General features: G+C 44.4%; 2 protein-coding genes and 2 pseudogenes across 3 annotated transcripts; 2 read left to right on the forward strand and 2 right to left on the reverse strand.

Moving 5' to 3' along the window:
* Positions 1 to 5,391: 5,391 nt before the first annotated feature.
* LOC147449455 (uncharacterized) lies at positions 5,392 to 93,034 on the forward strand. 2 transcript variants are annotated; one of them, XM_086521901.1, is made up of 9 exons: positions 5,392 to 5,606; positions 30,451 to 30,507; positions 30,592 to 30,676; positions 31,882 to 31,923; positions 59,093 to 59,166; positions 91,159 to 91,229; positions 91,312 to 91,397; positions 92,157 to 92,269; positions 92,347 to 93,034. In XM_086521901.1, the coding sequence occupies exons 1-9, from the start codon at positions 5,463 to 5,465 to the stop codon at positions 92,419 to 92,421; spliced, it is 747 nt and encodes a 248-aa protein (XP_086378027.1). In that variant the 5' UTR covers positions 5,392 to 5,462; the 3' UTR covers positions 92,422 to 93,034. The 2 variants fall into 2 exon arrangements, with proteins under 2 accessions (XP_086378027.1, XP_086378028.1); XM_086521902.1 differs by having other exon boundaries at positions 5,395 to 5,606; positions 30,607 to 30,676.
* A 10,993-nt stretch (positions 93,035 to 104,027) lies between these two features.
* LOC147449456 (uncharacterized) lies at positions 104,028 to 104,593 on the reverse strand (annotated as a pseudogene).
* A 6,768-nt stretch (positions 104,594 to 111,361) lies between these two features.
* LOC147449457 (uncharacterized) lies at positions 111,362 to 113,077 on the forward strand (annotated as a pseudogene).
* Positions 113,078 to 113,865: 788 nt separating this feature from the next.
* On the reverse strand, positions 113,866 to 115,776 carry LOC147449458 (uncharacterized). Its single transcript, XM_086521568.1, has one exon. It carries the CDS (start codon positions 114,490 to 114,492, stop codon positions 113,866 to 113,868), a length of 627 nt encoding a protein of 208 aa, XP_086377694.1. The 5' UTR covers positions 114,493 to 115,776.
* Positions 115,777 to 138,106: the final 22,330 nt, after the last annotated feature.

Below are 138,106 nucleotides of genomic sequence, written 5' to 3' on the forward strand. Positions count from 1 at the left end.
TGTCTAGCTACACTGGAGTAGGTCAATACGGTACTGAAGGAAGATGAGCAGGCCAAAAAGAAGAGGAAAGCTCGTGGACAAGGTGTTCCAGTAGAAACATTGGAATGCCCTTCAGTATATCGTTTTATTGCTAAAGCCATCAGTCTGAAGAACAATCCCACCTACGTCTCTAAAAAGCTCTTTGCCATGCTACTAGCAAAGCTACTGCACCCTTATGCTCCTATCAATCTCGATCAATTTTTGGCTACCAGTGTGTTGCAGCAAACTGCGAAGCTGAAATCACAAAATCTGTTCAAAGCTTGGTATGTTTGGCAATTTCTCTATTAGGCTCAAGGTCTAGATCCTCATCAGAAAGTCAAACAAGCTTGAGCAACATCACCTGGTGCACCGCCTAAAAAGGTTACACATCCAGCCAGCAATTGGTTGCTGTGGGTCAGAAAAGAACTAGTGAAGCTACTAAGACCAATATCCCTAAAAAACCTAGGACTAGTTTGGCTAAAAGCTCTGAGGTACTGAAGGATTTGCGCAAAAGATTTGGCAAACCAACATCTTTCATTGTGCCTCCAGAAACCCAGCCTTACTGAGCAGTCAGTGCCAGTAGAGAAGAGTGACAAAGGAAAGGAGAAAGTATATACCATTCCTCCAAGTCAGCAAAGCAGTGAGTTAGCTTTACCAGTAGTAAAGTGTGACCGGCTCCAACATCTGCATAAAAATCTTCTGAAGGGTAGTATGTTACTATGAAAACCAGATAGAGCAACCCTTCCATACATGGCTCGTGTGCTGGTTTATGAGCCAGACATTTCTGATATAGCCACTATTACGGATGGATGCTTTGCTGCTATTCAAACATCCTGGAATACTATTGTACACTCCCTCGAACAAATGATGGAAGCATCAATGTCCAACACTAAATTAGAAAACCTCAAAGCAGAACTGGTCACAGCTAAAGTTGAGACTCGGCAAGCTCAGAGGGAACTTGCTGACCAAGCTCTTCGCCATCGGAATGAAGAAGCCAGATAGCTCGGACCATTAGTGCTCTGGAGACTAAGCTTCTTAGGTTAGAATTTTGAAAAATAGCTGATTTGTGAAGCAAAGGAAAAAGCCCAGACTGATGCTGACAGATTTCAGAACCTGCTAAGCATGAAGCGATTAGATTATAAAGAGCCACTCAAAATGCACACTTTGTTAAAGCAGTTTGTAGTGGAGAAGTATATTTACCAAAATATTGCTGACATAATCAATCATGAGGGTTGTGCTACACTGAATCTTAAAGATCTTCTAGTAGTGATTAACTCCATTCAGACCGATTTGCAAGACAAAGTAAACAACACAGCACTGGTGAATCACGCCATAACTAATTATATCAATACTCTGAATAATCTTGAAGAAGATTTTGATGAAGAGAAGGAGGAGGAAGATACAGGGGGCAATCCAGATAAACTTGATGACCATGATGATGATACTCCCCCTTCCCCACCATCAGGCTCGGGAGCTAGAGGGTTGGCTTCGGAGGGGCAATGGCATTGATAAAGGCAATACTAATGCTGTTGAAGACCAGAATCAGACTCCTACCCAGAGTATACTAATGGAACCTAGCAAAACACTACACCTAGGGACCAACAGGAACTACAATATCAAACATCACTAACCAGCAAAGATAAAAGTAAAGTTGTAGTTTGAAACCACTGATCAACATTCTCTACAGTTGATTACACTCAATAAAAGATTAAGGCATCAAGCAATGCCCATCACAAGGAGGTTTTTTGAAGAGAAAACTATTTTCTCAGATTTAGAACGCTTCCAGATGCTCTATGTTGGGGATAGGCAGATGGTATGGAACTGGAAATCAGACTGTTTCCATGATCAAGAAGTTTGTCAGTTATCCCCTTATCCCAGCAGTATTCAACTGCTAGACAAAGTCCCTGAATGGACACTAACAACAGATAATAAGGTTATTAATCCATTTTTGCAAAGGAATTTAACAGTTGATTTGAAATCTTTAGGTCTGGAACTTGATCTACTGTTAGGCAACCGGCCTACATACAAATGTATGAAAGAGAAATGCAGAGTGCAAGGGGAATCTTAGACCAAGGAGTACAAGCTATGATTGAGGATCATGCTACCACTAGGAAAGGACCCCACACTCGGATGCCGGTAAGATCTCAGGCAACTGTTCTCAGAAATGTCTTCCAACTTGTAAGGACTACTAGGAAGATGATGCAATAAGAGAATCAGGTCATTCTCAATTTCCTTGAGTTTGTACCTGACTCTCCAATCCTTTTATATGCTTTACCTACTAAGGAATCAGAGTTGCCAAAATTCCTCCCGGCACTATATCCTCAGTATCCAAAACCAGTTTACCAGTTCACATATCTCAGAATTACAGATATCCGTGACTAGTATGATAGAGCCACTGTTGACTGGAGAGCTTGGCAATCAATAGTAGAGATGGCACTTCAGAAAGACATTGTACCTGATTTACAAGTTGTCATCCAACACTTCAAGCTTTGCATGGGTCAATGGTGGGTCTAGCTCCAAGGACTGACAAAGATCACAAATCATCTCCTTCAGTTAACAGTGGAATCTTCCAAAATTCCAGAAAAAGACATCATTGCTAAGGAAGCCTTAGGCCCACAATACAGAGGATGGCTAAAATCCTTTTTGAATATAGAGTCTAAGACTAATCAGCCTCTCTCACAAGATGGATACACACTGCCTCGCATTGTCATAAGCTAGCCATAACCCGTCTCATTAAAGGCAAACGAACCTTGTATGACCCTGACACCAAAACATACAACCCTCTCACGCCCTATGAACATGAGATGCCTATAGCAAGGAAGGATCAGCTTGAGCAAGAGGCCATTTACAAACTCATCCAGAAGGAAAATGCTGGTATTGGTCCCTTTGAGGCACCAAAGAGGAAAGGCAAGAGGAAGCGGATATAGTGGAGGGATACTAGGTAGTCCACTTCTTGATATCAAAATCCGGAGGTGGATTTTCTAGATACACACATCAAGAATGACCCTATACTTTTGAAGGCAGAAGATTCCTTTTGGCTCGTCGATGATAAATTTTGCTTCATACCAAAATTCAAGAAAGAAGGGAAGGATGTAGATGTGGGAACAATTCCTTAGGAATTACCAATGGCGGGACTAGTTCCTTAGGAATTACCAGCAATAAATTCCAGAAGTATTCGACGGGCAATAACTACAATAGTTACTGTAGTAACTCTACACAATCCTATATATACGACCCATTACACATTCTACGGGGTTGGTTGGTTGGTTGGTTGCGGGTGGTTGTCATGTACTGTTGTTAGCCTCTTATCTTATCTCTGAAGTTCTTGTATTAATCTTGAGAACCTTTTGGGCTTGGAGCCATTTTGTACTGTAATGCTTAGCTTATACTTTTTTTTTTAATGCATACTGATCTGAATATACATTACCAGTTCCAGTGTTCCAGTGCAACCTTTCCAGTTTAGTACTCTTTCCAATTTAGTACTCTGTCTTAGTTCAGTTCTCTGTTCCAGTTTAATACTTCGATTCCAGTTGTCTGATCTAATATTCACCATCTAAATTCTCTGAACTCACAACTAGCTCTGAACTCCAACACTAGAATAGCTACCTAAAGAGATCAGCTCATTCCAATTTTCTCAATTTTGGAGAGATGAAAATTCCGCTAAAAGCATCTCAACATGGAAAGGTAAGGGTGGACAATAAGAAGATGAAAAAATAGAATTCCAAAATTTGGGGAGTTAAACAAAGGCAAAATAACATGTCCGCAGTAGAGCTTCTTAGTTTAGTCTCTGTGTGTGGGTGGGCAATGTAGTGCCAGGGGGACATGATACGATGGAATGGAGCCCTAGCGCACTTGCAAACTCATGGCAACAAGTTTTTATCTTGCACCCTTGGCGGATAGTTTAGAAAATTGTAGCACTTGGCAGTTTCAACTTTAATCCTCTCCCTCGCCTCTCTCTCTTCTCTCTAGCTCGGCCTTGGTTAGAGGCTCTCGTATAAACTTTTTGTGTGTAAACAATAATTTAGCCAAGTCTATATTGGCCTTGTGTCTGCAAACATGCTTACACCAAGCGGGTCTACATGGTGTGGGGATACAACAAGGGGAGATCCCCATGATGATATTCAACATGAAATAAGCATGACATCAAGCTTTACATCGAAGACAATGAAGATGACTCATTGAAAGCAGAGGTTGTAGTACTATGTGGTGTAGACACAATAAGTAGGAGGTGTCTGGGGGGTGAAAGCAAGGTAGTCACTGGTGCTACGGGTGGCATAGGGGTACTTGTTGACGTAGGAGATCCGGAGAGGGGGTTTGTAGGAGAAATCTTCAAATAATTGATGGATTTTATTTATTTTCAATCCATTAGGAAGGCAAAAAAAATTTAATGACATATTTCTTAGAAAAATATTGTCCCTTTAAATTCACTTCACCTTTTCTTGACAAGAAGTGTATAAACTAGAAAAACCTTAATTGTCTAAGACTTACTTTGTACTTACAATCATAGATCACAATTTAATCCAAATCGTATAAAAACAATGATAATGCCATATACAAGAAAGAAACTTTCAATTTTGGATGAACAACTATTCAGTTAGAACTTCATTTGCCATGCTAACAACAACCAATGTCTTGCTCTCCATACAAAAAATTTGTTGACTTTATTTACTCTACCAAGAACTTCAATTCATTATCTTTGATAAATTATCCTTGATTGGGAATACTATCTTCACAAGGGCCGATGCTCACCTCCACCCCACCTGCATTGCTCGACTCAATGCCTCATGTTAAGTACCTTAGCTTCAAAATAAAACAACACAACAATATATGCCAACATAATTACAATCACGTATGTCTTACTTTTCTAGACATGATAATACTATGGTTAATGATACTAACTTGATGACTAAGCTTAAAATAAATAAATAAATCTACTTACGTAATTACTATCACGTATCATCATTTGGTCCTTTTTGAGTCTCACTTTTTTTCTCACAAACACATATTCTGATACAATATCACAAAATTATTTACACCATTAAGTTAAAATTAATGTCAGCTTTCAAAAAAAAAACATAACTTCTCTAGCTACGATTATACTGTAGCAAATGTTTCATGCCATTGCTGCCAAGTTAATACAAGCTTTTTTCAACAGTCTTACCAAACTGTACTCATCATCATCCAATCCTTCTTCAAGGTTGTTGATGCTATTTCTACAAACTAATCGAATTGTACTCATCATCATCCAATCCTTCTTCTAGGTTGTCGATGCTATTTCTACAAGCTAATCAAATTAAATCGAAGCAACATATATCACAAAAGACAGTTACCTACAACTAATGCTATGTTAGACCACATTTGGACATCTACTAACTTGACGACAATCACCATTGGAACAAAGTATACGTTGGCGCGGTTTCTCGTTGTTTCTTGACATACTGCAGATGGAGGTGGCTATGGAGGTTGTGCAAACGCTATCAGAGCCCTTCTATGCGCTACACGCCCTCACTTTCTTGTCCTACTTCATGGCTCGCCACGCAGCGACGACCTCCTCGTCGCCCCTCTTCCTCAATTATCTCTTGTACCGGGTAACTCTCCCCCCCCGCCCTCCCCACCCCACCCCACAAAAATAAATAAATAAATCACATTTCAGCTGCATTTTTCATGGCAGGGGTATGCACGCGCCTGTCTTCCCGAAAATCCAGGTCGCATAAACTGGTCAATACTTGCCAGCTGTGTGGGAAAATAGGAATTCTTCCGAAAGCAAGACTTCTAGGCTCTAGCTGTGGGCTGTCCTCTTCTCACCAATCCTGCCAATTTATGAGCATGGCTCAAGAAATTGTAGATTAAGAGTATGCAGATGATTACCTTGTTGTTTACTCAGTATGCTCCTTATACTACCTTTTGCTTGGCCAGTGGTGCGATCATAAACTGGCACAAGTCTTTTGGTTTTTGGGTAGGAGTCGAGGAGTGTCCCAGAATCATTTCACTTGGTTGACATGGGTCAGACATGAATATATCTCGGTTTCCACGAGGGTATTAAGGTTTCACCCCAGCATCAGTTTGAGCCAGTTTTGTAGTCCATTCAGAGGAAGATCTGTTATTGGTTCTCTATGCATTTGCCACTGACAGGTAGGGCTTTGATTGTAAATCAGGTTCTTCTTGCAAGATCTTGGTTTACTACCTATGGTTGGACCTTGTATGCCAGGGTTATGCCACAACTATGGCATTTAATGTGCAATTTTCTCTGGGTGTTCAGACGACTCTAGAGATAATCGCCCTAGAGTGCATTGACGTACTATTATTATGTCCTAAGAGGAGGGTGGACTGGGCATCAAAGATCCAGAGTGCAAATTAATGCATTGCTTTCAAAGCTTGTACTCCAAGTTTTGTTTCCTTGGGCTGAACCGTGGAAGCAATTATTGTATCATGCACAATATAGTGCAATTCCCAGATTTGACGGCCCTTGGCACACGGTGATATGGTTCCTTTTTCTGATGCCTTACTGGATGTATCTTATATGTCTCCTTTCATGCCCGCTGCCTGCTGTGGATATGGTTGTCTATGCCTCGTACATTGGTACAACAGTCCTCGATGTGCAAAGAAGATTGAGAGGCAACCTTTGATTTGGAATGCAAATCAAAGGAAAGTCAACAACTAGGAGAAAGGACTCACATTGATTGGCCCAGGTTGGATATTGGTCTAGCCTTGCCTTTATGCGGATGGTCTGAGCCTAGAGGCGTCATTGATAGATGAGGAGTTCATTGGTTGCGAGTGTGGGATCTTTGCCGGGGGGAGGGGGGGGGGGCGTCTGCTCATTTTGTTTGTGAGAAGACCAAGGATGGCTCTATTTGACTAGAGTATATTCCGATGTCAGACAATCTTGCTGATATCTTCACCAAACCTCTGCCACATGCGACATTATCCTCTCATGCCAGCTCCCTTGGACTTGTTTCCCGTCCGAGGAGCTGAGATGGGGTGTTCTCAGATTTTTGTATGGTGGTGGTCTAGTATCTCCCATGAGCAAATTAGGGAATGGGGGATGTTTTGTGGTTGTGCGTGGCCGTATTCGAGGTGGTGCACTCCACTGTGTTGCCCACCTGGTAGGCTAGCATGAGGTGGTAGCCTTGTTCCTAGGGTTTCAGTCTCGAGTGTTCTGTAGTTGTGCTACCAAATGTGTGTCATAGGTCACTCTAATGAGTTTACACATTTTTAGCAGTTTTTAGCCATTTATGGGGTCGTGGGTTTTTCTTGCTGAGCAGAGCAAACTCGCAGTTTCCTATATAGGCAACTTTCCTTCTAATTTTTGGGTCCCACAAGTTGGTAATATCTCTTTTACTAATTTGCCCCACTCGGCGAGGACCTATAAGTTGGTGAAAACTTCTTCTATTGCTTCTACTTCTTCTGCTGCTTCTTCTCTTGGAGTTTAGGCCCCTCGATTGGGATCTGCAGGTCGGCTAGGGTTGGGTTTGGGAAACCCCAACCGGCCGGGTCTTCGGTGGCTTGACACATCAACAATTTATGACAAGGTTTGTCATGTACTATCTTGCAAACAGGTCATGCTACGCACATTGTACAGTGAGATTATAGATTTCAATTAGGGAAAACATGTCCCACTCTTGCCCCTAGATGCGCCATCTTTTACTGTTTTCCCTCTATCAAGAGGGAGCATTACTAGCTTGACAGTTTGCAATATGCTTATAGGTTGATGTATGCTTAGATATTGCAGAGGACAAATAATTGTTGTTGCTTATGCACATGGAGTACATGGTTTCTATTTATGTTGGGTGTGGTGCATCCATGAGTCATGGGCCTTTTGGATACCAGCTATGTTATACATGTTGTGGCATAGTGATCAATCGGTCTTATGCAGAGTATGTATTGCACAGGATGGTTTAGAGTGGTTCTACGCATGCATCATGTGGTTTCTTCCTGACCTATGTACCTTATGGGCTGTGCCCCTTGTGGAGACAGTCTAGGAGAGACCTCCCTACATGTTTGGATATGTATGCTTCTGGGGTGGTTCAGAGTCCTTGTGCTGATTATTTATGCTATGGTATGATTACTTGGAACACCAACAGGTTGCAACATGTACATTACGAGGGTCTAGAAGGATGTTTTGGGGACGCACAGATGGCCAATCAGGTGTTGTTGGCCTCCGCTTGGTACATTGCATCATGCTGGACGTTGCATGAGGGAGTTATGGCACGGTTGAGGCGCTTGATTCGAAACTTCCTTTTTGGGGGATCAGACAGCACTCGTGAACTCGGGCTAGAGTACAATGGTCCATAGTGATTCTCTCCGTGGAGAGGGTGGTGTGGGTATCATTGATCGTGAGTTGCAAGTCGTGCACTTTTTACCAAGCTCATTGGTAGGGGGATTTTCCATGCAATGAACCTTGGAAGATGTTACTTTAGTCCATCTTGGCTACAGTCACTTCCACCCATGGTGTTAGAGACATGCACACATGGACTGCAAGGATATGGTTTTTGATTACGGATGCGCCTGCGCACAGAGATCATCTGTCTCCTTTCACACGCTCATTGTTACAGATTTGTCACTCCTCTAGAGAGTGTTTAGTGAGCTAAATCCTTGCTCGAGAGGAGATTGAGCGACAGCCTCTTGTATAGAATTCTTTGGTCACCATACCTATCCACTCATAGTCTCGAGAGAGACCTCAATAGCTAGGGCAACGATTGCACATTGATTGGGCTATTTGGGATGTCGGTCCGGCAACCTCGATGACCACGTGGTGTCGTGATAGATTGTTGCTGGCTGATATCTTGGGAGAGAGGTATGATATCCGTAGAGGGATTCAGCCCAGAATTCTTGAGATCGAGTTTGCCATTTCAAGCTTGTGGAACCAACTTATGAGAGGTGATACTATGCTTCCACAGCATCAGGGTTGGTGGGGGTTACTTTGATAGGTCTAGCACAACCCCCTTTTTGTCAAGTAACAGCTTTTTTCGTTTCATCATTGCTAGAAAGCAGGACTCTTTTGCACACATACGGATCCATTTTTACTTTGATAAGAAAGGGCTTGCTCTTTCTAGCCTTGCTTGGTAGCCGATCAAAGTCGTTGATTCTTGTGGCAGAAAGCGATACGTGGATCCTCATCTCTCTGTAGAGGAGGTTGCCTCTTGGAGGGTTTGGATTTGGGAGGGTCGTCCTTTGTCTCAACTATAGTGGGATCTTGGTGAGTGGCAATGGCCGTCGGATGTACAGAGACATGTTTCAATCACCTTTTTTGAGTATTTAGTCAGGATAGGTCGAACATTACTTGTGTGTAAGAAGCCTCGGATGCCCAAAAGACAGAGAGTAGTTACATGTAGGTTTGTCACATGGTTTCATGTATCAGTTTTGGCCTGCGTTGTGGGCTTTGTGAGTGGCACGAAGGATTCCTTATTTCCATTGGCTGCTTACTCATGATGGTCTTCCAGTTGGCTCTTGGAGTGCTTAGCTGGGCTTCGATCCTCTATGTATACGTTGTACAGGTAGGATTGTGGAGACTCCTAGCCACTGCCTTTGGGAATGCTTCCCATCTCTCTTTGTTTGGGGAGCTCTTGCATTGCTTCTTTCTAGAGCAAGGGTCCAATTTGTCTTTCTTACGTGGGGAGCAGTCTCCATTGTCCTAGCTTCTCATCTCTCTTTGTTTGGGGAGCTCTTGCATTGCTTCTTTCTAGAGCAGGGGTCCAATTTGTCTTTCTTACGTGGGGAGCAGTCACTTCTTTTTTTCGGGTGTTGCCACGGAACTAGTTTTTATGGTGACAACCTCAGGGTATCTCATTGGTACCTTGAGTATGGTAGCCAGAGGGGATGCACGGCATGATGCTCCTCCGTTCCAAGATGAGGTGTTCTGCATACTAGATGCCATTACGTTGTGGAACGTTTGGTGAGCTTGTTGCCACCATGTTCTCAGTGCGGCACCGTCCTTTATTGTGGAGATCCTTGTGGACATTTTGGTGGGCATCAGACACACTCTATGTAGCTAGTGGGATTCAACAGCGGGTTCCTTGCGGGCGGCTCGAGAGCACAGGCTTTTTTTCATCACACGATGGGCTCACTCTCATATGTTCTTCAATTTTGTCAGAGATCACATTTAGTGGCATTACTCCCAACCGCAATGGTTCATCCTACACTCCTCTCATACCCCACCTTGAGGAGTTGCCTTTAGTGGATTCTTCCATATCCACCTTTGGTTTTTTCGGCCCTGTACATCGTGCAAGATGGGCTATTTCTAGCATCTCGAGGGTTCTTCTGTACTCGGATTTATAGAAATGATCTTTTCAAAACACACACACACACACACACACACACACACACACAGAAATGAAATGAAATGTTATATTAACGTCTTCGAAAGGCCAAAATGACCTATGAGACCAAAAAGTTACAATTGGTGAATCTGATATCACGTCTGGGTACGGAAATTACAAAGAACTAACACACCAAGGGAAAAGGAAAAAAAGGAAATTAATCTGAAGCTGATTCGGAATTGAGGCGAGATATGTGGGGGAGGGGGTGTTTGGTGGGTTCAAATGAAATCTCTCATTGGTCGCTGTCGAATCTCATCAACCTCCTCCATGGTCAATACTCTGGTTGGGCGTCTTGCATGTGGAGCTAGAGTGATCTGTATCTTCTGATGCAGCCTTCGTCGATGGTGGGAGACCCCTCGAGGTTGCGGGCGTCTCGATCTGCCTAGTTCAGTGGCTCGGTCAAGCAACATACCTCTAGTGTGGGTGGGCTCTGAGATCTGTTGTGATGACTGCTCCTCTGGCTCTCCCCTGGTTGGTGTAAAGAAATGTGTGATTCGTCTCTGAGGTTGTCTTTCCCCTAATGTCCTCAACAAGCTCTCCCTAAGTATGCGCAACTCTAGCAGGAACAATCCGAGACATCTCCGATCCTCGTATCTCATGACTCTAGAAAATGGTCTGAAATCTTCTCTGAACAAGCAGTGGAAGCGACTGCGTATCTCATCGTACATCGGGCACTGACATGTGTAGTGCAGCTTTGTCTCTGGCTCTGTGTTACATAGGTGACATATCTTGGCCCCTGCTGGCACCCCTTGAAATTGGCCAGTTTCGATCTGGAGCTGATGTGAGGATGTGCGTATTTGCCCAATAGCGCATCGTATCCCATGAGATAAGTGTGTATTAATGTATGCAGGTGTAGTCACAAAACTGTCCTCCGTGAGTTGGAGCAGATGCTCTCTCTAGAAGGCCATCTTCGTGCCCAACTCCTGTGTCGGCTGTATACATGTGCTCCTAGTATCTCGCTAAATCAGATCCTGGCGTATGAGTCTGGTGATCTCTGTCCGTGTGAGAGACAAGGAGGGTGCATCCAGGAAGTATTGAAACGGAGGCAATCTATCCATGTGACTGAAACCATGCTGTCATCTGTCCATACCAACATGCTGTATCGCCTTGTAGCGCTAGTTGTCGAGATGACTCCGGGGCAAGCCGAGCGTATCTCTCCCTGGGGAGATCCCATAAACTGTGTATAAAGGATACTGATCTAGTCAATGCCTCCACCACGAGAGGCGAGGGGGGGGGGGGGGGGGGGGGGTTGCGGCTCGGATAATCTCATGCGGCACTGAGGCCTTAGCTCGAATCATCCGAGCGATCATAGAGACCAGAGGCCTCTCCATACATCTCCATCCATCTGTGTTGCCAGATCACTCCCATGATGGTCTACTAAGGGTCCCCATAAATGAACCCCATTAGCTGAAGTCACTAGAGTGTCAAAAAGCTAGAGCTTTGTTCGCGGTTCTTGAAACTGGACCTGCGAACACATCCTCTCCAGTCCTCCCAAGGCTACATACGCTCTTGTTAGTCTATCTCTGATGCTCTCCTCAGTGAAAACACCGGGCCACTGAAGACTACCCCAAGATAAGTCTATGCATCTGAGTACTCCACAGTCTCCTGGCCATACGTAAAATGTGGGTGCTGACCTCCTGACCCACTGTGGTGTCGTGTTGGACACCATAACCTTGGTTTTCCCCAGGTTGACAGACAATCCACTGTGACGAGCAAATGGATGCAAAGCATCTAAATGACGTTGCATCCCCTCTGGAGAGTGAGAAATCAACACAATATCATCAACATATAGTAACAAGGTAATCCATGTCCCTACTAGCTGAGCCCCTTTGTCTCCCTGACGCTCTACATAGTCTGAAAACTCATCCACATACATCCCAAAAAGAGTCAGAGATAGGGGGCATCCCTGCTTCACTCCAATAGTTGTAAGGTGTAGTGGAAGTGAATGTTGAACTTTGCTCAAGATGAGTGCTCCGAACTGTTCTCAAGGGTTCCGTTTACTTACGGAAGGGAGAGCCTTCCGTTCCTTTAGTGAGAGAGTGGAAATGATCACAAACAAAGTGGCATAACACTGTGAATGAAGGTGCTGAGACTGAGAGATAGAGAGAGAAGAATACGACACCAGAATGTTGTCAAACCCTCCTCCGAATGCCCCACTCTTTATGGCGAGAGCGGTCTACTATTGATTGCACAAATCTCTACAATGCTTTGGACTTGTCGACATCGTGGACGACGATGAGGACGATGACGAGACGGGCTGAAATCTGAAAATGCCAAGACTGAAATCTGCAAATCTTTATTTGCTGAATTCTGCCTCTATGTCGATGACGACGGCGATGACGACGATGCAACGACGACGCCTGTCGCGACGAATCTGCAAAAACGCGAGGGTGCTCTGCAAATTCAAAAACGCTAGGGTTGATTTGTGTCCTGCTGCAAAAACGCTAATGATTTGAGGAGTCTTGCTGTCGCTAGGCTGCTGCAAATGCAAAACGCTGGGCTGATCTGCAAACTGAAGAAAACGCTGTTCTTGGCTGAAAACGCTAAGTCATCCGCCCGGGGGGGGGGGGGGGGGGGGGGGGGTCTTGCAGAGAAGGTGCATTGTGGATGTCAGGTCCTTGCTGCCTCTTCTGCTAGAAAGTACTAGCGCTAGGTTTCTTATGTACTTGCTTATCAAAATTGCCCTACCTAGTTTCCCAACAAAAGTCACTTGAAAATAATAAGAGAAAATTGGCTAAAATAGGGAAAATAGATCTATGCACTGTAAAAATGCTCCTGATGGGTTTTGAAGGAAATTTGATGATCATGCTGTGTGCAACCAAAGGATATGCATCTACTCTAAGTGCTTGGACATGCACGGTCTGCGAACAGACTTACAAAAGTGCCAGAACACTTCCTAAGCTACTGAACTGAACTGAACCCTAGTCATGAAGTAGCTTGTCCACGTACACATAGGGCTAGATGTGCACGTGACAATAGTGGAGTGGACCATGTCAGACATTCCCTCTGTAGTGCGTACCCGCCCCATCATCGTCCTGTATAAAGCCAGAATTCCCCATATCAGCTCTATAGGCTCACCCATGTCCTGTAGTTTGTGTATAAGTCTGGCTCTCGGCACTGTGTCAAAAGCTTTGCGGAAATCCACAAAGCTACAATAGATTCTCTTGCCATGGTGTCTGCCCTCCTCAATAATAGCTCTAAGTGTCAGAATCTGCTCAAGAGGGGAGAAACCTCTCCTAAATCCTGCTGGCCTTGGTGCTCGTACGCCCTCTCGCTCTGCCCATCTACTCAGCTCCTGCTCAAGAACGGATGCGTACAACCTAGCTAATGTGTGACCAACCATGATGGTGCCATCATTCCCGGGAATCATGGGATCTCCTGACTTGAAAATAGGCACAATCGTAGACATACTCCAAGTCTCCGGGAAGCCTTCATACATGGTTCGATTAAACATCATAGCAAGGAGCTCTGCAAGCATATCTCTGGCATGGATGAAATGCTCTGCTACCAGACCATCATGATCATGTGCTCTCCTTGTCTTCATCCTGTCAATGGCTTTCCTTACCCTCTCGGCAATAAAGAAAGAACATGTCTCCGGGCATGTCTCTAGTGGGTCCGGCAAAGGTGGTTGACCTGATGCTGTATGGAGAGATGTGGCATATTCCCCCGAGGTGACCGCTGGTGGTGGTGAATGCTCGTGGAATAGCCTCCATGCTTCGCTTGAGTCTTGACTCATAAATAGCTGATACAGATCCCACTGTAGCTGAAATAGATAAGCCCTTTTCTTTCGTCGCACTAGGTGGCGAAAGATAATCTGTGAAGTCGTCTATGTGTGGTAATACCCATGAGCACTTCCCTCTGTAATTTGATCCTCGTTTCTCTACACTCCTCGTCATACCAACTGTTCTAGTGCATGCTCCGAGATGGTCTCCGTGTAGGCTGGCTGTGGGGGTATGCCTTTGATGCAGCATCATGGAGTGTCTTTGTCAGTATCTGAGTGAGTTCAACTAGTGGCCGTCCTAGCTCCTGAGTGCATAGCTGTCTGTATATCTCATCCATATACACAGAATGTGTCACCCTCATGAAGGTATACCGAGTGTGCGTGGGGACCTCTCCTAATGGAGCTATGCTGAACTGAAACGCCAGGGTGAAAGACAAGATAGCATGATTAACTGCTACTTCAACTGGCCTATTGCCCACCATGAAATCCTGAAAGAATGGAATAACCCCTGCCTGGGCCATAACATAATCCACTGTGCTAGCACCATGTCGGTGTGGAAAGCAAGTAAAACCTCCAGCTATCGAAAATCTTTATAGGCCATTCAAAATGGCCAATCTATGTGCAATTCCCATATCTATCAAGTATTTGCCATAGTGTACTCATCTTGTGATAGTCTGGATAGGCCCATCTCTGTAACGTCCAGCTCCCCAAGCATCTCCTCGGAAGTATCATAAAATATTGTCTGGTGATGGGCAGTCCTAGCAGTGAAGTCCCCTAGTATGATAATGTCGCTAGCCTTGGAAAACTCCCATATGTCTTTATCCAGAATAGTAAAGGGGGACTGTCCTCTAGGTGATGCATATACTGAGGTACTAGGTGGAAAGTAACAGATAACAATGTAGAGGTATCTGCCCGTCTCTGCCCTGAGCCTTACCCACATGTACCTAGCCTGTTCATCCTTGCGTGCTATATATATCAATGGCTGCAACTCCTCCTTGAATAGAACTGCCACTCCCCCTGAGCCCCGTCCTCAATGTTCCGATCTGGTCTCTTGTTTGCAGGCTGTCTCCCATCTATTTCCGCTCACCTGTGGCATGGATTGCCCAGGGGCGTGATGGGTCTCAGAGTAGAAAATGATGTCTCTCCCTGTGAAACTATCCTCAAAGGCACCTACATCAAGACGGAGTGACCCATTACAATTCCAAGTTGCCATCTTTAGTGTGGTCCCATAGGTCTTGCACCGTCATGCGGAGCGTCGCTCCAATATCACCACCCTTCCATCCTTGTAAAAAGCAATCTTCCCTTTCTCCCTTGCTGCTCTAATTTTCGGCATTACTTCTTGCATATGAGCAATCTGAGAGAGGGTGAGGTCATCTCCAAGAAAGATGCCATTCTTCTTTAGAGTCGGTCTCTTCTTCAAGAAATCCTTCGCTTCCATGGAGGGGAAACGGAGGATGAGTGCCCTTTCTTTCGAGGTTTTTCCGTTGCTCCCATTTTTCTTATTGCCCACTCTCCAAGCCCTCATATGTGTCTGCTCGTTAACCCCCACCAGAGTCATGAGTTCTTTCACCTCTTCATCCACATTATCTTGGTCTCTGAGGCCACATATACTTACGTCTAAGGCCTGCACACGTCTCCTTTGCTCCTCTTCTAGTGTTAAGTTAATGATGGTTGGTGTGGGGTTGGGGGTGGGGGTTATTTCCTTGACCTTTCCTTTCTTGACAATCTCGATCCATTTTTTTGCCTTTTTTGCTTTTTGTTGGGTCTTCATGATGACATCTACCCACAAGGTTGTCATTTCTTTTTATTGCTCCTCACCTTCTTTGATGGCCCGCACTTGTTCTTTAATCTGGTTAAGCTCTTCAATTATCGAGGGTTGAAGCTCTCCATCTTTGAGGACGTAATGCGATCGCACCTCTGCAAGCTCTTTCTTGAGTAGTGCGATTTCCTCTTCTTTGGGCCTTCACACGATCCTCAAGTGTATGTATCGTGCTTTCCTGTGCTGCCACGCACTCGTCGAGTGCGTTAATAGTACCTAGGAGGTGGCGATTGATCTTGTTGATAGACTCACTCGTTTCTTCTTTGCATTTTTGAATGGCATCCTCCATAGGGTCATCCTTGCCATTTTGTTTCCTCATGACTGAAGGCCGCAAGGGGGAGGGGGGATCACCTAGGTATCCACCTTTTTTTTCCCTCCCCTCTACGCGCGTAGGTTTTCTCTCTCTACGCGTGCAGTTCTTTTTTTTTAATAAATTTTATTTTATATTTCTCTCTCTACGCTCGCAAATTGTCTCTCTCTCTACGCTTTCTCTCTCTACATTTTGCATTTCTCTCTCTACGTATTGGTAGCTTACTCTCGCTCTGCTCGAAAACTCTCGACTCTCTCTTTCTCTCTCTACGCAACGGGGGGGGGGGGGGCAGGGTAGCCTGAGGTAGCGAGAGAGCTGGGGCAAAGAGCGGGGAGAGCGCGAGGCAGCAGAGCGGGGGGGGGGGGGGGGGGGGGGGGGGGGGGGGGTTTGCAGAGGGGGAAGAGCGCGGTGCAGCAGGGCAGCGGGTAGCGGGTAGCGGGAGTGCGAGGCAGAGCAGAGCAGGGCAGGGCAGCGGGAGCACGAGGAAGCGGGAGCAGGGCAGGGCAAGCGGGAGCGTCAGAGAGAGAGAGAGAGAGAGAGAGAGAGAGAGAGAGAGAGAGAGAGAGAGAGAGAGAGAATTATCGTCCATGGAGGTCAGATATGACCCTTGGGACCAAAACAAATGTAAGGTGCAGCGGAAGTGAATGTTGAACTTTGCTCAAGATGAGTGCTCTGAGCTGTGCTAAAGGGTTCCTTTTACTTACGGAAGGGAGAGCCTTCCGTTCCTTTAGTGAGACAGTGCAATGGACACAAACAAAGTGGTGAACACTGTGAATGAAGGTGCCGAGACTGAGAGATAGAGAGAGAAGAATACGACACCAGAATGTTGTCAAACCCTCCTCCGAAGGCCCCACTCTCTATGGCGAGAGTGGTCTACTATTGATTGCTCAAAACTCTACAATGCTTTGGACTTGCCGACGATGTCGACGATGTCGACGATGAGACGGGCTGAAATTTGAAAACGCTAATGGCTGAAATGTGCAAATCTTTATTTGCTGAATTTTGACTCTATGTCGATGATGACGATGCAATGACGACGTGCATTCTGCTGTTCTGCTACTACCGGATCGCTGCAAGTGCAAAACGCTGGGTTGATTCTGCTCTTGAAGAAAACACTAGGCTTCTTCTAGGGGGGTCTTGCTTGAGAAGGTGCATTGTGGATGTCAGGTCCCTGCTGCCTCTTCTGCCAAAAAGTGCTAGCGCCAGGTTTCTTATGTACTTGCTTATCAAAATTGCCCTACCCAGTTTCCCAACAAAAGTCACTTAAAAATAATAAGTGAAAATTGGCTAAAATAGGGAAAATAGGTCTATGCACTGTAAAAATGCCCTTGATGGGTTTTGATTGAAATCCGATGATCATGCTGTGTGCAACCAGAGGATATGCATTTAATCTAAGTGTCTGGACATGCACAATCTGCAAACAGACTCACAAAAGTGCGAGATCACTTCCTAAGCTTACTGAAGTGAACCCATGTCATGAAGTAGCTTGTCCACGTACACATAGGGTCAGATGTGCACGTGACATCCCCTCCTTTTCAAAGTGAGGTACTGGTATTAAACTGTATGGCGTCGAGGGAGATCGCCAACAATGTCTGGATGAATCCTGGGAAGGACTCTTCGCCGGCCTACTCTGATGCGTGGGTCATGCGATATTTGAACTTCATAAAGGTTTGCAACGCTTGCTTCTTTGGGCCGCGCCGAAAGCGACACAAAGTCATTTGTGGCTCCTTCAATGCTTCAACTTCGTTTATAGTCATGCATCTACCTTCTTCAAGAATCTCCGAGGATGAAAATTCTTGAAACCACTTCCAACACAAAAAACTTGAACATACCCATTCCATGTAAAGTGACTGGAAAAATTCTAGTCTTCTTTAAAGACTGTGCATGCAATGTAGATGAACATATAGATGGATTGCCAAACCGTTCATCAAACACACTCACACAATGGGGTCGAATCTTGACTTTCTGATCTAAATCTATCAACTGTGGCAAATCACAATGGAAATGCCGATGCTTTATGCTCAATCCTTCTTGTGCTCTTTCTGATACTGTGTCATGCCAAGGAAGACAGAGAATGTGGATTCCTTGAATGCAAACATTTCATGTTTTCATGGGTAATCCGCATACATCTGTGCTCATTCATGAGGGAATCGTGTTTATCGTACAATATGGCATGCCTATGAAAAGGGATCACATAAGGACGGTGACTAAAATACACGAAAGCATCACGAATGAAACATTGGAACAATGCGTGCTGACTAATCAATCGAACACATAATACTTATTGTTGGGGTTCTTTGGAACTCAATTCGAGAGCCAAGATCGGCTCTTCGTGATCTATCGAATCTGCAATGAGGTTAGCTTCACTAGACAAAGTATCAACTAAACCATCATCCTTGTGAACAATCACATCTTTATCTTGCAATTCATCTTGCTCGTGAATAATCACATCTTGATCATGCAAATCATCATGCTTATCATCTCTCTTATCATTATTATGCAAATCATGTGAGTCGCGCTTTGAAAAAGAAGAGACTGAGAGAGTCTCCTTCTCCTGAATCTCTCTAAGCTGCGCCTGCACATTAGAAAAAAGTAAGACCAATGCAGCTTTTCTTTCGTTGTGCTCACGCTCTATTTTGGCTCTTCTTTCTTTGTGCTTGCATCCATTTCTGCTTTTCTTTTGCATTCTTGCTTCACGTTCTAACTTCCTGTCCATCATCATCTTGTCGAAAACCTCCATAAGAGTTGGTGCAATCCTTGGTGTAGATGGAGAAGGGGGAGAGTCAGAAAAACCTCATGGTGGGGAAAATTCTTCTTCGCTACTTACATGCTCATGACCTCCATGCGAAGTATCGATTTTGCTTCGGGTGACGACCATACACTGAAGTCTTGGGTTCTTAAGTTCACGAGGAACTTGGGTTCTTGTGGGTCTTGGGTTCTTGAGTCTTGAGGTTCTTGAGGTTCTTCTTTAGCTTGCAATCTGTGTTAGAGAAGGATCTTCTCTTACCGAGCTCTTCTCTTTCCCGCGGGCGCACCCCTTGGCGGCCTTTTGCTCACACCAAGGTTGCTTTTTCCCACCTCACATCGATTGGTCGGCCGCTAAGTGCACGGTTCGCTCTCATTGAGTGAAAAGAGACACAAGGGGAGGCTGCACAAGCCTTCTTTCTTGGGTTTCCTGTCACTCTTCAAAACACGATTAGGAATCGACACGCCCAAGAGGACTTGGGTTACGTGCGACCGCAACAAGCAAAAAAAAATCTTGTGGTTCTTTCCTTGAGTGATGCAGAACACTACCAAAGCTCTGATACCAATGTAAGGTGCAACGGAAGTGAATGTTGAACTTTGCTAAAGATGAGTGCTCCGAACTGTGCTCAAGGGTTCCTTTTACTTACGGAAGGGAGAGCCTTCCGTTCCTTTAGTGAGAGAGTGCAATGGACACAAACAAAGTGAACACTGTGAATGAAGGTGTTGAGACTGAGAGATAGAGAGAGAAGAATACGACACGAGAATTTGTTAAACCCTCCTCCAAAGGCCCCACTCTCTATGGCGAGAGTGGTCTACTATTGATTGCACAAAACTCTACAATGCTTTGGACTTGCCGACGATGTCAACGACGATGAGGACGACAATGAGACGGGCTGAAATCTGAAAACGCTAATGGCTGAAATCTGCAAACCTTTATCTGCTGAATTCTGACTCTATGTCGATGACGACGGCGATGACGACGATGCAACGACGACGCGCTGAAAATGCAGATTCTGGAATTGCGTTTTCCGGGCTGAAACTGCCAACTACGCTGGATAGGACCGTGCGGCGAGGATCTGCTGTGGGAAGGTGAGATCTGTGAGGTTTGGGAGTTAGACTGCAGAGTCTTGATATTGAAAACTGAAAACCGCTGATGCTTCTTGGGGTCTTGTCGCGGAGAATTTGCAAAACGCTAGACTGTCATGCTGATGCAAAAACGCTAGGGCTGAAAGTTATGCAAATGCAAAAACGCTAGGTATTCTGCTGTTTGTGTTACTGCCGGGTTGCTGCAAGTGCAAAACGCTAGGCTGGTTCTGCTCTTGTTGAGAAGGTGCATTGTGGATGTCAGGTCCCTGCTGCCTCTTCTGCCAGAAAGTGCTAGCGCTAGGTTTCTTATGTACTTGCTTATCAAAATTGCCCTACCCAGTTTTTCAACAAAAGTCACTTAAAAATAACAAGTGAAAATTGGCTAAAATAGGGAACATAGGTCTATGCACTGTAAAAATGCTCCTAATGGGTTCTACTAGATCACTTCCTAAGCTAACTGAACCGAACCCATGTCATGAAGTAGCTTGTCCATGTACACATAGGGTTAGATGTGCACGTGACAACAAAACATTACAACACTTTTCTACTCGGTGAAGGCAATCGATACATATCAGTTAAGACTGAGAGTCCATCAAAAGGGTAAAAGAAAAGAACAAAAACTAGGGGGGTCCCTTGCGGGGAGAGTCGGCTTAGAGTTTGAAACTCTTGGATGATGGCTTTACCGCCTTGCTAAATTGCCGATTTACCTTGTTTGCGAGCTTCATGCATCTTCTTGAGTTCGCTTGTTTTAATCTTGAGTTGATTCAGGTGAGTTCCTCTGCAATCCAAATCTTTGTGAGAGAGAGAGAGAGAGAGAGAGAGAGAAAATTTTGATTGTTTTATCAAAACTTGCAGGAAACGCAAACAGTTTGAGTCTTGCAGTGGTGCTCTGCTTGAAGGTATGCTTCGTTTTTGGCCTGATTTTATTTCAAATTTGCAAGATTAAACATCTTGAGTTTTTGAATACAAGACATTGTCAAGATCCGACTCTTCTAAACACAAGTACTTAAAGGCTTGTGTATACTTTTTTCTCATTTGTCTCCAGAAGTTTGTGCCTTTACTCGTGTGTACTTGTGTGGGTGTGTATGTATAGCTAGATAGGAGATAGTTTTGCATCCATCATGATCATTTTTCTTAAGCGCGTGTTCGTGTCCCGAATGGAGCTAGTTAAACAAACACACACCCACACACACACACTCTTTTTTTTTTGTAAATCGATTTGATTAATTTACTAGTGGGAAACCTCAAAGCGAGGAAAATCCACCGAAAGGGTAATGTACAAGGGGAAGAACGCAGAACTACTCAGCTGTACAGAGTAGCTAGAAACATTCATAGGAAAGCCGATGCATCTCTGCGGTGATATCACCAACTTCAAAAGCAAACCGTAACGATTGCCTAAGGGAAAGCTTGAAGAGTGGGAACGGGTCTGCATGAGTACGACGAAACATGTAAGCATTACGCTGACGCCACAGGGTCCAATAAGCCCAGTATCTGACCCACATAAAGAAGACCGCAAAACGCTGTAGTGTTGGTGAGAAAATGCCAAATGCTCAGAACCTTTTGTGAAAAACAACCCTAGGAAAGCAGAGCCGCATACAGGCAGATACACGGCGAAGGAAGTCTCTAGTAATGCAACAATCCCACAACAAGTGGCAAATATCCTCTTGTGCTGTGGAGCAACGGACGCAAGAGGAGGGGCGAATATGACGCGCCCTAAGAAAAGTGCCAACAGGAATTACTCAAAGCAAACAGCGTCAAAGAAACAGTCGCTCCTTCAAAGGCAAATGGCTTTTCCCACAAGGCAGAGAGAAGCTTCCTCCACCAGAGATTAGATTTGTGCATGTGCCAAAGGGCATTGCAATGATCAGCAAGCCATGATTGTGGTAGCAGAAGAGCATAAATTCGACCCGCAGAAATATCTCTAAAAGGCGTTTCCCAATCAGACATGCGATCACCATCAGGTAAAGGTGAAACTGGCAAAAAGTCAAGCAACATACTTTGAAGTTCTCTCCAAAACTGACAGTAATGCATGCCCAATCCAAAACAGCGAGCGGTGAAGGGAAACTCAAAAGTATATCCAGCCTCATCGACTACATCCTCAACCACACGAATGCCACGGCCAGAGAGAAAGTAAGCCCTGGCGAGGGGAGTGGTCGACCAAAGTAAGAGAAAATGATCGCATCCAATGGAGACACACACACACACACACACACACACACACACACACACACACACGCACGCGCGCGCACGCTTGAGTCTGGCAACCACTCATTGCGGGAAAGCAGCCCCATAGGCCAGCTTACATCAACATTTTGCTGGCCAGAGACCCTTTGCTATGCACACCTTCGAGGCTACCCCCCTTGCAGCCTCTTTTGGTTAACGTAAAGTGACCAGAATCACTAGCTTCATTAGCTTTTTTCTGGTCCATAAAGGAAGTCTAAATCAGCCTCAAGAGGAAGCCAATTCTGTTGGCTGCAAAGTTCTGAAGATATTGACCCATAGATCTCAGCAGCAAGACGTCCTAGCAGTTCTCTTCTTTGGCTGCATATTCCATAACATCAGCCCTTCTGATTTGCAGGGGAATGATCTCGTAGATCCCACTTAAGAGTAGCCTTCAGTAGTATCAAACATAATTAGACTCTTAGATCCGTTGTGATAGTTATGGGCTATTGCCTTCAGTACACCGCACAACACTATCCAAAAGCAAAACAAAGGGAAAATGAAGACAACACACATGCAAAGCTTAATTTCTTCTTGTCATCATGTAATTTTAAGCATGTTACTCATTAAATGAGGTGTGCTTATTCTGGCTTGAAACCGTAATTCAACATCTCATTTATTAAGCTAAGTAATTATGCCCAAGGAAAAGTCTCCACTTGCCTTGGTTCTCAAAACTCTGTTGAGGACTTTCTTGGATATTAACGTCTACATTTCTCTAAGCCATGCCATTCTAAATACTCCTATTGTTATCACCCTCTTGCGTTCTCAACCTTTAGGGCCATAGGTTACCAAGAGGGTTTGAATTTGTTTCCCCAGTGATGTAATCTTTATTTTTACATTCCGATCTGGTCTATCTGAAGTTTCAAGTCTCAAAGTAAGCCACGAGTTCTTTACCACATGATACACTTAATTCACATTTTACATTGTTATGTTATGCATGTGCATGGTCATTTAGTGTCTAGATATATCTGTCAACATTTAGATTGAAGTTCTTTATGAAACCTCTTGAATGGCATTTGAAACATGGACTGAAACCTCTTGAAATGTTTCAAAACTTTCTATTGTAAAACTCCATGGCTACTGTGCTTCTTGCCCAACCCTCCCTCTAGCACTAAAAGATCAGCAATTTGAATGCAAAATTCGTTTTCTTATTAGCGCTCTTAATCGTGATCATCACAGACAAATCGTGATCAGTACAATCAACCCAACTTCAATGTTGATGAAAAAGAAAAAACACCAAGAAAATGTTAACTCATGATTGATTATAAGATGTATGTACACAATGAAAGAGAGATCTCCTTTTCTTCACAGCAAAGAGACTACAAAAAAATCACCTTCTATGTAGATGCTTGTACATAGAGCATTCAATGCCAACTTGGGAATGAAAAAGGAAGAGATACACCCTCAACCAAGCCTCAAAATCATGTCTAAATGCCTTAGCTATGGCTCTCCATCAAGACTGAAGGTTCTACCCTCTTCTTTGCAGCACCTTCTTGCTGCCCCTCTTGTACAGAACGACCCTTGCTGATGAAAACACTCTCTCACTCCTATCCCCTTATTACATTCCAAGTTTATCTAAGAAGCCTTTCTACTTCTACTTCTTGTAAAACTATTTTTACATAGAAAATCTATGTCGCTTACTAAAAATAGCGCATGCACAACACTGTGTCACATTATTTTTGCACTTTTATTCTAACTCAGTACTTTATATGATTGTTCTCGTGCAAATATGATGCATTCAAGCTTTTAGAAAAAGACCGCTCACATTTTGGCCCAATGCCAAGGTGATTCACTATGGGCTGAAAACAACGAAAAACAGCCACTTTTCGTGATGGATGAATCTTTCTTTGCGAAGGAACTCCCCTTTCGAAATGACATCTCTCAGGATGCTTTGGGCAGCAGTAGGAGGGCTCGAAATCTTCATCTTCTTGGGTGAAATCTGCAGCAGCTGGCACCTTCTACAACAGCCTCCAGCAAGGAAGAAAGAGGCTACTTCTACAGTACTGGAAGCCCTGCAAGAATAGAGAGCTGTTGGTACTTATTCGGCAAAGATAGGGGCTGAACAGGGGCACCAAAGATGGGGGCAAGATGGGATCACTCAGAAAGAGAGCTGGCTGCTTTTGTGCCATATTGAGAAAGAGGATGAGATCACTTTTATCAAAGAATTCCGCCTAGTTTTGGGCTGCTCTCTTTTACTTATGCATTGTCCACTTAAAGTGGACGGAGGGTGTGACGTAGATACTTTTGGGTGAAGAGATTTTGGGACTCTGCTTTTAGGCATCCCTTGTACTGTTTCTAAGCGCCCCTGGGCCTCACTCTGCAGAGGATCTGGACGTCGAGTGTGAGAGCAGAGGACTCTCGGGAGTTGTACTGTTGCCATTCGTAATAATAAAGAAATACCAGAAGGGGCACCGGTCTTTGGGACCAGTGCATCTGGGCACAGGACTCTGCCATGCCCTGCCGTGCCGTCTCTCTCTCCTCTCTCTCCTCTCTCTCTCTCTCTCTCTCTCTCTCTCTTCGAGTTTAGTGATTTTGCAGTTTCTGATCGTGTGTTGTTATTGAATTCTCGCTTAGAGTGTCCAAGCCTGTAACAGCTAAACCCCCCCCCCCCCCCCCCCCCCCCCCCCCCCCCCCCCCCCCCCAAGGCTTCTCACCTAAATCTACAAGTTACTAAACTTCTTTTGAGATCGGTTTCTCTTGTCCTTTCGGCCATCCCTTTCCAGTTGGGCACGTCACATGATCACTTTTTCACAAATGGAACCTTAAACCTTTTCTAAAGATCCTTTGTCTTGGATAGAGAAGGTACGATCATGGGACTTTCATATGAGATGACTGATCATATTATTGAGAGCGCGAAGGAGTGCTTTGAAGATGTATGCAAAGGATTAAGGATATTGGTGTAGGTAGACGGAAAATGATGCATTCTCCCTTGCATGCTGTAGCCTTTGTATTGCATCCAGTATGGCTAGCCAAGATTACAGGTAATGAAAGAGAGGTCCATGAAGGCTAATGTCTCTCATACAGAGGTATACTAAGGACATAGAAACATGGGACAGGGGAAGGGCACAGGGACATGGGAAAAGGCCTCCCCGAGGACTGGGAGAAAAACTGAAATTTAAAGTTGACCGTTTTTTGGAAATTATTTTGGCATATATGATCTACATTTAGAGACCAACACATTGATAACTAATTTGCAAAAAAGAGAGAAGAAATATGTAGTCATATTAGCAAAAGACAACAATGGTGTACTCATGGTGTGATTAGCAAACCTTAGTGTACAATCCAAACAAAATGGCAAAATGGGAGGGGAGTGTACATATATGTAGTGATAGAGCGAGGTGAAGGGGTGTTGATGTCCTCACAAAGGTTGCAGGGTTATTGACCACTTGAGGGTTGCATTTTGCCGCTTTGGCTGCTTCATAGACCACAACTTGTCAAGGCTTCAGAGAGCGTGTGATGAAGTTTGGGCAGCGGCCAGCCCATCCTCTCGAGTCTTGGCCCTCGGATCTCACTCTCTCTTGCCTTCAACTTCTCCCACCAAGACATAGAGCACTCCAAGGCTCAAGCTCGCTGCTCCATCTTCCAAGCCAAATGCTTTGCAAGTTTGCAGATGGGCCAAACCAAGCATCCTGAGTGGCAATATGTGTTTTTGCGGGCATTCATAGGACGATGGCCCTTTGCGTATTAGTGCACATATTTTGGGCATTGTTGGCCATGGTGTGGGAGGCCATGTGATGAGGCCCCAACCGATGTTGTAGAGATTGTCAGAAGATTGCATGCAGATGCAAGGCCAGAGGGAGAAGACAGAGCTGCTTTTGTAGATGCATTGGTCATTGATTTGGAAGGAGATGCCTCTCAAGCTCAAGGAGGTGCTTCAATGAGTACGCATGCTAAGGGAACGACTAATGTAAGTGGCTCTTCCAAGTCCAATGTGGGGTCCTGAAGCAAGAAGAGAAAGGTTGCTCAAGGGGGTTTGGCAAGTGCATTTGGCTTGCAAGCACGGAAGCAAGCAGACCAAGCCTTGTGCAGGTTTTTTTATGCTGAGGATGTTCCTACATGGAAAGTAAGGAGTCCTTACTTTTTGCAGATGGTGAAAGCTATTGCACAAGCATGTCCTTCGTATGTTCCTCCCTCTTATCATGCTTTGCGCACCACAGAATTGAATGAGGAGGTCAAATGCGTAAAGACTGAGATTATGGGTGTGTGCGAGAAATGGAAAAGATATGGATGCTCTAATGTGTGTGATGGATGGTCTGACACTAGGGGCAGGCCTATCATTAACTTTCTTGCATGCTCTATTCATGGGTCAGTGTTTTTGAAAGCTGTAGACACATCTGGGGAAACAAAGACATGGGAATTCGTTTTTAAGCATCTCAAACAAGATATGAGAGATGTTGGCCCAACAAATGTTGTGCAGGTATGCATGGACAATGCAACCAATTGTGTTGGTGATGGGGAGATGATTGGAAGGGAGTGGAAATACATTTTTTTACCAGATGTGCTTGCCATTACTTGGACCTTTTGTTTGAGGACATTGGACATATTGGTTGGGTTGCAAAAGTGCTTGAGGATGCAACAAAGATTGTCACATTTGTGACAAGAAAGTCTACTGTGTTGGCATTGTTTCGGCAACTTAGCAAGAAGGACTTGGTGAAGCCGTCAGCCACTCGATTTGCGTACTACTTTATTATGTTGGCCAATCTTGTGGATGAGAGATACATGCAAGGTATGCACAAGCTTATGATTGATGACAAATTTGTGAAGATTAAGAGGGAGCGGAGCACAAAATTTTAAAATCAGAGATGCATGCAAGGTATACACAAGCTTATGATCAATGACAAATTTGTGAAGATGAAGAGGTCCAAGACTGAAAAGGCTACCGAGGTCTCGAACATTGTGTTTAATGCATCCTTTTGGCAAGAGGTCAGGCTGATTTTGAAAATTTGTGCTCCGAATTTGAAAATTCTCCGTTTGGCTAATAGGGATACGGATCTCATGGTAGCGATGAGAAAGATTAGGGATCTACGCATTGAAAGATGGAATACGTTGCACACACAGTTACATGCTGTTGGATACATGTTGCATCCTATATAGCGAGGAAGAGGGCAAGAAAGTGATGGCGAGGTGCATGAAGGATGGATAACATTCTTGGACAGGTACACCAAGGATGATTTGACCTTGCAAGGCACCCTATTTGATGAGTGACATTTATAAAGCTGAAAGCAAGTCATTTGCTCATCCAATTGCAAAGGATTCAAATAGGATGCAAGAGGGAGTGAAATGGTGGGCAACTTTTGGGGCTTGCACACCTGCTTTGCAAGCTCTTGCTTTGAGGGTGCTTTTGCAAGGGACATGTGCTTCTCCATGTGAGAAATTGGAGCACCTTCTCTCTCATTCATACCAAGAGAAGAAATAGGCTACTCCCATCTCATACAGAGAAGCTTGTGTACATACACACGAACTCGAGGCTCATATTCAAAATCAAAGAGCGCGGCTATGAGAGAATGGAGGTCACATTGGAAATGCTCAATAAGGGAAAAGATGAGGACCGCTTGCTTGCCTTGCAAGAGATTCAGGAGGCCATTGCAGAGAGTACTACAGATGCGAAGAGCCTATTTCCATTGCTGGTACTAGTCATATTGGAGCATCATGCTCAGTTGGTGGTGATGAGGATGAGGATGAGAACGAGGACGAGGATGATTGCTTATGACGATGAGGATGTGAGCTATGGTGAGAGTTAGAGCTCACTCCGTCTGGCCGCCTGCTTATGGACCATGGTTTTGGACATTTACCTATACCGTATGGTGTTCACTGTTGACTCTACAGTTTAGATTCTAGCCTGTAGTCTCTACTTATGTTTTGGATTCAGCCTTCAAGAGACTACACTCCTAAATGTTTTTTGGCCTACTTCTACAGTCTTGACTCCTTATGGAGGTTACTTCATTACTTAGAGGCACCATCTCTCCACTTTTTATTCTCTGTCTACATGCCTGATTGACACATGGTCATTGACTGAAGTCTGATTGGAATTTGGTCTACCCACTAGTGACTATACCATCACTCGTGTCACGTGTGCAAATTGAGCAACAAGCTAGTCTCTAAATTCTAATTTCTAAAGTTTCTATGGTTTTGTCTTTGTGTATAAAGTTTTAAACATGGTGGTGTAGTATGTAGCATCTTATGTAGTAGGCTATGTGAAGACTGACATGTCGAATTTCAGGTGGTCTGATCCGTACTTATTCCGTATTCCGTACCTGTGTGCGTTCGACGTGTGATTGACGTATGGAAAAACTATGCTACGTGTGGAGGCGTAGAGGATGGAGTACCAGCGATGTAGTGAGTTCAAGCAATATAAAGAAATACCGAGAGGGGCGCCAAGATTTGGGGCCAATGCTCTCTTGGGGTGGATCTGTGCCACTCCTCGTCTCGTGTCGTGCATCTCTTTCAGTTCAGTCGTTATTTGAAATGCTTAAAGTTGTTTAGTCTGTTCTTTTTCCGTTGGCTCGTGGTGCCCCCTCCCCCCCTCCCAAAAAAAAAAAAAAAAAAAACCCCAACCCACCCCCACACACACACCCCAAAAAAAAAAGTGAAACAATCCTATAACTTGTCCTTAAAAAGGTCACAAAGGCTACTTTTTGAATTGTTAAAACTGGTCAAACACTGTTGACTGTCTCCACTTGGCCGTACTCGACTGCCTTGTCCCTCGTTGGCCATCCCTAGCATCCTCACTTGAAATTTGTTCGGCGGTTTTGGAAATCTCGTCTCCTCACATCCCCAATCCTGGGACAGTGTCCCCACGTCCCTAGCTTCCTAGCAAGGCACTCTATGTGACGAACTTGTTACATACAAGTTTGAACCAAGTTCATTTGCTCGACAAAATGGGAAAAAGGAGGAAAGAATGCATCCAGGTGTCAAATATTGGAAGACATTTGGAGCGGTACACCTGATTTGTTGCACTTGGTGATCAAGGTGCTCTCACAAGAAACTTGTGTATCCATAGTTACAAGGAAACTCTGTTTCTGGGCGTATCGGATTGGAAACTCTGTTTTTCCAAGGTCAGTTGTTTCTTGTTTCTTTTGTGCCGCTTCTTAATGAATTTTTTGAAGGTCACATACAAATTATAACTCTAATAGTCCGTTTCTAATCCATTCGATTGCAAAGAGCAAACCATTTCCAACTTAGATGGCCTTTCCAGTCTTGTTTCCATTTCCCGTTTCATGTCACTATGTGTGCATCCCTTGTGAGAAATTGGAGTACTTCTTCTCTTATCCAAATAGTGAGGACAAGTAAGTTACTCCCAAAATGTATAGAGTAGTTTCTATACATTTAGGCTAATTTGGTGCCTTATCAACAAGGTCAAAGAACAAGGCTACGAGAAGATGAGATTGCATTGGAAATGCTAAACAAGGAGAAAGAAGGAAACCCAAGAGGAGGAAGAGGTTGCTCTGCCCTTACCATCAACAGAGTGACAAGCTCGGGGGATGTTGCTGGCCCTAGTTCCCAGGATGAGCACGACATGCGGATGATGATGAGGAGGAGGTGGAGGAAGAGGGCCCTGTCCTTGAGGATGTTGGAGATGCGTAGACTAGTCACGACTCATGCATGCTGCAATCTAGAGTCCAGACTCTACAGCCATGTTTCATTCAATGTTTGTTTTCATGTTTTCATATCTACTACCTAGCAGGCTTTGTCTTTAGTATCTACTATAATCTATTTAGTATCCCTTCTCAATTTGATATTAGTACTTTGGAGCTTAGTCGTGTTATTTGATTGAACATTTCTCGATGCACACTTTTGTTAATTGAGGTATGAGTCACGACATGCTATCCAAAAATCCAACTTCTGACTACTTTTAGCGGTTATTAAATAGGGTTGGTCCTAAGGCCTTGCATTTTTAAACGGGGTCGGTTTTTAGTGGTTTTTAAACAGGGTCGGTCCTATGGTCTTGCATTTTCCCTCTCGCTTTCCCTATATTGTCTACTCTTGCTGCCATATTCCTATCTTCTGCTGGACTTAAATAGAAATTCAAAACGAATGCATAAATGGTACTCGCAAATGATAATATTTGCAGAGAAATTCGCTTACACAAAAAAGCAAGGATAGTACGCGTCAATTCTATCATTATATCCTTAGAAAGTGGTTTCTGGTTGAGCTCTCAAGGAGCTTTGGATGTTAACCAATGTGCATTTCTCAAATCTTTTGTGTTTTTGGACAGTGGAGGAAGTGTCAAAGCTACGAGGCCTTAGTGGGAGATGGCCTTCTTTATGCAAAGGTATGCCATAATACAGTTTGGAAAAGTATACTGACTGAAATTTATGATTAAGGTCGTATTTTCCCCTGTTTTCAATGAGTCCAGCATGTTCATCCACAGGGTGTTTTGATGCTCTTGGCTACCTTGCTGGACAGGCGTTTGGCAGCTTGGTATTTGTTATTATTTACAGGTTTTCTTCCTAGTCTTTCTTCTTTGTGTGCTTTAATCTAGTGCAAAACATCTCTCCCTTATTCCTTAAAAAGTCACATTTACCTTGCTGATGAAGGCCTCAATTATAGTTCTCACCTGCTTTATTCTGTGTTTGTTCTCTCTAACTTTGGTTTCATTATGACCTTTACCATGCTCAAAATAAGTTCGAATTTTGGAATTTGATTTAAGGTTGCCAATCATTTTTGATCTAAAATTTACATTTTCTGACGATGGTGGAAAGATGCACCATGTTTGTGAAAAGACCTGGAACGGGAAAATGGCAGAACTGCATGTACATACAAGTCTCTGCATTTAAAAACCGTTTCCCCAGCTACTCAACTTGAAAGAATGCCTCAATTCAAATAATATATTTGCTTCAAGCTACCAAAGCTATTGTACAAACATGGTGCCTTTGAAGGTGGGTCCTATTAGGTCACAGTAGCTTCAAGGATGAGAATCAACCAGATTTGTCAATCATTCAGAATGCTGATATCCGTAGCAGTTTTAACCAAGTTTTCAGGAATGAATGCCTGGGACCTGTTTGTTTCGAGTTTTTTTGCTAATTTAGATTGATGTGGTGCGCAATAGAGCAAAAAAAACAAATTCATGTTGTAATTTTCGAGTTAGTTTTGTTTCAACCTTAATTTTTTTCGGTGTAGCCACTCCTGATATTTTCCTTGCAGTTCCGAGATCTCCCTAGTACGTGGATTTACTATGAGAGAAATCTTATGTCGATATTAAAAGGAATCAGTTGGCGAGAAAAACATTTGGAAGGTTACTTGCCTCCTATCTGCTTCTGAAAATCATTTGCCTCTCAAACTCACTTGGTATCAAGGATACTACCTGCACCTTTGTGCTGAAGCATTATTGGAAGTTTAGTAGATTGACCAGAGAGGTTGTATCCCATTTAGTTGAAGCTTATGCTAAGTGCAATCTTGCAAGTGAAAGTTCAGAAGCAATTTGGAAAGATGCTTTAATCAATATGAGCTGTGTGGTAACATCTGAGACATCTTTGTGGAATAACCGTTTGCCTGCTTTCGATTTGTTTGGCAGTGGTCACTTTCCAATAGAGAAAGAGCTCTGACGTGTTCTAAGAGCTGGAACTTCTGATACTTCATAGTTTTCTTGTTGTTGAGGCTTAAATGCATGCTGCTTGATCTTTTTCAAATTGTATTGGTTTTGCAGTTATTTTTCTTCTCTGCCAGCAGCCTCCCTTCAAAGGCTTAGGTAAGACTCTATGCTGCCTGTATTTTTCAGAAGCTAAGGCTGCTTTTTAAAAGTTCTCCTTCTGTATGCAGCAGGTTTTATTGTATATGTAGCAAGAACTGGATGTATGTTTACTCTAGGGTGCTTGTAAATGGACTGAACTAACAAAGCTGGACGAAATTTGTGCAAATGTTGATTTGTGTGTTTCCTGAGATGAGTCCCATCTCTTTTCGTAGCCACATGCGGTAAATTTATTTCTAGGCTGTGAGGACATACCTGTGTAAAGTCAGGAGGCGCTACGTAGTACGGAGGCCTGAGAAATGATGTATGGGGGCTTGCCATGGCATCAAGCACTGTAATACACCCAACTGCTGTACCTACTAGTAGGGAAGTATGGCCAAATGAAGTATACAATAGCTTATGAGAAGCCTGCCTGATCTTGAGCTTGGAATTATTAGTTTCTGTATGGTGTGTGTGAGTCAGGAGTCTGGGGGCTTTGTTGGAGAGTCAATCCAGTTGTTGCACTCTGTGCAGTGGGGTTGGCCCCTGACAGGCTGGCACCATATCTTTTTTGGTTTTTTTCCGTGTTCATGTTCTCTTATTTGCGACGCCAAATACCACAGATTAGAGGACTTAGTTTTCCCCTCCTCCTATGGGAGGGAGCTTGTTTACTTGATCAGGAGTATGCAGATGATACTTTGTTTTTTGCTGAATACTCATTGCCTATTCTAAATCTGTTGTGTCAGGATCTGGACAGATATTGTTGGCTAGTGATGCTGATATCAATTGGAGAAACTATCATGGTATTTCTTAGCGGAGTTGGATGAGTGTAGTGGGTCAAGCAGAAGGCTTCTCTTTGCTAGCATCGCAAGGCTGCCATGAGAGCTGTTAAGAGCAGGTTTACCACAAAGAGATGCATATATTGTTAGCATGCTCAGGGAAGTTTAAAACCGTGTCACTGTCTTTCATCGAGCATAATGGAATAGCATCATATGTCTGACTTGCCACTTCCACTGTTGTGTGCAGCCAGGCTCTCTTTCCTCAAGCCCATGGCTCAAGGTTTTCGATCAGTATGGAATAGGTGAGTGTAGCAGGCTAACGTGTATAGCAAGGCTGCCGTGAAAGCTCCTAGAGAAGGTCCACTACAAAAATACAAATATTGTGAGCAGGCTCAGGATGTCTAGGACTCTATAGGTCAGTCATTGATTTGGAAGTTCTTTGTTTGGGACTCTGAGGGGCGCCAAGGACACATTGATTAGGTTGGTTGGGAGAGACATCTCACAACATCCCTCTCCCAATGGTTACAGTAGTGGATTTCATGCTCGGATTGTAGAGATTGAGGATGTGACTCCCCCTCATTGGCAAGAGGCGATAAAGGGGCACTACTGATCTCCCTCCCCCATTGTAACCCACCTGTAGGGACTACCTCTAGAGCCTACCAACGGGCCCCCTAGTAGTCTAGGCTCACACTAGAGTCTAGACTAGTCTGACCCTGCTGATCTAGACTTACACTAGAGTCTAGACTAGCGGACCCTTTGTGCAGCGCTGAGGAGATGGAGTACTAGTCAGTAGTCACCGTGGCCGTGCCATCCATCATATACCACTTATCCTATTGGAGGAGATATTTTGCTTGTGTGACAAATGTTTGCCATTGTATATAAGTGGTAGCTAGCTTAAGTGGAAAGGAATCAGTTTTGTTAAGAGTCCACCCTTGTGGCACAGCACTAGCACACCTCCATGCACTACACTACTTAGCCTCTGCACCCCTTTCTATCTGATTGGTCCTTGGTGAGGAGCCAAGAGTGCTGCCGACTAGGCATATGTATACACTAAGAGGACTCTTTGGTTGAACAGATATTGAGTCTACACTTGCTCATGGTTCAGTTTATGCTATTATTATTCCTGTCATTTCATTGTCATTTCACTTGTTGCCTCATAGTTGCTGCATTTGAGTGAGGTATTGTACACATTGCACTAAGTGAACCCACTGAAGAGCATTGAGCACACTTGGTGGGAACTCAAAAGAAATCTCACTCGGTCGTGGTCACTAGTTCCAACTAGTGGGATCTGCTTGACTTGGTCGACTAGTTCTAGCTGGTTGGCTCGGCCCATTTCGATTGACTCATCCCTGTTGTCCAACTAGTGGACTAATAGAGCCAGATTAGGCCAAGTGGGTCGGTCTAGAGGTGCTCATGTATGACCCACACAAGGCAGTCTAGAGACACCCGTGCGAGTCCAGAGTCCTTTCAAGTCCTATCAGAGATGGCGAAACCCCTTCGTACTGAGTAGAAGTCCTCCACTCCTCTACCACTACCTTCCCAGGCCTGTGTACCTTGCCTTCACTCAGTAACTTAGGCTATCATTTAACCTCACCATCCTTTTCAGCTTCTCCCCTCTCTACTCCCCAATCAGCCACCTCTCCTCGAGTTCCTTCCCAATCCCTCCCCTAGAGCCAAGAGAGCTAGCAAGGGGTAACAAGCATCCTAGCCAAAATCAGTATCAAGTTTTCTACCTTCAAGAGACTCTTCACTGAGGATGTTTGTAACAAACTTGGACACTCCAAGTCAAGATTCTACCGCGACACAACAAAGATTCACTTCAAAACAGTTCACAGTTTACAATTGATTTGACACGGCCCGGTGGAGTTCCGTGCCTAGAGATATTGGCCTCAACGACTAGCGCCCCCTTCGGTATTTCTTTTTGTATTAATCTGAGTTTAAAGTACAAGGGAGTGGGAGGGTTCTCACTCTCAGACTCTACGTCTAGATGCTCTGAGTTGTGAGAGCCCAACCCATCTATTTATTGATTACAAGGGATGCCAAAAGTAGAGTCCCAAAAATATTCAGTTTTTAAAAGCCCTGAAAATAAAGCAATTTATCCAAAAGCTCTTCCAAAAGCTTGCATAGAGTTTCTCTTGTGCAAAAAGCAAGTTTCCGTACTGCTGCACGTAATCACGGAAGTCCGTACGCTCAGCCACGTCAGCCTGTTAGCGGAAATCACGTTGCCAAATCCAAGAGGCCGTACGACATGCCACGTCAGCATTTCTGCGGGTTTTCTAGGAGCTGGCCAAGGTGTGTGTGTATCTGCTGCCACCCTTGTCTAGGGCCAATGACACGTCACCAGTTTGTGACATACCCCCCTCTTGAAAGCATTGTAATCGCCCTCGATTACGCCTGCAAAACAGACAAAGGCCATAAACTGTCTTAGCAGACACTGACTGTTAGTACCAACGCACTAGGAAAACACATCTAGCACATGTACCAATCGACAGTCACATCACATGACAAATCACATTCAAAATTCATTTGATCTCAGACCATGATTAATCGGCAAAGTATTTAGCAAACGCATCTAGATTGAGTTGGGAGCTCATAGATGCCCCATTAACTAATCCTGCAATCATGTCTATAGAGATCGTATCAGACCGAAATGCTGCAGTCATTTTGTCTATCAGTTCTTGCACTTAAACAAGTCAAGTACAAATTAATATCATATTATTGGGAAATCCAGTTCATAAAGTCATACAGTAGAATACTGTCAGCTTATAGTATCCTTGAAACTCAAAAGAGATATCAGTGACTTTAGTATCAAAAATCGGGGCAATCTGTTGACAAAGGAGTGGAGCGACTCCCCTCTTGTGCATACCCGCTGCACCAAATTCCGCCCAAGCTGAGTTCGGGGTTCGATTTGGAATAGACCATGCTTCAAGGTAAAGGTTCACAATTTGAGGAGCATCTGCCGGTTCCTCCTCCTCCATCCACTTCGCATCCAATGCGGGATAGTTCTTGAATTTAACTAAGAACCGCCTAATCATTTTACCTTTTACCATTTTGCTAAACCAAATGCTTCAAGGTAAAGGTTCACAATTTGAGGAGTATCTGCCAGTTCCTCCTCCTCCATCCACTTCGCATCCAATGCGGGATAGTTCTTGAATTTAACTAAGAACCGCCTAATCATTTTACCTTTTACCTTTCTATTCTTATGTGCCAATATTTGCTCTCGAATAAGTATCTCCTCGTTTGTCACGCGACACATTCAACCCTGCATTTAGTCTATTTCCCTATTTTTGGTATTTTTCACTTATTAATTTAAGTGACTTCCCAACAAAAGTAGGAAGGGCAATTTTGCTAAGTTACTATATAAGCAAACCCAAGTTAGCACTTTCTAGCAGAAGAGGCAGCAAGAGCACATGCTCAACAGGCACCTTCTCAGCAAGAACCCATCAACCTAGCGTTTTTGGACCTCCCCGGCAGTACCCCAAGATCCTTGGCGATTTCAGCCCTTGCATCATCGCCGTCAACAGTCAAGCCCTAGCGTTTCTTGCTAGGCATCGCTATCACCTTCAGAACCTCAGAAATTCATTAACGCTAGCAACAGGCAGTAGCGTTTTTGGTTTTCAGCCGAGAATGCAGCAGATGCATTAGCGTTTTTGATTTTCATAGCAACTACAGCAGGCAGCCTCAGCGTTTTCATTTCCAGCCTGTTTTGCAGCAGAAAACTCAGCGTTTTCAGCATGCATAGGAGGTAGCAGATTCAGCCCATTGGTTGCAGAAGAACCCCCATTTTCAGTCCTCGAAAACGCAGCCAAAACAGTCATTTTCAGCCACTGAAACAGCCCCGAAATTCAGCAGATAGAAGACCACCGATTTCAGCCCTAAAGTCGTCATCGTCATCACCGTCGTGGTCACCGGCATAGTCCCAGATTGCATCAGTCCATTGCATCGTCATTATACCACTTTGTGCAATCAATAAGTAGACCACTCTCGCCGACGAGAGTGGGGCCTTCGGAGGAGGGTTTTACAACGTCTCTGGTGTCGTATCTCTCTTCTTTCTCTATCTCTCAGTCTCATACACTTGCACGCATAGTGTCCATTCACTTTGTATGTGATCATAGCATCTTCTCACCAAGAACGGAAGGCTCTACCTTCCATAAGAACAAAAGGAACCTTGAGCACAGTTCGGAGCACTCATCTTGAGCAAAGCGCAAACAATCATTCCGCTGCACCTTACATCGTTTTCCTCCACTTCGGGTTGCTCATATGGCTCCCCATCATGGGGCCCATCGCCTTTAAAAGGCTTCAGGAGACTCACATGAAAAGCATTGTGCATCTTCCAAGTATCGGGCAGCTTCAGTCTAAAGGAGACATCATTTATTTTTTCTTTTATCTGGAAAGGTCCATAGTATCTCATGTTGAGCTTTGAAAAAAGCTGCTCCTTTCCCTTTTTCTTTCTCAAGCGTGCCTTCTCAAAACGTAAGAGCACCCAATCGTTCTCCTTTAATTTCAAATCGCGAGGATGTCGATCTGCTGCCTTTTTATGTCTTTCTTGAGATTTCTCCAAAGCCTCCTGGACCTTGGCTAAAGCAGTGTCCAAGTCTCGTGTGTACTAGTCGGCTTCAAAAATCTTATCTTTCGTTTTTAGGAAAGGTGGAACCTTCGTAGCACCTTCAAGAATCTCAAAAGGTGCCTTCCCCGTCGAAGAGTGAATCGTGTTATTGTAGGCAAATTCCACTAAGGGCAAATACTTTTCCCATTGAGTCTTTTGACCCGAGATGTAAGACTTCAATAAATCCAGTACGACTAAATTTGCAATCTCTGATTGCCATCTGTCTGCGGGTGGAAAGATGACGAGAACTGCAACCGCGTGCCAATGTTCTCCCAAATAGCCTTCCAAAACAAACTCGTGAATTGGGGATCTCTGTCAGAGACAATTGTCTCAGGCATGCCATGTAATCTTAATATCTGGGCAATGAACAGTCTTGCTAAATGATCCGGCTTGACTGTCTTCTTCACTGGAATGAAATGAGCTTGCCTGCTAAATCTATCAATAATAGTCCAAATATCATCGTGCCCACTCTGTATTTTCGGGAGATCAAAAATGAAATCCATAGCAATACTTTCCCAGGGACGGGAGGGTATGGGTAAAGGCTGTAACAATCCCTATGCTTTATGCGTGTCAAACTTGACCTTCTGGCATACCAAGCAACTGCATACAAAATCGTCCAAGTCCTTCTTGAGTCTCGGCCAAAAGAAGTATCTCTCCACACCTTTCAAGGTGGTAGCAATGCCATGGTGACCCGTAAATGGTGGACAGTGGCATTCGGTTAAAACGTTTTCCCTCAACGGTTGTGTAACGCACAACATCGTTTTCTTCATCAAGTAGCCATTCCGAATGGAATATCTCGCTACTACCTCCGCATTCCGTATCCGAGTGAAAATATTTGCAAAATTTGTATCTGTGGCATACTGATCGACCCTATCCTCGAAGCTTCTATGATGTATCACGGAAATAGCCAGAGCCAACGGCTTTCGGGACAAAGCATCTGCCACCAAATGCTTATGTCCCTGCACATGGACAATCTGGAAGTGAAACTGTGACAAGATGTTTGCCCACTGCTTCTGCTTTTCCGATAGCTGCTTCTGTCACAAGAAGTAGCGTAAACTCTGGTGATCTGTGAAGACCATAAAATCGGCTCCGAGTAGGTAATGTTGCCACTGAGTAAGAGCATGGATAACCTCCAAAAGCTCTTTTTCATAAATTTGTGCTGTCAATTCCGGCCTTGAGAACAATCGGCTTTCATAGGCAATGACATGGCCTTCTTGCATTAAGACCGCACCCAGACTACGACCACAAGCATCACAATATACTTCAAATGACTCTGCAAGTCCGGCAAAGTCAAAATTGGTCCTGTAGTCAATTTCTCTTTCAATGTCTGAAAGGTAGTCACCTTTGTGGGTCCCCACGAGAAAGGGACTCCTTTCTGTGTCAAAATATGCAAAGGGGAAGCAACCTCGGCAAACTTTCTAATGAACCAGAAAGACACTCCTTTTTGTGTCAAAATATGCAAAGGGAAAGCAACCTCGGCAAACTTTCTAATGAACCGCCTATAGTACGAATTCTTCAACAAAAGGGGAAGCAACCTCTCCAAACTTTCTAATGAACCGCCTATAGTACGAACACAATCCCAAGAAGCTTCTAACTTCATGGACATTCTTCAAATTGGGCCAATCGCGGATAGTCTCTATCTTGGCTGGATCCATTTGCACTCTTGCTGCCGAGACAATGTGTCCCAAAAAGTGTATCTCTGGTAGGAAAAATTCACTTTTCTTCACATTAATCACCAACTTGTGATTTCGTAATGCCTGAAAGACTTGAAGCAGATGATCTCTATGTTCTGCCTCATATTTGGAGAAAACAATGACGTCGTCAAAGAAAGTGTCAACAAATAGTCTGTACTCTCTAAAAATCCTGTCCATCATCCGATTAAATGTCGCAGGAGCATTGGTTAAGCCAAAAGGCATCACAAAAAACTCAAATAACCCAAAAGTCGTCCGAAAGGCTGTCCTGTAGACGTCTCCCGTCACGATTCGAATCTGCTGATATCCACTTTTCAAGTCGATCTTGCTAAAGCACGAGGATCCCTAAAGTCGGTCAAATATATCATCGATTCTAGGAATCGAAAATCTGTTCTTGATGGTGATTTTGTTGAGAGATCTATAATCGATGCACATTCTCCAAGATTCGTCTTTCTTCAAAACCAACAACAGTGGAGAGCAATATGGTGAAGTACTAGGCTGGACAAGACCCTTTTTCAAGAGGCCTTTCACTTGGTTCATAATTTCTTCATTCTGGGGTCGGCTCACACGATAAGGTGGCCGGTTCGGTGGTGTGCTTCCAGGTATTAGATCAATGGTATGATCCTCAGGGCGAGCGGGTGGTAACTTGAGTGGTAGGCCCTCTGAGAAGCAATCGGCATTAGAGTTGGCCTTCTTTATCAAGTTCAAACATATTTGTCCTATCCTCATCACTCAACTCTTTCAAAAAGATCGAGTAAACAAACAAACTAGATTTCATTAATTTAGAAATAGCCGAAGCCGATACAATATGGACAGACTCACCCTTAAGTTTTACATCGAGTACAATGGTTCTGCCCTTCTCTATGGTCAAAGTCGCTTTCCTTGCCTGATAGTTGACCACGGCGTTGTTCTTGTGGTACTACGAAATTCCCAAGAGAACATCACAACCTTCCAAAGGCATTATGTAAAAGTCCTCATGCCCCAAATACCCCTGACAATGCAACCAAATTTTGCCAATGTGTAATGGCTACATCCCTGCTGGGTGCCGCTAGAACTGCCTCTGCTAGTGGTCCCATCCGATCGGTTGTGATCTCGAGCCACGCCACCAATTCCGGTGAAATTAAGTTGTCTTGGCTCCTCCATCGAAGAAGATCGGGGCTTCTTGCTCTTTTACTTTGCCCCAAGCTCGGCAAAGTTCTGTACTCTCGTCCATCGTGCTGGGGTCAGTATCCATGCAATCTGGAACCAGTCCTGTTTTCATCTTGCCTTTTCTTCCACGGTTCTCAGTTGCTCTCGAACTCTCTGGCATGTCTTCATCCTTATCGTTCTGTTCTTTTGGTGCCTTTTTAGGGCACGTTTTGCAGTTGCAGATCAGCCCGGTGTTAGCAGATTCACAACAGATCCCCTAGCGTTTTTGCAACACACAGGAAATCAGCCTAGCGTTTTTGCATTTGCAGACTACCATCAGCATTTGCAGATTCCCAGCGACAAGTACCCCATCAGCATCAGCGTTTTGCATTTTCAGCAGTCAGACTCCGCAGTAGCAGCCCCAAACCTCGCAGATCTCACCTTCTCGTAGCATATCCTCGCCGCAAGGTCAGATCAGCGTGCGTTTGTAGATTCAGCCGGCTATTCGCAGATTTCAGCATCTGCGTTTTCAGCGCAACGTCGTCATGTCGTCATCATCGCCGTCGTCACCGACATAGAGTCAGAATTCAGCAGATACAAAATTTGCAGATTTCAGCCCTCAGCGTTTTCAGTTTTCAGCCCATCTCGTCGTCGTCATCATCATCGGCAAGACCATTGCATTCAAACCATTGTAGAGATTTGTGCAATCAATATTAGACCGCTCTCTCAATAGAGTGTGGGGTCCTTGGGGGAGGGTTTGACAACATTTTGGTGTGGTATTCTTCTCTCTCTATCTCTCAGTCTCAACACCTTCATTCACAATGTCATTCATTTGTTTGTGATCATTTGCACTCTCTCACTAAAGGAACGGAAGGCTCTCCCTTCCGTAAGTAAAAGGAACCCTTGAGCATAGTTCGGAGCACTCATTTTGAGCAAAGTTCAACATTCACTTCCGTTGCACATTACACGGCCAAAAGAAGTAACGCTCCACACCTTTCAAGGTTGTGTCGATGCCGCGGTGACCCATAAAAGGTGGACAATGGCACTCAGTCAGAACCTTTTCCCTCAACGGCTGTGTGACGCATAACATCGTTTTCTTCATCAAGTAGGTATCCCGTATGGAATATTCCGCTACTACCTCCCCATTCTGTATTCGAGTGAATACATCGGAAAAATCCGGGTCCGTGGCGTACTGATGAAGCGTGTTCTCGAAGCTTCTATGATGAATCATTGAAGTAGCCAAGACAAGGGGCTTCCGAGACAAAGCATCTGCCACCAAGTTTTTCAATCCCTGAACATAGACAATCTGGAAGTGAAACTCTAACAAGATGTTAGCCCACTTCATCTGCTTTTCCGAAAGTTGCTTCTATGACAAGTAGCACAAACTCTGATGATCAGTGAAGACGGTGAAATCGGCTCCGAGTAGGTAATGTCACCATTGAGTAAGAGCATGGATCATTGGGATTGTTGTGGAGCGGTAGAAGTTGATGCTTGATTTCCATACGAACGTCTGTCCTAGCAAGAATTTTGCCGAAAAGATTGTCGGCCTCGACGACGTCGATTAAAATTAGACCGATCATTTTGAAAATTTGGTCTACTATTCTGCACTCTGGACTCCAAACACTAGATCGGGACAAAGAACTAGCAGTTGATTAGGACTTTCAACCACTGTGTGATCTGTTGCGTGAATAAGAGACGTCACACTGGTTTCGAAAAGGGGTACGGGATCCGCGACCAAACGGCAATCACCAGCTCGACCAAGCGGAAAGTGGTCTCTGCGAAAGTCACCTAACCATTCCACATATGAAATGGCATCCTCAACTGTAGGGGGGTTTGCCTTGTGTACATCATTGCGCAGGGTTCCATCGACAAAAAAGTGCAATTTATCGTCGGGACTAATAGTCATTATCTCCAAGTTCAGTCGTTGGAATTGAGATATGTAAGTAGCCACAGAGCTTGTTTGCTTTAAGTGGCGCAACGCAGAACGTGCATGAAAATCAGCACTTGCTGGCACAAAGGCTTTGTACATTGCGTGCTTGAATTTTGCCCACGTCGGCGCTTGTTTTCCTAAGGCAACCTAATTTTGCCACCAAAGAAAGGCAGTGTCTTTCGGGAGGCTAGTAGCTAAAGCTACTTTTTTTGTTATGTTATGTCCAAGTTATTGAAATAATTGTCCATTTTGAATATCCATTATTCAATCACCCGCTTATTGTGTCGACCATCATAAGGTTCGGGGGATTTTATGTCCACTTTTTTTAATATTAGATTCTATGATTAATGGAAATAAATATTTAAGTTTAGGATTATTAACCTCATCAGGTGGATCTGGCATGGCTTGATATTCCCCGCGCACTGATGATGTATTAACTGGCATCCTGCTGAGTTGTCGGGTATGTCAGGGCTTTGACTTCATTTGATAAGGACTGGAGCATGGACTCCAACTCAGCTTGTCGTGAAGCCTGGGCCTCAAACTGTTGTTGAATAGCGGCCAAGAGTGCGGCTCCGTCCACCTGTCCCTGCTGTGTCCCTGAGTCCGACATGACGAGCTCACAGCTCGTATCGAGGCGAGGCTACAAAAGACCAACCTGTAGGCAAAGTAGGCGGTGTGTGGAGTGGCTCCGCGAACTTGGCAAATGCCAGGTCGTCCTCCGTGAAATCCTCGATCTCGTCGAGCTCTGGAGTCAGTGGAGTGTAATCTGGCACGACTTCCTCAGCGTGAAAAAGAACCAATGTGTGGAAAGTTTGGATCTCGGAGAGGTTATCCACGTAACATGCCGGAATGTGGTGTGCGACAAATGGAAAATGAGTCAAAAGGAACTCGTAATGTGGTAACTTTGTTTGCTCGCATTGAATGGTGATCCGCCAAGCTGACCACCTCTAGAACCCGAAATGGCGTTGCGAGATGTGAACCAGGTACTCTCTTTTTGAAGGATTAGGGAGTTCGAGAGAGTACGTGGGAGATGAAATCTCCATGGGAAGAGCAAAGTTGGGACAGGTATTTCGGCGAGTTTCGGCACAGGAGAATCTGGAATCTCAATAATTTCGGGTTCGAGGGTATCGGGTATTGTGATAATCTCTCGGGGAGCAGGATTTTCGGGAAGGATTTCCTCCGGGACTTTGTCAATGTAAGAGAGGAAAGGTAGAATCACGTCAAAGTCCTCCTTGGCCATGAGCCGTTGCGAAAGAATGCAAGGGAAACCGAGTGTAGCAGGTGTAACAGACTTGGACACTCCAAGTAAAGAATCAATCACGATAGCACCAAATAACCACTTCAAAACAATTCACAGATCACAATAGATTTGCACTGGCCCGTCGGCGGAGTTCCGTGCCTAGAGATATTGGCCCCAAAGACTGGCGCCCCTTTCGGTATTTCTTTTTGTATTAATGAGTTCAAAGTACAAGAGAGTGGCTCGGGTTTCACTCTCAGACTCTGCGTCCAGATGCTCTGAGAAGTGAGGCCCTCACCACTAATTTAAAGGTTACAAGGGATGCCCAAAAGCAGAGCCCCAAAAGCTTGAAATCAAAAGCAAATTCTCTCTCTCTCAATGAGAGTTAAAATAAAGCAATTCAACTCTCTTTCTCTCATCCAAAATCTTTGCGTAACAAAAGCTGGATTTGCGTCGCTCATTTTTCCCCCCACCTCCGCGATTTCCGGAAATTAGGGTTTCTGGCGGAAATTAGGGTTTGCAGGAATTTTAGAGTTTTTGGCAGAAATTAGGGTTTTTGTTGTTCGTAGCCACGTCATCACTTTGTGGCATACCCCCCTCTTGAAAGCATTGTAAACGACCGCGATTACGCTTGCAAAACCGACAAAAGCCATAAACCGTCTTAGCAGACACTGATTGTTAGTACCTACGTACTAGGAACACACATCTAGCACATGTACAAAATCGACAGTCACATCACACGACATCACAGGACATCACCAGACATCACAGGACATCACATGACATTCAACATTCATTCGGATCTTAGACCATGATTTATCAGCAATGTAGCTAGCAATCACATCTAGGTCCAATCGGGACCTCATCGATGTCCGATTGACTAACCCGTATTGCAACCATGTCTATTCGAGATCAATCAGACCAAAATGTTGCAGTCATTTTGTCTATCAGTTCCTGCACTCAAAAGAAGTCAAGAACAAATCAATATCATTATCAGGAATTCCATTTCATAAAGTCATCTAGCTGAATACTGTCAGCTCTCAGTATCCCTGAAGCTCAAAGAGACATCAGTGACTTTAGTATCAAAATCAAGGCATCTGTTGACAAAGGAGCGGAGTAACTCCGCTCTTGTGCATCCCACTGCACCAGATCTTCGGCCAAGCTGAATTTCTAGGTTCTGTTTGGAGTAGACTATGCTAAACCAAAACATCGAGGTAAAGTTTCACAATCCGAGGAGTATCTGCTAGGTCCTCTTCCTCCATCCACTTCGCATCAAATGCAGGAAAGTTCTTGAACTTAACCAAGAACCGACTTCGGACTTTACCTTTAGTCTTCGTATCCTTATGTGCCAAATCTGTTTAGGAACAAGGATCTCCTCGTTTTCTTCCACTTCGGGTTGCTCATCAAGCTCCCCATCATCAGACATATCTCGCTTAACAGGTTTCAAGAGACTCACATAGAATGCATTGTGAATCCTCCAAGTATCTGGCAGTTTCAATCGAAAGGAGACATCATTTATCTTTTCAGTGATTTGGAAAGGTCCGTAGTATCGCATACTAAGCTTTGGAAAAAGCCTCTCCTTTCCCTTTTTCTTTCGTAGGCGTGCCTTCTCAAAACGTAAGAGCACCCAATCATCCTCCTTCAGTTTCAAGTCGCGACGATGGCGATCCGCTGCCTTTTTCTGTCGTTCTTGAGACTTCTGCAAAGTCTCGCGAACCTTGGCAAAAGCCGTATCCAAATCTCGCGAATATTCATCCGCTTCAAATATCTAATCTTTCGTGCTCAGGAAGGATGGAACCTTTGCAGCACTTTCAACAATCTTGAAACGACGTCTTCCCCGTCGAAGAGTGTATCTTGTTATTGTAGGCAAATTCCACCAAAGGTAAGTTCTTTTCCCATTGAGTCTTCTGATCCGAGATACAAGACTTCAATAAATCTAAAACCACTGAATTGGCAATCTCAGATTGCCCGTCAGTCTACAAGTGGAACGATGACGAGAACTGCAACCGCGTGCCAATGTTCTCCCAAATTGCCTTCAAAAACAAACTCATAAATCTTGGGTCTCTGTCGGAGACAATTGTCTCAGACGTGCCATGTAATCGGAAAATCATCGCGATCATTTTGTGTTCTCGTGAGATCAAAAATGAAATCCATTTCAATATTTTCCCCGGGGCGGGTGGGTATGGGTAAAGGCTGTAACAATCCCTGTGCCTTATGCCTGTCAAACTTGACCTTCTGGCGTACTGCGCACAACTCTTCCACATCTTTTTTGAGTCTCGGCCAAAAGAAGTATCTCTCTACCCCTTCATGGTGGTAGCAATGCCGCGGTGACCCGTAAAAGGTGGACAGTGGCATTCAGTTATAACCTTTTCCCGCAACGGCTGTGTAACGCACAACATAGTCTTTCTGTCACGAGGACGTGGCAGTTATTAACCATGTCACAGAGATGTGGCAACTGCTAACCTTGGTTGTTGGTTTCTTTCCAATGGGGTTTATTTTATTTATTTTGAGACCCTCTTTTTGAAGTAGCAAACGGTCGGACATTGTATGGCCAATGTGAACGGTAGATTCACCCGCAGACGGGAAGTGGTCGGCACTGGAATTCGTATGGTAAGAGGATGTCTAGGCTCATAGCAAGATCATATAGGTCCCCCCGTTGCACTTAGCAAGTTGGTGGATACTAGGAAGTGAACTCAATTAAGGCGTAAAGTCAAGGTGGGACTACCAACAAAAAGTATCCGACAGTTGGGCCACATTGCATTTTTGGATGCGGTCCCAATGAGGATAGATGGTCAGAAGACCAGTGGGAGCCCAACGGAAGCATCTCCTAAAATTTAGGGAACTGCTATTTTGGGCCACGAAATGTGTTCGCGTCATTACCTTCGGTATGACTAGGGGAACACTTTACAACTCTGCCGCGAAGTCAACTGACGCACCAGTTGAGATATTTTTAGCAGGGAAAGCCCAAACTCGGAAACTAGGCGACGTGTCAGCTTGTGAGCGATTCTGCCACTCTGGGAGGCAAAAACGAGCTGCATATCATCAAAGGGGGCGCTATTTTCAGCCACAGGCGGATTGTAACAGGTACAGAAGCTATGGAATGCTTACCTTGCCCTCTATGCACAATATGGTGACGGGAGTGATGCCCCGCACGCTACATACTGCTCTCTTTCTCCCCTACGTGCAGTTATGTGATGCCCCACAAGAGGGCTACTCATTTGATTGATGTACAGTTGTGTGGGTTCATGCTTTTGTGCTGAGGCAAGAGCCTCCTTGAGCAGGAACAGGGGTAGCTAACTGCTGCTCCAAAGCAGGCACTGGTGAGGGTCATAACCTCACCGTACAGGTGCAAAATCAGCGCTGTGTATGCGCTGTAATTTGACTGTTTTTCAGCCATACGGACGCCAGGATCATTGGGAATCGTGCCCCACTGGCAAAGGACAGTTAGGGGACTGTTTGGGGCTGAAAACAGGGCAAAAACCAGTAAATACAGCGTGCTGAATTTACTGTTTTTGGACAGGAATCAGAGGGTATACGATAGTGCAAGCGAGTTCCAGCAGGGGAATTGGTTTCGCGCAAGTTTTGGGGTTGTTATGCTGCCGAAATTTGGCCAAATCAAATGGTATCTAGGTGGATACACGTGAAGGATTCCCAGGACCTTACCTTGTAATTTACCCTCCTAAAGAATAAAGAAATACCGAAAGGGGCGCCAATTTTGGGGCCTACAGGTTGTCGGCGTCTGCTCGGAGCATTCTAGCTTCCGAGCCGTTTGTGAGTTGAAGTGTTAACTCCCGTCGCAGGTTCTCTTTGCAAAGTGCTCTGTGTGTGTGTATAAAGTAAAGAATTTCGGGTGAAAGCCAACGCCTACCGCCCTACGGGCCGGTTTCATGGTTCCATCGCCGGGATATCAATCACTTTTTCCTCAAAGAGTGAGCCTGGATTGTTCAGGGTAAAGACACACAGTGCAAGAACGCGGGGATTACACTATGGCCGACAAGGGGAAGGGAATTATGGAAGAGGGTTCCTCTCCAAAGGACAGGCAGGAGATTCCTATGGTTTTTGAGATTGGCGAGAGCTCACGGCCCCGTCAGTCTGTACCTCCTGTCAACGTGAATGTCTCTCCAGTAGTACAGGGCTTTATGACAGGGCAACTTGAGGATGATGCGTTTAAGACTCAGTTAGTTGCCGCGGTGAATGTCTTTTCGCAACTGGTGCAGAATCCGAGGTTTATGGAATTCTTACAAGCGCCACCAGTGCAACAGCAAAATAGGCAACCTACGCCGCGTACGGAGCTTGTTGAAGCTCAAGCCCAGGTACTTCATGAGGCGCAGGAGGAAAGGGAACACTCACATGTTGCGGAGTCGGGGGCTCCAAAGCAGGTTCCTCCCGTACTTGAACAGGTGGCTAGAACGCCTATTCCACAGGTTATGCCAGTTCAGCCCGCCACCTTTCAGAGCGAGCATGCTGTCTTGAATGGACAGGGAGCTGGATACCAGGCTATGCACTCAGTTTTTCCACCACCCACGGTACATCCTGGGTATTTCGGGGGTGGATCAGTGTTCCAAAGTATGGCTGGTTATGCGTCTGGAAGTCAGCCGTACATGCCAGGAACAGTGTTCGGGGGTATGCAAGGCATCATGCCCAACCCCATGTATGGTACTATCGGCATGCAGCAAGGTTTCCACGGCAACCAGGGCCAGTTTGGGGTGCCACAGGCTCATTTTGGCATGGCTGGTTTTTCTGGACAGCAGCCAGATATCGCACCTCTGACGCAAAATGTGAATGGCCAACACGTGCCGATCATGCCTAGTACAGTGCCCATGTTGCAGACCATTCCGTATGACAATTTGGGGGCACTAGAGAAGCCGAAGGCTTACAAAGAAGGTGGTGCAGCGGTAAAGTTCAGTACCTTCAGTGGTTTCGAGGACAAGACAAAGGCACTCACTTTCCTCCAGCAGTTTGATACAGCTTATGCGGGAGGGAATTTTACAGAGGCCTCGAAGGTCAGGAAAGCTGCCACTTTCTTAAAGGACAATGCGCTTACATGGTGGACGACATTGTTAATGCAAGGACAGGCACCCGCCACTTGGGTTTACTTCAAGCAAATGTTTGCATCTGCTTGGCTATCAAATGAATTTGAAGCCGATGTCCTGACAGATTGGCACCAGCTTACAGCAGCTTCGTGCAAGAGCTTGCTGGAGTACAATAGGAGGTTTTGTAAAGCATTACTCTCAGTGACCTCCTACAGATTTGTGCCATTGACAGAGCAGATAGAGAAGTATTGTTGTGGGCTGCCTAAAGGGCTTCGCGATTACTGTACAAAGAATAGAGTGGCTACCCTTACTCAGCTTATGGAAGTTGCGAACACTGGTCTTGCCCTGTTGAAAGGAGAGGACAGTGGATTTCCGAGCAGTGATAAAGGAGGGCAGCAAAAGAAAAATTCAGCGAAGAAGCCCTTTGTGAAGACGGCTCCTGATGCGTCACAGGGGTCAGAAAAGGCCACCAAGGACAAGGATTCAGCTGGGACTTCTGGAGCGCAAGCAAAGAAACAGAAAAGGAAGCCTTTTGTGCGCAAGTCGCTCGAGGAAAAGAAGGTTCTAATGGCTGAGAACAAATGCTTTATATGCGAGCAGCCTAGTCACTTTTCTATCAATTGTCCACAAAGGAAAAGGCCAGCTGACTCAGAGGATAAAGAAGACCAGAAAGGCAAGAAGCCAAAATCCACGGCAGGTTTAGTGCCAGACATGGTGGGTGACAGACCCAACACAGATGCCAGTGAGTTATGCAGGGCATGGGGTAAAGTTAGGGATCAGACGGCACTCATCTTCTTTGATCCAGGTGCCAAAGCCAACTTTATCTCACCAGAGTTAGCTATGAAGCTCGGCATCAAAGCTGAAGAGATGGGGTACACAGCAGAGGCAGGGTTGGCATGTCCTGGCCACTCAGAGTGTGTTACTCCCATCATTGGAAAACTGCGTCTGCATATTCAGTCGTATGTGGACACTGAAGAGTTTTACATCATGCCGCTGGAAGGTTGTGACGCCTTGTTGGGGATCCCGTGGATGTTCCGAGTGCATGGAGTCTTGGATGCCTACAACAAAAAGATCACTGTACAGCATAGGGGCAAAACTCACATCTTGGATGTAAAGCTTAAAGGAGAGTCAGTCCCTATTGTATCTGCTTCTGCTATCACTTCTGTAATAAAGAATCATCTTTCTGTGTACTTGATTTTTGCACGTGATGTCTCAGATAGGGATCAATCAAATTTATCTGTGTTAGATAAAGAAAGGTTAGCATTTTTGCAAAAGTTTAGTGACTGTTTTTCTGATTCATTACCGTCGCAATTACCGCCAGAGAGACCTGAGGACCATCGGATAGATTTGGTGCCAGGGTGTAGCCCACCAAATAGACCTCCCTACAGGGTTAGTGCGGCACAGCAGAAAGAGATTATGGGCCAGGTTGAGGAGTTATTAGAGAAGGGGCTGATTCAGCCTAGTTCTTCACCCTTTTGCTCCCCAGTGCTCCTAGTGCAGAAGAAGGACGGCTCATGGCGCATGTGTATTGATTACCGTGCGTTGAATAAGAATACCATCAAGAATAGGTTTCCTATTCCTCGCATTGATGATATTCTCGATCGTTTAGAGGGTGCTGCAATTTTCAGCAGGATAGACCTGAAGAGTGGGTACCATCAGATTCGTATAAGCCCAGAGGATGTGCACAAGACTGCGTTTAGAACGACATTTGGTCTTTATGAGTTTCTAGTGATGCCGTTTGGGCTAACAAATGCTCCAGCCACGTTCAACAGAATGATGGACCGGATTTTCCGCTCGCATCAACAGTTTGTTGGAACATTCTTCGATGACATGATTGTGTATTCGAAGAATGAAGAGGAGCATAGGCGTCACTTGACCATTGTGTTCGAAGAGCTGCGCAGTCACAGGTTACTTGTCAATCCTAAGAAAAGTGAATTCTTCCTCGAAGAGATCGACTTTCTGGGCCACATAGTCTCAAAGGATGGTGTAAGAATGGATCCCGCAAAGGTCGAAGCTATCAAGACATGGCCAGACTTGAAGACTGTGCACGATGTCAGAAGCTTCTTGGGATTGTGTTCCTACTATAGAAGGTTTATCAGAAATTTTGCAGAGATAGCATCGCCTCTTCACGCATTGCAAAAGAAAGAGGTCACTTTCAGATGGACCCAAAAAGAGATTTCAGCTTTTAGTCTCTTAAAGGAAAAGTTGACTTCAGATCCAGTTATTGTTTTGCCAGATCTCAGGAAGTCATTTGTGGTCCAGTGTGACGCGTGTGGCAGTAGCATCGGAGCAGTGCTAATGCAAGATGGACGGGTAGTAGCATATGAAAGCCGAATTTTGCAAGGGCCAGAGAGGACTATGCAAGTCTATGAGAAAGAACTCTTGGCCGTTATTCATGCGCTTTCTAGCTGGAAGCACTACCTCTTAGGTGCTGATTTTGTTGTCCAAACAGATCATCAGACCTTGCGATACTTCTTGACACAGTCAAAGTTATCCGAAAAGCATATGCGATGGGCAAACATTCTTTCCATGTTCCACTTCCAGATTATGCATGTGGAAGGCAAGAAGAATGTTGTGGCTGATGCGTTATCAAGAAAGCCACAAATTTCAGCTGTGTCAATTCCTTATCATCATGAGTTAGATGACATGAAGGAACAGTATACTGCTGATGAAGATTTTGCAAGGATCTTTGAACAGTTACAAGAGGGGCAACATCACGAGCACTACCTCCTCAGAGACGGTTTTATGATGATGCATGGCAGACTTTGTGTCACTAGGCCATTGCGACATAAGGTCATGGAAGAGAGTCATGTCCCACCGTATGCAGGGCATCGTGGCATTGATGCAACAGTTAAAGTGGTAGAGACGTTCTTCTATTGGCCTACCTTGAGGAGAGATGTGGATGCCTTTGTGCGAGCATGCATAGTTTGCCAAAAGGTCAAGTTTGACAGGCAAAAGGCACCAGGGTTGTTACAACCACTGCCGATTCCGGATAAGCCATGGGAAAGCATTGCTATGGACTTTATCTTTGATCTTCCAAGGACGCCAACAGGGAATGATGGTATATGGACCATTATCTGCAGGTTCAGCAAGCAGGCCCATTTTATCCCTGTCAGGAAGAAGATAAAATCTGATCAGATGGCACGCTTGTTCATGTACAATGTGTTTAAGTACCATGGTATGCCACAATCGATTATCAGTGATCGTGATCCTCGCATGACCAGTTTGTTCTGGAGAGGATTGTTTGAGAACATGGGTACTACGCTCAAGTTCTCGTCTTCGTTTCATCCACAAACTGATGGACAGTCAGAAGAGGCCAATTCTACTGTCTTAGATCTGCTGAAATGCTATGTGTCAGATAATAAGGGCAAATGGGAACAGTATTTGCCTATGCTTGAGTATGCGTACAATAATACGGTGCATTCGTCTACTGGCAAAGCACCTTTTGAAATTGTTGAAGGCGGCAAAAAGGTTCCTCCCATTTTGCATACAAAGGACAAGATCTTTGAGGCAGATCGATATGTTGAGAACATGGATGAGATGTATAAGAAGATTAAAGTTGCCTTGGAGAAAACTCAGGCAAAACAGAAAAAGGCTGCTGATCGTCACCATCGTGAATTGTTACTATCACCTGGTGATTGGGTTCTCTTAAGGTTCGAAAAGGCAAGGTTAAAGAAGATGAAGGGCAAGGAACGGCTGTTTCCTAAGCTCAGCATGCGTTACTATGGGCCTTTTCAAGTGCTTGACAAGATCAGCGATGTGGCTTACAGGCTGAAATTGCCTGATGCATGGAAGATTCATAATGCGTTTCACGTGAGTCTTCTAAGACCCTTCGTGGGTGATGTGCCAGAAGATATGTCAGTTGGACGTTATTTGGTGAAGTTCAAGAACTATCCGCCTATGGATGCAAAGTGGATGGAAGAGCATGAACTGTCAGAGTCACCAAATGTATTGCAGCTTTACCTTGAAGCCTTTGGGTTACAACCTACTTATGCCCCAACCCAACGTGTGCAAAGGAGGGGTAATGATAGAGCTAGTACATCAAATGTACATATGAATTCATTGCCATAGATGGAAATGGCAAAAGTATGAAGGCCTCATTAAGTCATTTGTATCTATGTATGTTACGACCTTTCTTGCGGATACATGCGATGATAAAAGAGTGTTGATAGCACAAGATCATCAGTGGCGTGTATTTATGGTATGCAATCGAGGACGTTTGCGATTTCAAGAGGGGGGTATGCCACGAGGACGTGGCAGTTATTAACCATGTCACAGAGATGTGGCAACTGCTAACCTTGGTTGTTGGTTTCTTTCCAATGGGGTTTATTTTATTTATTTTGAGACCCTCTTTTTGAAGTAGCAAACGGTCGGACATTGTATGGCCAATGTGAACGGTAGATTCACCCACAGACGGGAAGTGGTCGGCACTGGAATTCGTATGGTAAGAGGATGTCTAGGCTCAGAGCAAGATCATATAGGTCCCCCCGTTGCACTTAGCAAGTTGGTGGATACTAGGAAGTGAACTCAATTAAGGCGTAAAGTCAAGGTGGGACTACCAACAAATAGTATCCGACAATTGGGCCACATTGCATTTTTGGATGCGGTCCCAATGAGGATAGATGGTCAGAAGACCAGTGGGAGCCCAACGGAAGCATCTCCTAAAATTTAGGGAACTGCTATTTTGGGCCACGAAATGTGTTCGCGTCATTACCTTCGGTATGACTAGGGGAACACTTTACAACTCTGCCGCGAAGTCAACTGACGCACCAGTTGAGATATTTTTAGCAGGGAGAGCCCAAACTCGGAAACTGGGCGACGTGTCAGCTTGTGAGCGATTCTGCCACTCTGGGAGGCAAAAACGAGCTGCATATCATCAAAGGGGGCGCCATTTTCAGCCACAGGCGGATTGTAACAGGTACAGAAGCTATGGAATGCTTACCTTGCCCTCTATGCACAGTATGGTGACGGGAGTGATGCCCCGCACGCTACATACTGCTCTCTTTCTCCCCTACGTGCAGTTATGTGATGCCCCACAAGAGGGCTACTCATTTGATTGATGTACAGTTGTGTGGGTTCATGCTTTTGTGCTGAGGCAAGAGCCTCCTTGAGCAGGAACAGGGGTAGCTAATTGCTGCTCCAAAGCAGGCACTGGTGAGGGTCATAACCTCACCGTACAGGTGCAAAATCAGCGCTGTGTATGCGCTGTAATTTGACTGTTTTTCAGCCATACGGACGCCAGGATCATTGGGAATCGTGCCCCATTGGCAAAGGACAGTTAGGGGACTGTTTGGGGTTGAAAACAGGGCAAAAACCAGTAAATACAGCGTGCTGAATTTACTGTTTTTGGACAGGAATCAGAGGGTATACGACAGTGCAAGCGAGTTCCAGCAGGGGAATTGGTTTCGCGCAAGTTTTGGGGCTGTTATGCTGCCGAAATTTGGCCAAATCAAATGGTATCTAGGTGGATACACGTGAAGGATTCCCAGGACCTTACCTTGTAATTTACCCTCCTAAAGAATAAAGAAATATCGAATGGGACGCCAATTTTGGGGCCTACAGGTTGTCGGCGTCTGCTCGGAGCATTCTAGCTTCCGAGCCGTGTGTGAGTTGAAGTGTTAACTCCCGTCGCAGGTTCTCTTTGCAAAGTGCTCTGTGTGTGTGTATAAAGTAAAGAATTTCGGGTGAAAGCCAACGCCTACCGCCCTACGGGCCGGTTTCACTTTCTCATCAAGTAGCCTTCCCGAAGGGAGTATCCAGCTATTGTCTCCCCATCCCGTATCCGTGTGAAAATATCTGCAAAATCTGTATTTGTGGCATACTGATTGGCTATATTCTCGAAGCTCCTATGATGTATCGCGGAAATAGCCAGAACCAACGGGCTCCGAGACAAAGCATCTGCCACCACATTCTTCTGTCCCTGCACATGGACAATCTGGAAGTGAAACTGTGACAAGAGTGTGGAGAAAAATCTTGGCGTTCTTTTGATCAGGTCAAAACATATTCAACCTTTATCCATCGTTCAGTTCTCTCCCAAAAGAATGAGTAAAGAAACTGAAGTTCATCAAGTACAATTCTTTGAGCCCTTCATTTATCGAAGTCACTTTCTCTGCCCGGTAGTCAACTACGGCGTAGTTCTTGTGGTACCAAGGGATCCTGAGTAGAACGTCACTCGCATGCCTTGAAAACCCCTGTCATTGCAAACGAAGTTTGCCAATGCTCGGTGTAATGGCAACATCCCATCCGGGTGCCAGTCGAACTACCTCCGCCTGTCGCGTGAGTCTGTCGGGCGTAATTCCAAATCGAATTCCAAGTGAAAAAAAGTTGGCCTTGGCTCCTTCAAAAGAGCTTCTTGATCCTTTACTTTGCCCCCAAAAAGCGGCAAAGTTTGTACTTTCATTCATTAGATTCGGTGCAGGTTCCATGCCATGTGGTACCAGTTCTGCTTTTCTATCTGCCTTTTCTGCCACGTTTCTCAGCTGCTCTCGAACTCTCAGGCGTGTCGTCGTCTTTATCATTCTGTTCTTTCTGTGCCTTTTTAGGGCACTTCGCGGAGATATGTCCATGTTCCCCGCATCAAAAGCACTTCCCCTTTCTAATGAAGCGAGCTCTCTCCTCAGGAGTAAGCTTGGGTCGTGCATCCTTTTTCTCTGGGTTGCTCTTTTTCTTTCTACTTTCATTTCCAGAAGTTTGTTCAGCTCGATGTGTCATGGCCTCATCTGTGGGGTAGGTCAGATTGCTAGAGTGAATGGCAAAGCCCCGCTTCGCATGACTCATAAACTCCTGAATAGAAGCTGACTTCTGTTCCAAGCAGTGATCTCGGATCTCTGTAGGTAGACCCAAGGTAAACCGCTCAATCTGTTCTCTGAACGAGATCTTCTTGAATGAAGAGGCGGGTAGAAAAGAGCTCCAGAATCTTTCATAGTAAGCATGGATTGTATCTTTCTTGGTCATCTGAAGATGGTTCCAAGCAGCTCGTACATCTCGTTCATATTCTTGCATCAACCAAGAAGAAATAAAAAGATTCTTAAATTTCAGCCATTTAACTGTCGCAGTCTTGTTTAAAAGAAGCACGGACCACCAAGTACGAGCATTCCCCTTAAAGTAAGAGGCAGCTCTCCGAATCTTGGAGTGCTCTGAATAGCGTCCTCCCGCGAAAGCAATGTCAAACTGCTGTATAAAAGACAAAGCCTTCGAAGCATCTGAGTATCCTGAAAAAGTATCAAACTTGATCGAGTGGCCACCTTCCTTAAACTCTCGGACTTTCTTGCTTTTATCTTCGAGAAAGTCATAGTGGTTGGCTTTGTAAAAATTCTTCTTGTTCGCATAAAAGTTTCCGTCATCGGAATTTGAGCTGTCTGTAGACGAGTCCTCAGTAGAACTGTCAGTCTTTGGGCGAGTTAGCCTTCTTTGCCTTTTTCTTGCCCTTTCCGAAGCTTTGTTTGTTGCTTCGCTTTTTACCTTCGCTCGAATCTGAAGAGCTAGAAGAACTGTGAGAAGAAGAAGAACTGGGTACTCCTTCAAGTCGAAGACGCTTCTTCCGTTTCTTTGCCTTGTCAAAAATCGACTGACGACCCAAATATTCCGGGAAGTCAGTGCTTTTCTGCTGCTTTTTGCCGTGCTTTTTGGCTTTCTTTTGCGTGTCAAAAAGCTGAGCAATCTGTGCATCAACCACCTCTTGTAATTTCTTCTCTGAGTACTGTTTGTGATCAGAAGGTTTCCGTGCCTAGAGATATTGGCAGATATTGGCCCCAAAGACTGGCGCCCCTTTCGGTATTTCTTTTTGTATTAATCAGTTCAAAGTACAAGAGAGTGGCTCGGGTTTCACTCTCAGACTCTGCATCCAGATGCTCTGAGAAGTGAGGCCCTCACCACTAATTTAAAGGTTACAAGGGATGCCCAAAAGCAGAGCCCCAAAAGCTTGAAAGCAAAAGCAAATTCTCTCTCTCAATGAGAGTTAAAATAAAGCAATTCAACTCTCTTTCTCTCATCCAAAATCTTTGCGTAACAAAAGCTGGATTTGCGTCGCTCATTTAATTTTTTTTACCCCCCCCCCCCCCCCCCCCCCCCCCCCCCCCTTCGCGATTTTCGAAAATTAGGGTTTCTGGCAGAAATTAGGGTTTTTGCTGTCCATAGCCATGTCATCACTTTGTGACAGCAGGCTACAGTGTCACTTTCACAGGACACATAGTTAGTACAGTTGGGATGGTCTGGTTCACACTGGACGGACTCTCTAGGCTGGGCAGTGACACGTGGTAGGGATATGGACGGTGGTCTAGTGGACATCGTGGCCAGGTCACCACCACCACTCAGTTTGGAGATAGACTGAGATGGCTGACATTTATAAGCCGTTGGTGGCAGTTTTACTTCCTTTAAGCCTTCTATTTGGTAGATTCTGCAGCTTTCAGTGGGGATGCGGGCTTGCACTTTGCATCCTCGAGTTATGTTTCAACTGTTTTTAATTTTTATACCTTTTTTGAGTTACGGGTCTTCACTGTGATTCTTTCTGTTTTGTTGTTTTCCCTCAAGTGTGAGTTTTCTCACTGGTTTTCCACGTATAATATAACGACTACTACAAAGTTTGTGGAAGCATGTATCAAGTCCTAGTTCACCCGACAACTAACCACATAGCAAACTATAGAAGCCTGACTTGGAATTGCTGCGCGCTGATATCCTGTAGCTTCCATCGCCATCCCCACCTGCTCCCTCGCCTCATCCTTCCAGCTCGCCCCCCCCCCCCCCCCCCCCCCCCCCCCTTCCCCCTCCCAGCTCGCCTCCCATCCCTACCTCGTCCATCCCTAGTTGCTCGCCTCCTTACCCTTGCCCTCCCCTCCTAGTCGCCTATCCCCCCCCCCCCGCTACAAAAGGATTGATATGGAGAGCTATATCAGGAAGGAGATGGATGCTGCAGGGGCGGACGTTCCTCTTCGAGGAACCTTTTCAGGAGACCCTTATGAGGCCCTCCGACCCCCCCCCCTTCCGCTTCTGCAATAGGTATTCATCTTTCTTCTGACACCTTGCGCGCCATTCACGAATCTACCATAAGCTTGGAGTCTTGTTCTTTGGCCTGTAAAGTGGTGGGAAGTCTATGCTCAACAAGGCTATTGAAGGACTATTTTCAAGCTTCACTTCTTCACGTCAATTTTAAGATTGTGAATGTCTCCCCTCTCGGGAGAGGCTTCTTCAGGGTGCAGTTCGAGTCTGAAAGTCAAGCCATGGAGGTCTTAGCACAGGGCCCTGTGGACTTTCATTTTGCCATAGGCTTTCTTGCCAAATGGACATAGGGAATGGATCTAAATGGACTTGTAGGTGGAACTGCAGTTACAGCTAGATTCCCAGGACTTCTTCCAGAATTTGCTCCGCATGTTAATGAAATTGGGAGATGTATGGGTTTTGTGGTTGGAGATGCTGCGATTCCTGATGATGAGGATCGCACAATCTCCATAAGGATGGTGCTCTTCCCATCCTTGGCGAAGAACCCTCTGCAATTTATTTCACTCCCGACCATTCATGGGGGAGAAATTTTACAGAGGGTTTTCTTCATTGGTCTTCCTGGTCACTGCTTTGTTTGTGGCAGAAAAGGCCATGTTGCTGCAGATTGTACTCGACGCAGGATTTCTCCTGATCAAAGGCAGCAAGCTTCAAAACAAGAGGCACTTCATGCGAATGGGGGATTGGAAGATCACTTGGTAAGGAGAAGAAGTGAAGCAGAGAAAGCTAGGAGGAAGGAAGGGAAGAAAAGAAGACAACGAGCTAGGAGAACAGAGGCTCCAAAGCTTGTGTATAGAAGAAGAGAAAATGTTTCTCCTCTCTCCTTGGATACTACTTCTTCACTAGCTCTTCACGATCTGCCAGTTGATCCTCAGGGGAGTGATTTGGATATCAGCAGCAGTTCCGAAGGCATAAATTCAGCTTATGAGTGGCATTTTCCTTCTTTGGTAGAAAGTGCTAAGAAGTCTGCCGAGTCTTTGAAGACGCCTAGGAGGTCTTCAAGACTTAACCCCCATATCTAGCCTTGATTTGAGGCAATCTTGTATCTTAGATTGCCCTAGGTTTTTATTTTTTGGTGATACCATTTATGGTGTTCTCTCTGTATTATTCTGATGTAATTCTACCTTGGGGTCTGTGCCCTTGAGGTGATTTTAATAGAAAGATTTCTCTTTTGGCAAAAAAAAAAAAAAAAAAGTCCTAGTTCACCCATCACTTGGCACCAATGAGGCTGATGCGATATCATAGTATCTGTGAATACTACACATGATGGATGTGATGATGACTGCCATGGGCTTATAATGTGCACTTGCTTTATAGGTGAAAAGCTCAGTTATACTTTCTGACAAAACTATATTTGGGCTTTCCTTGGATCCATGTATGTATATAAACGTTCATTTACTCTCAAGACTCTGCTCTGTGATGCATTTCAACAAAATGTAGTTTGTTCTGCCACTTGAATTGTGAAGGTTGAGAGCAGTTTCAAGTATTGGGGGAATATTGAGTTGTTGAAGTTTCTATTGGACAGTACAAGAGCCAAGGCACACACAGGGTGATTTAAAGTGAAGTTTGGGGCTTTCTTGAATGGGTGTAATTACTTGGTTTCAACAAACCATCTACTGAATTCTTTTACCTTTTATCTTAGGAGTCTTTTATATCCATATAAGGTACAAAACAGTACTTGTATTTATGTCATTAAAACAATATTGTATTCTACGTTATATGCTTGGTCACTTCTATTGAAGTTCCTTTGTTTTGGGGGGATGGTGAGACCTTACTTTGTTTAAACATGTGGCAGGAAATGTCATTCAAATGACCCCTCTACAGCTTGAAAACTACCTTTCAGAAGGAACTGCAACAAGATGTTGGCTGGTATGTTTTCTATTTAAATGCATTTGTGTAGCTCACCCCTGAAAACTATCAAGGTCCTTGGAGATGTCTGCAATCACAGCTTGAGAGGATGTGTCTCTTTCTTCGGGCAAGAGCAAAATCTTTGTTTCTGCATCTATTGGATCTTGTTATCTTAGGTTTTAAGTTGAAGCTTCTTCTTCAAGAGTTTTGCCTTCTTCTAGAGGTGATTGTTTTGAATTCCTCTCTCGAACGTGATCATATGTCTTAAAAAGGTTCACCGATGATGTGGTTGGTTACAAGCTGTTGACGGGGAAGCTTAGAGACTATCTGAAGGCGTTTCAAAGCTCAGACCAAGACATGAAACCAGGCAGATGAGTTCCTATCAGAGCCCTTTAGATTGGAGCAAAGCTTTCTGCTATATTTACAGATGGAGACACGGTATCCATCCATCTGGTCTGGGCAAGTCTCTCAATTTTGTTGAGATTACCTGGCCTCTTGCCAGAAACTTGAGGTTATCTTTCATGGATTGGGAGGAAAGGTCCGGGCCGGTGGAGGAAAAGGTCCCATCCCGTGCTTTTAGGTGAGGGAAAGGCCCCGTCTGGTGGAGACTAGACCCCTCCACCAGAGTTATCCTGCATCCCTCTCTTGTAAAGGATCCTCCTTGCTGACTTGGCAGAGGATTTTCTTTATTTGGCTTCTTGGTCATTGCCTTGCTTGTGGAGGCCAGGTCATAGGAAGTTGCACGCACACATAGGGTCGTGCATGAGCTGCGAGTATAGGCAGAGGATCAGGGGAGATAGGAGGCTCCACAGGAGCTACATGTACTTACAAAGGTTGAGAGCAGTTGCAGAAAGAGCTAGAAGAAGAGAGCCAAAGAAATGCAGACAAATGAGGCAGTTAGAGGTGCCTCAGCATACCATGGTATATAGGCACAGGAATTCCATAGCTGGAATTCCGCTTTCTTCATATGATCCCTCTTCTTCAGCAGCAGTGCTGCCTCTTATCTCCTACAAGACCTGATGACATACCCCCTATTGCTAGCCCCCTTGATAATGCTGATAGAGATGAGATTCCTCTTGCTGTTCGGATGGTACAATTTGAGGAATATTTTCCACCTCTTGTTTCTGATCATTTTGTATATGTTAGGAGATCTGAGAACCTGAAAAACAACAATGAGTCTTGTTTTCAGTTCAATGTACTAAATCAACCCCGTGGTGTAATCGATAATTTGTATGTACCCTCAAGATATTAACCAATAGAAGATATTTTTATGTGACAAAACAATGATAGTGCTACCTTTCCTAGCTCATAAGAATGTTGTGCATACCAAATGCCAGCACAGATTGGTGTCGCCAAAGAGAGTTGATTCTAGGAAAGGTGGAAAGCAGGGTCAAGGGTGTTTACAGGCGTATGCGAGAGAGCCAAAGCAGGTATGAAGACCAAATGCAACCAAAGTGATCCAGAGACGTATCTTTTTAGTGATTTCGCAAAAGGTATAGTTTTGGGGATGATCAAGGAGAGTGTTTAAAGCTGGAAAAGGTGCAGGTTTGGGAGTGCATATGGTGCTCTTCAAAGTGCTCTCCAAGCTCGTCTAACAGCTCATCGATCAGCGCTATAATGTGCAAGATACTGTAGTTTGAAGGTCGAAGTGGTTTGCTTCGGATCTCCAATCGGAGTTCAAACAACCAAGTTATAAGCAAATGAATTTCCCCCGCCGAGGGTCGGGTCTGCACCATTTTTGGTTGCCTCCCGAAGCGTGTGTTTTTCATCTCGCCCGACTTTCAGGTGGTGGTATGCAATGTATGAAGGAGCCAGAAGAAACTGCTTGGTGATCGGAGCCCTGAGCACCAAGTTACAGCCTGTCAAAGTTGGTGATGGCTAGTTTCCAGATGATTTTTTTCCATTTTTCGACCGTCGGTTTGAGGCCTCGAGAATGTCGGAACGTGGAGCGGATGGGTGTATTTAAAAATTGTAACACAAGGTTCTAAAGCTGGAGAATAGCAAAGTATGAAGTGTATCCCAATTGTTGCTTTTTTGGGGGGATTTATGGTTTTTTTAAAAGCTCACAAGGAGGCAAGGTATGGGTGGCCGCGAGAGAGAGAGAGAGAGAGAGAGAGAGAGAGAGAGATGAGAGAGATGAAATGAAATGAAATGTTATATTAACGTCTTCAAAATGCCAAAATGACCTATGAGGCCAAAACGTTACAACGCGGTGAATTTGATACAATGTCTGAATCTGAGAGAGAGAGAGAGAGAGAGAGAGAGAGAGAGAGAGAGAGAGAGAGAGAGAGAGAGAGAGAGAGAGAGAGAGAGAGAGAGAGAGAGAGAGAGAGAGAGAGAGAATGAAATGAAATGTAATATTAACATCCTCAAAAGGCCAAAATGACCTATGAGACCAAAAGGTTACATGTGGTGAATCTAATACTAGGTCTGGGTACAAAAAGTACAAAGAACTGAAAAGAAAATAGTGGGTAGGGGTGGGGTGAAAGCAAGGGGAATACAAAGGGTGAGCTGATACAATGGAGCTCTCTCACAATGGAGGCATCATATACATATACATCAGTATCCAGAAGGCTATAGACATTTAATGTCCTCCAAGGTAGGCACTCTGTCGGGACGGCTCCTATGTTGCGCCAGTATGGTATGGATCCTCTGTCGTAGTCTGCGTCGATGTCGAGAGGGCCCCCTCATCCATGGGCGACAGGACTGCCCAAACTCTATCGCCTGATCAAGTAGTATGCCTCTGGTGTTGTTATGCTGTTGGGGCTGCTCGGACTCCTCTGTCTGTGACTGAAAGAAATCTGTAATCTTCCGCTGTTGCTTGATCTCTCTCATTGTGCCCCTCTTCAAGAGGTCCTCTCTGTGTTTGTGAATCTCCATAAGTATAATCCGAGGCATCTCTGATTGGCCCAAAACCAATCCGAGCCCAAAACCCTCTCTGAATAGACAGTTAAAGTGGCAGTGACATATGTAATGTAGCTCTGTCTCTGGCTCTATCTAGCACACCTAACAAATCTTGTACTCAGCGGGTACTCTAAATTTGCCTGTCTCGATCTCTAGCTGATGTGAGGATGTGCGTATCTGACCAATAGCACATCGTATCCCGTGGGATAGATGAGTGTCCATGTATCCTGGTCGGATCACAAAACCATCCTCCGTGAGTTGGAGAAGATGCTCTCTATAGAAAGTCATCTTTGTACCTAGCTCATGTGTAGGTTGTATCCATGTCCTCTTCGTATCTAGCTGAATCAAGTCCTGTCTGATGAGCCTGGTAATCTCTGCCCTAGTGAGGGAGATGAAGGCTGCATCCCAAGAGTACTGAAATGGGGGTAGCCGATCCATACTAAAGCCATGTAACTGAAACCAAGATGCCATCTCTGCATACCAACATGATCTATCTCCCTGCAATGCCAGAAGTCGCGAAGACTCTAGTGCTAATCGAGCATATCTGTCTCTAGGGAGAGCCTAAGTGCTATGCATAAATGAAAATGATCTAGTGAGTGCCTCCACTACCAATGGAGGAGCAGCGAGCTCCGCCCTAACAATGTTATGTGGTACTGAGGCCTTGGCCCTAATCATCCGAGGAATCATAGACACCAAGGGCTTCTCCATACATCTCCATCCATTAGTAGTGCCAGCTCTGCTATGATCATCAATTGAGGGGCCCCATATCTCCACTCCGTACAGCATGGCTGAAGTGACCAAAGTGTTAAAGAGCCAAAGCTTTGTCCGAGGTTCTTGGAACTGAACATGCAAACATATCCTCTCAAGTCTCCCCAGTGTTGCATAGGCTCTAGTCAATCGTGTATTTGCTGCACGCCACAAGGAAAATACTGGACCATTGAAAACCGCCCCAAGATAAGTGTATGTATCTGCATACTCCAGAGTCTCTCGACCATATGTAAAAGGGGGGGCAGACCTCCTTACCCACTGCGTCGTGGTGTTAAACACCATTACCTTAGTCTTACCAAGGTTCACAAACAATCCACTCTCTCGTGCAAATCCATGCAATGTATCCAAATGACGCTCCATCCCCTCTAGAGAATCGGAGATCAGCACACTATCACCAGCATATAATAGCAACAGAATCCATGTCCCTGCAAGCTGGGTACCTATATCACCGTCTGTATGTACATAATCTGAAAACTCATCTACATATATCCCAAAGAGAGTCGGAGATAGGGGACATGGTGGAGTGAACCATGTCAGACATGCCCTGAGTAGTGCGTACCTATCCTACCAGTGTCCCGTATAAAGCTAAGATCCCCCATATCAGCTCTGTGGGCACCCCCATGTCCTGCAATCTGCGTATGAGTCTGGCTCGTGGCACTGTGTCAAAGGCTTTGCGGAAATCCACAAAGCTACAATATATCCTCTTGCCATGGTGCCTACCCTCCTCAATAATGGCTCTGAGTGTCAAAATCTGGTCAAGAGTGGAGAAACCTCTCCTGAACCCTACCTGTCCTGCTGCCCATATGCCCTCTCTCTTTGCCCATCCACTCAGCTCATGCTCAAGAATTGATGCATATAGCCTTGCCAGAGTGTGACCAACTGTCACAAAGTGATGACGTGGCTACGGACAGCAGAAACCCTAATTTCTGCCAGAAACCCTAATTTCCGGAAATCGCGGAGGCTGAATTTTTTTTATTTTTTATTTTTTGAAAATGATGAGCAACGCGAATTTTGCTTTTTTTTAATAAAAAAAAGAGAAAAGACTCTCTAAGAGAGAGAGAACAGATGCTTTTTATTTTAAAAGCTTTTGGGGCTCTGCTTTTGGGCATCCCTTGTAATCTTTAAATTAGTGGTGAGGGCCTCACTTCTCAGAGCATCTGGACGCAGAGTCTGAGAGTGAAACCCTAACCGCTCTCTTGTACTTTGATGATTGATTAATACAAAAAGAAATACCGAAAGGGGCGCCAGTCGTTGGGGCCAATATCTCTAGGCACGGAACTCCGCCGGGCCAGTGCAAATCTATTGTGATCTGTGAATTGTTTGAAGTGGTTATTTGGTGCTGTCGTGATTGATTCTTGACTTGGAGTGTCCAAGTCTGTTACAGTGGTATCAGAGCACAGCCGATTTCTCTTCTACTGGAAATCCGATCCCCGAATTTTTTTTTCCGCGGCACCTATGGCTTCAGGCAATGATCAGTCGACTCCCTCTGCATCTGGAGATGCGGGCTGGGATCACAACGAAGATTCAGACAGAGAGTATGGCCCGCCTCGGCCTACTCAGGCGGAGCAAAGAGAGATGGAACGTCGTCAATTGATTGGCGATGCAACAAAGATGATGCTCAATTTTGCCAAGGACCCGAAGATGGCAAAATATATGAACCAAACCTCTTTGGAAGAGGTACAGATGGAGTGGGAAAGAACCACAACACCACTCCCGAAACCCGCTCTCAAGAAACCTTCTGCCTCCAAGAAATATACGGAGAAGGAACTGGAGAACGTGGTTGATGCATGGATTGCTCAGCTTTTCTACGTGCAAAAAGCACGGCAAAAAGCAGAAGGAAGGCACTGACTTCCCAGGATATTTGGGTCGTCGGTCGACATTTGACAAGGCAAAGAAATTGAAGAAGCGCGTCAAGTTTGAAGACCTACCCAGTTCTTCTTCTTCTTCTTCTGACAGTTCTTCTAGCTCTTCAAACTCGAGCGAAGAAGACAGGAAAAGCAAAAAGCGAAGCAAGAAACAAAGCTTCGGAAAGGGCAAGAAAAAGGCAAAGAAGGCTAAATCTCGCCCAGAGACTGACAGTTTTACTGAGGACTCGTCTACAAACAGCTCAGATTCCGATGATGGAAACTTTTATGCGAACAAAAAGAATTTTTTTACAAAGCCAACCAGTATGACTTTCTCGAAGATGAAAGCAAGAAAGTCCGAGAGTTTAAGGAAGGTGGCCACTCGATCAAGTTTGATACTTTTTCAGGATACTCAGATGCTTCGAAGGCTTTGTCTTTTATACAGCAGTTTGACATCGCTTTCGCGGGAGGACGCTATTCAGAGCACTCCAAGATTCGGAGAGCGACCTCTTACCTTAAGGGGAATGCTCGTACTTGGTGGTCCACGCTTCTTTTAAACAAGAGTGCGCCAGTTAAATGGCTGAAATTTGAAAAGCTTTTTATTCCTTCTTGGTTGACGCAAGAATATGAACGAGATATACGAGCTTCTTGGAACCATCTGTGGATGACCAAGAAAGATACAATCAATGCTTACTGTGAAAGATTCTGGAGCTCTTTTCTACCCGTCTCTTCATTCAAGAAGATCTCGTTCAGAGAACAGATTGAGCGGTTTACCTTGGGTCTACCTACAGAGATCCGAGATCACTGCTTGGAACAGAAGTCAGCTTCTATTCAGGAGTTGATGAGTCATGCAAAGCGGGGCTTTGCCATTCACTCTGGCAGTTTGACCTACCCCACAGATAAGGCCATGACACAACGAGCCGAACAGACTTCTGGGAATGAAAGTAGAAAGAAAAAGAGCAACCCAAAGAAAAAGGATGCACGACTCAAGCTTACTCCTGAGGAGAGAGCTTGCTTCATAGAAGAGGGGAAGTGCTTTGGATGAGGGGAACATGGACATATCTCCGCGAAGTGCCCTAAAAAGGCACAGAAAGAACAGAATGATGAAGATGACCACAGGTCTGAGAGTTCGAGAGTAGCTGAGGAATGTGGCAGAAAAGGCAGATAGAAAAGTAGAACTGGTACCACATGGCGTGGGACCTGCACCGAATCTATGAATGAAAGTACCAACTTTGCCGCTTTTGGGGCAAAGTGAAGGATCGGGAAGCTCTTTTGAAGGAGCCAAGGCCAACTTCTTTTCACTTGGAATTGGCGGCTCGATTTGGAAATTACGCCCAACAGACTGACGCCATAGGCGGAGGTAGTTCGAGTGGCACCCGGATGGGATGTTGCCATTACACCGAGCATTGGCAAACTTTGTTTGCAATGACAGGGGTGTTAAGGGCACGCGAGTGACGTTCTAGTCGGGATCCCTTGGTACCACAAGAACTACGCCGTGGTTGACTGCCGGGCCGAGAAAGCGACTTTGATAAATGAAGGGCTTAGAGATTGTACTTGATGAACTTCAGTTTCTTACTCATTCTTTTGAAAGAGAACTGAACGATGGATAAAGGTTAATATGTTTTGACCTGATCAAAAGAATGCCAAGATTTTTTTTCTCCACACTCATGCCGATTGCTTTTCAGAGGGCCTGAAGATCAAACCATTGATCTGATACCTGGAAGCACGCCACCGAATCGGCCAACTTACCGTGTGAGCCGAGTACAGAATGAAAAGATTATGAACCCAATGAAAGACCTCTTGGAAAAGGGTCTTGTCCAACCTAGTACTTCACCGTATTGCTCTCCAATGTTGTTGGTTTTGAAGAAAGACGGATCTTGGAGAATGTGCATCGATTATAGCACTCTCAACGAAATCACCATCAAGAACAGATTTCCGATTCCTAGGATCGATGATATACTCGACAGGTTACAGGGATCCTCGTGCTTTAGAAGGATTGACTTGAAGAGTAGATATCATCAGATCAGGATAACGCCAAGAGATGTCTACAAGACAGCTTTTCGGACGACTTTTGGGTTATTTGAGTTTTTGGTGATGTCTTTTGGCTTAACCAATGCTCATGCGACATTTAACCGGATGATGGACAGGATTTTTCGAGAGTACAGGCTATTTGTTGGCACTTTCTTTGACGACATCATTGTTTTCTCCAAGAATGAGGCAGAACACAGAGATCATCTGCTTCAAGTCTTTCAGGCATTACGAGATCACACGTTAGTGATTAATGCAAAGAAAAGTGAATTTTTCCTACTAGAGATACACTTTTTGGGACACTGTGTCAACAACAGGAGTGCAAATGGACCCGGCCAAGATAGAGACTATCCGTGATTGGCCCGATTTGAGGAATGTCCATGAAGTTAGAAGCTTCTTGGGACTGTGTTCGTACTACAAGCGGTTCATACGAAAGTTTGCAGAGGTTGCTTCCCCTTTGCGTACCTTGACACAGAAAGGAGTACCTTTCTCGTGGGGACCCACAGAGGTGACTGCCTTTCGGACATTGAAAGAGAAATTGACTACAGGACCAGATTTGACTTTGCCAGACTTGCAGAAGTCATTTCAAGTATTTTGTGATGCTTGTGGTCGTAGTCTGGGTGCGGTCTTGATGCAAGAAGGCCATGTCATAGCTTACGAGAACCGTTTGTTCTCTAGGCCGGAGATGACAACACAGATCTATGAGAAAGAGCTTTAGGTGGTTATCCATGCTCTTACTCAGTGGCGGCATTACCTACTCAGAGCTGATTTTACTGTCTTTACAGTGTCTTTACAGACCATCAGAGTTTGCGCTACTTCTTGTCACAGAAGCAGCTTTCGGAAAAGCAGATGCGGTGGGCGAACATCTTGTCACAGTTCCACTTCCAGATTGTCCATGTGCAGGGACAGAAGAATGTGGTGGCAAATGCTTTGTCTCTGAAACCGTTGGTTCTGGCTATTTCCGCGATACATCATAGGAGCTTCGAGGATATGGTCGATCAGTATGCCACAGATACAGATTTTGCAGATATTTTCACACGGATACGGGATGAGGAGACTGTAGCGGATACTCCCTTCGGGAAGGCTACTTGATGAGAAAGACTATGTTGTGCGTTACACAGCCGTTCAGGGATAAGGTTATGACTGAATGCCACTGTCCACCTTTTACGGGTCACCGCGGCATTGCTACCACCATGAAAGGGGTAGAGAGATACTTCTTTTGGCCGTGACCCAAGAAGGATGTGGAAGAGTTTGTGCGCAGTTGCTTGGTATGCTAGAAGGCCAAGTTTTACAGGCATAAGGCACAGGGATTGTTACAGCCTTTACCCATACCCACCCACCCCTGGGAAAGTATTGCAATGGATTTCATTTTTGATCTCCCAAGAAAACAGAATGATCACGATGATTTTTCGATTACATGGCATGTCTGAGAGGATTGTCTCCGACAGAGATCCCACATTTATGAGTTTGTTTTGGAAGGCAATTTGGGAGAACATTGGCACGCGGTTACAGTTCTCGTCATCGTTCCACTTGTAGACTGACGGGCAATTTGAGATTGCCAATTTAGTGATTTTAGATTTATTGAAGTCTTGTATCTCGGATCAGAAGACTCAATGGGAAAAGAACTTACCTTTGGTGGAATTTGCCTATAATAACACGATACACTCTTCGACGGGGAAGACGCCATGTGAGATTGTTGAAAGTGCTGCGAAGGTTCCATCCTTCCTGAGCACGAAAGATTAGATATTTGAAGCGGATGAATATTCGCGAGATTTGAATACGGCTTTTGCCAAGGTTCGCGAGACTTTGCAGGAGTCTCAAGAACGACAGAAAAAGGCAGCGGATCGCCATCGTCGCGACTTGAAATTGAAGGAGGATGATTGGGTGCTCTTACTTTTGAGAAGGCACGCCTACGAAAGAAAAAGGGAAAGGAGAGGCTTTTTCCAAAGCTTAGTATGCGATACTATGGACCTTTCCAGATAACTGAAAAGATAAATGATGTCTCCTTCCGATTGAAATTGCCAGATACTTGGAGGATTCACAATGCATTGCTGATAGTATTCCGCTGGATGACTTTATGAAATGGAATTCTTGATAATGATACTGATTTGTTCTTGACTTCTTGTGAGTGCAGGAACTGACAGACGAAATGACTGTAGCATTTTGGTCTGATTGATCTCGAATAGACATGGTTGCAATAGGGGTTAGTCCATAGTAACAAGGAATGGCCGTTTTCAGGTCTCCGTTCCCCGTTCCCATTCCAAGATCCCGTTCCGAATCCCCGTTCCGTGTTTCAAACGTGAGTACCTGTAACAAGGAATGGCATTTTGTTCGGCGTTCCCGTTCCGCGTTCCCATTCCGGTTTCCCGTTCGTGGTAACTATGGGTTAGTCAATCGGACATCGATGAGGTCCCGATTGGACCTAGATGTGATTGCTAGCTACATTGCCGATAAATCATGGTCTAAGATCCGAATGAATGTTGAATGTCATGTGATGTCCTGTGATGTCGTGTGATGTGACTGTCGATTTTGTACATGTGCTAGATGTGTGTTCCTAGTACGTAGGTACTAACAATCAGTGTTTGCTAAGACGGTTTATGGCTTTTGTCGGTTTTGCAGGCGTAATCGCGGTCGATTACAATGCTTTCAAGAGGGGGGTATGTCACAAAGTGATGATGTGGCTACGGACAACAGAAACCCTAATTTCCGGAAATCGCGGAGGCTTGAAAAAAGATTTTTTTTTTTTTTGGAAAATGATGAACGACGCGAATTTTGCTTTTTTTTATAAAAAAAGAGAAAAGACTCTCTAAGAGAGAGAGAGAGAACAAATGCTTTTTATTTTAAAAGCTTTTGGGGCACTGCTTTTGGGCATCCCTTGCAATCTTTAAATTAGTGGTGAGGGCCTCACTTCTCAGAGCATATGGACGCAGAGTCTGAGAGTGAAACCCTAACCGCTCTCTTGTACTTTGATGATTGATTAATACAAAAAGAAATACCGAAAGGGGCGCCAGTCTTTGGGGCCAATATCTCTAGGCACGGAACTCCGCCGAGCCAGTGCAAATCTATTGTGATCTGTCAATTGTTTGAACTGGTTATTTGGTGCTATCGTGATTGATTCTTGACTTGGAGTGTCCAAGTCTGTTACACCAACCATGATGGTTCGGTAATTCCCGAGAAGCATAGGATTTCCCGACTTGAAGATAGGCACAATAGTGGACATACTCCAAGTCTCAAGGAAATCCTCATACATGGCTCTATTAAAGAGCATAGCAAGAGGCTCTGCAAGCGTGTCTCTGGCATGGATAAAGTGCTTTGCTACTAGACCATCATGATCCTGTGCTCTTCCTGTTTTCATCTTGTCAATGGCTTTCCTTACCCTCTCAGCAGCAAAGAAAGTACATGTTTCTGGGCATGCCTCTGGAGTGTCAGACAAAGGTGGTTGCCCCGATGTTGTGTAGAGAGATGTAGCATATTCCCCCCATGTCTTTGTGGAAGTGATGGCTGGCGGCGGAGAGTACTCATTGAAAAGCCTCCATGCCTCACTAGAGTCCTGACTCATAAACAGCTGGTACAGATCACAGTCGAATTGAGATAGGTAAGCCCTCTTCTTTCGTCGCACTAGGCGGCGGAAGATAATCAGTGACTGTCTATGTGTAGTAGTACCCACGAGCACCTCTTTGTAATCTGATCCTCATCTCTCTACACTCCTCATCATACCAACTGTTTAGAGGCATGCTTCCAGATCATCTGCGTGTAGGTTGGCTATGGGGATATGCCTCTGAGGCTACATCATGTAGCATCTCTGTCAGAATCTGGGTGAGCTCATCTAGTGGTCGTCCTGGCTCCTGAGTGCATAGCTGCCTGTATATCTCATCAGTGTACACGTGATCCGTCTCCCTCGTGAAGGTATACCGAGTATGTGTGGAGGCCTCTCCCAATGGAGCTGTGCTGAACTGGAACGATAGAGTGAAAGACAAGATAGCATGATCGACTGCTATCCCAACCGGCCTAGTTCCCACCATGAAATCGTGAAAGGAAGGAATGGGTCTTGGCGGAGCCATAACGTAATCCACTATACTAGCGCCATGCCGGTGTGGAAAGCATGTAAAACCACCAGCTGCAGGGAATTTGTGTAGGCCATTCAAAATGGCCAATCCATGTGCAGTCCCCATATCAGTCAAGTATCTGCCATACTCAGTGTGCTCCTCATCCTGTGATAATCTAGACAGGCCCATTTCTGTAATATCAAGCTCCCGCATTAACTCCTCTGAGGTATCATAGAATATTGTCTGGTGATGGGCCGTTCTAGCATTGAAATCCCCCAAGATAATAATGTCGCCATCTCTGGAAAACTCCCATATATCATCATCTAAATAGAGAAGGGCGACTGTTCTCTAGGTGATGCATAAACTGACGTACTAGGAGGGAAATAGCAAATAGCGATGTAGAGATATCTGCCTGTCTTTGCCTTCAGTCTCACCCACATGTACCTAGCATGCTCATCTCTCCGAACTATATGTATCAGAGATTGTAGCTCCTCCTTGAATAAGACTGCCACTCCTCCTGATCCTCGTCCTCTACGCTCTGATCGAGTCTCCTGTCTGCAAGTTGTCTCCCATCTGTATCCGCTCACATGGGGCATGGACTGCCCCGGGGCCTGATGCGTCTTAGAGTAGAAAATGATGTCTCTCCTTGTGAAACTATCCTCAAAGGCCCCTACATCAAGGTGCAAAGATCCATTACAATTCCATGTAGCCACTTTGAGAGAGAGAGAGAGAGAGAGAGAGAGAGAGAGAGAGAGAGAGAGAGAGAGAGAGAGAGAGAGAGAGAGAGAGAGAGAGAGAGAGAGAGAGAGAGAGAGAGTAAACCCACATGTCAACAAATGGACAGGGGCTTCACTGTATATGAATGCACTGTCATTAGCAACAAAGAGAAGGAGAGAGAGCTCGCGGCTATGGAGCTCCCTCCTCCTTGTGCGAGTGTGGGGGCAGCTCTGTTTGGTATACACGGGCAACAACTGGCTCTGGTGAGATGGGCCCTGCCTGGCACAATAATCCCTATGCCCACAATGGCCTGCTGCAAAGAGTTCGCAATAGTCATACATACCCCACCCTGGATGCCTCCAAGTCCAAAAGCAGCTGACCAAAAAGTATCATATCGTCCACGCAAGAGCTGACCACAACGTCTAATGCGGCTCTCACACAGATGGTGCTCCTGAAGCATAAGGAGATCAATCTCTCCTCCCACAAGGCAGTGCTGAAGCTCCTGACGCAGTCGGCCCCGTTGGCGCTGAAACTGGGGCCCACCTAGTCTCTACACGTTCCATGAGACGATCCTCATGGGGAGCGAGAGAGAACAGATGTTGCCGCAGCAGCTAGACGGGCTATCTTCGAGGCTGGCTTGGATGGGGAGTAATCCGCATCCGAGCGTTCTCTAGATAGACATGACTGCAACGAGTGCCTGGCCCAAGCCCAAGCAAAGCGAGCCGTACGTAAAGCAACCTCCTCTGTCCAGGAGTCCTCATGAATGTGTACATAGCATGGCAAGCACTGTGTATCGGCAAAGAAGTAAACCACAAGGTGTCTACATCCTGCTGTATCTGGAGGTGTGACCGCAAACTCGTCGAATGGCCACAAAGTCTGAAGTATGTCTGTAACTCCTAGTTCTCCCATGTGGTGAGAGAACTCTAGGACCTGTGTGTGGAACCATTCCAACACTGAGTCGAGAGTCCACTCAGTCTGGTCCCTGCCGCAAAGGGGAAAGGAGAAGCCAACTGCTGAGTCCAAGGCCTCTGTCCCCCTAGCTGCAAGGAACAGAACATGGACCCTGAAGCAGGCTGCCTCATGGTCTGCTGAGGGGTCGCCGAGAAAACGAGTAAAGTCATAGTCGAAGAAGTCCCATTGGCGCCGGATGTCAATGCTCGTCAGACCACGAGGGATAGCTGCAAGGGGAGACATCTGTACTTGTAGAGGGGGCCGCAAGAAAGACTGTCACTCTCTCGCCAAGCGACTCGTGACAAAGGCGCTGCCAAGAGATCTCCTAGCAGCCAAAGAAGGCCGTGCCCCCTGGGTCAACTGTGGAACTGAAGCGGGAGGGGGGGGAGCAGGGGGGAGCGGTGGAGAAGAGGGGCAGGGGGGAGCGACAGAGGTAGAGAGGTGGGGGAAGAGGCAGCGGGAGCAGGAGGCGGGGGGAGGATGATGAGGGAGGAGGGAACTCTGGGTGGGGGGGAGATTGTCGAGGGTGAAGCTGGGGTGGGGGCTGGAGCAGGGACCTCATGCTGCTCAAGAGGACCAAACCGGTTCCTCGTGGGAACCCACTGTTGAGTAGGCGCCTGAGGACCACTCTTGAGTGCCAGGCTGTCGCTGTGGCCCCTTTCGTCATCGACCACGGACCTGCTGCCATCCCTCTTTCGCTGGAGCCCCAGGCTCAGAGGGTGGCTCTGCATGTGTGCGCTGTGTCTTTGTCTGTGGTTGCTGGCCAGCCCTTGCAGGCTGGGGCTGAGTCTATGGTGTAGGTCGAGGCCTCCTCCGTGGACAGGCCTTCGCAAGATGGCCCATCTGTCGACAAATGAAGCACTGGTTCGGGAGGCCCGAATACTCCATACTCTGTCTAAACCAACCCCAACTCACCTGAGGCAGAAGAATGACCTTCGGGAGCGTGTGAGTGTCCCTGACCAAAACGTGAACTGAGGGAATGCCAATCGCCTTGGCAGCTACTGAGGTTGCCGTGCGAGGTGTCTCCAAGACAGTTCCAATGGCTGAGCCTATCCTGGACAAAAATGGTAAGTACTCCCTCCGCAAACCCGGAAAGCATACGGAGATGGGGATGTCTGCCTCCTCTACTAGAACATCCGAAGTAGGGTCGAAACCATGTCTCCACTGTCGAAAGTGGGCTCGTGCTGCTCGGATGGTCAATGGACTCATGGCGATGAGCTTGGACTCCATCTCGGAGGTCTCAAACTCGATCTGATAGTAACCTCATCCGAGTATCTGTACGTCCAAGATCTTGCCCACCTCTGCGAGAAGGCGGGCCTGGAGAAGGTCACGCAGCTCTCCTCTGCTAGGTCGGGTGCCGAGAATCTTGCAGATGACAGAAGTCGCCTACAAGCACTCTACCTCTGCGGCTAGGCTCGCTTGCTCTGTCGGTGAAAGAGCAAGTCGAATGGTGGGCTCAGCGGGGTTGGGCGAAGGGGGCTTCGAACGAGTCCCTCTGTGGCGGAGCTGGAGCCTCCATCTGTGTCTACTACTGTGGCGAAGAAGCGGACGGAGAAAAGACTCTGCAACCGAGCGCGCCGAGCACTGTCCAAAGAAACAATGCTGCCAGAGCCAATTGCAGGGAAACTTCGGGAAAGAGGAAGACCGGGGGGGGGGGATAAGGCGGAAACTCAAGAGGCAGCGGGCAGGGGAATGGCGGTGCGAGAGGGCACGGCGGGGGTGGTGGCGGCGCGAGAGGGGACAGCGGGCGGGTAAAGTAGCGCACAGCAGGGAGGGGGGGGGGGGGGGGGGGGGGGGGGGGGGGGGGGGGGGGGGGGGGGGGGGGGGGGGGGGGGGGGGGGGGGGGGGGGGGGGGGGGCGAAGGGGGGGGGGACGTTAGCAGTAGCGAGCACTCGCTCTCCTCTCACTGCCACTCTTATATGCTCTACATCTGCAAACAAATGTGCTCTTTGTTCACAATCACGCTCTCTATGAAAACCTCCTGCTGGAGTGACTTTAAGATTTGGAATTCCCGAAAATATGATATTAATTTGTACTTAACTTGTTTAAGTGCAGGAACTAATAGACGAAATGACAGCAGCATTTTGGTCTGATACGATCTCGATAGACATGGTTGCAATAAGGATTAGTTAATCGGGCATCTATGAGGTCCCGAGTGGATCTAGATGCGATTGCTAAATATGTTGCAAATTAATCATGGTTTGAGATCTGAATGAATTTTGAATGTGATCTGTCATGTGATGTCCTGTGATGTGAGTGTCGATTGGTACATGTGCTAAATGTGTGTTCCTAGTGCGTCGGTACTTACAGTCAGTGTCTGCTAAGACAGTTTATGGCCTCTGTGTGTTCTACAGGCGTAATCGAGGGTGATTACAATGCTTTCAAGAGGGCGGTATGTTACAAACTGATGACGTGTTGTGGCCCTGGACAAGGAGGCATCAGAGGAAACACTCACACTCCTCGGCTGGCAGAAATCCCGCGGCAAAAATGCTGACGTGGCAGTACGGAAGGCTTCGAAATTTGCGCCGAAAAATCCGCTGACGTGACAGAGCATACGGTAACCGCTTTTTGCGCTGGGCTGTGCGGCAACAGTACAGAAAAGCAGGGCTGGAGTTCTACGCAATTTTTTTGGGCAGCTTTTGGGCTTTGCTTTATTTTTAAAAGCCTATTTTTAAAAAGAAGCTTTTGATTTTGAAGCTTTTGGGACTTTGCTTTTGGCATCCCTTGTAATGAATAAATAAGTGGGTTGGGCTTCTACTCTTCAAAGCATCTGGACGCAGAGTCTGAGAGTGAGTGTAACAGACTTGGACACTCCAAGTCAAGAATCAATCACGACAGCACGAAATAACCACTTCAAAACAGTTCACAGTTCACAATAGATTTGCACTTGCCCGGCGGAATTCCGTGCCTAGAGATATTGGCCCCAAAGATTGGCGCCCCTTTCGGTATTTCTTTATGTATTAATCAGTTCAAAGTACAAGAGAGTGGTTTGGGTTTCACTCTCGGACTCTGCGTCCAGATGCTCTGCAGAGTGTGAACCCTCACCACTTATTTAAAGTTTTACAAAGGTTGCCAAAAGCAAAGCCCCAAAAGCGTCAAATCAAAAGCCTAAATAAAAGCAAAGGCTCTCTCTTCTCTCTCAAACTCTCTTGAGTTTTCAAATAAAGCAAAAGCTATTTTCTTCTCTCTTCCTTGCAATTTGCGTAGAGCAAAAAACAGCCCAGTGCAAAATTCGCCGAAATTTACGGGAATCTGCCACGTCATCAGGCTTGCGCTTTTTCGGGATTCCCTGTTGTCCTTTTCGGGTTAGGGTTAGGGTTTCTGGCAAGTTTGAGGGTTTGCAAGTTTTAGGGTTAGGGTTTCTGGCAGATTTTAGGGTTTGTAGGTTTTAGGGTTAGGGTTTTCAGCAGCTGTGAGGGTTAGGGTTTCCCGCATGCTCTCGGGCAGACACGTCATCACTTTGTGACATACCCCCCTCTTGAAAGCATTGTAATCGCCCTCAATTACGCCTGCAAAATAGACAGAGGCCACAAACCGTCTTAGCAGACACTGACTGTTAGTACCTACATACGAGGAACACACATCTAGCACATGTACCAATCGACAGTCACATCACACGACATCACAGAACATCACTAGACATCAGAGGACCAATCGCATCTAGATCCAATCGGGACCTCATCGATGTCCGATTGACTAACCCCTATTGCAACCATGTCTATTCGAGATCAATCAGACCAAAATGCTGCAGTCATTTCGTCTATCAATTCCTGCACTTCAAAGAAGTCAAGAACAAATCAGTATCATAATCAGGACTTCCATTTCATAAAGTCATCCAGCAGAATACTGTCAGCCCTGAGTATCCCTGAAGCTCAAAGAGACATCAGTGACTTTAGTATCAAAGAGACATCAGTGACTTTAGTATCAAAATCCAGGCATCTGTTGACAAAGGAGCGGAGTGACTCCCCTCTTGTGGATCTCACTGCACCATATCTCCGGCCAAGCTGAATTCTGGGTTCCATTTGGAGTAGGCTATGCTAAACTAAAAGCATCGAGGTAAAGTTTCACAATCCGAGGAGTATTTGCTAGTTCCTCCTCCTCCATCCACTTCGCATCAAATGCAAGATAGTTCTTGAACTTAACCAAGAACCGCCTTTGGACTTTACCTTTCTTTGTATCCTTATGTGCCAAAATCTGTTCAGGAACAAGGATCTCCTTGTTTCCTTCCACTTCGGGTTGCTCATTAGGCTCCCCATTATCAGACACATCACCTTTAAAAGGTTTTAAGAGACTCACATGAAATGCATTGTGAATCCTCCAAGTATCAGGCAGTTTCAGTCGGAAGGAGACATCATTTATCTTTTCAGTGATCTGGAAAGGTCCGTAGTATTGCATACTAAGCTTTGAGAAAAGCCTCTCCTTTCCCTTTTTCTTTCTTAGGCGTGCCTTCTCAAAACGTAAGAGCACCCAATCATCCTTCTTCAATTTCAAGTCGCGACGATGGCGATCCACTGCCTTTTTCTGTCATTCTTGAGATTTTTTCAAAGTCTTACGAACCTTGGCAAAAGCCATATCTAAGTCTTGCGTATATTCATCCGCTTCAAAAATCTTATCTTTCGTGCTTAGGAAGGGTGGAACCTTCGCAGCACCTTCAACAATCTCAAATGGCGCCTTCCCCGTCGAAGAGTGTATCGTGTTATTGTAGGCAAATTCCACCAAAGGTAGGTACTTTTCCCATTGAGTCTTCTGATCCGAGATATAAGACCTCAATAGATCTAGAACCATGAATTGGCAATCTTAGATTGCCCGTTAGTCTGCGGGTGGAACGATGATGAGAACTGCAACCGCTTGCCAATGTTCTCCCAAATTGCCTTCCAAAACAAACTCGTAAATCTAGGGTCTCTGTCGGAGACAATCGTCTCAGGCATGCCATGTAATCTGAAAATCTGGGCCACAAACAGTCTCGCTAAGCGATCCACCTTGACTGTTTTCTTCACTGGAATGAAATGAGCCTGTTTGCTAAATCTGTCAATAGCAGTCCAGATACCATTGTGACCACTCTGTGTTCTCGGGAGATCAAAAATAAAATCCATTGCAATACTTTCCCAGGGGCGGGTGGGTATGGGTAAAGGCTGTAACAATCCTTGTGCTTTATGCCTGTCAAACTTGACCTTCTGGCATACTAAGCAATTGTGCTCAAACTCTTCCACATCCTTTTTGAGTCTCGGCCAAAAGAAGTATCTCTCTACCCCTTTCATGTTGGTAGCAATGCCGCGGTGACCCGTAAAAGGTGGACAGTGGCATTCAGTCATAACCTTTTCCCTCAACGGCTGTGTAACACACAACATGGTTTTTCTCATCAAGTAGCCATCTCGAATGGAGTATCCTGCTACTGTCTCCCCATCCCATATCCGTGTGAAAACGTCTGCAAAATTTGTATCTGTGGCATACTGGTCGACCATATCCTCGAAGCTCCTATGATGTATCACGGAAATAGCCAGTATCCTCGAAGCTCCTATGATGCTCCGAGTAGGTAATGCCGCCATTGAGTAAGAGCATGGATAACCGCCAAAAGCTCTTTCTCATAAATCTGTGCTGTCATTTCTCGCCTTGAGAACAATCGGCTCTCGTAAGCAATGACATGGCCTTCTTGCATTAAGACCGCACCTAGACTACGACTACAAGCATCACAATATACTTCAAATGACTTTGTAAGTCCGACAAAGTCAAAACTGGTCGTGTAGTCAATTTCTCTTTCAATGTCTGAAAGGCAGTTACCTCTGTGGGTCCCCACGAGAAAGGGACTCCTTTATGTGTCAAGATATGCAAAGGGGAAACAACCTCTGCAAACTTTCGAATGAACCGCCTGTAGTACGAACACGGTCCCAAGAAGATTCTAACTTCATGGACATTCTTCAAATCGGACGAATCACGGATCCATTTGCACTCCTGCTGCTGAGACAATGTGTCCCAAAAAGTGTATCTCTGAAGCAGATAATCTTTGTGTTCTGCCTCATTCTTGGAGAAAACGATGATATTGTCAAAGAAAGTACCAACATATAGCTTGTACTCTCAAAAAATTATGTCCATCATCCGGATAAATGTCGCAGGAGCATTGGTTAAGCCAAAAGGAATCACCAAAAACTCAAATAACCCAAAAGTCGTCCAAAAAGCTGTCTTGTAGACGTCTCCCGGCGCGATTCTGATGTGATGATATCCACTCTTCAAAAATCTGTTCAGTATATCATCGATCCTAGGAATCGGAAATCTGTTCTTGATGGTGATTTTGTTGAGAGCTCTATAATCGATGCATATTCACCAAGATCCGTCATTCTCCAAAACCAACAACATTGGAGAGCAATACGGTGAAGTACTAGGCTGGACAAGACCCTTTTGCAAGAGGTCTTTCACTTGGTCATAATCTCTTCATTCTGTGCTCGGCTCACACGGTAAGGTGGCCAGTTCGGTGGTGTGCTTCCATGTATCAGATCAATGGTATGATCTTCAGGCGCTCTAAAAAGCAATCGGCATGAGTGTGGAGAAAAATCTTGGCGTTCTTTTGTTCAGGTCACAACATAATCGACCTTTATACATCGATCAGTTCTCTCCGAAAAGAATTAGTAAAGAAACTGAAGTTCATCAAGTACAATCTCTGAGCCCTTCATTTGTCGAAGTCGCTTTCTCGGCCCGGTAGTCAACCACGGCGAAGTTCTTGTGGTATCAAGGGATTCCGAGTAGAACGTCACTCGCGTGCCCTGAACACCCCTGTCATTGCAAACGAAGTTTGCCAATGCTCGTTGTAATGGCAACATCTCGTCCGGGTGCCAATCGAACTACCTTCGCCTGTGACCTCAGCCTATCGGGCGTAATTCCAAATCGAGCCGCCAATTCCAAGTGAAAAGAAGTTGGCCTTGGCTCCTTCAAAATAGCTTCTTGATCCTTCACTTTGCCCTAAAAGTGGCAAAGTTTGTACTTTCATTCATTTGATTCGGTTCAGGTCCCACGCCTTTTCTGCCACGTCTCTCAGCTGCTTTAGAACTTTCTGGCCTTTCTTCATCTTGTTCATTCGGTGCCTTATTAGGACACTTTGCGGAGATACGTCCATGTTCCCCGCATCCAAAGCACTTCCCCTTCCTGACGAAGTGAGCTCTCTCCTCAAGAGTAAGCTTGGGTCGTGCATCCTTCTTTTCTGGGTTGCTCTTTCTCATTCTACTTTCATTCGTTGAAGTCTGTTCGGCTTGTTGTGTCATGACCTCATCGGTGGGGTAGGTCAGACTGCCAGAGTGAATGGCAAAGCCCCGTTTCACATGACTCATCAACTCCTGAATAGAAGTTGACTTCTGTTCCAAGCAGTGATCTCAGATCTCTGTAGGTAGACCCAATGTAAACCACTCAATCTGTTCTCTGAATGAGGTCTTCTTGAATGAAGAGGCGGGTAGAAAAGAGCTCCAGAATCTCTCGCAATAAGCATCCATTGTATCTCTCTTGGTCATCCGAAGATGGTTCCAAGCAGCTCGTATATCGCGTTCATACTCTTGCGTCAGCCAAGAAGAAATAAGAAGCTTCTTAAATTTCAGCCATTTAACTGGCGTAGTCTTGTTTAAAAAAGTGTGGACCACCAAGTTCGAGCATTCCCCTTAAAATAAGAGGCAGCTCTCCGAATCTTGGAGTGCTATGAGTAGCGTCCTCCCGCGAAAGCGATGTCAAACTGCTGTATAAAAGACAAAGCCTTCAAAGCATCTTTGTATCCTGAAAAAGTGTCAAATTTAATGGACTGTCCACCTTCCTTAAACTCTCGGACTTTCTTGCTTTTGTCTTCCTAGAAAGTCGTACTAGTTGGCTTTATAAAATTTCTTCTTGTTGCATAAAAGTTGCCGTCATCAGAGTCTGAACTGTCTGTAGACGAGTCCTTTGTAGAACTGTCACTCACTGGGCGAGATTTAGACTTCTTTGCCTTTCTGAAGCGTTGTTTCTTGCTTCGCTTTTTGCCTTTTCTGTCTTCTTCGCTCGAATCTGAAGAGCTAGAAGAAGTGTCAGAAGAAGAAGAAGAACTGGGTACTCCTTAAACAGACTTGGACACTCCAAGTCAAGAATCAATCACGACAGCACCAAATAACCACTTCAAAACAATTCACAGGTCACAATAGATTTGCACTGGCGCAACGGAGTTCCGTGCCTAGAGATATTGGCCCCAAAGACTAGCGCCCCTTTCGGTATTTCGTTATGTATTAATCAATGCTCAAAGTACAAGAGAGCGGTTAAGGCTTTCACTCTCAGACTCTGCGTCCAGTTGCTCTTTAGAGTGAACCCAAAACCACTTATTTAAAGTTCTTACAAGGGATGCCAAAAGCAGAGCCCCAAAAGCTTCTAGACAAAAGCAAACTGTTTCTCTCACAAACCCTCTTTAGGGCTTTAATCAAAATAAAGCAATGGAACTCTCTCTCTATCTCTCTAGCTCAAGCATCTGGTCCAAAATCAAAGCCAAAAAGCTGCCAGCGTAAATCACAAAAATCCGTACAACCTGCCACGTCATCAGCCATCGCAAAACGCAGAAATCTGCCTGCTACCCATAGGGTTAGGGTTAGGTTTTTTGCAGTTTTAGGGTTAGGGTTTCCAGAATTAGGGTTGCAGGTTTTAGCGTTAGGGTTTCCAGAATTAGGGTTTCAGCAGTTAGGGTTTCTGGCAGAAATTAGGGTTAGGGTTTTTTCTCTCGGGCAGCCACGTCATCACTTTGTGACAGTTTAGGCCCCTCGGCCACATCTGTAAGTTGGCTCCATTCTTTAGGCTTTGATACATCAATAGTTTGTTACATTCAGCGTCGTAAAATCCGCCGCAAAACTCGGAAATCCGTATTGCTTCCACGTGGCATTTCTGCCGCCCCATTTAGGGTTTCAGCCAGCAGTTAGGTTTAGGGTTTCCAGAATTAGGGTTTTTGCAGATTAGGGTTTCTGACAGAAATTAGGTTTTGCAGGTTTTAGGGTTTTTGCTCTCGGTAGCCACATTATCACTTTGTGACATACCCCCCTCTTGAAAGCATTCTAATCACCCTCGATTACGCCTGCAAAACAGACAGAGGCCATAAACCGTCTTAGCAGACACTGACTGTTAGTACCTACGTACTAGGAACACACATCTAGCACATATACCAATCGACAGTCACATCACATGACATCACAGGACATCACATGACATTCAACATTCAATCGGATCTTAGACCATGATTTATCAGCAATGTAGCTAGCAATCGCACCTAGATCCAATCGGGACCTCATCGATGTCCGGTTGACTAACCCCTATTACAACCATGTCTATTCGAGATCAATCAGACCAAAATGCTGCAGTCATTTCGTCTATCAGTTCCTGCACTTTAAAGAAGCCAAGAAGAAATCAGTATCATAATCAGGAATTCCATTTCATAAAGTCATACAGTAGGATACTGTCAGCTTTCAGTAGAATACTGTCAGCTTTCAGTATCCCTGAAGCTCAAAGAGCCATCAATGACTCTAGTATCTAAATCAAGGCATCTGTTGACAAAGAAGCGGAGTGACTCCCCTCTTGTGCATCCCACTGCACCAGATCTCCGGCCAAGCTCAATTCTGGGTTCCATTTGGAGTAGGCTATGCTAAACCAAAAGCATCGAGGTAAAGTTTCACAATTGGAGGAGTATCTGCTAGGTCCTCCTCCTCCATCCGCTTCGCATCTAATGCGGGATAGTTCTTGAACTTAACCAAGAACCGCCTTCGGACTTTACCTTTATTCTTTGTATCCTTATGTGCCAAAATCTGTTAAAAAACAAGGATCTCCTCGTTTACTTCCACTTGGGGTTGCTCATCAGGCTCCCCATCATCGGGCACATCACCTTTAAAAGGTTTCAAGAGACTCACATGAAATGCATTGTGAATCCTCCAAGTATCAGGCAGTTTGAGTCGGAAGGAGACATCATTTATCTTTTCAGTGGTCCGTAGTATCGCATACTAAGCTTTGGAAAAAGCCTCTCCTTTCCCTTTTTCTTTCTCAGGCATGCCTTCTCAAAACGTAAGAGCACCCAATCATCCTCCTTCAATTTCAAGTCGCGACGATGGCAATCCGCTGCCTTTTTCTGTCATTCTTGAGACTTCTGCAAAGTCTTGCGAACCTTGGCAAAAGCCGTATCTAAGTCTTGCGTATATTCATCCGCTTCAAAATCTTATCTTTCGTGCTTAGGAAGGGTGGAATCTTCGTAGCCCTTCAACAATCTCGAATGGCGCCTTTCCCGTCGAAGAGTGTATCGTGTTATTGTGGGCAAATTCCACCAAAGGTAGGTACTTTTCCCAGTGAGGCTTCTGATCTAAGATATAAGACTTCAATAAATCTAGAATCACTTAATTTGCAATCTCAGATTGCCCATCAGTCTACAGGTGGAACGATGACGAGAACTGCAACCGCGTGCCAATGTTCTCCCAAATTGCCTTCCAAAACAAACTCGTAAATCTGGGGTCCCTGTCAGAGACAATCGTCTCAGGCATGCCATGTAATCTGAAGATTTGGGCCACAAACAGTCTCGCTAAGTGATCCGGCTTGACTGATTTTTTCACTGGATGAAATGAGCCTGTTTGCTATATCTGTCAATAACAGTCTAGATACCATTGTAACCACTTTATGTTCTCGGGAGATCAAAAATGAAATCCATTGCAATACTTTCCTAGGGGCGGGTGGGTATGGGTAAAGGCTGTAACAATCCCTGTGCCTTATGCCTGCCTTGACCTTCTGGCATACTAAGCAACTGCGCACAAACTCTTCCGCATCCTTTTTGAGTCTCGGCCAAAAGAAGTATCTCTCTACCCCTTTCATGGTGGTAGCAATGCCGCGGTGACCCGTAAAAGGTGGACAGTGGCATTCAGTGATAACCTTTTCCCTCAATGGCTGTGTAACGCACAACATGGTTTTTCTCATCAAGTAGCCTTCCCGAATGGAGTATCCTGCTACTGTCTCCCCATCCCGTATCCGTGTGAAAACGTATGCAAAATTTGTATCTGTGGCATATCGGTCGACCATATCCTCGAAGCTCCTATGATGGATCCTGGAAATAGCCAGAACCAACGGTTTTCGAGACAAAGCATCTGCCACCATATTCTTTTGTCCGTGCACATGGACAATCTGGAAGTGAAACTGTGACAAGATGTTCGCCCACCACATTTGCTTTTCCAAAAGCTGCTTCTGTGACAAGAAGTAGCGCAAACTCTGATGGTCTGTAAAGACAGTAAAATCCGCTCCGAGTAGGTAATGCCGCCACTGAGTAAGAGCATGGATAACCGCCAAAAGCTCTTTCTCATAAATCTGTCTTGTCATCTCTGGCCTTGAGAACAATCGGCTCTCGTAAGCAATGACATGGCCTTCTTGCATTAAGACCGCACCCAGACTACGACCACAAGCATCACAATATACATCAAATGACTTCTTCAAGTCCGGCAAAGTCAAAACTGGTCCCGTAGTCAATTTCTCTTTCAATGTCTGAAAGGCAGTCACCTCTGTGGATCCCCACGAGAAAGGGACTCCTTTCTGTGTCAAGATATGCAAAGGGGAAGCAACCTCTGCAAACTTTCGAATGAACAGCCTGTAGTACGAACACAGTCCCAAGAAGCTTCGACATTCTTCAAATCGGGCCAATTACGAATAGTCTCTATCTTGGCCGGATCCATTTGCACTCCTGCTGCTGAGACAATGTGTCCCAAAAAGTGTATCTCTGGTAGGAAAAAATCACTTTTCTTTGCATTAATCACTAACTTGTGATCTCATAATCCCTGAAAGACCTGAAGCAGATAATCTCTGTGTTCTGCCTCATTCTTGGAGAAAACAATGATGTCGTCAAAGAAAGTGCCAACAAATAGCCTGTACTCTCGAAAAATCCTATCCATCATACGGTTAAATGTCGCGGGAGCATTAGTTAAGCCAAAAGGCATTCACCAAAACCTCAAATAACCCAAAAGTCGTCCGAAAAGCTGTCTTGTAGACGTCTTCCGGCGCGATTCTGATGTGATGATATCCACTCTTTAGATTAATGCTGCTGAAGCACGAGAATCCCTGTAATCTGTCGAGTATATTATCGATCCTAGGAATCGAAAATCTGTTCTTGATGGTGCTTTTGTTGAGAGCTCTATAATCGATGCACATTCTCCAAGATCCGTCTTTCTTCAAAACCAACACCACTGGAGAGCAATACGGTGAAGTACTAGGTTGGACAAGACCCTTTTCCAAGAGGTCTTTCACTTGGTTCATAATCTCTTCATTCTGTGCTCTGCTCACACGGTAAGGTGGCCGGTTCCGTAGTGTGCTTCTAGGTATCAGATCGATAGTATGATCTTGAAGCCCTCGAAAAGCAATCGGCATGAGTGTGGAGAAAAATCTTGGCGTTCCTTTGTTTAGGGCAAAACATATTCAACCTTTATCCATCGTTCAATTCTCTCCCAAAAGAATGGGTAAAGAAACTGAAGTTCATCAAGTACAATCTTTGAGCCCTTCATTTGTCAAAGTCACTTTCTCGGCCCGGTAGTTAACCACGGCGTAGTTCTTGTGGTACCAAGGGATTCCGAGTAGAACGTCACTCGCGTGCCCTGAACACCCCTGTCATTGCAAACGAAGTTTGCCAATGCTCGGTGTAATGGCAACATCCCGTCCGGGTGCCAATCAAACTACCTCCGCCTGTGGCCTCAGCTTGTCGGGCGTAATTCTAAATCGAGCCGCCAATTCCAAGTGAAAAGAAGTTGTCCTTGGCGCCTTCAAAAGAGCTTCCTAATCCTTCACTTTGCCCTAAAAGCGGAAAAGTTTGTACTTTCATTCATTTGATTCGGTTTAGGTTCCACGCCATGTGGTACCAGTTCTGCTTTTTATCTGCCTTTTCTGCCACGTCTCTCAGCTGCTTTAGAACTTTCTGGCCTTTCTTCATCTTGTTCGGCTCGTTGTGTCATGACCTCATCGGTGGGGTAGGTTAGACTGCCAGAGTGAATGGCAAAGCCCCGTTTCGCATGACTCATCAACTCTTGAATAGAAGCTGACTTCTGTTCCAAGCAGTGATCTCGGATCTCTGTAGGTAGACCCAAGGTAAACCGCTCAATCTGTTCTCTGAACGAGATCTTCTTGAATGAAGAGGCGGGTAGAAAAGAGCTCCAGAATATCTCACAGTAAGCATCCACTGTATCTCTCTTGGTCATCCGAAGATGGTTCCAAGCAGCTTGTATATCGCGTTCATACTCTTGCGTCAACCTAGAAGAAATTAAAAGCTTCTTAAATTTCAGTCATGTAACTGCCGCAATTTTGTTTAAAAGAAGCGTGGACCACCAAGTTCGAGCATTCCCCGTAAAATAAGAGGCAGCTCTCCGAATCTTGGAGTGCTCTGAGTAGCGTCCTCCGGCGAAAGCGATGTCAAACTGCAAAAAAATCGTATCCTGAAAAATTGTCAAATTTGATCGACAAAAGCAGAGCCCCAAAAGCTTCCAGTCAAAAGCAAACTGTTTCTCTCACAAACCCTCTTTAGGGCTTTAATCAAAATAAAGCAATGGAATTCTTTCTCTATGTCTCTAGCTTAAATTGCATAACCAAAAGTTGAGATTTCAGCGCCGTAAAATCCACCGCAAAACCCGGAAATCCGTACTGTTGCCACGTGGCATTTTTGCCACCGAATTAGCGTTTCAGCCACATTTAGGGTTTCAGCCAGCAGTTAGGGTTAGGGTTTCCAGAATTAGGGTTATGGCAGAAATTAGGGTTTGCAGGTTTAAGGGTTTCTACTCTCGGTAGCCACGTCATCACTTTGTGACAACTCCTTGAAATCGAACATGCTTCTTCTGTTTTGTTGCCTTTCTTCTGCTCTTTGCCGTGCTTTTTAGCTTTGTTTTGCGCGTCAAAAAGCTAAGCAATTCGTGCATCAACCACCTTTTCTAATTCCTTCTCTGGGTATTTCTTGTGAGCAGAAGGTTTCTTAAGAGCGAGTTTCGGGGGTGGTGTTGTGGTTTTCTGCCATTGCTCGTGCACTTCCTGAAAAGAAGTCTCGCTCATATATTTTGTCAATTTTGGGTCCTTCGCAAAACTAAGCATCATCTTTGTTGCATCGCCGATCAATTGACGATGCTTGATCTTTTGTTGCTCCGCCTGAGTAGGCCGAGGCGGGCCATATTCTCTGGCGGAATCTTCATTGTGATCCCTGTCCGCATCCCCGGATGCAGAGGGAGTCAATTGATCCTTGCGTGAAGCCATAGGTGCCGCAGAAAAAAAAAAAAATTGGGGATCGGATTTCCTGTAGAAGAGAAATCGGCCGTGCTCTGATACCAGTGTAACAGACTTGGACACTCGATGTCAAGAATCAATCACGACAGCACCAGATAACCACTTCAAAACAGTTCACTGTTCACAATAGATTTGCACTGGCCCAATGGAGTTCCGTGCCTAGAGATATTGGCCCCAAAGACTGGCACCCCTTTCGGTATTTCTTTATGTATTAATCAGTTCATAGTACAAGAGAGTGGTTCAGGTTTCACTCTCAGACTCTGCGTCCAAATGCTCTACAGTGTGTGAATCCTCACCACTTATTTAAAGTTTTACAAGGGTTGCCAAAAGCAGAGCCCCAAAGCGTCAAATCAAAAGCCTAAATAAAAGCAAAGCCTCTCTCTTCTCTCTCAAACTCTCTTGAGTTTTCAAATAAAGCTAAAGCTATTCTCTTCTCTTTTCCTTGCAATTTGCATAGAGCAAAAAACAGCTCAGCGCAAAATCCATCGCAATTTACGGAATTCTGCCACGTCATCAGACTTGCACTTTTCCGGGATTCCCTGTTTTCCTTTTAGGGTTAGGGTTAGGGTTTTTGGAAGGTTTTAGGGTTTGTAGGTTTTAGGGTTAGGGTTTCCAGAATTAGGGTTTTCAGCAGCAATCAAGGTTAGGTTTCCCGCATGCTCTCGGGCAGACACTTCATCACTTTGTGAGAGTGAGACATCTCCCACTCCCTTGTACTTTGAGCACAAATTAATACAAAAAGAAATACGGAAAGGGGCGCTAGTCTTTGGGGCCAATATCTCTAGGCACAGAACTCCGCCAGGCTGTGTCGAATAAAATGTGAATTGTGAACTGTTTTGAAGTGAATCTCTGCTGTGTCACGATAGAATCTTGACTTGGACTGTCCAAGTTTGTTACAGGGAGTGCTCATGGAAGAGTGGCCATGAATCCTGGCTCAAAAACAACTGATGTAAATTTTTCTCTAGCCGAGCTAGAAACGCCCTCTTCTTTCGTCGTACCAAAAGCCGAGAAGCAATCCGTGGCTGCCTGTGACTAATGACTCCTAGAAGTACCTCCCTCTAAAGTCGGGCTTTGGTTTCTCTGCACTCCTCACCATACCAACTATTTTGGGGTGTGCTCCCAGAATGTTGTCGTTGCCCAGGCTCAGTGTGTGGGTATGCCTCTGTTGCTGTATCCTGTAGTGTCTCTTTGTAGCGCGGATAATGTGTCGTCCTCTCTACAGTGGGTGGTCCTCAGTGCAATGTGTGTGACAATCTCACTCAAACAGATTGAGTCTCCCTCAAACAGACCGAACAGAAAGGAAACAATAGACGTCAACAGAGCTCACAAAGACACAACAGCAGACCAGAACATATGACTCGACTATCTCAAAGACTGATACAGACTCTGGCGTGGCAGCACACTCAGCTCCAGCCCAGGACTCACAGGTACAATGGGGGTGTCGAGGCTCAGATGTGCCGGGATGGTGAAGACGTGCTCTGTGTATCGACACACTCTAAACGACTACGTACAAGCTCAGAGGTGAAAAAGATGATCGAATAACCAACCGCTACTACTCATATGTACCACCATAAAGGGCCACCAACGGCTCATAAATGTCAGCCATGTGGTGACCTGGCCACGAGGTCCACTAGACCACCGTCGGTACCCTGCCACGTGTCACTCCCCAGCCCAGAGGGTCCGTCCAGTGTCCGTCCAGTGTGAACCAGCCTAGACCTGTCCTGTGAAAGACACTGTACCGTGAAGGACACATTAGCCCTGCTACAGGTTGCCCGCCACAAGACCGCTCACCGTCTCAGTGAGAGGAATACTGAAAAAATTTGTGAAAGAAAGCCACTAGGTACTGCATCCGTACATTTCTTGAAGTAGGTGCTAGGCCCAACCACGACCTTACATGCCTCAAAAGTGGAGTAAAACATTGCCCTGCTTGCAACGCCTTAAGCCTTTTAATAGGCAAGAACCCAATATGATTGCATAGTCGAAGAATCCCAATCGGCAACACAGACAGCTTGGCTCCTCAGCAAAGAGATATGCTCGGTTTTGGATCCAGCGCATCTTTATCCTCCATAACCATAGTGAGAAGAAAATGACATGGTCCTCACTTGCAGATGAAATTGTTGAAAAGACTGATGATCAGAAGCTCGAGTAATAACGCAGGTGAGATTAAGCTCTATCTTAATGGCAGAACAAAAAGCATTAACAACAACGGGTTGCTTGAAAGCCACAAGGAGACTAGACCAGGACGAGAGATGAGGACCAGAGACGACGACGAGGACTGGTTGGACCAGGGCGAGAGAGGACCAGACCAACAAACTAGCAACCCAAATGCAAGCAAAGGGGCGAAGCTCGGTAACAACGAACTAGCTTCACGATTTGTATCTCCACAGAGAGTGAGACTTCATGTGAGGTCTCACCGTGATAGCCAAAATGAGAGCACCTGTAGCGCGGATAATGTGTCGTGCTCTCTACAGTGGGTGGTCCTCAGTGCAATGTGCGTGACAATCTCACTCAAACAGACTGAATCTCCCTCAAACAGACTAAACAGAAAGGAAACGATAGACATCAACAGAGCTCACAAAGACACAACAGCAGACCAGAACATATGACTCTACTATCTCAAAGACTGATACAGACTCTGGCGTGGCAGCACACTCAGCTCCAGCCGAGGCTCAGATGTGCCGGGATGGTGAAGATGTGCTCTGTGTATTGACACACTCTAAACGACTACGTACAAGCTCAGAGGTGAAGAAGATGATCGAACAACCAACCGCTACTACTCATATGTACCACCATAAAGAGCCACCAACGGCTCATAAATGTCAGCCATGTGGTGACCTGGCCACGAGGTCCACTAGACCACCGTCGGTACCCTGCCACGTGTCACTCCCCAGCCCAGAGGGTCCGTCCAGATTTCGTCCAGTGTGAACCAGCCTGGACCTGTCCTGTGAAAGACACTGTACCGTGAAGGACACTGTAGCCCTGCTAAACTCTTTCAATATATAAGTGAGCTCCCCTAAAGGTCTCCCCGGATCCTCTGTGCATAAGCGTCTGTAAATACTACTATCTATGTAGACAAAATCCGTCTGTGAAGTAAGAGTGTATTGGGTATGCATAGGTGTCTGTGCCAGTCGAGCTATGCTGAACTGGAATGAGACGGTAAATGTGAGGAGTGCATGATCTACTACTACCCCGATAGGCCGGGGCCCAACTGTAAAGTCCTAAATAGAGGATGTCTACGATGTTGGAAATCTCTGGAGGACATTCAAGATGGCGAGTCTATGTGCAGTCCCCAAATCTGTCAGATATCCCCCATATCCAGTGTGTTCTTCATCGTGCGAACATCTGGCGAATCCCATTTCACTGACATCCAATTCTCTCAACATTTTCTCTTAGGTATCGTAAAAGCTGTCTGAGATTGGCCCGTCTTGGCATTGAAGTCTCCCAAAAGAATGACATCTCCATCCCTAGAGAACTCCCATTTGTCCTCATCCAATATCATGTAGGGTGACTCCCCCTTGGGCGATGCATAATGAGATGTGCTGGGTGCTCGGGGCAAAATAGCATATTGCCCAAAAATATCCCAGTTTGCTTGAGTGTTGGTCTCTTCTTCAGGAATTCCTTCCTAGCTTCCAGTGTAGGGAAACATATAATGAGTGCTCTTTCCTTTGGCCTTCACTTCCCTTCTTGCCAACTCTCCAAGCACGTGTGTGTCTGGGTCCAGAAATACCCCATGCGCTTCAAGAGCTCTTGCACTTCTTCTTCTACTTTTCCAGTGTCTTTGAGACTTGTAACACGCACATGAAGGGCTCTAGTCTTTCTCTTTTGCTCCTCTTCAATTGTCATATCGATGATAGTCGGTGTCGATGTGGCTTCAGGCATCTTATCTTTTCCTTTCTTTGTGTCCTCGATCCACTTTTCGACTTTATCAACCTTTTCTTGTTGTTAGTGCCTTTTGCTCTCTCTCTTCTCGTAGAGTTTTCACCTGCTCCTTAATGTTTTCGAGCTCCTTGATCATTGAGGGTTGATTTTCTGCCTCCTTTGCGATCTGTGTTGTGTCTACTGTAGATGTGTTTCTCTTTTCCCCCCTTCCAATGTGATGTTGATGGCATTTATAAACAGCTTGAGAGAGTCGTTAAAGGGTTGAAAGATACCAGCCAGAAAGCTTTTTGGTGAATAAGCATGCAAATCTAGTCCTTAACGTCATCCAGGTTGTTACACGACACGTATAACCTCTAGGTTGCTATACGACTCAGGTGACCTGGTGTATGTAACTTTTTTTTTCCCGAGATTAAACTGCCCATAGGGCTACTACCACCTCTACTCGAGACGTCTATATCATGGTATATGGAACTTCCTCAGTAGGCATTGCCGTATCTCGCCACAATTAGGCTTAAGCTTTTTCTGGAAAAGCACATGATATCAAATCATAGTTGTAGACATGCCTACGGTTTTTTGTTGCTGTCAAAGAGACTTTTGGTGCTGCCTCATACATGTTACAGATTGAATTTCGAGCAGTTTGGTCCCCTCAATGTATCAGAGCAAGCCGAGTTTTTGTTAATCTTTCTGCAAGGTGAGGAGGGTTCCCTCTATATCAAAGAATCCAATTTATCATTGCTAGATTAGCTTCTAACAGAAGGCTGTCTTTCATTTAGGTACTCAACTGAGGACCTTTACTTTGGCTCAGTTGATATAGGACGATTCCCCAAAGCTTCAGAAGCTTATGGTATTTCTTTAGGAGGTAAGATTAAGATCTGTTTTGTCTTTTGCAAGCATTTGTGTTGACTATTGGTCAGTGCAATTTTGTTCTAGAAGAAATTTTTTGACCATTCTTCTCGGGAAGTTTGTTAAAACAGAAAGTGGCGATGTATAACAGAAATACATTCATTGGAACTTTAGTGTGAATTAGTTTCCCTTTGGTGGGTGAATGATGGGATGGCTTGAACAGATTGAAAACAAAAAAGAAGGCATGCCATGTTTGTCTATGCTAGGGTAAGCTTCATAGAGCTGGAACTGCGGTATTCTATTGGGGAGAGATGGTCTACCATCTGAAAATGTGTCTTGAAAGCTTTGTCTGTGTGCTTGATAGAAGATGATAGAGCTAGGATTTTAGATGGTATTGTGGGCTTTCAAGATGAAATCGTTCATTATTTATTTCTAGACACAGATGCCTCTACTTGTGAGCTCGCTGGTGAATAATTTATCTAAGACATGTAAAGATAGATCTCTATTGTCAAAAAGATTAGACAACGCGAAATTTGGGGTAACCCATCCAAAAATGATACAAAGGGTATATTCGGAATGTTTGTAATTTGAGGGGTATTTTGGGAATTTCCACAAATTCCAGGGGTGTTTCGGTAATTTTCCCAAAAATATATCATGAATTTGTTTGCTAATCAGGTGGTCAATGTGCATATTGTTGGGACCTTAACGTAGATTCTGACAACTCACATACCCAATCTGTTTACGAGGCTTTTCTATTTGATTGTTCTCTATGCAGTCAATATAGGAGAGCTACCTACATACATTTTGTTTCAAAATGGCCATGAAGTTGTCCGCCTTCCACCCATCGATGATATTGATGGAAAGAAATTTTCCAATCCCTTTTCTGAGGTATGGAATCTGAAGTTTTCTTGAAACTGGAGATTCAAGGGATTTGAATTTTGTGCTGAAAACTTGGCACAATACAGAGTGCACTAGTGCAGTACTTTGAATTGGACCGGCGACTCATATTTGACTTGGACATGAACCATTCAAAGAAATGATCAGGACGTTTTCCTGAATGTTGGGATTGTGCATCGTAGAACGGAGTCTCGAGCGGCACAGGAGCAGGCTTATATTTGTATCAACATCTACTTGAGACGAGCGCTCTGGCAAGGACCAGTTATAAAGTAGCTCAACTTCCACTACCTGTGAGTGCACCAACAACCTTTGAACACTGCAATGATGGACAGAAAATTGTAGCTAGTAAGGCTGCCATTGGACCTACCAAAATCATGTGCATTGCACTTTCTATACTCTAGAAAATCTATGGACACAGAAGCAGCATAGCTCCATCGAATTTTGCCTATAAGCATTGATGCATCCTGTTTCATTTACAATGGCTCTCCAACATCTGTACTTGAATCACTTGCAATTTGATATGGAAGGAGAGAGTTGGGAGAGTTTTGAAGACAACGGTATTACATGCATTGCAATCTAATCAGCCCGCGTAATCTAATCCGGATGGATAAAGTTGGCAGAGATTTGAAGAGGGCAAGATGGCATAAATATCTCTTCAAAGAATTGCCAACGTTAGTACTACAACATTAACTTCACACTAGTCCGAATGGATTCAAAGCAAGTTGGACATGCAATTAAAAAAAATGCTTTAGAGGACTCTTCATTTTACGATTTCCCAAACTGCTTTCCGATTTTCGGAGTATTCTCTCTCTCTCCGTCAGATAAGTTGTAGGCTATTGGAGTCGGTAATGGTAATTAACAACACAATACAAGTCTTGCTTTTAAATTACAAATAAGGAGTACAATGTTTATGTGCAATTGTAGGTAATCATCTTCCCACTCTGTGGATAAAGGTCATTTGTTGTGGATTTTCTTGTGTGTTTTTTGGGGGGGAGGGGGGGGATTATGGCCAACCCTAGTTGCAGATCTCTCTCCCTCTTTTCATGCAATTGTTCTTGGTATGATCCATCCCCCTTTACAAATCTACAAATCTCTCTCTCTCTCTCTCTCTCTCTCTCTCTCTCTCTCTCTCTCTCTCTCAGTTTGTCCACTATTGTACCTATCTGTCAGGGCCTATGGAGCCAAGGAACTATCGCACTATCATGATTGGACACACATTGGTATGGTTGTACACATCCATCCTTGACCAGCAGTTGAGTAGATGGGTAGAGAGAGAGGGTGTATGAGCAGTACGACAAGCGGGTTTCAAGAGAGGTTTCTCTACTCTTGATCATCTTCTCACACTCATAGCCATTATTGAGGATGTGGGAGACGGCTCTATTGTTGCTTTGTGGATTTTTGCAAAGCCTTCGGTACAGTGCCTAGAGCTAGATTGATGTGCTTACTATAGGAGATGGGTATTCAAAGAGTTGATTTGGGGGATCATGGGTCTATACAAGTCAATAGTAGGGTATGTACGCACTCGAGGGGATTTTTTATTTGATTCACTCCAAAATTAGAGTGAAACAAGAGTGTCTGCTATCTCCTACACTATTTGGCATGTATGTGGATGAGGTTGCTGACTACATTGGGAGGGATGTGATAGAGGAGCACAGCTCGCAGGGACAGGACCCTACTTTTGTTATATGTTGATGATATTGGTATGTGGATGAGATTGCTGACTACATTGAGAGGAATGGTGACAGAGGAGCACGGTTGGCAGGGACGTGGATCCCATTATTGTCATATGTTGATGATATTGTGTTTGTTTCTGACTTCTCGATAGGAATGCAACGTCATTTATATGCTTTTTGTACACATTTGCCCACGATAGTGTAATGTATTTTAACCTGTGGAAAACCAAGGTTATGGTGTTTAACAGCACACCACAGTGGGTCAGGAGGTCAGCACCCACTTTTACATATGGTGAGGAGATAGTGGAGTATATAGATACATACACCTATCTTGGGGTAGTCTTCAATGGACCGGTGTTTTCATTGAGGAGAACAGTAGAAACTAGCTTGAGGAGAGCTTATGCAGCCTTGTGAGGATTAGAGGAGATGTGTTCGCAGGTTCAATTTCAAGAACCTCAAACAAAGTTGTGGCCTTTTGACACTCTAGTGGTTTCAGCTATGCTTTATGAGGTTCAGATTTGGGGACCCTCAATGGATCACCATGGTATATGTGGTAGCACTGATGGATGGAGATGTATGGAGAGGCCTAGAGTCTCTATGATCTCTCGGTTGATTTGGGCTAAGACCTCAGTGCTAGATGAGATTATTCGAGTCAAGCTAGCTGTCCCCCCCTTTGTAGTCGATGTCCTCACTACATTGATGCATAATTTATGGGGCCTTCTAGAGACATATATGCTTGGCTAGCCCTTAGTCATCCCGAGAGCTAGCACTACATGGGGACAGAACATGCTAGTATGGACAGATGACAACATGGTTTAAGTCACATGGCTTCAACATGGATAGACTAGTACTCCGATATCTTTATTCCCTGTTTGCATTCTTCTTGCACAAGAGTCTTCACAGAGGGTATGTCAAACTCCTCATCTACACTTCTCAGAACCAATGCTATCACCATCATCATGACTTGCACTCAAATTTGGCAGCTTATGGCCATCATTAACTTTTTCATTTCCTTTTGTTGATATATTTGACGACATGCAACCTGTCACTCCATGGCTTCTCACCATTACTTGCACTAGGTGATCCTTGTGGCCCACTCAAAACCTAGGACTATGCACTCGTATTTTTCACGGTCCCCATATCATCCTTCACAATAGAATACCAACTTGCCATTTCATCCAAAACATCATCTTTCTTCATCCTTACTTTATGTGTGACATGATTGTAAGACTTATACCCTCTTTGTTCAAGGGAATAATCAATGAACACACAATTTTTAGCTTTTCGATCAAGCTTGCTTCTCAACTCATCTAGTACATGCACATCAACAATACAATCAAACACTCGGGTTTTTCACCACATAACTTCTCTTCATGTGTCATATCATGGACTGCAGTAGTAGAGGTCCTATTCATGATGTAAACACTTGTGGCAACTGCCCAACCCAATAAGAATGAGGCATGTTCTTCTCATTCATCATAGTTGTAGCAACTTCTATTATGTGCATGTTCTTCTGCTTTGCAACACGTTTTGTTGTGGAGTATACCTACATGAAAACTCCCTCTTAATTTCATGATTTTTCAAAAAAATATTGAAAACTATCTCCCCCTCCATTTGACCTAAGGTTTTACATATTTTCTAGTCTATTTCTCAACCATAGCCTTGAAACTATGAAAATGCATAAACACATCACTATTTTGCTTCATGAAATAGACCCACAACTTCCTCGCATGGTCATCAATGAAACTCACATTATACCTGCATATTGTTGGACCACATACATCTGTATGTACTAAATTCAATACATGCTTGCTTACATGCTTATCGTTAGGAAAGGATGCTTTTGCCGACTTTCCAAACTAAGAAGCTTCTTAATTTTTGGCATTTCAACAACTTTAGTACTGACAAACTTGTTACAATCATCTTCTTAGTTTGCATTGTGTGTAGCCATCGTAGATTCACATGACCACATTTACCTTAAGCACATTTACATCTAAAGTAAATATGATCACATTCACCTTATGTACATTTACATCTAAAGTAAACATGATCACATTTACCTTAGGCACATTTATATGTAAAGTTAAATATTGTCTACTTTCTTTTCTTGTGCAACCAAATTTATGTTCTTCTTGTACTCTTCGACAAAGAGACCATCTTACCTCAACTTGACCTCCAAACCCTGCTCAACAACCATCTGTCCAACAAAAAACAAGTTCTTTATAATGTTAGTACATGTAGTACATGTGCTAGGTACTTTACTTTACCATATGTCATAGACAATGGTATTTGACTATCTTTCGAGTTTCCCTTGCCTCAAAAATTTCCTTGACCACCTATGTTCTATTTTTGGAAATAATATTGCTATTGCGCTTTCCATATGTATATATACATCTAGACAATGATGCTTAATAGTATTCCTGGACACTATAGCCAAAATAAAACTTTCTGCACCACCAAAATGTAGATATACAAAAAAATTGAAACTTTAGCTTTTTTGCATGTGAATGCACTCTTAACTCCAAATCGGGGATCAAAATATGCTTGGATCGGAAATTTGGCTACACTGATGCACTCCAAAGGACAACACACAAGTCCAAGACGCATAATCTCCAAAAAGAAGCACCTTGATCGGAGGTCATTTGGTGATGGCTCTCACAAATCCCGAGACCGCTTCTATTGCTATGGCTTATTGCTCCAAGCTCCACATACACAACCAAGCTCAGATACCACGTAAAGTGATAGAGAAGGGAGAGATTAAGTGTTTGCAAGCACGTGCACTCATGTGTGCATGCACGCGCACACACACACACACACACACACACACACATGGAGGCCAAGCCTTTTTCTTCGTGTTCTTCACTAACTCAAGATAAGAAGTTTACAATGCATAAAAAGATAATACAACATAAACAAAAAACTAGTACAATGGTCTAGTGTGTACAGCTAGTGAGACATCTAGCTAAATGAGCATGACATCACTCTGACAGGTAGACTAAGTCAATGTAATCCAGTTGTAGTATCACTAGCAAAGACATGTGTATCCGCCAATGTGTGCCGATGATTATGACTTGGTGTTAGTCATCAAGGAGTAGCACATGTTGAGCTTGACATCTCAACATTGAGAAGATGGATTTCACTATAGCAATTACGTGTAAGGCCTTGTTCTTCCCTCTAACTATCTTTTTGTCATGCCCTTGGCCTTTCCCTACTATGTGCTTTTGTTCAAAGGGAAATTTTACTTGGTATGCCTGTTAGAGAGACACTGAAGCACATATTTTCCTTAATTGCCTTGGCAAAATATGCTATAGACAAAGAGCCTCGAGGGCCCTAAGCCTTCTTTGTAGCTTTTTGATCATGCAAAGATAACTTGCATTTATGGTTGTGTTTGTTGTGAGAAGAAGTGTGAGTATCTACCACATGCCCATTTGCTTATGGCCCTTCCTCATCCGCATCATACACTAATGCTTTAGAAATTGAATGCTCCAAAGAGAATGCAAGTGAGTTATCTTTGCTTTAATTTTTTAATGCAATCCTCATAGGATTTCTTGCACTTTGTGAAATTCATTGAAGGGTCACTTCTTAATGGTGAGGAATACAATTAGTTATAGATGGTGTATGCATGAAGCACTTATTTGTGGCTAGGTTGTAGGTTTTTTTGTTTGGCTTCAGTGACATCCACCACGGCCTTGCCATCAAGTGCTCAACTTATTTAAAGAGAGCTCAATACTTCTGGAGCTACATATAGATGATGGACAACAATCAACTTGTGCAAAACATTATACATCGCATCTTTGTTCCTCTCCTTTTTGTCTTCACCTCTACACCGGTGGCTTTTAGTCCTTGATCTAGGATGAAGTTCTCTGGTTCTTCTACCTTACGGAAAGATATTTGGATGGTGTTTTGCCATCATCCCCCCTTGATTGGCCACAATAGGATTTTGTGACTGACCTTCAATCATTTGCATCATGAAATTGTTAACGAGCTCCACGAGCATAGTTACCTTGGCATTGATTGCCGCCAAAGTTTTTTTCCATTTGATCCATGCAATGGAGGAGGGCATTAAATTTTTAGATATCGGTGAACCCGTGGCTGGGTCCATGGCCAGGCATAGAGCGGTCTTGAAATCAACCGTATGATTTGACAAAAATGGTTGATCTGATGGCATCTCATCGTGCTTGAATCGCTTAAATCTCTGTAAAAATTAATATTTGTGAAAGTATCATTTTGAATTTGACTTGTTTTCCATCTATGGAGGCGCTTGTAGGCCGCTTGTAAGCCCTTATTCGTCTCTCTCTCTCTCTCTCTCTCTCTCTCTCTCTCTCTCTCTCTCTCTCTCTCTCTCTCTCTCTCTCTCTCTCTCTCTCTCTCTCTCTCTCTCTCTCTCTCTCTCTCATGAGATCCGAGCTTCGGGAAAGCGTCGAAAGAGCTTCAAAATTCTATGTTGCATGAAAACCTCCTTGGGGGGGAGGGACAACAAAGGTCTTATTAAGTAAATCCTAAAGGGGAGCACCCAAGTGTCTACAAGCTTGAAATAAGGAACCTATTTCATGCAAACCTCTCATGCTAGTGCAAGAGAGAGATGCGATGCTCGTAGATAGGGTAGTGGTGCTTGGTTACCAACACACAAGAAGGGAAGATCACTAGCTAACCAAGGCCCTCAATTTTGGAGCTATTTCTGTTGCGTATAATGTAGGTGACCTCTTCCTCCCCTTGTGTGCAAGGGTAGCTTCATGCCCTCTTTGCATGTACTCGCAAAGGCATGAAAAAGCTAACATGTCTTGTATTGTCCCTTCTTTGATACCACTAAAAGACCAAGAGGCCTTCGTGGGTGATGACTGAAACTCCTTCCAGCCCACCCCTCCCTAGCTTTATAGCCCTTGTCCTAGGGAGAGTCCCCATGTGGTCATCCATGTGTTGTTTCATCCCCTCTTTGCATGTACTTGCAAAGGCATGCAAAAGCTAACCTAGCTTGTGTTGGCCCTGCTTTGATACCACTAAAATGCCAAGAGGCCTTCTTGGGTGATGACTGACACTCCTTCGAGCCAACTCCTCTCTAGTTTTATAGCCCTTGGCCTAGGGAGAGCCTCCTTGCGGTCATCCATGTGTGTGGCCGTGCAACTAGGCTGTGCCCACTTGCTATGACCTTTATCATGACAACACAAATACCGTTTATGTTTTTTTTTCCTCTTTTGCCCATTTTGGTTGCATGTTTTGGAGGAATTTCATGCACCATTGTTGTGTTTAACCCCATCTTTAGCTTCTTTCGGAGGGCATAACTTAAAAGTATAACATAGGCTCAAAGAATGTAAGCATCTTTCCTGTACAAGGTTTTACTTCAAAAGGCAACCAAGAAATCTTATTTTTCTCATATCAAAGCCTATATAATTACATATGCATAACCTTGATTATTCTAGAATAAAAGCCTATGGTCATTGTACCCTACTTTTTTTTTTTTGAAGAGAAGTAGGTTCCTTCTTTTCAGCTTTGATTTAAGCAAGGTTGCAAACCTAGCAAACCAAAGCCAATAGTACTTTGGCAAGCCTAGTAAACCAAAGAGAAGTGGGTTCCTTGTTTTCAGCTTTGATTTTGGCAGGGTTGCAATCCTAGCAAACCAAAGCAGATAGTGCTTTGTCCATCAATGCCATTCTTTTCACACAGGTTTTCAGAAAGGTTTAAATTTTGAAACACAAAACCAACTTGCCATAGAGGGGTTCTGCAACCTTGAGTACACTATCATCGCCCGGTTTTGACACCATTCTAATCACTAAAGTTTGAGCTAAGGTTAATATTATGAGGTTCAAACGAAGCAATATAGGACTTTGGGAAATTTTGGTATGCTATTTTTGCTTGATCTCAACCACATCGTGAGCATGAATGTCTATCACAAGAGGTTGCAAATCTAGAAAGGTTAGGAGAAACTGATCTAGGGTCCAGGAAAGCTTCAAATTGGTTTGTCATCCTGGTCAAGTGTGCTTAAGGCATGCCTAGGATTCTCAAGGCGAAAACCAAGCAACAGAGGGCTTTGGAAGTCTCCAGAACACTATTGTTGCCAAATTTTGACCCCATTCTAATCAGTTATGTTTAGGACAAGGTTGAAATTATGAGGTTGGAAAACTACCATATCCAGAGGGTCAAAGTAAGTGACATAGAGATTAGAAAAACTTCAAGACACCATTGGCACCAGGTTGATCTTCATTTGTGTTTTATCATTGTTCTCCAAGATAGAAAGATGTCCTTATTCACTTGCACACAAGAAAAGTCGTTGATCCTTACCCTACCTATAGAGTTATTCTCTTATAAATGTGTTCATCTTCATTTGCGTTTTATCATTGTTCATCATTTTTACTTTATCCTTACCCTATCTATGGAGTTATTCTCCTATAAATTTGTTGATCTTCATTTGTGTTTTATCATTGTTCTCCAAAAAAAGTATGTATGCAAGATGTTCGACCTAGTATTTTGTCCACTTTATAATGATCATTATTGAAAACAAGGTTCCCAAGGAATGTTGGAGGCACAAGTTGACAATGCTCACATTGTTTTATAAAGGTATGCATGCCTTGTTTCATTGTGGGCCAGTAAACCCAAGCCATTTGAGCTATTTTATTGTTTCATTCCTCGAAAAATAGAATCCCATAATCATTACATGAGCATGTTTTAGATAGATTTTGTACTTGTTTGGCTCTATGCTTAGTAATAGAATCTTGTTCAGGAGTTCTTCTATACATTTGTCCAGGTAGTAGTTGAAATAGAGATTTCTCTATAGATTAAAATTTTTGAAAGGCAACGGAATTTCTTTATCAAATTGAGCAAAAGTTATAAGAGCCGCAATTTTTGTAGACCCGGACTTTTGTAGCATGATGCACTAGAACTGAACCATAAAGACATACTTCTCAAGATTTGAACAAATCATATACAATCAACATTTCTCAAAGAGTTTTCCTAAATGATCAAAATTATCCTCCACAAATAAGAGTGAACACACAAGTTGTTCTTATATACTTCCAAGAATATTCTCATATACACTTTAAAAGCGTGACTCATGAGCCTTTGAAATGTAGTTAAAATCCTGTTCAACTTAACTTGCATGACATAATAAGAAAACATATCCCAATATGTAGCAAAAGCAATCTTATGTTGGTCCTTGTGGTTGATATCCAATTGGTTATACTTAGAGAATCCATCTAATAAACTATATGATTCCTTTTTTTCTACTCTTTCCAACACATGTTCTATAATAGAGGATAGTTGTCTCTAACAGCAACTGCATGCACCTTTTCTAAGATTGATACATACTTGTAACTTATCCTTTTTGGCGGCTACTGCTATGGGTCAAAGCCCATTAGTACGTTCTATCTCATAGAAAAATGCAGACTCCTTCAATTTTTCAATTTCCTCCTTGATTTTCATGGTCTTTAATAGCTTGACTTGAAAGTATCTTTTTTCATGGGAGTAGTATGCTTGCAAATCTATACATCCACTCCTTTAAGATCCTTATATGTTCACATAAACATGTCTTTGTATTCCTTCTAAGTTCATATCTAATTTTCTTATTCTTTTGAAGACAAGTTAGTTTGCTATGAAGGTTATTTTTGGGTCTTCTCCTGGCTGGCCAAATTAATCTACTTTGCATCTTTTGGACCATCATATTACTTTCCTAATTCTCACAGCTCCCGCATTGTTTATTATACAATGATCTTACAATCTTGGAGCTTTTCTTTAGCTCACGTTGCCACTTTGATTGGTACCAGAGGTTCACTTTTAATGAACTTCATGGAAATCCATCTACCAACTTCAAAGACTTCTTGTTCTAATTCTTTGGTTTTTGTGAGCAATCTTCTAGAAAACAACCTCCCTTTCAACCACAATCTCGACAATAAATAGTATGAGGTACTGATATACTTTAGGCCGTGCATTTTTCCAAGAGCTTTATGACAACCATTCGTCCTTTATTTAGGTTGTGGCTTTGAATGGAGGTTTCACTACAATATTTTCTATGAAATATACAAGATTTAGCTTAGGAGGAGGCTATTAGAGTTGTTCCACTATAGGTAGTGTAATATGTCATCCATCCTCCACATGCATGGACGAGAAACCATCATCATAAGGAGTAATTAGAACATATTGTGTCTTGCTACTCAACTTTCTCCTTGGGTTGCATCCACTTTACATGTACTACATTCCCACTCGACAATGGAAATTGATGTCCAAAAACAAGTCATGGACTCTCCATACATGCTGCAGGTTTGGCATTTGGTTCACATTAGGTGGTTATCTATAGGCCGGTTGTCCTTGAGGTCTCATGGAGCATGTCTCACATTCTCATCATATTTAGGCCTATAGTAGTAGTCATGCATCTCGTGGTTCATCCATTTATCCTCTATTGCATATGGTTAATTTTTTTTGGTTGAACCATTGGTTGTCCTTGAATAGGTCCTTGGCCTAGTGCTCTCAATAGAATTTTTCCTTTTCAATGAAGACTTGCTATCATTTGATCCGTTTTCTTGAGCAACTCCTTGTATTCAAAAATTTTATTTTATTTTTGGTGGTGGGGGGGGAGGAAGGGTTGGGGTGCAGCCAAACCCACCTAACTAGTAGGTATGGGGGCCATTATCCTATTATTTCTTGTTTTTGTTTAATGTATCATCCTCTTCATAAATCTTGAAATCATCTCTAAAATTAATCGCTCAAGTATACAAGCTTCTACTATGGTGTATTTCATGATATATAAATTTGCATGCAGCTTTTTGTTTAGAAGGACTTCTAAAAAACAATGAGACAAGTCGCTCTTTCTCTAGAATTTCTTGTACCAAAAACCTTACAACGTCCTTCATGATTTTACTTGCACATCCATTGTTTCACCTTCGTTCTATTTGAACATGTAGATCTATGTCACTATGTTTTGTTTTAATCTCTATATTCAAGAAAGAGGCTACAAATATTCTAGTAAGAGTTTGAATATCTATGATGCTTTTAGACACTAGAGTATTGTAGCGTTTATTAACAAAATCCAAATTAATTAGCAAGTCCAATGGATCAAGAAGAGACAAGATACCTTGAGATCAAGAATCATCATATTGTGGACAAATGGGGAGAGGTGCGGTCAAGAAAACTTCTTTGGAGGAAATACTGGAGAAACTCTTGTAGTTAACTCGAGAGATACGTCTTAACCAACTCATAAATCATGAAAGAGCTTTAAATGATAGCCAAGAATTTTTCATTCTCCATTTAAGCATTAGTTTCATCATGCATGGCCTAGCCCCTTGAATGCAATGAAGTACACAAATGCTTCTTTTGGAGGTGCCTCATAAATTGGTTTAGCCATGGAAGTTTGTGGTTGATTATACCAATCTTCCTTTGCTACCACGATAAATGAACTAGCTTCATTGTGTGGCATGACTGGCACTATAGATTGCTATTTCACTTGTCCTTGAGAATGAATATACTTGATTGTTATTGTATTGTTTCCTGGTAGTGGTGATTGATGACCTCGAATAGGTTGTCGTGTCTCCATAGACAAGGGTGGATTTTGCATTTGGTCCATGTATGTGGATACGTTGGTGCGCCCAAGGTGTGTCGGACCATGGGAGGTTCCAGCACAGCAGGTGCATGACATCAGGTAGGGTGATCGGAGAATGCTTCAGCGGGTAGCAGATGCAGATTTGAGCCAGTGCCATTGAGATATGTATGCCATATGTGACACTTTGCAGATCAACTCATGGTTTTTTGGAGCTATACTAGCCGAAAGCTTAACGGCGTGTGTGCCAATTCGGTGGACAAGTTCACCGGGATCGAAGATTGTGATGGTCTTGGCAATCATCACTTTGTCGCTGGGTATCTCAATGCCGCAATATTGTCTATGCGGAGATACATGTGTTTTTTTGCATCCATGTTGACCTTGGCGCAAGAACACAGATCATCGTGCTAAGGGATGCAAAGTTATACATGGATGGTCGACTGCGGCAGTCACTTTTTAGGGGAATCTCTTTGGTGATCAGATGGGAATCAAGGTGTGCGGGATCAACTTTTGGCGTGTGAAAGGGGGCCATGACACCCAAAGCTTTTTAAAGCTATTAATTAAAAAAAAACGACGAGCTGCAATTGATGCAGGTGGCGGGCTGCTTGAAAGAAAGCAGCACCACTTGGAGGTTTGCATGAGGGGGGCGCCACTCAGGAAAAGCCGAGAACAAGGAGGCCAGGTGGAGGGGCTCGCCATAGGTAGTCAAGGGCCCCCTTCGAGGTGGTGTAGACAAGGAGTTGGAGCCGCCAAGGGGCAGGCCAGAGCAGAGAAGGCGGGTGGTTTTGAAGGCAGAGAAGGACATGAGCAGGGCCAACCGGTTGTGGAAGGGGCTGCAGGTAATGGCAGCCATATCACAAGTGGGAGTGGCCAGGGCGTGAGCCAGAGAATGAGCCGCCAACGGCCTACATGAAGGAAGAGAGGCCGCCAGAGGGCCGGCGAGGAGCAGAAGAAGGAGGTGGCTTTTCAAGGGCTGAGGGGTGCCATGTGAGAAGGGGGAGTGGGTGCACGGACAGGTCTGCAGGCTGCAAGAGGCCGGCAAGAGGAGGGCCGCCAGTGATTGGGGGCCTCAAGGGAGCGCTGCAGAGGAGGAGAGGGAGCCAAAGGTGTGGAAGGGAGCATGAGGGAAATTGGTCGCAATGCATGAGAGCAGGGAGGTATGTCTACTGTGCAGAGGAGGAAGCTATTGAGGGGAAAAGCATTACCTTTGGTTGCTACTGGTCGCCAAGGGAGAAGGCAATTGGGCTACTATTGATACAAGAGAAGGTGTTGGAGCAGACCAGCAAGAAAACCATGCTAAGTTTAAGTGTTTGTTGAAGGAAATGCATGAAAGGGGAGTGGTGAGTTCTAATGGTTGAAGAGGCTTGTATCGGGAGCTGCAAGCAAGGTCGTGAGTTGTAGGTTGGTGGACGCCAAGAGAGGACACAAGAGATGTTGCGGGAGCTATCTAGGTGCATAAAGAGGTGAAGATGCAAGCTATCTAGAGCCGGGCCAAAGAATTGAAGGGTTGCAGGAAGAGGAGGAGGAAAATCAGGCCATTCCCTTACTCATAATCCACCAAGGGCTCGTTGAAATCTTCACCAAGGAGCATGTTTTTTTGAAACCCATCAGTATAGTGCTTGCTCTAATTTAAGCCAAATGAATTATCTCTAGTCTCCATATGCTTGTTGTTTTTCGTGGATGCTTGTTGTTTTCCCCCTACATGCTTATGTGGATGTCATATATGTGAGTGGATCTTGTGTGTGGGTACTCTCTATCTAAGTGTGGCGTATACCAGTCATTTCAAAGTGTCTATGTATGCCAATGGTTATGAAAGTATCCGTATGTGTTGGCCTACTCTTGATTACATATTTATGGGATCGGGTGCTCTTAAGGGTTGAGGCTTGGTGCTATGATTGCATGATGGGAGGTTGGGTATGGGCAATCGGGGATGGTTAGGTTTGAGCAAGTTCAATAGTCAATTGCAAATCAGGTTTCTAGATGTGTGTTAGCTAGGGGATAGGGGTGTTGTGAGATCACTGGGCTATAGAGAGGCATTCAATTAGTGTGCTGGTGGTTTTCCCATTTCCCCCTTTCCATCTTGTGGTGCCCCCACCACTACAAGAGGTTGTGTGCTCTTGTGACGCTGTTAGCGACGGAAATACACTGGGTTTTTATAACCCCCGGCGTCGCTAAAACCGTCGCTAATAGCGTCGCTACGAGAGCGTCGCTATAAGCGTCGCTATATAGAGACGCTCATAGCGACCGTCATAGCGACGGTTATAGCGACGTTTACACAGAAGTCTATAGCGACGCTCATAGAGACGCTACGCTACAGAGCCATAAATAGCGACGCCCGAGAGAATTTTTTTTTGGTGACAGGGCATTGAATGCCTTGCCACCCATCAACCATATTGTACTTGATTCACTTTTTAAAAAAAGTGCAAGGGTAGATAATAGACCCAAAATAGTCACCCACAAGACGCATTGTTTGCAAAATTAACAAGCGTAAAATTGACAATTGTACACATCATAGGCAAAATGAATTGATTGACAAATGTAATAATGACAATTGTACAACATCATAGGCATAAAGAATTGATTGGCAAAATGAACTGCGGTGACAAATGTAATAATATACATGGTTCAAAAAGACGTATAAAATCCATCTCATGATACATAAGCTATGAGAAACCCTAAACTAATGCTATCTAGCTACGGCTAAACTGACGTCGTTTAGTCAGACGTCTCATCGCGTCCAAGCGGCGTATCTGTCGGATTCTGCAAAAAAAGACAATAAGACAGCTTTCAGTAAGTATAAACATATAACGACATTTATAAAACAATACAAAAAATAGCAAAGAGTAAACCCTAATACTAACCATGCCGCCGCGAGAACTGAGAATGTCCATCAGGGCGTTTAAGCCCTTCCTACCTGCGTACTCGCGCTCGTACGGTGTGGGATCACGTCCTGTCATCAACCACTGTCAAAACATACAAAGATTTAATTATGTTAGAATTAAAAAACTCATAAACCCTAAACTATCGAACATAAAGAGCAATGCGAAAACACTTACAAAATCGGTCTCAAATGATGCCCATCCACAGCTCCCCAAGTGGTGCGAGCTCCCTGCCTCTACTCGCGCTCTGGTTGCATCCTTTTGTTGCTTCCACTTGTCGGGATTCTCGCGCACGTCTTTCTTCGCATTCTTCCAATCTTCTTTGGCCAGCCAATCTGGCCTGTTCCACCCATGCTTGATTGCTTTTTGCACTTCGGAACGCTTGTGTTTGCAGTATTCGCGCATTCGAATCTTCATTAGGTCTTCATTGAAGCGCTGATCCCGTGTTGGAACGGGAAACTCATCATGAAGTATGCTGATGACTCTGGCTTTTAAATCACTTGGTACTTCACTCCATTTGTTTAGTATGTAGTGTCTAAACAGCTGAGAGCAAAGACCACACATGCGCGAGATCACCTTCTTGCCGTCATCATCCATGATGATGCCGCCGCTGAAGTCGACGGAGTAAGGCAAGCCCTCTAGCCGGTGACGCGTGAACCTGGGTGTCCCGGCAGAGGTCTCTAGCGGCGTGTCGATGGGGGTACGGACTGGGCCCCAAAGCGAGGAGTGTCGAGTGGGGTGGCTCCTGGCGGAGTAGGTAGAGGTGTGTAGCTGCTCGGAACAGTCAACCGCGCGAAACCTGGCGTAGATGGCGATGTTGTGGCTGGTGTGGGGGCGGGCAAAGAAGGGGAAGGTAAAGAGTCTCGTCGAACACGAGGCGGTGTGGAGGCATCGGCGGCGGAATCCCCACAACAACCGCCACCGCCACCACTAGAGCGCCGGTGTCTAGACGAGTGTGAAGATCGTCTCGTCGACACTGAAGCTTCGGAACGCGCTGAATGCTCCGATAGAGAGGGAGATGCGGATGGAGTAGGAACACGCGATGATGCGCCAGAGCGATGACGCTCCACGTACCACTGTCCCTGCTGCGGTGACAAAGAAGAAAGAAACTCCTCATCATCCATACCTGCATTAAACACACGAATATTTAAACTTAATATTGAATGAATAGAGTAGACAATGACGCAAAGACCATTAAATACAATGACGTAATGACGCATATAAATACAATGACGCAATGAATTGAGTGATAGAAGAGACAAGTCGAAAACTCAGAATTTTCAATCAAAAGATGTGAGCGCGAGTAGAAAAGAGCGTTATACACCATGGAAGGTACTTAGAGAGCCAGAGCTTTTACAACACGAAGCAAAATTGTTCAAATACAATATTTGTGGCTATAAGAGATCTCTCTCTCATCCTCGCATAACTCAGCATAACTTCCTATATCTATATAGAGCTCTCCGTTTAAACACATATCCTCTGTTTCATTTTGTAGCTCCTCTGCATGCACCCCATATAGAGTAGTAGCATCTTGATGCTCGTCTGGCACCACCGCAGCGGCTTCTGATTGAGCATCTTCTCTGATCTCCTCCATTGATGCCGTTGTGATTGGCACATGGTAGCCTTCATACGTCCTTGCACTACGAGGGGCTATCTCTATGACGTACCACCAGTTTGATCCGACCATGTTTCATCTATATGTTTCCAGGCTACGCAGTCTGCAGGAATTCGTAGCACACCATCCGAAGATTTATTCTCCTCATGCCATGATGCTAGGGCGGCCTTGGACTTACATTCGAAGAAATGCTTGATGCGAGGAAGCAGAGGAAAATGTCGCAAAACCTTTTGTGAAATTTTTGTCTCATGGAGATCTACTCGATATCTTTCGGAATCACATTTCGGACACTTCTCCATGTCTATGTATTCCCCTCTAAAAAGAATACAGTCATTAGGACAAGCGTGGATAGAATTGTAATCCATCCCCAAGTTTCACAAAATCTTTCTTGCTTCATCTCGAGAATCTGGCATCACATTGTCAGTATGTGCTCTTTAAGCAATCTACACAACATAAAAATACGATACAGTCGTGTAAAAATCTATCAGATCATTATACATTTAGAGTTCTATTAAAGTAAACTAATTGTAATAGATCACTTGAAAAGCGCTGTGACGCTAGTGTCACTCCATCCAAACTTTGCCTGCATGTTGAGAAGAACCAGGAGTGCTTTCAATCTAAACATACGTGCTCCATTATACAATGGCGTATCGGCTTCACTTTTCATATCATCATAGATAAGCCTTTCTGAATCCATGATCGTCTCGATCATTTCATCAACCTCGGGCTCAAACATTGCCTCGTTGGGAATGTGCTCTGCATGATCATCCCCCGAGCTGTCAGAGGCTACATCTTGTGGCCTCACATATGCTGCTTGACCAAAGCGCCTACGAACACGTCTATTGGGTTGCAAGATTGCTGCTTGTTGGCTAGCGTCAGAGTCCAACGAGTTATAATTGGCAACAACTCGATCTATAATAGATGGATCGAACTCGCCAAATTCGCGAACGTGCTGCAAAGAAACACGTCTTGTCCGTCGCACAGCATGCTTGCATTGATTACAAGGACATAAGACCCTCGTTGAGAGATAGGTGTTTCGGTTGGACGGTCCCACATCCTCGTCACTACTCATAATGAGGATAAAAATCTTATAACTTGGACAACAAATTTAATATTCTATTGGCATTCTTCGTCTTATCTCTCTCTCTCTCTCTCTCTCTCTCTCTCTCTCTCTCTCTCTCTCTCTCTCTCTCTCTCTCTCTCTCTCTCTCTCTCTCTCTCTCTCTCTCTACCTCACATTCTCTAGTCATGTCCAATCCCCGCACACCTCGGTCTAGAGGTGCACGGAGATCAGAACCACCGGGTTATAATCTCGTCTTTATTGGTCAATACCTATATTTGTGGGTACAAGAAATCTACAGACCCGCGTCTACATGATACTGCATATAGTGGACAAAACCCCTTTGCCTCTTCTCTAGCTGTAGCACTTCACAGCATCTTAACATCTTTTCACAGTAGATCTTTTCACTGTTCGTCTAACTCTAAACCCTAAACCGTAAGTAATTCTTGCGTGGACTTGATCTAACGTAAATAAGCGTAAATCTAAATAAACGTAAATCTAACTAAAAATAAACCTAAATCTAATTTAACGTAAGTCTACATCTAACCTAATCTTTAACGTCTTTTGGGATAGTTTCCTACGACGTTAAAACTCTCTTCTTCTTGTGTGTGTGTGTGTGTGTGTGTGTGTGTGTGTGTGTGTGGGTAAACCTAAATAAACCTAAGTCTAATCTGATATAACATAAATCTAAATCTAACGTAAATTATGTTATATTAAAAACAAAGAACTAAACTAACAGGGATTATAAGAACCTTAAAACTGATTTAACACATAATTTTTCACATAACTCGGCAAGAGTTGGCATTCTCATCACTAAAGATGTGAGAGTTAACTTCCGGCGGTGACGCTACCTCATCTCCATCCACATCTGACGACAGCAATTGGCCCTTTGGACCGTTCTTGCTCTTGTTACTAACTTTGAAGTTGCTGTTGAATGACTAGAGGTTGTCTAGATGGTCATTGTCGGAGATGTAGTGACTCTTGCCGCCCTGAAGATCCACCTTCTTCCCTATCTTCTGAAGACATTTCACCAGTACTTTTGGATCGACGGAGCCCACCATGAGTGAAGGCAGCAATACCCTATATTCCATTGAGGGCTTTCTTCACCCGCTTCATGCAGGCATCGCAGTCTATGGAGACCTAAATCTAATCTAATATAACGTAAATCTAAATCTAGTGTAAATAAACGTAAATCTAACTCAAAATAAACCTAAATCTAATCTAATTTAACTTAAATAAACTTAAATCTAATTTAACGTAAGTCTACATCTAACCTAATCTTTAACGTCTTTTAGGATAGTTTCCTACAACGTTATAACTCTCTTCTTCTTGTGTGTGTGCGCGTGTGTGGATGTGTGTGCCAATAAAAAGAGATAAATGGTATAACCCTTCTATCACCCATGCCAAGTATGATAGATTGGTTATGCCATTTCCCTCTTGAATAATAGGTCTTGAGTTCAACTCCTCGTCGGCTAGATCTTTAGGTCTTTTAATTTTAATTAGTTTCCTACGACGTTAAATTAGTTTCTCTCTCTTTCTCTCTCAATGTGTGTGCGTTTTTTTGTTTATGCATGTTTTCTCTCTCTTTTCCTCTCTCAATGTGTGCGTTTTTTGTTTATGCATGTTCTCTCTCTCTTTTCCTCTGTCAATGTGTGCGTTTTTTGTTTATGCATGCTCTCTCTCTCTTTTCCTCTCTCAATGTGTGTGTGCATTTTTTGTTTATGTATGTGTGTGTGCGTTTTTGTTTATGTTTGTACTCTCTCTCTCTCTCTCTCTCTCTCTCACTCAAAAACACTATGTGTGTGTGTGTGTGTGTGTGTGTGTGTGTGTGTGTGTGAGAGAGAGAGAGAGGGAGAGAAAAAGAGGGGAAGGGAACATGAGAGTGAGGAGAGGGAAGGAGCATACCTGGCTCTCCTTCCTCTCCTCGTGTGTGTGTGTGTGTGTGTGTGTGTGTGTGTGTGTGTGTGTGTGTGTGTGTGTGTGTGTGTGTGTGTGTGTGGAGAAGAAAGAGAGAGAGAGAGAGAGAGAGAGAGAGAGGGAGAGCGTTACCTGCTCCTTGCTTGAGGGCGTCGAAAAACTCAGATCTGAGATCTGAGTTTTTGGGCGCTCTCTGTTAAATTTACTTGTAAATTTGCGACGCTCATAGCGACGCCGGAATATTTTTTTTGAGCGTCGCTGTGTGAACGTCGCTAATATGAATAGCCTCTTGTAGTGCACAGAGACCCATTGATTGCTTCCTAACCAAGTGTTCGTGACTTAAGATGAATCGGGAGTTTGGTCCAGTCTTCAAAGGAGATGAAGATGCTGACGATTGGATTGCCGATTTTGAGCTATTTATGCTAGCAGTATTGTAGATGCCACGTGATGAAGCAAAGATCCAGATTCTACCTTGGTGCTGCGAGGTAAAGCAAAAGTTTGGTTTGATGGCTTAGAAGATGCACACAAGCAGACTTGGACTGGATTTTGAGAGCACTTTCTACGAAGGTTTCGAAAGGTGGTGTCGGCTTCGAAAGCAGATGCAAAACTCAAAGGCTTGCAGCAAGAAGTAAGTGCAAATTTTGATGCTTTTGTTGATAAATTTGAAGCTTATTGGGGGGATTTTGCGGCTGCTACCCAAGCAACAAATGCGGGATATTTTAAGATGGAAAGGTTTCTTTCTTGCTTGCATCCCTATGTTCGTGAGAGAGTGGACTATGAAGATCCAAGGACTTATGACAAAGCTGTCAGAGTTGCCAGAGGAAAGAGTCGAAAGATGAAGAAGAAGATGGAGGCATGATTGCTACAGTCGGCAATCACGGTAGCCAGTGGACCTAGGCCCAAGCAAATTGATGAGCAGCAAGAGGTAAAATCTCCTTCTTTTATTGATATGCATTTGATCAAACTACGTGAAGCCGATGCGAGGCTAGAAGAGGTAGAACAAGTACCAGTAAGGGCTCAAAAGGTGCAGAGAGGCATATTCAGAGTGCCACTCAGCTTGCTTGCTCAAGAGGATGAGGTGATAGAAGATCTTAAAGAAGAGGTGTCAGTTCTAGAGCCAGCAACGAGGCTGACAGCAAAGGTGCAAGAACCGACAAGATCATAGGAGGAGTCCGACGGTTCTCATAGCTCCAGCAGCAGTTTGGACACAGATAGCATGTGGGAGACAGAATCCATCTCTTCTAGGTATGAAAGTTATGATGTTTTTCATGTAGATGAAATGGAAAAAAATGTATGCGAGTTGCCTACCAGCTAGCTACATGACGTAGAAGAGAAGTATAGTGTTTCACCTTGTGTGAATCTACCAGTCGAGCAGCCTTCTCAAATGTCTTGTGATGGTGAGTCCCTATTGGAGGAAGAGGTATGGTTTGATTGTGCATCAGACCTAATTGAAGAGCAGGTGTCTAAGGATGACGAGCAGGAGCTAGAGACAATAGCAGAGGTATGTCAAGTTGATTTGTCTATGCAGGGGGTGGGGCAACCTTGTCTTGGGAGGCATGTAGAGCTGCAGAGTGAAGTTTCGGAGTTTGTGTATGGCCGTGGAGAGCTAGCTCCGGCAGATGACTCTATGGAAACTGATACAGGTGCAGCCTATAAGGTAGAGGTTCCATGCAGAGAGGAAGGTGCCTCCAACCTTGCAGGAGATGAGGTATTTGATGAACAGGTTGAAGCTCTAACAGGTCATACTCATGGATGTGAAAAGTTGGTTTTGGATCCATTTTCAAAGGGTTTGGATACAGGTTTGCAAGGAAAACATGTTTGCTTGGCTATGCAGCAAGTGGAGGCAAATGGCAGGGTCTTGCTATTTTATGTGATGCTATGGATACATGTGTTATTGGAGGTTTCTTTACAGGTGTCTTTGTGTCAGTGGCGAGGCTTTTTTGAAGTGGACTATACCATGGAGGGTTCTGTAGCAGATGGTAGGATAGCTGCTTATGATTCAGGTTTCTCAAGTGATGGCAAGTATGCTTATAGCGGATACAAAGACTTATGGATGCAAGGTGACAAAGCTCCGTGCTATAAAGAGCTGGAAGGGTGGTGTGTCTATTGGCCTACAAGTGCAAAGGAAGGCTTGAAGTTACACGCTCTACAGGTGGATGGCCACGGCCAATGTTTTCTTTTTTACCCAGGTGGACTCTATGCCATGCTTGGGGAAGCCTTGAGCTTTCCATTTGACCCTGGCGGGTGATGCAATAGCAGATGATTTTCTCTCTATCTCCATCCTATCTATAAAGCCGCTATATTATCATTTTTCTTATGCAGTCTATGTAGCTATGTTATATCATTCTCTCTATACATACTTATTTTACCTAAATAATGCTATGGTTGAGCATGAATGCTCAACGAGGGGGTGGGCAATGATGGTGCGCCCAAGGTGTGTCGGGCCATGGGAGGTGCCAGCAGAGCAAGTGCATGACATTAGGTAGGGTGATCGGAGAATGCTTCAGCAGGTAGCAGATGCAGATTTGAGCAAGTGCCATTGAGATATGTATGCCATATATGACACTTCGCAAGTCAACTCATGGTTTTTTGGAGCTCTACTAGTCGAAAGCTTAACGTCGTGTGTGCCAATTCGGTGGACAAGTTCACCGAGATCGAAGATTGTGATGGTCTTGGCAGTCATCACTTTGTCGCTGGGTATCTCGATGCCCCGATATTGTCTATGCGGAGATACATGTGTTTTTTTGCGGCTATGTTGACCTTGGTGCAAGAGCAAAGATCATCGTGCTAAGGGATGAAAAGCTATACATGGATGGTTGACCGCGAGAGTCACTATTTAGGGGAATCTCTTTGGTGATCAGATCGGAATCAAGGTGTGCGGAATTGACTGTGACCCGTTTGCCTCGTCGTGGGATTGTCCACACTAAAGATTATGTTTATGAAGGCTTTGTTGGATCGGCAACTTTTGGCGTGTGAAAGGGGGCCATGACACCCAATATAAAAAAAACGACGAGCTGCAGTTGATGCAGGTGGCGGGCTGCTTGAAGGAAAGCAGCGCCACTTGGAGGTTTGCATGAGGGGGGTGCCACTCAGGAAAAGCCGAGAACAAGGAGGCCAGGTGGAGGGGCTCGCCATAGGTACCTTCGAGGTGGAGTAGACAAGGAGTTGGAGCCGCCAAGGGGCAGGCCAGACCAGAGAAGTCGGGTGGTTTTGAAGGCAGAGAAGGAGATGAGCAAGGCCTACCGACAGTGGAAGGGGATGCAGGTAATGGCGGCCATATCACAAGTGGGAGTGGCCAGGGCGTGAGCCAGAGAATGAGCCGCCAACGGCCTGCATGAAGGAAGAGGCCGCCAGAGGGCCGGCGAGGAGCAGAAGAAGGAGGTGGCTTTTCAAGGGCTGAGGGGTGCGGTGCCATTTGAGAAGAGGGAGTGGGTGCACGGACAGGTCTGCAGGCTGCAAGAGGCCGGCAAGAGGAGGGCCGCCAGTGATTGGGGGCCTCAAGGGAGCACTGCAGAGGAGGAGAGGGAGCCAAAGGTATGGAAGGGAGCATGAGGGAAATTGGTTGCAATGCATGAGAGCAGGGAGGTGTGTCTACTGTGCAGAGGAGGAAGCTATTGAGGGGAAAATCATTACCTTTGGTTGCTATTGGTAGCCAAGGGACAAGGCAATTGGACTGCTATTGATACAAGAGAAGGTGCTGTGAGCATAGCAGCAAGAAAACCGTGCTAAGTTGAGAGGAAGTGCTGGTTGAAGGAAATGCATGAAAGGGGAGTGGTGAGTTCTAATGGTTGAAGAGGCTTGCCTTCGGGGGCTGCAAGCAAGGTCGTGAGTTGTAGGTTGGTGGACGCCAAGAGAGGACACAAGAGATGCTGCGGGAGCTATCTAGGTGCATAAAGAGGTGAAGATGCAATCTATCTAGAGCCGGGCCAAAGAATTGAAGGGTTGCACGAAGAGGAGGAGAAAATCCGGGCCATTCCCTTACTCATAACCCACCAAGGGCTCGTTGAAAGCTTCACCAAGGAGCATGTTTTTTTGAAACCCATCAGTATAGTGCTTGCTCTAATTTAAGCCAAATGAATTATCTCTAGTCTCCATATGCTTGTTGTTTTTCGTGGACATGTATCATTTTTCTTTCCCCCTTACACATGCTTATGTGGATGTCATATATGTGAGTGGATCTTGTGTGTGGGTACTCTCTATCTAAGTGTGGCGTATACCAGTCATTTCAAAGTGTCTGTGTATGCCAATGGTTATGAAAGTATCCGTATGTGTTGGCCTACTCTTGATTACATATTTATGGGATCGGGTGCTCTTAAGGGTTGAGGCTTGGTGCTATGATTGCATGATGGGAGGTTGGGTATGGGCAATCGGGGATGGTCAGGTTTGAGCAAGTTCAATAGTCAATTGCAAATCAGGTTTCTAGATGTGTGTTAGCTAGGGGATAGGGGTGTTGTGAGATCACTGGGCTATAGAGAGGCATTCAGTTAGTGTGCTGGTGGTTTTCCCATTTCCCCCTTTCCAACGTTGTTGCGTGCATTTTGAGGTTCCCGTTTCTTGTAACAATTGTAAATATGGGCTTGAGATAGACTTTCATTAGAGTGTTTGGACATGTTCTTTTGGGTTTTTATGATTGATTTTGCAAGCGTGTGTACATGCAGTGCAAGTCGCTAGCGTAGTGCTAGCGGTTTAGTTATTTTAAGTGCTCGTATGTAGGCTATTTGAGGTGCTTCTTGTATATAATCAAAATGCACGTTAAAACTTAAAAAAATTCAGTCAAATATGAGAATTTTGTAGGTCTTGGGCCATTGTGCCTTCTCCATGCTTTTGGATGCAGTTTTTTTCCCTCAACTAGCCTTGCCTATGTGTAGTCGGGCCATGGCAGGTTGCTGTCCGCACCAATTTCGCACATAGAGGTGCATAGATTTGAAATTTGTGGTCTTAAAAAATTTTGTTGCAAAACATGCAAAGAATTTTGAGGCTTAAAATCATCCCTTTGGAGTTGTGGTTTGGGAGATAAAATCTATTCCCCACAAGGTACATGATATGGCATCGCGCAGGCAGTTTGGTGTGTGGTAGGTTGTGAAATCTCTCGTTTGGTGGTGTGTCTACACTTTAAAATTTTGATTTTGATGAGTTATTTGGTGAAGGGTAAAGCTCTATTCCTCAAGTGCATTGGTTGGCATGTGTTGTAAATCCATGCCAGGACAGGTGTTTCCTAGTTCCCATGGCGGTCTTTTGGGTAGGCGTTGTTAGGAGTTTTTTGGAAGAAGTGATTACGCATATGTACATACAGATGCATGGTTCATCAAATAAATAATTGCCCATTGTCCATAGCCAGGTGGTTACGTGGGGTCCACATGTGTCCAGATAGGACAATGTGTACATAGTACAGTCACCAGTATCAGTGTGTTTTTTCTATATTAATGAGGAGTTGGTAGAGCATAAAACTTCTAGAGGAAGCTATCAGCGGGCCGACACCATGAGGTAAGCAGGTGCATCAAGTGGCATCCAATGGCGTCAGGAGGACGAATGGGATCAAGACTTACACATGGATAAGTGAGGACACAACGGGAGTGTTTTCTTGTGATGAATTGTGCAAAAAGGTCATTGTGAGAACTATATTTGGGGGCCACTTTATGTGATTGCGGGATGCATTATTGAGAAAAGTTGAGTGCCAAGTGTGCGGATGGATGTACAAGGGTAACAGAAACGCACTGCGTGGCCATTTTTTGGCCTGTTCGGGATCCGTTTGAGGTCAATCAAAAGGCCAAAGGTTCGCAAGAGATAAAGTGAAGTGTGTTCGCAAGAGATAAAGTGAAGTGTGGACATTAAAAATCTGGAGAAATACCAAAAAAAACATGGAGAGAAGAGGAGAAATAGCCGCAAGTCAATTTTTGCTATTTTTGGAGCCTGTTTTGGCCATAAACTGCTCATCCGAGCTCGGATTTGAGCACTTTGATATTGTAGACTGGCGTTTTTGATCGTTCCGGATGCAATGAAGTTGTCCATTTTACCAAATTTCTCACTATTTTCTTGCTATTTTGGTTGTGTAAGTTTCTCTTGTGAGCGAAGCCTCTGCTCAAATTTATGATTGTATCTGGCATATTTCATCCATATGGTGTGAGCTATTTGCCCCATTGGTGTCGGCCCAAGATCAATTGTATCTAAGCATAAAAAATCTTCCTCCTTTGAGCTAATTTGTGTGTGTATGTGTGTGTGTGTCTCTCTCTCTCTATTGAGTGGGCAGATGGATAGTCTCTCTCCTCTCACTCCATCAGTGTGTTCCCTATCTCGACCAGGTGGATTGTGTAAGCCGAGTGGTGCTTTATAATGTGCGTGTGTATGTGTGTGTGTATGTGTGTTATCCCAAGAGTGTGTGTCGGGTGATTATAGAGGCATTGTGTGTGTTTCCATCCCGCTCACATTCTTTTGACACCCCCACGGAGGATCTTCTTCGTGTACCTTCTTCACCTTCGAGATTACAGGTTATAGGTTACAGGTTACAGGTACAGGTATAGGTGATTCACACAGGTACATGTAGCTGGAGTAGAGTTATATACTGGCAAGTGGGAGTCACTTGCAGTCGTCGTGGATATGCATCATTTGGCGCCTATTTGAGCGCATTGTCTGGTATTATATGTTACTTGTGGATACTGCCATCGTACGCCTTTGTGGAGCCATACTTGGTTTTATTTGGCAGTCCCAACCATTTTTGAAACTTAGTCTGGAAGATAGTCATTTCTCAGACTTGACTATACGAGATTTGCATAAGTCTTTGTGAGAGGGTCGTGGTGAGGTTTTATTGAGCTAAGAGATTCTCGAGTGTGAGACCCTTTTGATGATACAGGTCGGTGGAGCACCCTTTTCGTGACCTCGTCATAGGCTATGTACTAGTGATTCCTACTTGATGCTTGGGTACCATTGTTGGCAGGTTATGCATATATATACAGTTGATATTTTGGATTTTTACTGCTCAAAATATGTAGAAACTCTGCCAAAATTTTTCCAAGTTGTGATGGCTGGTTTTTTGGTCTTTTGAGCCATTTATATTATTATGTAGCTGAAATTTTGGCAAAATCAGAGGGTAATTAGTCAAGTGTGCTTTCTTGGGAGCTGCATGGATGACTTTTAATGGATAATCACGACGGACCTCAATTCACTCCTTTTTATTTTGCACAAAGAATCTAGATAAATGTTCATGTGGACAAGAAGATTTTTACCAACATTGCATAGTCTTTATGTTTGGGCCAAGAAGATTAAGAGAAATACTAGAATCTCCTTTGCCTGTTGTTATTTTGATTATTAACTATGAAAACTTATTTGATGTGCATGTGTTCATCCTTTTCTAAAAGCTTAAGCTCCATTGAAGTTTCTGGGATTGAGTCAGTAAAACGTTTTGCCTTCTTGCACCTGTGTTAGAAGGGGTTCTCAAAGCATCGAAACTGGGGTAGTCATGGCTTTGTCTTATCCGGAATTTCATGGAAGAAGTGATGAAGATGTGGAAGACTTTTGGAAAAGATGGGGGTTGCCTGCATTAGCAATCAGATTCATGATCCAGTGCAGACGTTACATCTTCTCCAGATTTGTTTGAAGAGTGAAGCACGAGTTTGGTCCAAAGCATTTGAAGAGGAGTCGTGTGTGGCTAATCCACCTGTGAGATTAAGTTGGGATACTCTACGGCATGGATTGGAAGTGGAGTTTGTTAAGACAGAAGATCCTGACAAAGTGTGGCAAGAAGTACAGAGTTTGGTGCAAAGGAAAGGTGAGCCAGTAGATGCGTGCATACGTGCTTGGCTGGGAGCGGATGTGCAAAGCCTTAGCACCACAGGTACCCCCACCTGACATGATGAAGAAGGAAAAGTGCTAATATACGTTGGAGAGTGGAGCTAAAGAAGCCTAGGACATATGAAGATGCACTAGAGGTAGCGAGGAACAAAGAGTGGAAGCTGAGAAGAATGAGTCGGCTAGGAGGAGAGTCTTTGCCTAAGAGGTCTAAGTTTCAGCCTATGGATTCTTTGCAAGGTCGCATGCCAGGGGTTCATCATGAACCAGTGGTTTCTGTTACATCGTTAGGTTATGCCAGCAGTGGTCACTACAGTCATGCAAGATGATGGGATAAGGTAAGACATGAGGCAAGTGGTAGATTTAATGAAGAATCTCAGTCTAAACATGCTAGGTAATGTGGGAAATAATTGAGGTCGTGTGAGGTTTGCAAATCAGTCAGGAGGTGAAGAAAAACCGAGGAATGGTGTTGGACAAAGCAATGGTAGGGTTTAGAGGCAGACGCCCACGTGTTATACTTGCGGAGAGTTGGGCCACATTAGCCCGCAATGTGATAAGCCACCAAGGATGGGAGGAGACATGTATCCATTGCCAAGACAGGTGCTAGTTAGGTCAAATGATAATGGCCTTGAAATTAAGGGAGAAGAAGGAACCAGTGTTGGGATTAAAGCCCAAGTGGCCTCTTATACGGATATGGCCGGCGACCCACCTAACTCACTTATCACTAACACTTTATATGCTCACTTATACTTGTGTGGATAATAAGATTTGGGAGATAAACCTTCAACGAATTCTCTGTGTACTGTGTAAGCTCTCTGTCTGTGTATCTTTGTGTGTGTGTATATGTGTGTGAGTCGATCTAAGCTCCGCTCCGCGACTTCAATTGGTATCAGAGCAAGGTTCATTGCGTTTTTGTGTAATCGCGCGCGTGCACTTTTCAGGCAGATTCAAGATCCGGAGCTTGGAAATTCACACTCAGAGTATTTCCATTAGGTCACATGGAGTTTTACCCCCCTTTTGAAGTTGTTTATGCCCTCAGAATTTTGTTCTGAGCACTACATCAAAAGATAGGTTTCCACCACAAAGAAACCCGTCTTGTGTAGATTGGCAAGTAGAAGGTGGTCGGCATCAATATCGGCATCGACATACATCACTCATTAGTCTTCAAAGCATCATCTATAGACCAAGTACCCATATATATCATTAGATATATATATTGCAGTCTGTATTGCTACTTCTTGTGCTTGCCAGGTTCTAGGGGAGGTGTGGCCATACGAGGGCTTGACACCACTAGCATGTATTGCAGATTGATGTATTGTGATTATGGATCTACTAGTTATGAGTCACGCTAGCAGACAGACCGCCGCACAGGTCATAGGACAGTGATTGGTCTATTGAAGTATGTATGCTAGTTTTGGGCAGTTTGTTCAGCCATCTGAGAGGGTCGTGTGTGAGGTTTTTTGAAGCCAAGCACTGGGGGCTGGGTTACCCAGTGTGAGGTGGATTAGGTTGCTGGAGTTCCCCTCTACACGCATCCTCTTCGGCGACTTTTATCCCATAGGATGTATGACTTTGTGTAGACACTGGACTGCATCTTATGCGTCATGTCGTTGATCGCCCAGACAGGAGACAGTGTATGCTTATATGATAGCATATTACAAAGATTTTTAGATTTTTCACTGGTCAGCTATTTATGATTGTTTTTTAGCTATCTTTTGGTTTCCAAAGCTCAGTTTACAAGGGAGACTCTGTCAAAATTTTTCAAAATACTGATAGTTCTTGAGGAGAGGTGTTCAGCTTGTTGTTTACAACTTGTTTATTGTGTACAGAGGCCAGTTTACAGGGGAAACTCTCCCTGATCTTTCCCATGAGTAAACAGGTTGGTAGACATGGCATCTTCTCAAAGTGAGACTCTTTACAACATAAAGAAGATGGATGGCACAAACTTTCCATTCTGGAAGAAGCAGATTTGGTAGGTCTTGGTGCAGAAAAACAAGTGAAGCCACTGAAGCTCAAAGGGGAGAGACCAGAAGGTATGGTTGAAGATGAGTGGGAAGAGCTTAACTAGTTGTTAACCCTCACGGCTCACGGACACCCCATCACCTACGACGGACGTGTATTATGTATTTGGTAGAGTCAGGTACCGGGCTTGTCGAACCAATAGGAAAAGGGTAAGAGTGATCGCCGATGAGAGGCGCACTCTAACTGGGACATTCAAGGGATTAGTTGGCTAAGCATGGGCGCCCAAGTGTGAATGGGGTGAGCTCATATAAAAGCCAACTAAACCTAAAATTCACTCACTCTCTCATTTGTGCAATAGAAGAGTGCTCTTGCTCCATCTCCATCTCCATCTCCATCTTCTTCTTCTTCACCTCCTCGTGTGTGTGTGCATGTGTGTGTGTGTGTGTGTGTGTGTGTGAGAGAGAGAGAGAGAGAGAGAGAGAGAGAGAGAGAGAGGGAGAGTGTGTGTGCGATCGAGCATTACGAAGGCACGACGGCGGCGAAGCGGTTGAGCGCGGCACGACTGCAGCTTCTTCTTCATCGCGGCGAGAAATCCTCCACGGCAGGAGCATAGAACGGTGAGTGACACACCATTGCCCTCTTTTGAGCTTGCTAGATTAGTCTTGTTGTGTGCTTGGAGCCATTTGTGGCTCGCACACGGTGTATCGGCAAGTCCCTTGCTTCGACAGTGCAGCAAGGAGCACACATTTTTGGCGCCACTGCCGGGGAATCGCCCTGCACTAAGCCCAAGAGGCACTTTGTGCTTCTCCTATGAGTTGTTTGTAGTAGGAAAGAAGAGAAAGAGGAAGAGGAATGAGTTGTTTTTCTGTAAGTTGTTAATTTCTGTGTTGTCTGCAAGTTCTGTGCTTTCTGCATAATGTTGTGTTTTCTGTTTGCACACAGTCTTTGCACAATTAGTAGTCGTTAGCTTGTTTGCAGTGAATGAATAAGTAGAAAGGCAGTTAGCAATTTCTGCTTGCACACAGTCTGCACACAGTTTCTGTCAAGGTTTGCCTGCACACAGTCTTTGCACAGTAAGGTAGTGAGAGAGGAAGTAGGTGGACAGTTAGCTCACTGTCAGTAGGCAGTTAACAGACAGATTAGTTAGTAGATTAGTTAGTGGTTAGCAGCACTGTTAGTAAGTAGATAAGGTAGTGAGCTGTCTGTGAGCTGTGAGCTGTTGACTGGGAGGGTAGGTAGGTGACAGTGTGTGTGGCCAAGAAAGGGTCACCGAAACCGCGCGCGGTTATCGCCTTTTTTTTTTTTTTAACCGAAAATATTTAAGCGTGAGTGACTGGGGGGCTACACTAAAATTTTGATCGGGATCGGTTCCCCAAGCCCAAGCCCAAGCCCAGGCCCAGGCCCAAGCCTCAATCCTCAGTCTTATGATATATACTAGACTCACTCTTATATATATATACCCTACCCCCTCAAGAAGGAATGAGAGCATGTGGGGCAAGTCCTCCACTCTCCTCCCTTCTCTTCCCACTTGCACCCTTAGACTTTCTAATTTGGGCCTAGTTTCCTACTAGAAATTGACGGTTTTAGGGATTCCGAGGGCATAAAGTGACCAAACGGAGGGCTGTAAAGCACGGCATGTCCCTCTGACCGAGACGCTCGTTTTGAGCTATCATACGTTCTATTCTATAGCTGGGTCAGAAAAAAAGGACCAAAAAATCAAAAAATAAATAAATAAGAAAAGACTTGGGTTGCAAAACACCCAAAATTACTAGGTGAGCAGCCTTCACGGGCCCTCACTGACACTTCTAGGGGATCCAAGTCATATGAACCTACGCTATGGACGAGTGTTAGAGCACGATCATATTGGTAGTGCCTCAATTTACGCGGGCACCCATTATTCCTCCACCCTAGGTTCTGGACCTTCGGCCGGGACTCAACGTAGCGCGACCCAAGATCCTCATATCGCGTCTAGTGATTCTTCCTCTGACTACGAAGTCATGGAGGGGTATCCTACACCAAACCCTGATAGTTCAAGTCAAGACATGCATGCCATGGGCCCACGGCCCGGGTCCAGCGTATTTAGCCGCTTAAAAGAGACCCTTAGTAGAGCTACTCGCTCCGAACATGCGGTTAATGAAATAAATGAAGGGAGTGGGGAAGTAAATTCGTCATTCATGCCTAAAATAGACTCTATGCTTCTTGAGAGTGTGCATGTGAATGTTCCATCCACTGCACCTCCTGATCCTTTAGGACTATCTCCCTCTGAGGTTTTACTACCCGATGGTAGGAGTCTTGCCGAAGTGCAAGAGATCAAACGCTATATGCAAGCAACAAGGGAGAGGGAAATTGAGAACCTACGAGGGCTAGAACAAAGTCGAGCCCTGAAAGCAAAGGCTCCTATGACAACAATCATGCCAGCCGAGCAACCGAGTGCTCCCAAGCTAGCAGTCACGGAGGGGAAAGCTATGGGGAGCAATAATGCTTCCACTTCAAGGGAAACCTCCAGCATGCCAGGCCTAGATGGGATATTCCTAAACGAAAATTGGGAGTATGACCTACAAGCAGAAGCTTTAACTGATCGGTACACAAGACACACCTATCATGTGGGTTGGTTAGATGTTCTACAATCCACATCGGGTGCTACTAGCATAGATGAGCAACAACAGAAAGTATGTGATGTCCTCCATAGGATTGTAGAGTTAGAAAGACAGAACACAGGGATCAACATGCCTTCAACAGGCCTAATGAGATTCTTGGGTACGGAAAAGGCCAACCCACCAACCCTATCACAAATGGAGACTCCCTTAGTGAGCCCCATTGATCCTCCATATGTTGTTTCGCCAGGAGCCTCAGTACAATCTGAGCCCACAAGTGGCAGCTTTACCTTCCCAGATCTAGCTCATCTTTCTCTTAATGACACTACGGCTACCATGCATATCCCAATGGTGAGCATGACAAGAAGTACACCATGGAGTTCATTTGTTAACACTGCGCCGATGCCTAGTAGCACAGTGCCCCCAACTATATCTACATGTATGTATCAATCATGTGCACCTGTCGTACCTCAGCCTCATGTAGCTCCTACACCTCCGATTATTCCAAGAGCTTACAATCCACAATGGCATTATCCAAGCTCTTATACAAGTGGAGCCATGCCATTTAATAATAACATGCCATATCAGGCACCCCCTATGCCTAGGGCCACGCCTGTAAACTTTGGACCACCGTCTGGTACACCACCATACGAAATTTGGGACCCAAGAGCCGCGCGTATGCCAAGGCCAAGGCCAACTCCCATCTCACATGTGGTTCCAGGAGCACATACACCCATTATAATACCTGCTCAAATAGGAGATTTGGCAGCGTTTTCTCAAACTATCGGTCGCTCTATTGCGGAAAACATGCGTAGTGCACCTGATAGAGAGCCTAGGAGCAAGGCAGTTCAAGTAGCTAAGCTCACACAGAAATTCAGTGGAGACGGAGATGCTAGAAATCATATGGAAGTCTTTGAACATGTGTGCGATTCCTTGGAAGAGCACAATGAGCTACATAAGTGTAAGGCTTTGAGTTTGACCCTAAGCGGAAAGGCTGGAGATTGGTATAGAACCTTAAGAGTAGAAGAGAAAACGATCTACTCTACTCTTAGGAGACTATTCTTAAAAGAATACATACGAGAGGGAGTACTTTGGGGTGTAGCCTCTCAGCTCCAAAAAGCCCAACGAGAAGAAGGTGAATCCGTGAGAGACTTCATTAGTCGCCTAAAGAATTTGAATTCTCGATGCAATCCAAATGAGCGATTCAACAACAACCAATTGCTCGATAGATTCATTAGGGAACTACGACATGAAAGTATCTATAATGGCCTAGTCATTAGAGGTATCACTACTTGGGAAGTTGTCACCATGAATGCAATCCAATTGGAGGATAATTTAATGATTGCAGGAGAAAGAGTGTCTGTCGAGTCGAAGTCTAGTAGCTCGCAAGCGTCAGGGCATGAGCCAATGAAGATAAAGCCAATCGTGAAAGAGCAAACGATATCTGAGATGACTTTGGCAGATCTCACCAAGGCCATCCAAGAAAGCCTTAGGGGTAATCGTGCTCCACAAAACACTCACATGTATCCAAGAAGGGAGCAACAATGGTGCTCAATTTGCTTGGGCCCACATACTACGAGTGAATGCCCTACTTTCAGAGTAAAGTTTAATGGGACTTGTAACGCGTGTGGTAGGTATGGCCATCAAGCGAAGGATTGCCTAATGCTTAAACGCATCATGGAAAATAGACCGCCTATAGCTTGGGCAGACTCACCTCGAGTTCGTGCATTGATGCCTACCCCACCCATGGAGCAACAGTTGCCATTACAACACATGGTCCCTAGAACCCAAAATGTGGTCCAAACCACACCGTTGCCACCTCCAGTGCTAGGACCGCAACCCCCTCATCCAAGAGTTACACCTATGAACCAAATAGGTTGCGAGTCATCTAGTACTTATGTAGATTGCGAAGAGGACATAGACTTTAGTATCACCTATGGAGTCGACATGCTTGAGGAGTGTCCCATGTACTATATGGAAGACCATTGGGGACAAATCAAACCGGTATATCAAGCTACTGCGCTAGCAGCAAGAGGCCAAAACATTAATAGTTTTGCCAGGAGACCACCTCTTCACTGCTACGAATGTGGTGGACCACATCGAGTAGCTGAGTGCCCCATTAGAATGCGAAAGAATGCTGCACTAATGCAAACAAGTCAAGGGAGTGCATTGGCAATGCCAATACTCACTTGTAATCGTTGTGGCATAGATCGTTTGATCGCACAGTGTCCTAACAATCCAAATGCACCGAAAATCACACCATTGAACATAATAGAGATTGTTGATGGGACACCACCAACTATAAAAATAGCACCAGTAAATGCACTCACACGGTCGATGCTCCAAAAGCAAAATTAAATCCTCGAAGAGAGAGATGCTGCATCCATTGGCCGAGCGAGAAAGAAGAAAACACGAAGAAAGAAATCCCTTAATGCTTCTAGCTCAAAACCTAGTTCAAAGACTAACATAGGGACAGGAGAGGATCCCGTGTATATGAATGACCCTGAGGATGACTCAGATTCGATAGAGACCACGGAGATCAAAACTATTACTACAAAGGGAAAAGCCAGTGAGGAGGATCACGAGAGGGAATTACGACGAACACCAAAAGAGTATTCAAAGTTAAACCACCCAGTTGCGAACCCCCAAGATAATCCACGAGAGACGAAAAATGAGGATTGCAAGAGAAAGATTGGAACCTATCCAAACCCAACAGTGGAAATTGAACGAGTCCAACAACTGAGGGGTTTGGTGGAAGAAACTCAACGAACATTAGAACCTGAACCCAAACATATCCAGATGTCGGACAAAGTGTTTCCCACACAAGTTCAACCTCACAAGAACTACAGGCCGTTAGCTATACCCAGTATCATTTGGGAGGAGAGTGAGGGTAGGACATCTGAAAGTGGACACACACCTTTCCTACTAGAGAGAATGTTTGGTGAGGGAATGCCCGACCCCCTTGAGGAAGTGGAGATTCCATCTTCACCATTCTCTTGTCAGGGTCCTACGTCCCACAAGATACCATTAAATGTTGCCAAATTGATGGATTTCATGTCTTCAGAAGTTAGAACCACCATCATGTCCAAACTATGTAAAGACCCCGAGTTAGTCTCAGCTCTTCGAGCCTTCCTCAATGGAGAATTACAGGCCGAATTACCACAATTTGCACATATGAACAAACCTGACTCGGTAATGAATGATGAGGAACATTTAGCACCACCATCTGACCTAGCGGGACATGAATCTGTAATTGAAGTACCCGTTAACAAGTTGGGGCAATACTTTGAAGGTGATGAATCTAATGCTACTCTACCAATCACTACTAAAGGATTAACTGTAAAGGGGGTCCTTGACGGTGGTGCGGGAGTCAGCATGGTGACAAAGAGTTGTTGGGAATCTATGGGGCGACCTCACCTTGAAGCCACAAGCGTAGTGGTAAAAATGGCTAATGGATCTATTGTTACGCCTATTGGAATGCTAAAGGATCTCAGAATCAAGGTCTTGGGACACAAGGTAAGGCAAACTTTCATTGTTATGGATTTTTCCAAGCCTCCTATGTCATTTGAGATGATCTTAGGGCGTCCATTCATGAGGGAAGCAAAAATGGTGCATGACTGGTCCAAAAACCACGTCTACTTACAGTTCCAAGACTCTGTCATTCGAGTTGATCTTTTAAGTGGTCGAACGCATCCTCTAGGAAATAAATTCATCATTGATAATCAATCAGACACAACAATTCACTCAGCTCCATTACAGTATTGTTACACGTGTAACGAAGACACGGATATTGGGAAGAACTCTCCTTATATGGATATCCTACCCGGAATGGCTGAGTCAGACAATGTCAATTGGGTACACCTAGCGGCAACTATAGATACATGGGGAGCTAGAGGAACAACCTGGGTAACACCAGATGGGGAAGAGATACCACACATTGCACGAGTAAACATGTTAGGTGTAGCGCATGTAACATCCGATGATAAGAAAGAGGCACACCTACCTGAGAGTGAAACCGATGATTCCTCAAAGGCTTCAAGCCAATACACATCAGAAATGGAATCTCAGGGAGAAATGGATTCAGAACCTGAGGAAACATCGAGTGAGCCAAGTATAGAAACTGAACACTCAAGGTCTAGTACGACCATCTATGGTAATTTATATGAGAGTGAAGAAGACACAAGCAAAGACCTATCAAGCGAGTCGAGTTCAAACATTTACCAAAATCAAAACCTTAACAAGAAACAAAGGTCATATAAGAGACGACGATATCGAGCAAATGTGAGAGCTAGGATAAACAAGGAAAGATCTACTGCAGAATGGCTTAGCTATCTAGGGGCATGTGATGCTCATCGAAAGCTAGTAGACAATTGGGGTGAACATCTCCAGAGTGTCATGTGGTGCAGCCCGCGACCCATTGACCTCGCTCAATTGGAGGTTACAGAGCCGAAATTGAGTCGAACTATAAGAAGACGTCAAAACTGAGAGTTAGCACAACAACAAAAGGAGGCAGAACTAAAAGAAAGGTCTCCGTCAGGACAAGAGCCTGCTGACTTACATACGGCTCCTGAACATTTTAAATCTTATACCACGGGGGAGCGAAAGGTTGTGTATGCCAAAGCCCAACGAATACCTACCAATGGAAGCATTGGAGTCTATGATGGTCCAGCGGTAGTTAAAGAGATAGAATTAGCAGAACCAGGTGAGGAGTCTAAACCAGTTTTTATTGCTCAAGACCTTACCGAAACTGAAGAGGCTGTACTTAAGGAGCTCCTCAAGGAATACAAGGATATCTTTGCTTGGACATATCATGACATGAAGGGCGTTCCACCTTCTGTGGTGCAACATATAATTCCCATGATCAACACTGCTAAACCTGACCAGCAACGACCCTATCCAATGAATCCTAAGTACGCCAAAATTGTACAAGAGGAGATTGAAAAACTTATCCAATGTGGATTCATATACCCTATTGAGCACTCAGAATGGGTTTCTCCAATAGTCATTGTGCCAAAAAATAATGGGAAACTAAGAGTGTGCGTGGACCTCAAGAAAGTTATTGCAGCCACTAGGAGAGATCGTTATCCCTTGCCATATTTAGAACATGTGCTTGAAAGAGTTGCGGGCAAGGAAGCTTATAGCTTTTTAGATGGGTACTCTGGTTACAATCAAATCACAATTGCATTAGAGGACCAAGCTAAAACTGCTTTTATCACAGAGTTTGGAGTGTTTGCATTTCGTGTTATGGCTTTTGGCTTAACGAATGCCGCAGCTACATTCCAACGATTAATAAACACTGCATTTAAAGAATTTCTAAGGGAGTTCCATGAAGCTTCTAGCTCCTCATGTAATACATCCATAGAGGTAAAAGCTTCTACACAGCCTCCATCTATAGTAGTGGACCTCCATGAAGCTACAAAAGAATCCACACCTCCCAATGTTCAAGAATCACCTGATGAACCACTTCAAGTTCGATCGTGGGAGAGTACCTTACCACCCTTGCAACTTGACGAGGCACCTAGGGTAATAGAAAACTACTGGCAAAAATCCTCACCTATTACCAACTGGAACAATTGGTTTCAAAGGGTGACGACATCATTTCAAACGGTATGATCTACCGAAGGAAGGGGGGAGTGTTTGTGGACATCCATTATTCACTTGCTTCCCTCTCAACCTTTCTCCCTGACCACTTAATCTCCAATCTTAGGAAATGTATATATAAAGCCTTATACTCACAATAACAAGATAAAAAAGTAAAAGAGCAAGAGCCATAACACAAATCATAAAAACAAATTATGCACAAGAACACGACCCTTGTAATATTTGCACTCTAACCATCATCTATTTGCGTGTACAAATATGGCTAGTACGCTAGAGTCATCCACTCTTGCCTTGTGTGAGAGGTACCCTCGTTACTTTTCACAAATATTTCACATGGTCTTTCCAGTGCTTGCATGTGAATGGGATTTGATAGGTACGCTAGCATGTGAGAGGAATTTTGAGGAGTTAGAATGGCTGATACGTCTCTTGACCACGTCTGATCCATTCTTAGTAGAGAGCGTTTCTCCCATTGCACAAGCCTACCCTTTTGACCAAGATGACTATAGGCGTCTAGTGACCTTCTTAGTAAACATGGGCACCTATGATGAAGAAGAAAATTTACAGGACTACACGGATGACACATATGGTCTCATGGATGATGACTTTGTTTATCTCGACGACGAGGATAGGGGTTTAGCCTTAGGGTTTCCCCCCAACCTCTACAATATCCTATTTTCTTGACTTTCTAGGGGAGTGCAAATAATTAGGTTAGAATTCCTTATGTTTTTTGTTGTGTTCAATAAGTGTTGGTACCTTTTCCCACTAATGTGCCTCCTGAAGGTATTCCTTTTGTTTCCGAGTGTGTACAGGAGCGTGTTGCTATTGGTAGGATTTGGACCTTCATGGAATCTTTATCTCAACTCACTCTTCAAATCAAGCACGACCATCGACACAAACAGGTGTTTCTTGTCCATTAGCATTGCCCCTTATCTTTTTTGCATCTATGATTGTCAGCTTTAATTGTGATTGGTAGCCTAATATTCACCGCATTTGCTTAGTATCAAACATTTAATTCAATGTAATTTTTGTCATAATCACTTGTCTAGGTTTAAAAATCAAGCAGTCCGACAAACTAGTTTGACCAAGTTAGGTGTTAGAAATCTTCTCTTAATACCCTGGGGAATGCCTTCCTAATAATTAATGGTTACTTAAGTTCTTAATCCGATTTAGGCAGCATTGTGTGAAATGTACTAGGGCTTTCTAGTGGGCTTGACCCTATTGACCTTTAGCTTAAGTATTATAAAGGGAGTTTACTAGTGTGATGAGCCTGGGGAGGTGTATCAGTGTTATATGACCCCCCAAAGTTACAAAATTAAAATGCTGAAAATGAACAAAGAAAAAATCAAAGTGCCACACTGTAAAATCTTAAGCTGGAAGAGAAATCTCGGCTTGATTTGGTACTTCACTCACATGTATTGCCTATGGTACTAGAGCCCTAGAGGTTCCCAGTATGGGCGCTTTTACTTGAAAAGCAAAAAACCCAAGGCATACAAAATAAGCACACACATCAAAATTGAATCACTATGAAAAGACTTGGGGGGTCAAAGAAAAAGTAATCAATCAGGCGATGATTTCATGAGAAATTCCTTTTATGGTAGCTTAACTACAAGGTCTTCTAGATATAGCCTCTAGTCAGCACTCGAACATGAATACTTGGCTCTCGCGATTAAACAACTTAATTGACCACAGAAAATTAAGAAGCTTACCCATGGTATTAATATTCGATCTCTAGTACCTTTCGACCGTCAAATTAGCGACCCCAGACTTGTTTAAATTTTTACCTTTACATCTGTTTATGCATTTGATTACATTGCAATTTAATGTTCATTGCTGACAAATTGTTTGAAATTCTTTTACCAATCAATTTGTTTACCTAAAACTGCATATGCTTTTTAATCACTTATGAGAATGCAATTACTGTGCCAATGTTGTTTAATTTTGCAGCGACTGAAGAAGGCTAAGGACATTCATCTCAAATGCTCTTCCACCTCGACGAACGAGCTTCAACTCAATAGCTTCCGAGGACGGAATCTACATCAGGAAGGGGGGCATGTTAACCCTCACGGCTCACTGACACCCCATCACCTACGACGGACATGTATTATGTATTTGGTAGAGTCAAGTACCGGGCTTGTCGGACCAATAGGAAAAGGGTAAGAGTGATCGCCGATGAGAGGCGCACTCTAACTAGGACATTCAAGGGATTAGTTGGCTAAGCATGGGCGCCCAAGTGTGAATGGGGTGAGCTCATATAAAAGCCAACTAAACCTAAAATTCACTCACTCTCTCATTTGTGCAATAGAAGAGTGCTCTTGCTCCCTCTCCATCTCCATCTTCTTCTTCTTCACCTCCTCGTGTGTGTGTGTGCATGTGAGAGAGAGAGAGAGAGAGAGGGAGAGTGTGTGTGCGATCGAGCATTACGAAGGCACGACCACGGCGAAGTGGTTGAGCGCGGCACGACTGCAGCTTCTTCTTCATCGCGGCGAGGAATCCTCCACGGCAGGAGCATAGAGCGATGAGTGACACACCATTGCCCTCTTTTGAGCTTGCTAGATTAGTCTTGTTGTGTGCTTGGAGCCATTTGTGGCTCGCACACGGTGTATTGGCAAGTCCCTTGCTTCAACAGTGCGGCAAGGAGCGCACACTAGTTATCTTGTTCCACAATCATGTTGACACTGGCAAAAAATGTTTACTTCAACGTAGCTGAAGAGACTACAGCTTATGGCGTATGGCAAAAGCTATGTGGTATGTACGAGAAACAGAGTGTTGCTTCTCAGATTTACTGGCTCAAGAAATTGGTGGATTTGAAGATGAAGGAAGGGACAGCCATGTCAAATCATCTCAATAAATTTCACATAATTTTCAGTCGATTAACAGCACAGGAGATAGTCTTTCTAGATTCAGTGAAGGCTATGTTTCTCTTAATCACTTTGCCAGACAGTTGGGAAACTTTTCGCACAGCATTAAGTAATTATGTCGCGCCAGAGGGTCTTACAAGTGCCAATGTAGAAGGCAGCTTGCTTACAGATGAAGTGAACAGGAAGAACATTGACAAAGGCAAAGGCAATAGTGCTTTGCTTGTTCGAGGGAGACAACAGTAAAGAGAAGAAGGCACAAAACCGAAGTAAGTCTCGTGACTCGAAGTCAAAGGATGACATAGAATGCTACCATTGTGGCAAGAAGGGTCACATGAAGAGAGACTGTACGAAGTGGAAACAAGAAAAAGGAAAAACAAAGACTTCTGAGCAAGATGAAAAGAAGAGTTCAGTGAAGATTGAAGAGGTGAATGTCACAGATCTGGTTCAAACAGTGATTCTGGTATAGCAGCTGGTGATATCTTCCTCACAAGCAATTTTGATTCTGTTTTCTTGACTGCAGAGGATGGACATGCTATGAGTGATTGGATTATCGACTCAGGGGCATCTTTACATGTTTCTCCGCACAAAGAGTGGTTTACATCATATGTGGCTACTAAAGATTATGTCAGACTTGGCAATGAGCAGATTTGTGACATACTTGGAGTGGGAGATGTGCAGTTGAAGTTTCAGAATGGCTCTTCTTTATGGCTCAAGAATGTCACACATGTTCCAGCAATCCGAAAGAGCTTGATTAATACAGGGAAGTTGGATGATGCAGGTTACGTGACAGTTTTTGGGAACAGCGCTTCGAAGATCTCCAAAGGTTCGATGACTGTAGCACATGGAAACAAGTCAAGAACTCTGTACATTTTACATGTTTCAGAGGTAAAAAACCATGTAATTAATGTGATTGAGCAGTCAAGTATGTCACTGTGGCATCGTAGGCTGGGACATATGTCAAAAAGAGGAATGCAAATACTTTCTCGTTATGGTTATTTGTATGGATTTTCATTTCAATATTTCAAGTTTTGTGAGTATTGCGTTTATGGTAAGCAAACACAGGAATCGCACAGATCAAAGAGGAATCGTAGGGATGAACGGTTAGCTCTTGTGCACAGTGATCTATGCGGACCAATGCCTAGTTTGTCACTAGGGGGAGCAGCGTACTTTTGTACATTCATAGATGACTATTCTCGCAAAGTATGGGTTTACTTCTTGAAGCACAAGGATGAGGTGCTCAAGGTCTTTAAGACATTCTTGCAACTTGTGGAGAATCAGAGTGGTCAGAAGCTGCGATGCTTAAGGATAGACAATGGTGGAGAGTACGTTTCCAAGGCTTTCCAAGACTTTTGTGAAGCAAAAGGAATAAAGCTGGAACTTACTGCACCATACAATCCTTCACAAAATGGAGTTGCAGAACGTATGAATAGGACCATACAAGAGAAGGTCAGAAGAATGTTGTCAAATGGTTGCCTGATGGATTTTGGGTGGAAGCAGTGGCTACAACAGTCCATTTGATCAACAGGTCTCCTAGTAGGGTTCTGGATAAGAGTGAAGTGGCCGAGATGCTATGGACAGGCAAGACACCTTCGTACAATCATCTCAGAGTCTTTGGTTGTGAAGCTTATAGCCATATTTCTAAGGATTTGAGGAATAAGTTAGAGCCAAAGAGCTGGAAGTGTATATTTCTTGGCTACGGAGAATCGGGCAAGATGGGTTACCGACTTTGGGATTCTGAGTTCAGAAAAGTTATTCGTAGCAATGATGTGCATTTCAATGAATCCAAGTTTCATGCTAAGCTAGAGAAGACAGCGGAGATCAAAAGAGTTGTCTTTAGGGAAGATGGACCTAGTGCTAGCACATCAAGACAACATGGTCAGGCTCAGGAACAGCCTATAGTGGCTAGAGAGGCAGAATCAGTTGTGGTGAGACGTTTTGAGCGTGTCTCCAAACCACCTGATCGTTATGTCCCACCTCTAAATTATATCATGCTCACGGATTGCCGAGAACCATCTTGTTACAAAGAGGCATTACAAGTGGTTGACTCGAAAAAATGGCAGTTGGCCATGCAATCAGAGATGACGGCTCTGCATAAGAATCAAACGTGGGATTTGGTTCAATTGCCAGAGGGCAAGAAAGCTCTACCTTGTAAGTGGGTTTACAGGTATAAGCTTACTCCTCATGATGGACAGCCAAAATACAAAGCACGGTTGGTTGCTAAGGGTTTTAAGCAAGAACACAAAATAGATTTTGATGAAGTCTTTTCACCAGTTGTTGTCAATATGACAACATTGAGAAGTGTACTTGCTTTGGTTGCCAAACATGATCTGCATTTACATCAGATGGATGTGAAAACGGTATTTCTTCATGGAGATTTGCATGAGGAGGTTTATATGCAGCAGCCAGAAGGGTATGTTGAGAAAGGCAAAGAGAAATTGGTATGTCGTTTGAAAAAGAGTCTCTATGGCTTGAAACAGGCACCAAGAGAATAGTACAAGAAGTTTCACCAATTTATGCTTTCTCAAGGATACAAGAGAAGTGAGGCAGATCATTGCCTGTATACTCGACAAGCTAAGGATGGTAGCTTGATAATCCTCATCTTGTATGTGGATGACATGTTACTTGCTGGTAGACAAATGGAAGAAATTTCAGCTCTTAAGTCCAAAATGGCAAAGGTTTTTGACATGAAAAACATGGTTGAGGCAAATCATATACTGGGTATGCGTATCCAGAGAGATAGGTCAAAAAAGATGCTTTACTTATCTCAGGAAGAGTATATTTACAAGGTGTTGCAACGTTTCCATATGGATAGGGGAAAGGCATTGATGACACCATTGTCGTCATATGTCAAGCAACCAAGATTTCCCACTGTCTGAGGTGGAAAAGGTTGAAATGGATACGGTGCCGTATGCATCTGCATGTGGGAGTTTGATGGATGCAATGATTGTTACACGTCTGGATATCGCATTTGCAGTGGGAGTGGTTAGCAGATATATGTTAAATCCCGACAAGAAACATTGGGAGGCAGTGAAAGGTATCATGAGATACTTAAAACATACAAAGAGTATGCGCATATGCTATGGTAGTCAGGATTTGAGTGTCAGAGGATACACTGACTCAGATTATGCAGGAAACTTGGATAAGAGGAGATCTACATCAAGCTATGTCTTTACATGGGATGGAGGTGCCATATCATGGCGATCTCAATTACAAGATTGTATTACGCAGTCTACTACAGAAGCTGAGTATGTTGCAGCAAATGAGGCATGCAAAGACGCTATTTGGCTTGGTAGATTGGTAGCAGACTTGGGAATCAAAGTAGATATACTAGAGTTATATTGTGATAGTCAAATTGCTATACAATTGGCAAAGAATCCAGTGTTCCATTCGAAGACTAAGCATATTGATGTGAAATATCACTTCAATAGGGAAGTACTTGAAGACAAGCAGATACAACTGATGAAGATCCACACCAAGGACAATTCTGCTGATCTACTCACAAAGGGACTTCCAGGAGAGGGCTTTGTGCATTGTCATGAGTTATTGGGCATTGGATAGTTGGCAGCTCTTTGTACATTTATGTTCATAGATTTACAGTTACTTAAAGTGCCACATTGGACTTTAAGTGGGAGGTTGTTGGGATTAAAGCCCAAGTGGCCTCTTATACGGATATGGCCAGCCGGCCGCCTAACTCGCTTATCACTAACTCTTTGTATATACTCACTTATACTTGTGTGAATAATATGATTTGGGAGATAACCCTTCAACAAATTCTCTGCGTACTGTGTGAGCTCTCTGTATGTGTATCTGTGTGTGTGTGTGTGTGTGTGTGTGTGTGTGTGTGTGTGTGTGTGTGTGTGTGTGTGTGTGTGTGTGTGTGTGTGTGTGTGTGTGTGTGAGAGAGAGAGAGAGAGAGAGAGTCGATCTAAGCTCCGCTCCGCGACTTCAACCAGTGGATTAACCCAAGAGGAAAAGGGAAGAAAAAAGTAATAAGTGTGGTCACCTTAGAGAAGGCAGCAAAGCTGGAGGATACATTAGTAATGCCTATTGGGAAGAGGACCACACATGCAATGGGATGAGAAGTGTGAAGAAGTGTTTCAAGAGGTGAAAGAGGTGTTAGGGGGGTTGTCAGCCATGCAGGCTCCTGATTGGGAGCAAGCGTTTTATGTAAATCCATCAGTAGGGATGATGCCATTGGAGCCATGCTATTGTAGAAGGGGAAGGCAGCCATTATATGAGGCCAGTGTATTGTGCAAGACGAGTGAAGTTGGTAGCAGAAAGAAAAATCTCGGAAGTAGAGCTAGTGATGGCTAGTGTAATATTTGCCTGTCGATGATTTCGTCATTATTTGCTACCACGACATTTTGTTTTCTTAACGAGTTACGCCTTTTTGCCACAGTTAATTAATGGCACTAACATGTCAAATGTGGTCAAGAAATGGGTAATTGAGCTGCAAGAGTTTGATTTCTCTTTTTTAGTGGAAGACAGTACAAGAGCTACCCTAGCTAATTTGTTGACTTACAAGGAGAATCCCCTTCTTGTTAAGGAAGAGGTGGTCCAACACCATTCCTGGTTTTTTCTTCACCTCCTGGCCGATTTGCCACAGATCATCAATGCACATGTGTTGTTCTTTGATGGCTCATACAGAAAAAGCCATGATGCGGCTTTAGGGGGTATAGCACTTTATGATCTAGAGGGGAAGCTAGTATACAAGAGAGGGTTCAAATTGGATGTTCATAGTAACAATGAGGCTAAATATGCTACTTTGGAAGCCGGATTACACATTTGTTTAAAGATGGGATTAGAATGTCGAGCATAAAAGGTGATGCCTTGCTAGTTGTGAAGCAAGTGTTGGGTATATGGAAGAGCAAGAACACCTCATTGAAGGAAATGTGTTTTAGAATTAAAGGTCTGTTAAAAAAGTTTGAAGCATGGAGCATCAGACACATTGAACGTGCTCTAAATGGAGAGGCACATGAAGTAGCTCAAATCATGATTGGGGAGCTATTTGTGTTAAGGACCAATTTACCTCTTTATCATGGCCGGAAAAGTTTGGCTCAAGAAGAGGAGTTTTTGCTAACAGGAATCATTATGAAGGACATTCAGAAGTCTAAGAAGTATGGTTTTGTGCGTGGAGCATCCAAGTACAAATTGATTGGTGATGTCTTGTACATGAAAGGGGCTGATCTCATGTTGAGACGTGTACCTTGGCGGGAGGAGCTTTATAGAGTGTTGGAAGAGAACCATGCAGGTGCATGTGGTGGACATTTTGCTCTGAAGATCACCTTGCATAAGATCTTGCAAGAGGGGTATGTATGGACTAGTTTGCACAAGGATGTTCACCATTGGTGTAGATCTTGCAATAGATGTCAAGCATTTGGGAAGAGAGTGTTGAAGCCAGAGCTACGAAAAACTATTATGGCATTTGATGTGTTTGAAAGTGGGGGATTGATGCAAGAGGCCCGTTACCTATCACAAGCAGGGGCAAAAGCTATATTTTGATTGCAGTGGAGCATCTCTCTAGATGAGCAGAGGCTACATCAGTACATTGCAAAGGATGTGGCAAAATTTGTGTACGATGCAATATGTTGCAAGTTTGGGGTGCCACTGGAGCTACTTTCGGATAAAGGGCAAGGATTTAGAGCTAAACTATTAGAATTTTTATGGACGAAGATGAAGATTAGGCACCAATATATAGCTGCTTACTATCCACAATGTAATGGTTTAAATGAAAAATTCAATGGTGAATTGGTACAAATTCTTTCGAAAGTGACAGAGCACCAAGGAAAGAATTGGGATTTGGAATTGCCTAGTGTATTATGGGCTTACCATACTTCAGTGAAGACAGGTTTAGGGTTTACTCCATTTCATTTGGTATATGGAAAGGAAGCACTACTGCCTGTGGAAGTAGAGTTGCATGCGGTCAAGATGTTCGAGAAGTTGCTTGGGCAGTCCAGTGATGCATTCAAAGAGAGGCTCTTACAATTACAAGAGGTTCAGCTGGATAGGATGAGCGCATTGGAACATTGTGGACAGATGCAAGACAAGGCTTTAGCAAAGATAAATCAAAATTTCAAAAGTAAGGGTATCAAGAAACATGACTTGGTTTTGCGATACAATAGTAAGCTGAACAAGACATTCCAAAAGAAGTTTCAAATTAAGTGAGAAGGCCCTTTCAAGGTAGTGGAGTGTTTTTCGAATGGTACATATAAGCTGGCTAACCTGGATGGGATTTTACATAAGTCAAGGGTAAATGGGTTGCTTCTAAAATTATATCATGCTAGATTAATGATGGTGGAGCAAGACGAGTTGTCTGCAGAACAAGTAATGTCTGTGAGGGATGAGGAGACGTATGACGCGGCGAGTC

Source organism: Adiantum capillus-veneris, chromosome 10, assembly GCF_014529385.1.
Source record: "Adiantum capillus-veneris isolate H3 chromosome 10, ASM1452938v2, whole genome shotgun sequence".
In the NCBI taxonomy this organism is placed as follows: Eukaryota; Viridiplantae; Streptophyta; class Polypodiopsida; order Polypodiales; family Pteridaceae; genus Adiantum; species Adiantum capillus-veneris.

Bases quoted from the DNA above. Each gene is read 5' to 3' on its own strand.
- LOC147449455 (XM_086521901.1), top strand. From the start codon at position 5,463: ATGGAGGTGGCTATGGAGGTTGTGCAAACGCTATCAGAGCCCTTCTAT. The intron at 30,677-31,881 runs GTTTTCTTCCTA...TTGGTTTTGCAG, and splicing joins GTATTTGTTATTATTTACAG to TTATTTTTCTTCTCTGCCAG. The intron at 31,924-59,092 runs GTAAGACTCTAT...AACATGTGGCAG, and splicing joins GCCTCCCTTCAAAGGCTTAG to GAAATGTCATTCAAATGACC.
- LOC147449458 (XM_086521568.1), bottom strand. From the start codon at position 114,492: ATGCTCCCTTCCATACCTTTGGCTCCCTCTCCTCCTCTGCAGTGCTCC.